This window comes from Akebia trifoliata, chromosome 14 (genome assembly GCF_017979445.1).
Source record: "Akebia trifoliata isolate Shusen 1 chromosome 14, ASM1797944v1, whole genome shotgun sequence".
Classification (NCBI taxonomy): Eukaryota; Viridiplantae; Streptophyta; class Magnoliopsida; order Ranunculales; family Lardizabalaceae; genus Akebia; species Akebia trifoliata.
The window spans coordinates 27,555,606-27,691,973 of NC_141388.1; the positions used below are offsets into that span (position 1 = coordinate 27,555,606).

At 36.1% G+C, this 136,368-nt stretch overlaps 2 protein-coding genes across 5 annotated transcripts; one reads left to right on the forward strand and one right to left on the reverse strand.

Annotated features, from left to right (window-relative positions):
• The first annotated feature begins 32,055 nt into the window (after window positions 1-32,055).
• Window positions 32,056-90,465, forward strand: LOC147386653 (folate-sensitive fragile site protein). 4 transcript variants are annotated; one of them, XM_086422545.1, is made up of 11 exons: window positions 32,071-32,308; window positions 32,388-32,455; window positions 38,598-38,679; window positions 51,565-51,648; window positions 57,480-57,519; window positions 61,328-61,373; window positions 68,706-68,764; window positions 76,351-76,418; window positions 81,912-81,995; window positions 82,112-82,179; window positions 90,144-90,465. In XM_086422545.1, exons 1-11 carry the CDS (start codon window positions 32,088-32,090, stop codon window positions 90,224-90,226), a joined length of 903 nt encoding a protein of 300 aa, XP_086278671.1. In that variant the 5' UTR covers window positions 32,071-32,087; the 3' UTR covers window positions 90,227-90,465. The 4 variants fall into 4 exon arrangements, with proteins under 4 accessions (XP_086278673.1, XP_086278672.1, XP_086278674.1 ...); XM_086422547.1 differs by lacking the exon at window positions 57,480-57,519 and having other exon boundaries at window positions 32,056-32,308; window positions 51,565-51,616; XM_086422546.1 differs by lacking the exon at window positions 61,328-61,373 and having other exon boundaries at window positions 32,058-32,308; window positions 68,711-68,764.
• A 23,834-nt stretch (window positions 90,466-114,299) lies between these two features.
• On the reverse strand, window positions 114,300-128,458 carry LOC147386654 (translocation protein-like protein). Its single transcript, XM_086422601.1, has 5 exons — window positions 128,290-128,458; window positions 124,691-125,005; window positions 123,214-123,415; window positions 115,716-115,944; window positions 114,300-114,732 (listed from the first exon to the last, which is right to left on the reverse strand). The coding sequence occupies exons 1-5, from the start codon at window positions 128,380-128,382 to the stop codon at window positions 114,477-114,479; spliced, it is 1,095 nt and encodes a 364-aa protein (XP_086278727.1). The 5' UTR covers window positions 128,383-128,458; the 3' UTR covers window positions 114,300-114,476.
• Between the last annotated feature and the right edge of the window lie 7,910 nt (window positions 128,459-136,368).

A 136,368-nucleotide genomic window follows, 5' to 3' on the forward strand; every position in this document is an offset into this window, starting at 1 on the left:
ATTAAATAATTAAAGTAAAATATTAATGAAATTAATTTAAAATTTTGAACCTAAAAAATCGATCAATCGGACTTTCGGGTAAAATTGTTGAGGGTTCGTGGGATATTTCTTTAAGGACCCCTCCATTTGGGGGTCCAAAGAATTAAAGATATTTTAGAGGGGGTTCTCCAAAAATTAAAAGTAAATCAAGCAAGACTGAAGTCAAGGTATTAAAGTCAATCAAGTGAGACTGAAGTCAAAATTAAAGTCAATTAAGCAAGACTAAAGTCAAGATATTAAAAGTCAATCAATTAAGACTAAAGTCATAACATTAAAAGTCAATCAAATAAGACAAAAAGTCATAATAGAATTATAATTGATTAATAACTCTATCTAATAGAGTTCTAACTTAAAAATAATTCTACCTAAAACAATTCTAATTAAAACACAATTCTACCTAAAACAATTCTAACTAAAACACAACTCTAATTAAAATAACTCTAATTAAATACTAACTCTATCCAAATCAACCCTAAAAAAATCTATAAATAGAGGTGCTCACACCCTATTTTCGTATAAAATCATAAACCCTAAGAGAAGTAGGTCTAGAAGCTCCCTTACCCCCCCCCCATAAACCTTGGTTTTGGAGCCCCAACTCCTTACCTAACATCCCCCCTTCAATTTTAGTCTTGAAAACCCCTAAAATCCCTCTAAAAACACCCCTAAATCCGCAACAAACTTGAAGAGTTCAGATTCAGAAACAAGGAGATACCTTGATCTAGGAGATCCGAAGTCAAATTCGGAGACAGAACGAAGCAAGGGAGTCCAGTACAAGGAGCTCTTTTTGTCAGATCTGAGGGAGCAAAATCCTTGCTATCGAAAAGGTATGAAATTTTTATTTTTATCTAGGTTTTTAGCAATGTGATATATTTGGGAAGTTAATAGAGACCGGCTTTGGCCGGGCGGGGTTGGTGCCTAACACCTTCCAACCCCGTAACATGATCCCTGAATTCAGATTTTTTATGGTAGATTAGTTCTTTTTATCCATGTTAGAGTCAGTTTGGTTCCTAGACCACAATAACTAGGTGGCAACTCCCAAACCTCAAGGGTCAAAAGTGGATCCGCGTACCAAGCGGATCCGCGTACCCCGCGGATCGAGGGCGCTTTCAGTGGCGACTCCACTGGGGACATTGAGGATCAGACTTGAAAAATCCCAAGTATGGGAATATTGCCAATGACCTAGTTTTTTATTTTTAGTTGATTCTATTTAATTGCTTTAGTTAGTTGATTCTATTTAATTGCTAGTTAGTTAGTTTTTTATGGTTCGTTTATCATATTTTTTTTATTGGTGGGTTTAACCATTAATTTCGGTTCAACTTTGAATACGGTATTCTAGTTTTTATATTGATGGGTTTAACCATTAATTTCGGTTCAACTTTGAATACGTTATTCTAGCATATTATTATTTTCATATAATTCAATCGAGAGTCACTTGGGGTGACTTTAAATAATACCAAGTTTCAACGGATACTTTGTTGAGGGTGGAATAACGATCGTTGAGGATGAAATAATGAAACAAAGGATTCTTTTTATTTTTTATTTTAAAGTATGTCGATCCATTTTTGGATGACAAAGGATTTTTTTTTTTTTTTTTTAAAAAGGGAAACATGTTCGGTATAACTCGTTTTTTAGGTAGTTGTTTTTCATTTTTTTTTATTTTTTAGATGTTTTATAGGCAAGAGAGGCTGCCCATTGACAGCATCTCAAACAATAAAATTAAAAAAAAAAAAACAAATCTTGAATTTCTGTCGGCAGAAATTGTTGGGGGGTGTGTGCGTAGTAAATCAATTAATCATTTTGGGGGTGCTGTTAATAAAAGACCCATTTTATTTATTTCCCATTCAACCCTTTTAAAATATTTTTTTTTAAAAGAAAACCCATCGTCTTCTTCATTCAGTTCTACTGTCTCAACAGAGACTCGAAAACCTTGCTCCTCAAAGGTTCTTAACCCACCTCTTGACTCATTAATCTCGGCCGATTTAAGGATCAACCGGTTGAGTTTTGCATTCATCCTGATTATTGATTGATCAACGATGGATTAACGGACTGGTATGGGGCGCTGTTCCCTGAATTACTTCACATCTTCTTCGCTCAAAAATCGTCCCATGTCTCGACTTTAATGGTTGTTCTTGCCCGATCAGCTATTCTTGTAAGAAAGATACTTCTGATCTCGATCGAAAGTGGAGATCTTTGTGAAGATTGGTTGAATCACGATTTCTCACTCTTCTTCTTTCAAGTAAAAGTCTCCAATCACCATTAGAGAAGTTCATAAAGAGATTTCTCTCATCACAGCGCTAAAATGGCGAACAATTCGTCGAAAAATCCCATGTTATAGGCTGATCTCGACGTTAATTTGCTGTTATGGGCTGATCTCGACGTTATCCTGCTGTTTTAAAACAGCAAGGCCGATCTCGACATGTGCTGGATGAGTTCAATCCGTTGCCTGCTCATATGAGTCGCTTCACAGTACTGTATTGGGTTTTAAATCAATCTGTTTTTTTTTTTTTAAAGGAGGAAATTAATTTGTTTCTAAAAAAGAAAAAACCGAAATAAAAAAATAATAAAGATTGGAAATTTTCTTTTTATAAAAAAAAAGAAGTTCAAAAAACAACAAAATCATTTTCTAAATGTTGCCAATAGCAACAAATGTTCAAGTTTTTTTTGTTTTGTTTTTTGAATTTCCTTGATTGGGCTCAATTTATTTTGAAAAAATAAAAAATAAAAAAAATGAATAAAACCATCCTCTTTATTTCATTGATCATTATTATACTCTTAATTTGAAATTCTTAGAAATTTTGAATTATTTTTTGGTCGACCAAAAATAATCTTGATTGGACTATATAAACTTTGGTGAGACTTGGAACCATGAGTTTATTTCCATGATTCGGACCATATTATTAATTCATGTTGATTGCCTATTTAATATGCCATAATATCATGTGGAATACATGTTTGATGTTGGTCATAATATTGATCGTGGTTAAATATTTATGTGATTAGAATGGTGTTGATTGAATATTCATTGCAATTCGTGATTGGTTTAATTGGACCTATGGGCCCATTTGTTTGAAAAAGTCCCCGGGCACACCCCACCCTATTTTGCACACACCACATGCACGTTTACTGCTTTACTCACTTACACGTCCCATTTAGCCAACGTGGCCCGGTCTCTTCGGAGATGCGACGTCATTCATGAAACCCACAACTCCAGTCACGTACCTTAGGGTATATCAAACTGGGGCATCAATACCGTTTGATCAAGTGATTCTGAGAGACATATTGATGCACCCAGGCTGGAGTGACCTGATCCTTTGACCTATTGTGAACCACACAGTCACATGTCCCGATTGCCAACGTAGTACTAGTATGTGGTCGGTCCCCTCGTGGGATGCCAAACCATTTATGAAAGCTACAACTCTTGACTCGTACCAGTAAGTATAAAAGGTAATCTAAGTATATCAATTGCACTTCTTGGTCAAAACTGGTGCCTAAGCAAGATTTTGCCCCGTTATACCCTACTGTACGAGGGGGATAGACTACGTCTATTCTAGACGAGAGGTATTTAAATGGGTCCTTGCTCAGCATTATGCGCCACCTCTCAACTGGAGATCAAACTGGCTGTTTTTGGCTTCAGAGAAGTGAATTGAGGTTTTAGATTATCACCTATACGGTATATCAAACCAAGTCACCACGTATCGAAAGGTATATAGGTGTGCTTGGGCAAGGGTGGCAAGACAAAAATGCATTGCACGTAGTAAGCTTAGAGTCTAGAAACCTTCCCCATAGGTCACGACTCGAACTTATCGTGGGTGTTCCCGGGTTGTTTATTGAATGAATGCATGTGATTGATGAATGTATGTGAATGATGTGATTAATGAGATCAAAGTGTGTGATTGGATTAATGAGATCAAAGTGTATGATTGTCCTCAAGGATCAAAAAAAAAATTTTGAAAATTAAAATGGGTGCACCAACCCAATAAAGAACCCATTCTTTTACAATAATGACCCAGTCCATCCCGATCCAACAATCATGGTGGACCGGGCCAGTTAAATCAAAATGGAAAACGAATTTTCAAAGAAGAAAAAGAAAATATTTTTCAAAAAAGATTATTTTCCAAAAAAAGTATTCTCTAGAAGAAACATTTTCTAGAAAATATATTTTCCATAAGAATAAAATTTTCCAAAAGAAAATAAATTGACCTTTTACATGGACCATTGGAAGAGTACTAAAATACCCTTTTGTGTCAAACCAGGATGTTAGTCGCCGGCGATAACCCAATCGATCAGTTAGTCAAAACAACCGTCATAGGAATGCACCCTGTAGAGAAGATCAATTTTGGGAGATTCATGTTGAGGAGTGCTCTTTACTTTCATGAGTTTGAGATAGACTGGAACCTCTTACATGCTATGGCTAAGCGATGGAACCCCTATCTTCATATATTCCATATGGGGTACATGCATTTATGCCCTACTCACGAGGATTATTGCGGCATCATGAGGATATCCACTTCAGGTCCCCTAGTCAGGCCCTCATTGAAGATCGGATATTCTGGTGAACTTGCCACAGGACTAAACATTTCCAAGGAAGAAGTCAAAGTCTTAGTCAATGACGGGAGATTGAACTTAGTACCGTTACTGGGCCCGTATCGCTCCCGCAGTCACCCTATCAATGTAAAGCCTGAAGCCTGGCGAGCCACTAGAGACTATCAATTGTGCCTAGGAATCCTAGCTCAATACATACTGATCTCCAATAGTGATGGCCAAACTATCCCTGAGTCCTTCATAGATATAGCCTCTCAGCTCTCAAGGAAAGCCAACCCAGTACCTCTCATCCTAGCTGAAACCTTCTCAGGGTTAGATGCCATAAAAAATGGTGAGCGGGAAAGCTTCAAGGGAAGCCCCTACCTACTCTATATGTGGCTTTGTTATCGTCTCAAAATCGTAGAGGTTCCCTCAAACCTCGAATATGGCCCAGAACATTTTTCCAAGAGAAACATGTTAGTGCGTCACAATTTAGTCAAAGCTTGGAGTAAATGGTTAGACTTTCGCCTCGCCTGTCATATCGATTTTAGGTGCCCTTGGTGGATGACTGATCCCCCTATTTTAGGAACCAAATGATCCTACTATGTCCGTCTGATTGGTTTAGAAGAAACATCTTTCTACCATCCTAATCTAATCCCAGAATAGTACGATGTACCTACAGAGTTATCCTTACCTCAGCACAAAGCTTTCTTTTCTCCCGAGCCTTTAACTGAAAAGTTAGTAAATCTCATTGAGAAAGCTTGGAACAAGCACATCTTAGGGTATCCAGACGGACCAGTAGAATTCAGAGAGCCAGTTGTTAGAGCCAAGAGGGTTAAGCCTGACAGCAACCTTGATGACCATCAAGACAAAGCCAAGTGTCCATGTAAAAATAGTTCAAAACAAATTTGTTGAAAGATGTCTTAATAAGAACATATTGTTTATCATTTTCAATAAAACTATCTTTCTTTTCGAATAAATATTTATTTTCTTTTCAAATACTCATTGTGTGAATGGATTAATTAATGGATTGGTGCACAAACCTCAATAAAATGATTCTTAAAAATGTTATCAAGGGGGTAATACCGAAATTGACTAAATTTACCTTTGATGGGGTCATATAGGATTATCATTGCGCCTAAACTCAAGCGTCCACCTCCTAGTTGGAGTCGTAAGTCCAGTCGATTAGAAAGAACCACAGTACCAAGTCAACTAGCAGAGATGACTTCAGAATCTGAGCTCACAGAAATCCGTAAGATCTTGGCAGCCTTTGCCAATGATATCAACAATATAAAAGGCAAAGTGGAAATGTTAGAACAGACCTCGGAATCAACGGGAATTCCATTAGATGACCTAAAGGGGAAAAAGGTTGAAGAGAAATGTCCACGTGAAGTCTTCGAGCTCGACGGAGACGAAGAATATGTTGATGAAAATCCGACGTTATCTAATAGAATGTCTCAATTGGAGTCAGCGATGAAGAGTATAAAGGGTATTGATGAAATTGCAGCAGGCATTGAAGCTTTGAATCGCATCCCTAGAATCCATTTGCCAGAAAATTTTGTGATGCCTGAAATGGACAAGTTCAGTGGGATAGGATGTGCGAAAACACATCTTAAGGTGTATGTTACCAATATGCGTACTATGGGGCTCAGCGACGAACAGATGACATTGTTATTCCAAAGAACTCTATCAGGATCAGCACTACGTTGGTTAATGTCTCAAGATCCAGTTACTGTGGGTACAAGGGAAAACATGTCAAAGGTCTTCTGGCATCAATATAAGTACAGTACCGAGATTGAGACTTCAAGAAGGGATCTGGAAGCAACTAAACAGAAAAACGGGGAGACCTTCACTGATTTCATTGGTCGCTGGAGGGCCAAGGCTTCTCAAATGTGGGATAGACCTTTGGAGAAGGAACAAGTAGCAATTATCCTAAAGAACCTCTCTCAAGGATATGCTCAACACCTAGTAGCCCAATACCTCCCTACTTTTGAATCCTTGTTGCAAGCTGGGAGCCAACTCGAGGACGCATTTGCCTCTAGGATCCTTTCTAACCCCTCAGATAACAAGTCTAAGAAACCATATGTTCCCAAACCCAACATCAACCATACTTACATCGCCAATAGCTCAGTTACCCCAGCTCAACCCCCAACCCGGACTAATAACCAAGTTCACCCAAGTCAACCTCGGACTCCGCGTCAGTTCACCAATCTAGGGATGAGTCTCACTGTAGCGCTTCACAAATTAATGAAAAAAGGGCTTCTTACCCCTATCCAACCTCGACCTTTACCTAATCCCTTGCCAGCTGGACACAATGCTAACGTGTTTTGCGAGTTCCATCAAAATCCTGGCCATCACACGGATCGATGTATCACCTTGCGCCATGCCATCCAAAACCTTATTGACAACAAAAAGGTCACCATCCCTAGCCTACCAAATGTCACCACTAACCCACTACCTGCTTATCAACCTCCACCAACCCTGAATATGGTTTCTCACACCCCATTACCATTCGACCATGTTTCTCTCATCCATCCAATCCAGGTTAAACCGCCCAGTTACCCCCTTGCCGGGATAGCCTTCACTGATGAGGTTTTCACTACGAATTATGAACCGTTTGATCTAACCTCAGATGATACCTATTGTTTATCCCCGCCTCGTTACGATAGTCCCGCGTTCACTAGTTACCTGTTGGCCCAAATGAATCTGAAAAACCCTGAACCTTTGACAGCCGAAGATCCATACTTGTTAACTGAGGAAGATGAGCCTTTCCCCCTCTCCTGTGATGAAGTTAGACATATGACTCGAAGGGGAAGAGTTTTTAAGCCACAAGAACTCTATGTTGAAAATCCTGCAGCCCTAGCAAGAAAAGAAAGAGAAGATCCCACTAAGGAAAGCATCGAAGAGGATAACTCCGTGATCAAACAGTTGAAAAAATCAGGGGCCAATATCTCAGTATGGGGTTTACTCATGGCTTCCACTGCTCATAGGGAGGCTGTTCTCAAAGCACTTAACACAGCCCAAGTTTCCCTTGAAACTTCTCCAGATCAGCTGGCCAGTATAGTGGGGGCAACTTACGTGGAGAATATCATATCCTTCTCGGACTCAGATCTCCCAAAAGAAGGGGCAAGCCATACTAAGCCGTTGCACATTACAGTTGACTGTAACGGAATGAGGGTACCTTTGGTTTTGATTGATAACGGGAGTGCACTGAACGTTTGCCCGCTGAAAACGACTACTTGCCTCGGGTTTAAAGCTGAAGATCTCAAACCTACTAATCAAGGTGTTAGAACCTATAATAACACCAAGAGGGATGTACTGGGAATTTTGCACCTTCGACTGTCCACAGGCATAGCTGAATTTCCTGTGGAATTTCAGGTTATTGATATCCAGTCTTCTTTCAATTTACTGTTAGGGAGACCATGGTTACACCAGATCAAAGCCATCCCTTCTACACTACACCAGAAGGTCAAATTTATCAAGGATGGGCTAGTAATTACTCTTCATGGAGATGTCGAAATTGTAGGGATCATAAATAATACTGAGACTAAGGATGAGCCGTTGCTCGAGATTCAACCAGAACAACAAGGAGTAGAGCTTAGTGGGTTCGAATTTGAAAAGATATGCTCAGTCCAATGGGATCAAGCCATGAAAGAGTATTTTCCAATGGAAAATACCTCTAATTGCTGCATGGCCAATATATTCAAGAAAATGAGATTCTTCCATGGTATGGGCTTAGGTCGCAAGCAGCAAGGTATTAAAGAGGCACCAATGATTAAAGAGGCCATCGGCACATTCGGACTAGGATATAAGCCTACTAAGGAAGATTGGGCCCAATACTGGAAAACAAAACGGGATAAGGCCATTGCTAAAAGGCAAAGGCGCACCACAGATCTCATTAAAATGAAGCAATATCGAAAGACCCTCAATGGTTACTTTGTGAAAGAAGGAGAAGACTTCCGCTACTGTGGGTTCCCAGAGCCGTTCATTGATCACATCACAGGTACTCGTCTGCCGGGGTTTGAAATCTTCTTTGGCATGGAATGGCCCGAAAGGAAGCAAGCATAGAGGTTAAGGAGAAGAAAGTTTAAGACTGGCAGCTCGATCTAGACTCCTTCAACATCGATAGGCTATTCATTGAAGACCATAGTGTTTTAGTGTTGTCGGTTGAGAAAGGGATCCCAAATCCTCAGTCTGTAATCAAATCCGCTGTTGGGGTTCTGTCAAATTATCATGTAATCAGTCCTATGTTGCATGTCAAGTCTGGGTCTGTCGGTCCCATTAGTCCTGTTCAGTTTGACATGCTAGTTGAGTCATTTATTCCAGTTGAGTCATTTATTTCTACTGAGTCTGTTGCTTCTAGGGAGTCTGTTTTTCCTACTGAGTCAAGTGAGTCTGTCAAGTCTGCAATGAGTCCTGTTACCCCATCTCTTTTTAATGAAATGAAAGAAATTTTTGATTACCCCGAGCGCAATAATAATTCAACTAATAATCTGGCTTCGGAGGGAGAATCTTCTGATGAAGAACGTCCCCTTGAAATAATCAAATTACTTAAACAAGAAGAGGAACGTCAGACTCAACTTCTAATAGAAGAAGTAGAGGTTATTAACCTCGGAACAAAAGAAAGTCCTCAAGAAATTCATATAGGGGTCACTTTATCTCCTAATGAACGCAAAGGGATAGTAGATTTACTCAGAAAGTTCAAAGACGTATTCGCGTGGTCTTACGAGGATATGCCGGGGGTAAGCACAGACATTGTCCAACATCGAATTTCGTTGTATCCTGATGCTCGACCAATCAAACAGAAACTTCGACGTATGAAGCCGGAATGGACTTTGAAAATCAAAGAAGAAGTTACGAAGCAGATTAACGCTTGATTTTTGGAAGTAGTAGAATACCCTGAGTGGATTGCTAATGTCGTTCCGGTACTGAAAAAGGATGGAAAAGTTAGAATGTGTGTAGATTTTAGCGACTTAAACAAAGCAAGCCCAAAAGATAGTTTCCCTTTACCACACATAGATGTTCTAGTAGACAGGACAGCAGGACACGCGTTGTTGTCCTTCATGGATGGATTTTCAGGGTACAATCAGATAAAGATGGATCCTCGAGATATGCAAAACACGTCGTTCATCACACAGTGGGGGACCTTCTGCTACAAGGTCATGCCTTTTGGTTTGAAGAACGCTGGAGCTACCTATCAAAGAGTAGCCACGACTTTATTACATGACATGATACACAAAGAAGTCGAAGTCTATGTAGATGATATGATAGTCACATCTAAAGAACGACTAGGGCATGTTACTACATTAGAAAATTTTCTCACAAGGATTCAAAAGTACCAACTCCACCTCAACCCACAGAAATGTGTATTTGGAGTAACTTCTGGAAAGTTATTGGGGTTTGTAGTCAGTCAGAGAGGGATCGATGTAAACCCTGTAAAAATTAAAGCTATCCAAGAGATGCCACCGCCCGAGACTGAAAAGCAGATTCGAGATTTTCTGGGCAGAATCTAGTATGTTAGCAGGTTCATCGCTCAACTCACCAATGTCTGCGAACCTATTTTCAAGCTTCTCAAGAAGAATGAGCAATGTCAAAAGGCTTTCGACCAAGTCAAGGAGTATCTTTCAAACCCACCTATTTTGGTCCCACCTACACCGGGTGAACCACTTCTTCTTTATCTGTCAGTCACAGAAGAAGCTATGGGATGCATGCTTGCACAGTATGACAAAGATACTCGCAAAGAGAGGACTATCTACTACATCAGCAAGAAGATGTTAGAATATGAACGAAAATATTCATCCTTGGAGAAAACTTGCTTAGCACTAGTATGGGCTACTCAGAGACTCCGGCATTATATGCTGTCTCATTCAATTATCCTATTATCTCGGATGGATCCTCTCAAGTATCTTTTTGAGAAACCGGCGTTAACAGGGAAAACCGCGCGATGGTTATTGTTGCTATCAGAATTTGACATCACGCATGTTACGCAGAAATCCATCAAGGGGGGAGCTATAGCAGAATACTTGGCCGATCACCCTGTAGTAGAAGGAATAAGGCCTGTCGATCAATTCCCAGATGAGAACATCTTGCACGTTAAAGAAGAACCGCAGAACCAAACATGGTAGTTATACTTTGATGGAGCGGCCAATCAAAATGAGTATGGAATAGGGGCAGTCTTGTTATCTCCAGAAGGATGCCATATTTCTATCGCTATTAAGTTAGCCATTTCGAACACTAATAACACGGCTGAATATGAGGCGTGCATCGCGGGGCTCGAAGCTGCTTTGAACTTAGGTATTACAGAAATTGAAGTTTTCGGGGATTCAGCCTTGGTCATACATCAGTCATTGGAAGAATAGAAGACTAGGGATGAAAAGTTGAAACCCTATCATGAGTATTTGCTAAACTTAGTCAGTAAGTTTAAAGTTATTATATTCCAGCACTTGTCAAGGGAGGATAACAGATTTGCTGACTCCTTAGCAACTTTATCTTCAATGATCCATTTGCCCCCTGGCATGGAATTGAGACCGATCACTGTTGAAGTCAAAGACAAACCCGCGTACTGCCATCCGATCAACATTGCTACTCGACTACCTGATGGAAAACCATGGTACACAGACATAAAGAAAGTGTTGGAGAAACAAGAATTCCCGGAAGAAGCATCGAGGAAAGAACGACAGACCCTACTAAGATTAGCATCTCAATTTATCTTGTGCGCAAGAAGCTTATACAAAAGGTCTTATGATGGAATTCACTTGTCGTGTGTTGATGAAGATCAAGCTGAACAGATAATGATTGAACTACATTCAGGAGAATGTGGCCCTCACATGAGTGGGAAAATGTTAGCTAAGAAGATTATGAGACAAGGATACTATTGGCCCACGATGGAAACAGATTGTCATCACATGGTCAAAACCTGTCATAAATGCCAAATACATGCGAACTTGATACATGTGCCGTCATCTCAATTAGTGGGTCTGACTTCACCATGGCCATTCTCAGTCTGGGGAATTGACATTATTGGTAAAATATCGCCTAAGGTATCAAACGGGCACGAATACATCCTGGTTGCCATCGATTATTTTACCAAATGCTTTGAAGCTGCCTCTTATGCTGTCCTTACTGCGTCTCGAGTTGCAAAGTTTATTCAAACGAACATCATCAGTCGATACGGGGTACCTTAAGAGTTGATCTCCGATAACGAGTTGCACTTCAAAGCTGAGGTTATCAAATTGTGTTCAAAGTTCAAAATCTCACACCATAAATCATCTCCTTACCGACCTCAGACTAACGGAGCAGTAGAAGCAGCTAATAAGAATATTAAGACTATCCTCAGGAAAATGTGTCAATCACATCGAGATTGGTCAGAAAAACTACCATTTGCCTTATGGGCATATCGAACTTCAGTTCGATCCTCCACTGGAGCTACTCCCTACTCCTTAGTGTATGGCATGGAAGCAGTTTTGCCAGTTGAAATGGAGATTCCATCTCTCAGGGTTCTGTTAGAAAGCCAGTTGTCAGAAGCAGACTGGGTTCGCCAACGGTATGAAGAGTTAAATTTGATCAAGGAAAAACGACTGAGAGCGTTGTATCACGTGCAAGCTTATCAAAGAAGAGTCGCCCGTGTGTTTGACAAGAAAATCAGGGCCCGTCATTTACATGTCGGGGATTTAGTACTCAAAGAGAACAGGGCACCTATTTTTTATCCCAGGGGAAAGTTCAAACCAAATTGGGGAGGTCCGTTCATTGTCAAAGAAATATTACCAGGAAAAGCTGTCAGACTTCAAGATCATGATGGAATCGAGTTACCAGAACCAACCAACCTTGACCAAATCAAACGGTACTACATTTAAGGAGGCCATCTTTGGCCGAATCAATTTCCTTACTACCCAGTTCATTATCTCCTTTCTCAACCCTTTGCAGCCTTTTCAAAAAAAATATATATTGTGCCTTGTATTTCTTAGCCTAATCACCTAACCTAGGGGAGGGAAGTTTCAAACTACGTTTTGGTCTGATCTCAAAAATTCTGGGGTACGTAGGCAACCTGAGAAGTTACTTCAAGCCCGACCACATCAAAATAAAAAAAATGTATTTCCCACATAATATAAAAAAAATCAAGAAAAAATTCAAAAGAAAAGAAATATCATTCAAAGTGGGAAAGAAAATTCAAGAAAAAAAATAATTTAAAAGAAAATGCCACACAAGGGCATTTGGGTTTTTGAGCCTCAAAATCCTTTCTTTTTATACCCAGTCCTAAACCTACCTATAAAAGTCCTCCTAAGTACCGTGCGAAAAGTCAAGAAAGATAGCAAAGCATGATCAAACAGCAACTCTAGAAGTTCAGAGGAGAAGAAAAAGATAAAAAAATGATGAAGCCTACTAAGTTGAAAACCCGAAAAGGGCGACTTAGGCAAAAATTAAGGCAAGCTCGCAAGGTTGAAAATATGAAAGGACAACTTTGGCAACAAGAGAAGAGCACGCTAGATCGAAAACCTGAAAAGGCGATCTAGGCAAAAGTTAGAGCAAGCTCGCTAGATTGAAAACCTAAAAAGGCGATCTAGGCAAAAGTTAGAGCAACAAAGAAAAACAGAAGAAAATCCCAAGTTGAGAGCAGTCCAAGCTGAAGCATCAGAAGTCCGAATAACCAAGGTCAATACTTAGCTTAAACCAGGCATAGACTCAGAAGCCACAAGTATCTTGTCTACGATCGATCTGAAATTGTTTACTCCCCCAAGTGAACCAAGGGAGATAAGGGTGAATTCTATGATGAATCTCGAAAGGAAATAATTTTGTACACTTGAGCCTGACTCAAAACCTCCAATAAAATTAATCAAATTTAAAAAGTTGAGTCTTTATTGCACTTGTGGTAATCAATTATTTCAAACCTTCATACAAGGGGTATTTTATTTCTTCTTTGTAACTTTTCCCCCTTATACTAGGGACATTTTTAAAATTTTTGCATGATGTGTTCAATTATCTTCAATGCCACGTACATTGTCAAACTAGGGGCATTTTGTCTTCGAGCAATGTTAATCCTAAAAAAATAATAGGAACCCCAAACTTAAGGTTACCCTCTTGATAACAGTTTTTTCGAAAAACTTTTGAGGTTCAAAAGAAATAAAAACTCATGTTTTAAATTCATAAAACTTTTTGATAAATCCTTGAGGTTCAAACAAAAGCATTTTGGATCTCACATAAGAGATATGGCATTCAGATCCAATCATTCTTGGAATCGATCATTTCTCTTCCAGATTCATTATCTTCCAGATTTATTCGTTCTCCGATTCAATCAGTTTTCTCCAAATTCGGTCATTCTTTCCCAAAATTCATTCATTCCTCTGCCAGTTTTTCTCAGTTTCCGCCAAAGGTTATCTTGGATTTTGCTCAGTTTCCGCCAATGGTTATCTTGGATTTTGCTCAGTTGCCTCCAAGGGTTATCTTGGATTTTGCTCAGTTTTCGCCAAGGATTATCTTGGATTTTGCTCAGTTGCCGCCAAGGGTTATCTTGGATTTTGCTCAGATGCCGCCTAGGGTTTTCTCGGAACTATGCTCAGATGCCGCCGAGGGTTTTCTCAGAATTATGCTCAGATACCGCCGAGGGTTTTCTCGAAACTATGCTGAGGGTTTTCTCGGAACTATGCTCAGATGCCGCCGAGGGTTTTCTCGGAACTATACTCAGATACTGCTGAGGGTTTTCTCGGAACTATGCTCAGATGCTGCCGAGGGTTTTCTCGGAACTATGCTCAGATGCCGCAGAGGGTTTTCTCGGAACCATGCTCAGATACTGCCGAGGGTTTTCTCGGAACTATGCTCAGATGCCGTCGAGGGTTTTCTCGAAATTATGCTCAGTTTATGCTCAGATTATATTCAAATTATGCTCAGTTTATATTCAAATTATGCTCAGTTTATACTCAAATTATGCTAAAATTATACTCAGATTTTACTCAGTTTCACACAGTGCACACACTTGCACATTTGTTCTTTTTAGTCAAGGAGAATTCTTTAAAATTCAAGGATCTGACACTGTTAATGAGAGTTCTCGCTCGATGACCTGACAATCTTTTAATTCGGGGAGAGCTTTACCCACAAGGATCCGAACACCCTGACGAATTGCTAAATCAGGCTGCAAAATGAACTGTCACTAGCTTTGGCATTCAGATATCGCACTATCTACCAAAATAGATTTTCTATCTAGTTTGCTTCAACCCTCTGCCAAAGAGGAGTATCTGTAGACACACCATTTTTTCACTCGCCTGATTAATCAACTCGTCAATCCGATTGCAATGATTCCCAATGATGGATGTGTATTCTATTACTTTATTTTGTTACCAAATATGTTTCAGAAATCCGGATGAGGTATCTCGAACTTACAAAACCTTAGAAACCACACTACGCTAGGAAAATACGACCCCAGAAACATAGAAATCATCATCTTACAGACCAAAAAGAAGCTTCACGATAAAAATCACTAAAAAATTGCCAAAATACCAAAATACCCCTAACCTCAAAACAACCCTAGAGCCTACGTTACGCTTAGGAAAACTCTCTCGAACACATAAAATAACAAATCAGAACCAAATAAATCATTTCACCAATTTTAACAGAATTTGACAAAATTACGAAAATGCCCCTCATAAAGTTCACAATCATTTCACATGAAAATTTTCATAAATGACACAAACCAACATTCTCATTAAATTCCTTACGAAAAACTGATTCTAAAACATCCTAGAACATTAAAACCCGATTTGAAACGTGAAAAGTCCTCTCCGGGGGCAAAACGGTAATTTCACAATTTTCATAATTAAAAAATTCGAAATAAATAAATAAAACATTAAATAATTAAAGTAAAATATTAATGAAATTAATTTAAAATTTTGAACCTAAAAAATCGATCAATCGGACTTTCGGGTAAAATTGTTGAGGGTTCGTGGGATATTTCTTTAAGGACCCCTCCATTTGGGGGTCCAAAGAATTAAAGATATTTTAGAGGGGGTTCTCCAAAAATTAAAAGTAAATCAAGCAAGACTGAAGTCAAGGTATTAAAGTCAATCAAGTGAGACTGAAGTCAAAATTAAAGTCAATTAAGCAAGACTAAAGTCAAGATATTAAAAGTCAATCAATTAAGACTAAAGTCATAACATTAAAAGTCAATCAAATAAGACAAAAAGTCATAATAGAATTATAATTGATTAATAACTCTATCTAATAGAGTTCTAACTTAAAAATAATTCTACCTAAAACAATTCTAATTAAAACACAATTCTACCTAAAACAATTCTAACTAAAACACAACTCTAATTAAAATAACTCTAATTAAATACTAACTCTATCCAAATTAACCCTAAAAAAAATCTATAAATAGAGGTGCTCACACCCTATTTTCGTATAAAATCATAAACCCTAAGAGAAGTAGGTCTAGAAGCTCCCTTACCCCCCCCATAAACCTTGGTTTTGGAGCCCCAACTACTTACCTAACATCCCCCCTTCAATTTTAGTCTAGAAAACCCCTAAAATCCCTCTAAAAACACCCCTAAATCCGCAACAAACTTGTAGAATTCAGATTCAGAAACAAGGAGATACCTTGATCTAGGAGATCCGAAGTCAAATCCGGAGACAAAACGAAGCAAGGGAGTCCAGTACAAGGAGCTCTTTTTGTCAGATCTAAGGGAGCAAAATCCTTGCTATCGGAAATGTATGAAATTTTTATTTTTATCTAGGTTTTTAGCAATGTGATATATTTGGGAAGTTAGTAGAGACCGGCTTTGGCCAAGCGGGGTTGGTGCCTAACACCTTCCAACCCCGTAACATGATCCCCGAATTCAGATTTTTTATGGTAGATTAGTTCTTTTTATCCATGTTAGAGTCAGTTTGGTTCCTAGACCACAATAACTAGGTGGCGACTCCCAAACCTCAAGGGTCAAAAGCGGATTCCCGCACCCCGCGGATCTAGGGCGCTTTCACAACCTCATCAAATTCTTGTCTTGGGCACTCATAACCATGAAGGTTTCTATGCTCCTCAAAGTGCTCTGGTATCGGTTGCCAAAAGCCCGGGGCACACTCTACAAAAGACAATGTACCATTGAATTCTAAAAGTTGGACCATCTTACCTTGGGGTGCTAGTATTGCCATTGGTACTCCCATTCGCATATCAAGAATCTAACAGACTAAGTGTGGGAAAACTAACGAACGACTATTCTTCTGCTTGATATAAGTATCGATCAAAGTTTTTAATATGAGATGGGACACGCAAAAGTCAAATCCTTGGTCTGGATCGCATGCATGATGTACAAGTGTTTTGCGAAATGTAAACTATTATTCTACGTCCCCAAGATGTTTGATGCCACCCATCGTCAACAGAGATACTGATTAGCTCGAAAGTTTTTTAATAATAATCCTCCACTCTTCTTACTGATGCTTTGTGAATCAAGACCCAATCGTCTGACAAGGAATTCAAACAGATAATGCATCTAGAAAGTTTTATTCTCAACCTTCGTAATTCCTAAGATCGTGTTGATATCTTCAAAACCAATGGCAAACGTGATGCTACGAAACTCGATGGTAAGCAACGAAACAATAGGATTGCCTGAAACTATGTAAGCATAAAATTCTCTCACCAATTCCTTACAATAAACTTCGAAATCGGTGTAGAGAAAATTGCTTTATCCTTTCTCGGTGATGATCTTGCGAAACCATGATCCGTTGTTGTTTTGAAAGTAGGGATAAAAAATAGACTCTTCAATAATAGTTTGTTTGGATGAAGTCATAGGTACTGCTACAATTAAGAAGGAAAATGATCAATTATCTAAAAGTTGATGATATTAGTGATAGGATGACTATAACACAGTGAAGGAGACGAATCTGCAAACGCAATAGATAAGATCGGATCGCAATTTGATGCTATAATTGTGTTGATCACTTCAGATTTGCACAAACGTAGTTGAAAATGAAGATCTGTAAATTGAATCTTTGATGGATGTTGATTTAAACAAATTTGAAAATAAAAAATGAAGAAGATGAGTTAGAGATTAGGGCTTGTTAGTTGATGTTAGGGTTGATGAAAATTTTCTAAAATACCCTTGAGTCAAAAGAAAATCCTAAAATGCTAAAGCTGATCCTAAAATGAAAGAAACACTAATTAGCTACAAGAAAAAATCTAAAGAAGAAAATTACTAGTTCCTACAATTTTAGATGGGAAGGTAGCTGAGAATATTGCTTGACGTGATAAGGAATCAGCTTGTCAATTTTTAGCACGTAGAGCTTAGATGCATCGGGTATGCCGCTATTCGTCGGTGACTATTTGAAAAGGGCCAGCAAGGGAAAAATCTATCAGCAGGTAAACCGTTCATTTCTGCTAAGTTTTGTGCAACCCTAAACATATGAGACCACTTATGATTGTTCTTTTAGAACCTAACACTTTGATTCCGAATTGGATGAGGGAAATTGCCAAGTTCTAGGATTAACTGAAGTGAAAATCTACAATACTCATTCAAAAACTTTTAAATCTACTAAAAAATAAAAAGAATGGGTTACCTCCCAAAAACGTTAAATTTAACATTTTCAACCAGACGAAAACTCTATTAATCCTGATAAATTGATTTGTCGATGAGAAGAACTTCCTCTAGGGTTACACACTTGAGATACGGTTTAAGACGCTAGCCACTCACTTTGAAAATAGATCCCTTTTTAAGATTAAAGACTTCAACAGGATTGTGGTAGTAAACTGTTTGGATGATAAAAGGACCAGTCCAACGAGGTTTGAGCTTCCCTGGAAAAAGGTGAAATTGAACAACAAAACTCTTTGAACAAGTTCAAAATTTCATCGAAGAATATGCTTATCATGATAAAATTTTGTATGCTCTTTGTAGCATTTAACACAATCGTAAGAGTCAATTTTGATCTCTTATAATTCATCAAGTTGTAACTTGCGATATTTACCGATTCTATCTAGATCAAAGTTGAAGCATTTGATCGCTCAATATGCTCGATGCTCAAGTTTTACAGGGAGATGACAGGCCTTACCAAAAACTAATCGGTAGGGAGACATCCCTATTGATGTTTAAAAATGGTTCGATAAGCCCATAATGAATCATTTAATCTCAAAAACCAATCTTAACGTGAATAATTGATTATTTTCTCTAGAATGGTCTTGATTTTCCTGTTAGAAATCTCTACATGTCCATATGTTTGTGGATGGTAAGGTGTTGTAATTTTATGTGTTATGAGATATTTGCATCAATATGTGAGCCACCATCACTTATGATAGCATGGAAAATATTGAATCTTTATAAGATGGTCTCCTAGACAAAGTTGATCAGCACCTTATGATCGTTCGTTTTACACACCATAGTTTCTACCAATTTGAATACATAATCAATTGCAATGAGGATATATTAGAAATCTTGGGAGATAGAAAAGTGTTCCATAAAATCTATACTCCAAACGTCAAAAATCTCGATGATTAGAATATGATTATGAGGAATTTGATTTCTTTTGAAATTTTTCTTAATTTCTGACATTAACTACAAGATTTGCTAAACTTGTGGGCATCTTGAAATTGGTTGACCAGAAAAAATTGAATTGTAAGATTTTTTCAGTGCTCTTCTTACCACTGAAACGTCCTCCGTAGGCAAGATTTTTTGGAAATTATCATGGTTCTAACTCTCACTCTTTTCAGATTAGTTATAACAAAAGTTTGCCAATTAATGTCAAAATCGATTCAAGTGTGATCTAACCATTCTTTTTTTTTTCTTACTGCTTGCATATTGAGGACAATATGTCATTTAGGTTTGAGGGTATTAGGTTGGCTCACAATTGCATTGCATTTCATTGCTAGTTTAGTTTCATATTTTTAGAAAAAAAATTGAAAAAAAAAATATTTAACACTTTTGCAAAATATTTTCTTCAAACTCTTTCTATGTATTGTTTACATATGAATTCAAATTTCAGGCTCACAAAGAAAATTAAAATAATATTTTGAAAAATTCACGACACTTCTGATTGAGTAAAAATAAGATTTTAGGGAACAAGTTTTGACCCTCTTTTCTATCTAGAGTGTTAGGGGAAACCGAATCTAATGAACTATGACTTCCTTATACTTTGGTTGGCTAGTTAGAAGATAAACAAAACTGGAGATAATATGATTTGGATAGCAACTATAGGATTAGACTGGGTACCTTGAAATGACTACCTACTTTTTGTAAAAAGAATACCAGAAAAATGATGATGTGTGCAGAAGTTGAAAAATAAATTGAGAAAATAAAAAGTAGAAATATATGGAAAAAACCAAATCAAAGTAAAAAATGCTTGAGCTGAAAAACTGCAAAAAGAAAAGAGTCCAATGTGACCACATAAAGTAGTTTCAGTAGGGGGAAAGTCGTCAATGGTAAAAACATGAGTAAACTGGAATATCATAGATAAAGTCCCTTAGAGGTATTAAAGTGAACATCCATACCTCTCACAATCCTAGAAAGGATGCTTAATTTTGAGTTAGAACTGAGGAAGAACTGACCATTCTTAGTAGTTAGGAGGTGAAATCTTGTTCCTACAAAAGATGTTTTTTAAAGAAAAATCAGAAAAATTGCATGGGAACTCAAGTTATCTTTGAAATTTTCTAAATTGAGGAGTAAAAACTAGAACTTTGCTTAAACGTATGGACCTTTAACTGATTTGTGAAATATCGTTATGTTTGTCTTACATCTATTGAGTTTGACTTTGATATTTTTATAAAGTGTTAGAATTTTTTGGATATATTCACTGCAAACCCTCACGAGTCAAACTCATCCATTAGGGGTAACCTAGGGGTTTAAAGCCTTGTTGCATTCGTTAAATACAGTCGTGAAACCTACGAAAGTGATTTATAACTTAGTTTTCATTTTATTTTTACTCGGGACTAGCAAAATCTAGGTTTGAGGGTATGATCAGGGTTTAGAAAGTCGTTTCGAGAGCCCTAATTACATAAACTTTTTTAGTAAATTATACACTAAACCCTCTAATTACATATAGTTCGTTGTTAGTCCATAATTATTCATGTTTTTCATTTAATTGTGTAATTTGGAACTAATTATTGTTATTTACGTGTAACAGGAATTATTCGTGAAGTGTCAAAGTGAATCAGAAAATCCAAAGTTATCACTATAATCTAGGATCCAAAAGAAGACCGTGGATCAAAAGTCAAGTCAATTGACCAAAACTTCACGAGGGGTGCCATGGTCAACTGGAGCGGTGCGGTCAACTAAAAAAGTCAAACCTCGAGATTTGTACTGAAGCTTGGCGGTTGGATACCATTCACAATAGATTATTTTTAGTATTTTTTGTAAATACGGAATGTCTCCGAAACCCTAATTTCTATAGAAAACCCTAATCTGGTCTATCTATAAAGAGAAAATCATACCAAGAGTTGAGGAGGCTGGATTTTTTGAGAATTAGATTAGTGTTTTTTTTTCTTTCTTTTTTAAGTTTTATGAAAGTGGTAGGGAGGCTCCACCAGTCAGAAGTCAAGCAATAAAGATAATTTATTTCTCTCATCTCTTTTTTCTCTACATATTTTCTTTATTTTATTTTTGCTTTATTTTTCTTGCAATGGCTATTGGCTAAATCTCCGGTAGATCGGTTGAGGAGGCATGAGCAAGATTTGTTAGTGTTTTACGGTTCTCATAATGATTTAATAGTGTTATTGTGATAACGTAGGGATTTATTATTAGGTTTAATATTAATTATTTTCAAAGATTTAATAGTCTCTTTCTTTGATAAGTTCAAGAAAAATCATGCTCTACAGAGAATAGTTAATGTCTACTTAATAATCTCGGCCTAAACTATTTCTACTTTTGATTTTGTTTATATTATAACTACTTGATATTCCGATCCATAAACATTAGTTTTATTTAGTGGATCGAGATAAGTAGAGAACCAGAATTCACTAATAAAACTTGTGAAGGTGGATCCAATTGATCTACACTTCTCTCTCATATTCTTTATTTTATTTTAGTAGTTTATTTTAGATAAATCATCTCTTGCAAACTATTTTTAAATCACTTATTAAAATTGAATTGAATTGAAAGTAAAAAAAATTACTTTGGATTAACATTGTCTCTGTGGTTCGACCCTTGCTTGCAAGGTTTTCTTTTGTTCATTATTTTATCATCATCTATAGCCTCAATAAATTGGCGCCACTGCCGGGGACAATGGTGTAATCCAATATTTTTTTATCTGAAAATCTGATTCTATTTTCTATCGATCAAAATTTTTATTTCAGAAAAATCTGAAAAAAAAATACTGCTGGATTCCTGAAGTCAGCACGAACAAATCGTAAAATTTAAGTCAATTTCATCAAAAAAATTTCGCGCCGCCTGGGTTAATTATGGCGTTGCAGTCAAACCTCGAGATTCGTATTTCAAATTTTTGTAAAATTTCTCTTCAAACTTCTGGATTTCAATAAACATATAATTTTTCTGGAATTCTAATTTTGGTTTGTTTTATGTTTTCAGCCAAAGGATTCGACGAGGTGCAACATGGTTGGACCCAGATCCGATTCTTTGACGAAGAGTAGGAATTTTTATTTTTTTATTTTTAAAGTAGAACTACAGTACGAATATCCTTTTAGAAGATTTTAATTTATTTTAATTTAATTTCAATTATTCCGAGAAGGTTCGGATTGTAATAGAATTAAGGGAGGACGATAGTAGGACGTAACTGTCTCGGCTCCTCTAGTTCGTACACCGAGTTTGGTGTCGGTGGCCTGAGTCAACTCAACTCGATCAACGCCCGTCTAGAACAGGAGGTAAAACTCTAAACCCCCACGCATCCCTTGCCAGTGGGTTTCTGTATTGAATTTGAGTGACTTAACTGCACAATTCAGAGTGCACAATAGTAAAAAGGGCACCCTTATGAGGATGACACAGACAAGATAAGAATCGAATTTCATCACCACATTCTTACCCTATTAGGAAATTAATTCACACAAGCCCAAATTTAATTAAAATCTTATTAGACTTGACCATAGGTCCCATCGAGCTCAATAGGCAAAGCTAGCTTGAGTTGCACCAATTGCACTTCTTCATCGAAGTCAGTACCTAAACGAAATCTTGCCCCGTTGTACCCTACTGTACGGAGGGGATAAACGATGTTTATTCTAGACGAAGAGGTGATTTAAGAGTGCCCTTGCTCAGCATTGCGCGCTTTCTCTCATCTGGAGATTAAACTAGCTGATTTCGATTTCAAAGAACTGGGTTGGAGGCTCAAGCTATCCCTTTGAAATAGTTAGGAGCTATCTAGTCTAATAAGAACCCATCAAGCACGTGTGAAATTCCTCCCTATTATCTGCGTTCATCATTAATGCATGTTAGGTAGGAGATTTCAAAAGAATCCATTTGAACCATTCGATCTCGAGATCACAAGATCTCATCCACTTCATAGGATTAGAAGAGAATTCGATTCCTCACCTGTCTCTCAGCCACCCGAGATGGCTAAACCGATTGCCCACCTCAAATTATCCAAGAAAATCAACGAACTCTTAAAGAGTTATTCGCACCCACTACAACCACTTCCCCTTCATGTATTGCCTTGCCAGCAACTAATGTGGCACAATTTGAAATTAGGACAACCACTATCAATATGCTCCCTAAGTTTCATGGGTTCGAGAGTGAACAACCCTATAACCATTTGAAAAAAATTCTGATTATATGTCAAATCTTTCAAAATTGTCACCTTGATGATGAAAATGTCAAGTTAAGGTTGTTCCCTCTATCTCTAGAAGATCATGCAGCAGCATGGTTGAACTCAATGCCTTCTAACTCGATCACAACTTGGAATGAGTTATCCCGTAAATTCATGGCTAAGATCTTTCCAATGGCAAAAACAGTATAAATCAAAAATGCTATTAGGAATTTCAAGGGCAAACCTGATGAAGAATTTTCCCAAACCTGGGAAAGATTTCATGACGTACTTGTAAAATGCCCACATAATGGGATTGATAAAGCCCAACTGGTCAATTTCTTCTATCGTGGTCTTACGACAACATAACATATCCTTTTGGAATCTATGCACAAAGGAAAATTCATAAATTAGACTCCAAATCAAGCTTACGATTTTCTCGTAGAACTCACTGAAAATGCTCGAAACTGGAGCACCAATTTAGGAAACTCTGATAGAAGTGACTTTGGAACCAATAAACCAAGAATATACGAGATCAAAAGTGACCCTGATCTCAAAAACGTAATTACTACTCTGGTTAGTACTATGCAAAACTTAAATAAGAAATTTGATACTTTCAGCATCAAAACTAACCAATAAGATGTACATTCTGCACTCCAAGTAAATTCAGAGATGCCTTTCGTATGTAATATATGTAATACTTTTGACCACCTCACGGAAAACTGTCTTATGACCAATACAGAACAAGCCAATGTTATTGGGTCATATAGCACTTTTAGGAAATCTACTCCAAACTCGTATAATCAAACTTACCACCCTGACAATAGGTTTCACCCTAACTTCTCCTATCGTCAGAACGAACCTATCCAACAGGGTGGTGCTCCAAGTTTTCAAAAAGGCTATAATAGGCAGTCTCAATCAAATGCGAACCTTCCTTTGATTCCACAAACATCTTACTCTCCATCCCATACGTCTGATCAAATGACAATTGTTGTCGACCCTATGACCAACTATTCTCCCCCAGTTGTACAAACAAACCACTCGTCATCATTTTAAATAGGATTTCGACTCTTTTAAGTGTCTATTTACGATCCAAATTGAGTCTACCTATTCTCTATCAAAACCCAATGTGGAGTACTATCGATCACAATTAAATCCATTATTGAAGGTCAACTCGAATCGGGTCCACAACCCATAACCATTTTGAACCAAGTTCACAACCCATACCCATTCAAATAAGGTTCATGACCCATATCCATTTCAATCCGGGTCCATGACTAGTATCCACTTCAAAATGGGTTCACGACCCATATCCATCTCAAATTGGCCCACAACCCATATCCACTTCAAAATGGATTCACGATCCATATCCACTTCAAATGGGTCTACGACCCATATCTATCTCAAATGGATCCATGACCCATATCCATTTCAAAACGGGTCCACGACCCGTATCTACTTCAAACGGGTCCACGACCCGTATCCAAAATGGACTCATATCTATCTCAAACCGAGTCTATGACCCATATCCACTTCAAAATGGATCCACGATCCATATCCAATCCAAGTTGGGTCCACGACCCATATCCAACTCAAATGGGGTCCACGACCCACATCCATTTTGAAACATGATCCATATGTAATCCATCCAAATCAACAATCGGACAATCAATCCAAATGAATCCATTTATTTTTCCAACAAATTAAATTTGAAAAAAATATTAAAATATTAAAAAAAGAATTTTAAAGAATCAATTGCAATTCTTGATAAAAGTTGATGATTAAGAATGATCTTACCCTGTTAATACGATGGGGATAAACTATGTCTATTCAAGGAAATGAGATGATTAAGAGTGCCCTTGCTAAAGCATTGTGCACCACCTCTTCCTTGGGGATCCAACTATCTGATCTTGATTTCAGATAATTGAATTCAGGACTAACAGAAAAGGTATTTTTCAAATTCGACTTGTTTATAGCAATCTACTTTTACAAAATATTGTAACGACTCCATGTCAATGCCAATTATGTACTGATGTAATCCTCTTTTTCAAAATGTTATACCGACTCCATGCCGATGCCAACTTCGTGTTGATGTAGTCTTTTTTTCAAATTATTATACTAACTCTATGTCGATGCCAGCTCCGTGCTAATGTAATCCTCTTTTTCAAAATGTTATATCAACTCCATGTCGATGCCGGTTCCGTATTGATGTAATATTCTTGTTCAAGATGTTATACCGACTACTAACTCTATGTCGATGCCAACTCTATGCTGATGTAATCCTCTTTTTCAAAAATTATAACAACTTCATGTTGATGCCAGTTTCATACTAATGTCAGCTCCATGCTGATGTAATCATTTTTTAAATCATACCGACTCCGTATCAATGCTAGCTCCGTGCTGATGTAATCTTCTTTTTTAAAATATTTTACCGACTTTGTGTAGATGCCAACTCTGTGTTGATGTAATATTCTTTTTTCTCAAATGATATCGACTCCGTGTCGATGTCAGCTCCGTACTAATGTAATCTTTTTTTTTAATATTTTACCGACTCCGTGTCGATATCAGCTCCGTGCTGATGTAATATTCTTTTTCAAAATATTTTACTAACTCCGTCTCAATACCAGTTCTATGCCAATGTAATCTTTTTTTTCTCAAATGATATCGACTCCATGTCAATGCCAGCTTCGTGCTGATGTAATCATCTTTTTATCAAAATATTTTACTGACTTCGTGTCGATGCTAGCTTCATGTTGATGTAATCCTCTTTTTCAAAATGTGTTACCAACTCCGTGTCGATGCCAACTCCGTGCTAATGTAATCTTTTTTTTCTCAAATGATACCGACTCTATGTCGATGCCAGCTCCGTGTTGATGTAATACTCTTTTTTTCAAAAAATTTTACCGACTCTATGTCGATGTCAGTTCCGTGCTGATGTAATCATTTTTTTCAAAATGTTTTATCGATTCCATGTCGATGCTAGTTCTGTGCTGATGTAATCTTCCACTTTCTCAAAATATTTTATCGACTCCGTGTCGATGCCAGCTTCGTGCTGATGTAATACTATTTTTCAAAATGTTTTACCCACTCTGTGCTTATGCAATTATTTTCAAAAAATACGCAATCCAGCTCCGTACTGATGCCAATTCTGTGTTGATGCTGGCTCCTCGTCAAAGAATTTTCTTTAAAACTTATTTACTTTATAATAAATAACTTGACCTGACCTAATAAAACATCATGCATCTTACCTTTTTGTAAATAGAATACTGCCACTTAATTCTTTGTATTCAAGGTAGCTAATCGAAAGAAGTACAAACATCTCGAAAAGCTTATGTATTTTCTTTGATCTTCATTAACAATGAATACTTCTAGGGCACTGCAACCAGCAACAATATAGACAACAGATATCAACACAAGAATAGCTGCACTGTGAGAAACCACGGAGAGACAAGAAAAGATGTTAGAGCCGTATTGGCCCACTGTAGACACCCCAATTTGCATGAACCCGTTAGGAAAACTCAAATTTCCTCGAATTGATTCTGATTTAGAACTCAAGATTTTTGACGGACCTGCATTGCCACTTGACATCATTTTCATGCATACATTCATACATGCATCATGTCATATAATTTTGTTTGCTAAACATTGTCCCTAATCCACTATAATTTCCTATCCCCTATCATGAACCAACCCGGATCCATATCCCTTCCTCATTAATCGATCTATCACCATAACCAATGTCCATTTCCTAATCCAACCTAAAACCAAGACAAAGTCCATCTTCTAACCCAAATCCAAGTCCATTCTTTTAGCCCACTCTCAAAGCCCAAAATCCATAACCCAAGTTCACTCTAAGTCCAACACCAAGCCCATTCTCTCACACCCCTTCAAAAGATGACACATGTTGATATCTCATAAGCCCCTAGTACCTAATGCATTATCTAATTGGAGAGTCAACTCCCCCTTGTGAAAATCCAAGAATGTCCTTCTCAAAAAGGTTGGTCAAACAAAAAAGATACTTTGATCTTTGGTAATAATCAATAAAGTTGAGAGAACTTCCAATCATACCTTCAAAAGGTGGGAATCTTTAAGTACATACATAGAGTTCTCTCATTAGTCCATTTGCATTTGATATCAAGTGGTTGAAAATTGTTTCTTAGACTTAGGGGCGAATATAAATCTTTTACCCTACTCGACTTATAAACAACTAAATTTAGGGGTTTTGAAACCCACCAATATCACGTTAAGTTTAGTCGATAAGTCTATCAAGGTTTTCAATGGTATAATTAAATAAATGATTGTGAAAGTCAAGGATTTCTATTTCTTAGTTAATTTTATTGTCTTAGACACATAGCTAATTATCAATTCACATAGTCATGTTCATATAATCTTAAGACATCCATTTTTAGCAATTTCTAATGTAATCATTCATTGTAGAAATGGGAAAATGACTTTGACATTCGAGGGTATGAAAGTCAAATTGAATGTCTACCACAATTTTCAAAGAATTGATGTAGATGATAATATGGAGGAAGTGGACATATTAGATACGCTAGTCAATCAAACGTGTCAAGATTTAGGATATTTTGATCCCCCAGAAAGATGTTTGACCCATTTTGATCAAGATTTTGACATAAAAGAGTCCATAAGTAAAGTCAATGCTTTGCTTGAATTTATTTTTTACATAAACTCTATGCGTTGGCACATAAAATTCGAAAATCTTGTTGTTCATACTTCCACTTTCATTCCTTCCCAAATCGAACCTCCCACATTAGAACTCTAAGTGCTTCAAGAGATTTGAGATATGTATTTCTTGGCAAAAATCAAATGTTGCCTATGATAATTTCCTCTTACCTCAATTTAGTCTAGTTGAAAAAGTTGTTAAAAGTCTTGAAAGAACATCAAGAAGCTATTGGACCATAGCTGACATTGAATTAGTCCATCTATGGTAATGCACCTCATTCATCTAGAGGATTTTGCTAAGCCTTTCTTAAAATCTTAAAGACGGCTAAATCTTGTCATAAAAGATATAATTCGAAGTGAAGTAATAAAACTATTAGATGCAGATATCATCTACCCCATTTTCGACAGTCGTTGGGTGAGTCCCATTTAGTTTGTTCTTAAAAAATCTAGTATTATTTTGGTAGTGAACCAAGACAATGAGTTAATCCCTGCTCGAGTCCAAACCAGATAGAAAGTGTGTATCGATCATAGGAAACTCCCCTCAAAGACTTTCAAAGATCACTTTTCGTTACTTTTCATTGATAAAATATTAGAGTGTCTAGCAAGACATTCTCACTATTACTTCTTGGATGGTTACTCTCCGTACAACCAAATACCCATTGCTCATACTGATCAGGAGAAAACAACATTTACTTGTCCCTTCAGAACTTTTGCGTATCGCCTCATGTCCTTTGGGTTTTGCAATACATTAATTACTTTTCAATGGTGTATGATGAGTATATTTTCAGACATGACAGAAAAATATCTCGAAATGTTTATGGACAATCTTTCAATATTCGGATCAAGTTTTGAAAAATGTCTCCATCACTTGACTTTGGTCCTCGTGTGTTGTAAAGAAGTCAACCTAGTACTTAATTGGAAAAAATGCCATTTTATGATAATATCTAGAATTGTGCTAGGGTACATTGTGTCTGTATAAGGGATTGAAGTAAATAAACTGAAGGTAGGTTTAATTGAAAAGTTACCACCTCCTAAGACTGTCAAAGAAATTAGGTTATTTCTAAGCCATGTAGGCTTTTATCGTAGATTCATTAAAGATTTTCTTTCAACTTATGTGAATTCTTAGGCAATGATGTTCCTTTCAACTTCTCAAGGTCATATATTTTTGCGTTTAACAAGCTTAAGTTCAAGTTAACCTCGACACTCATTATTCAACTTCCAAATTGGAATGTTCCATTTCAGGTTATGTACGACACTTCAGATTATGTGATAGGAGTTGTTTTGGGTCAGCGAATTGATAAATATCCTTATGTTATCTAATACGTTAGTAAAATCCTTAGTGATGCTCAGCTTAACTACTCTACAATAAAGAAAGAAATGCTAGTAGTGGTCTATATCGTTGATAAATTTCGTCCCTACCTAATAGGATCAAAAGTTGTGGTCTACACAGACCATGCTGCTTTGAAGTACCTTCTATCATAGAAGGATGCTAAAGTAAGGTTAATCCATTAAATTCTACTATTGCAATAGTTTGATATTGAGATTCGAGATAAAAAAGGTATAAAGAATGTCATAGCTAATCACTTATATAGGATTGTTACGATAAAAATTGATGGTCCACAATTCTTCAACTTTGTAAACCACTTTTGATAGGGTTAGAAGTATGTTTGGAATGGGCTGATTTTTTTGTGAGGATGATTTCTATGGTGAGGGGATCATCCTTGCCAAAAATCAGCCCATTATGAAACTTCTTGCCCATGTTTACAGGTTGAAAAATTTTAGACCGTCCAATTTTTTTAAATCACTTTTGATGGGGTTAAAAGTTTTGGAATGGAATGATTTTTTACAAGGATGATCCCCTCACCATAGAGATCATCTTCACAAAAAATCAGCCTATTCCAAGCCTTTTTAACTATATAAGACAAAAATGTTGTAGCTTTATGTGTCTACGGAACCCCACCCATATATATATATATAGGGTCAGGTTCAAGGGCCATATGAGAAAACATATAAGAAAACTTTCGTTTTTCAAAATAAGGGTTAGAGGTTTTGGATTGAGCTGATTTTTTGCAAGGATGGTCACTATGATGAGAAGATCATCCTCACAAAAAATCAGCTCAATCAGAAACTTCTAAATCCATCAAAAGTGATTTACAAATTAGTGATAAAAATTGGTAAAAAATCGACGGTCCACATTCTAAATCACTTTTAATGGGGTTAGAAGTTTTAGATTGGGCTGATTTTTTTTTGGATGATCTTCCCATCATAGAGATCATCCTCACAAAAAATCAGCTCAATCCAAAATTTCTAACCCATATTTTAAAATTATATTAACCGTCGAAAGTTTTCTTATATGTTTTCTCATATGGCCCTTGAACCTGACCCATATATATATATATATATATAGGAAGCATTCAAAGGCCCTGAAGAGAGCCAAACATTTTTCAATATATGAGCTAGAAGTTTCAGAATGGATTGATTTTTTGTGAGGATGATCTTACTAATGAAGAGATAATCTTAGAAAAAAATCAGCCTATTCTAAAACTTTAAACCTCATAAAAATGGTTCACGAATAATTGACGGTCTATGATTCTTTAACTAGTAAACTAGGGTTAAAAGTTTTAGAATAGGCTAATTTTTTGTGAGGATGAGATCCTCACCATATAAATCATCCCCACAAAAAATCAGCCCATTTCAAAACTTCTAACCATATATTGAAAAGTTTGGTATAATGTTTGGCTCTCTTTAGCCATTTACATATGAGAGGCGTTCGGAGGCCCTAAAAAGAGCCAAACATTGTGCCAAACACTTTACAAAATAAAGGTTATAGGTTTAAAAATGGACTAATATTTTGTAAGGATGATTTCTATGGTGAAGAGATCATCCTCACCAAAAATCAGCTCATTCCGAGACTTCTAACCTAGTTTACAAGTTAATGAATAGTGGACCGTTTGTTTTTTATAAATCACTTTTGATGTTAGAAGTTTTAGAATGGATTAATTTTTGGTGAGGATGTTCTCCTCATCATAGAGATCATCCTCACAAAAGATCCGTTCATTTCGAAACTTCTAACCCATACATTGAAAAAAAGTTTGGCTCTTTTTACGGCTTCCGAACGCCACCCTATATATATATATATATATATATATATGTATGGCTTCCGAACACCACCCTATATATATATAGGGTGATGAGAACGAAATATTATGTCAAACATTTTTTAATATATGGGTTAGATGTTTCTGAATGACCTGATTTTTTGTGAGGATGATCTCCTCACCATAGAGATCATCTTTACAAAACAAAAAAAAAAAAAAAAAAAAGCCCATTTCAAAACTTCTAGCCCATATATTGAAAAATGTTTTGTTCTCTTTAGGGCCTTCTAGCCTATATATATATATATAGGGTCTCGTTCAATGGCTAACTTTTTGGCAAAACATTTTTCGAAACATGAGTTAGAAGTTTTGGAATGGGCTGATTTTTGGTGATGATGATCTCCTCAATGGGCTGATTTTTGGTGAGGATGATCTCTACGGTGAGGAGATCATCATCACCAAAAATCAGCCCATTCCAAAACTTCTAACCCCATAAAAAATAGTTTACAAAAAATAGATGGTCCACAATTTTTCAACTTGTAAACATGGGTTAGAGATCATCCTCACCAAAAATCAGCCCATTCCAAAACTTCTAATAATAATGTTTTGAAAAATGTTTTGCCAAAAAGTTAGCCATTGAACGCTACCTATCGAACAAAATTTTCTCATATAAATGACTTCGACTTGATTGGAGGTATTAGGGTAAGAAAAATAAATGAGATCAAAGTTTAAAATACTTATTAAAATTTTTTTAGATGCAAAACAAAAAAACAAAACGAAGTAGAAAAAATGAGAGAGAGAGAGAGAGAGAGAGAGAGAGAGAGAGAGAGAGAGAGAGAGAGGGAGGGAGGGAAGAAGAAGAAGAACAATAAGATATCGTTTGATTTCTATTGATGGGTGCAATGAGCAATAAAGGTCAAGACAGATTTATTAGGTGTGTGCACTCACTTATTTTTAGTTGGGTATGACGAGTTAATAGGTACAACAGTGAGCAATACATCTTGATTTGTACAAATAGAGCCATCTCTTTTCTATAATCTCTCGTTCCGGGTAAACTTCTTCATAAATAATTGCAAATCGAATTAAAGGGTACACGAGATGACGCGGACGAGTCAACTTGGTATCTGCGTGTGGGCAGCACTAACTAACAAAATAGCGGAACAAACTCATGAGCCCCAGAATAAATTGAAGAGAGCGCGGCTCTCCGTTGTCTTCAATCTTGATTCAACAACTTTAGGTCTTTTTGTTGGAGAAGAGAAAAAAATGGTGTCATTTGGGACTCTCAAATCGGAAATATTCGGAAAGGAAGAGCGAAAACAGTAAGTTTTAACTAATGAATTTCGATCCTTGAAACCGATTTCTCTTCCATGAAATTCACTTAAAAATTTAATTTTACAGACAGTATCAAGCTCACATTCGAGGGCTCAACGCTTATGATCGTCACAAGAAATTCTTGAAGGATTACGGTGAGACAATTAGATTCTTTGGTTTATATAGAATGCGTTCTTTGTTGTTATTTGATTTAACTCGTTTTTTACATATCCTCTAAGATTCTCGTTTCAAATGGAAATTAATTATTCCCGAGACGCTGTTCTGGATATCTCTCAAGATCCTTTAGGTTATCACCTTTTATTTTTAATTTTTTTATATTTTATCGATTTAATGCAGAAAATTTCAAATTTTTGTAATGGAAGTTTGTTCTTTATACGACCCCAAAGAGATATGAGCTTAAGCCTTATGTGTATGTAATTTTTAGATAAATAAATAAATAATATAATATTAAAATATATAAATTTTGGGTAATCACCATATTTTATTTTCTACTTTCAAGTTTCAAATCCGTATTAAAGAATAAAAATTAGGGTTACTACCATATATTTTCAATAATTATATTCTTTACATATAACATCTCTCCAAGCCTCCCACAAGAATGCAAAATAAGAAAAAACATCATCATAGACCAGTCACCTTAAAAAAAAAAAAGCATATACCAGCAGAGAATACATACAATGAAGCATTATCCAAGCGATGTGGATACAATGCTGTAAACAGAATCAATATTTCTCTCTAATATAGCTAGCTCCACAATAGATTCAACTTACCTGTTAGGCATATGTCTCAGTCACACCTGAGTTTGAGGCATATTTCTTTTGGGTGTTTCTTGGTCTAAGGCGTATGCCTCAGATTTGTGCTTTTTTTCCTTGCCCCCAAGGAATTTTCAGTGCTCCTCGCTTGGATTTTCTTATTGTGGGGCAAACTATAATTAATGGTAAGGTTGAAGAGTTCGAAATTGAAAGGTTTTGAGGAGAAAATTCAAAAGTTTTTTATTAGAGGTTGAAGAAAAGGGCATTAGGTCATTTCTAATTAGTTTACGAGAGAAGGCCCAAGCCAAAGGGCAATGTCATATTCAAAAAATTGAAGGGGGCTGGGATGGGAGGGAGGGAGGGAGGGAGGGCATGTCATTAGTTAAAAATATAGGGGTATCTCAAATTAAAGTATAAATATAAGGGAGAAAAAAAATCAGTGGGGGCAATTGCCTCCATTGTCTCCTTACTAGTTCCACCTTTGCTCCTCGCTTTGAGTCACACCTTGACATGTATGCCTCACAAACCTTTAAAAACATTGGTTAAGAGAATAACAATCTTTCTATTAAGGGTTCTTGAGTCAAAAACAACTTAAGGGTTGAAATCAAGGTCAAGAACCCTATCAAGCACTCTAGGGTTGCAACCAAGCACTCCAAGGCTGCAACATATTAGGCATACATCCAGCCTTCTGTAATGTGCTACCTAGCCATCGAAGATTTTGGAACCTTTATAATTCCTAATCCAACATACTTCAACTTAAACACCTTGGAATCCAACTGCACCAACCTACCAACAACTTTGATCTGAATCACTTTCTTTTTCGCCATCAAGTTATCGCACTTCTTTTTTCATAAAGCTACTAACAAGGATCACAACTTTACATTTCAGAAATGGAAAACCCTAATGAGCTCTTATTTGTTAGATCCCAGTTTTCTAAACTAATTAGTATTAATATCCGCTCGTTGGGTTTGGGCAACAAGGGCTGGTTGACTTGCTTGGGCGACTATGACTTTCGAGTAGTGAGACTACCTTCTTGGATTTCAGGTAGTGATACCTCTTCCTATTCTTGTCTTTGGAGTTCCCCCTCCTTGGGTTAGTGGGCTGGCAACATGGAACGCCGGTCAGTCGATGAACAATCTCCTCCACCAAAGAAGGAAGGGAGCTACACAAGCCCTTACATGTGAATATCTCTGTCCATGAGATTATTCTTCCAATTGTTCTTATATAAGCCATTGTAGTGTTCCTCAACTCATTTCATGTCAGCTGTGGATAGCATTGACGACCATATATTATGTTTGCTTTGTTTCCGTTACTCTATTAATGTACTTTCAATTATTTTGTTGTGAAAATTTTAGGCAAGGTTGACTTTACAACATTATTTTAATTGGTGTCATCCATATCTTTTAAACTGCATAATTGATCATGCTAGATGTGATATGAATTAGGAAAACTTATTTTGATTATCCTAGAAAGTCATTGCTAAAGATCACCTTGTGTAGTGGCTTGATAATGACTCCTTTGTGTTTGAGATGTGTATTTTCCCTAGAGGCGTTTCTAACCCTAATTAGCCAAAAAAATTTGTGTACTACACACAAAATTTATGAGTTCTTGTTTTGTTTAGTTTTTTTTTTGGTTTTTTTTTTTTTTTTTGGGGGGGGGGGGGGGATTAAGTTATTAGTGATTGTTCTATTGGTTCTTGAGTGAAAACAACTTCTAAGGGGTTGAAATCAAGACCAAGTGCCCTTTAGGTCATGTATTTTGAAGTTGTTTGTAGGTGAAAATATTCTCTGTAATATCATGTCTTCATATATTTAAGTAAATTGGTATTACAAATGTCTAAATGTAGTAAATCTACAGATGTATGATGCATTGACACAATATTTTTATGTTATATTTCAGAAAATTTTAATTTCTTATATTTTCACCTTGAACAAACACATTAAGGGTCATAAGGAAATTTGGCTATAATAAAGGCATGGTGTAATTTAATATTATTTTAAATAAAATGACACTCTTAAATACTATTTGTTAAGTTTGCCTCTCATATCCTTAATATTTTATATAAGTTTTGCATCTATATGTGTTGATTGCTATTCATCTTGCATATGTTATTTCAGATTATTGTTTTTTGTGATATAATAAGTTATAAGAGTTGTCATTATATTTGGTCAATCATTTCCCTTAACATCAATTCATTTTCCACACTTTCAATGTATTTTTTTGGACTTCTTTAAAATTGATGAATTTTAAAAACTTCTCCATGTCAACTACCTCGATTTTTTATTTTTCGATTGAGAAAAGTTTAGATTCTTGAATGCACTAGATAATTGGAGTTTCAAAACTCCTATTGTACTCCAAAAGATTTAGATTAGATGATTGGTTACAAAAAGGTTATAGAAAGAAAGAATAGATAACACTTCGATCTATAAAAAAGGGATGAGTAGATAATCAATAACCTTTGTGTATCTATTATAAAAAAGGGAGACTGAGGAAATATGCAGATAATGAGCTCTTTATTTGTTGAATCCTAGTGTCCTAAATTAAATGGATGATGAACAATCTCCTCCACCGAAAAAGGAAGGGGGCTACACACATCCTAACATTTAAATATCTCGTTGGGCATAATATTAAATTGACATATTTTCATGAAATACACGGAAATATTTCCCTTTCTACAAGTTTTTACATGAAATTTAATTGATAGATTCTTTTTTATATATTTTGGTGGAAATCACTATTCCGTTCGCAAAATATTTTGGTGAATAGTAGAGCTTGACCAAATAATCAAATTTATGGTATCAAAATGCAAGATTTTGGTGGAAATATGTCAATAATCAATAAATCTAATTTTTGCGTCTATATGTGTCGAGTGCTGTTTATCTTACATATGTTATTCCATATTGTTGTTTTTTGTGATATAATAAGTAAAAAATGTTGGCATTATTTTTGTTCTATCATTTCCCATAACATCAATTCATTTTGCACACTTTTTCAATGTAATTTTTTGGACTTCTCTAACATTGATGAATTTTTTAAAAACTTCTCCATGTTGAATTAAACTACCTTGATTTATTTATTTTTATTTTCTAATTGAGAAAAGTTTAGACTCTTGAATGCGCTAGATAATTTTTTTTTGATAAGTATACAATATATTGAAGAAAGGAGAGGAACAAAATACAAGAAATGCACTAGATAATTGGTGTTTCAAAACTCCTATTGTGCTCCAAAGATTTAGATTAGATGATTGATTGGTTACAAAAAGATTATATAAAAAAAGAATAGATTACACTTAGATCTTTAAAAAAGGGATGAATAGATTATTGATAATCGTAGTGTATCTATTATAAAAATGGAGATTGAGGATGTATGTGGATAATGAGCTCTTTATTTGTTGAATCCTAGTGTCCTAAATTAAATGGATGATGAACAATCTCCTCCACCGAAAAGGAAGGGGGCTACATGCATCCTGACATTTGAATATCACCTTGGGCATGATATTAAATTGGCATATTTTCATGAAATACATCGAAATATTTTCATTTCCACAAGCTTTTACATGAAATTTAATTGATAGATTCTTTATTTTTTATTTTTTATTTTATTTTTGATGGAAATCGCTATTCATTTCACAAAATATTTCGGGGAATAGCAAAGCTTATCAAAATGCAAGATTTTGGTGGAAATGTGTCGATAACCAATAAATTTTGATCAAAGTCATTGTTGAAATAAGCAATCTAAAAGTATTGATGAAATTAATTAAAAAAAGTATAAATTGTTTGTAGAAAAGACTTGTAAAGTACACATAATAATAATGTAAAAAATAAACGTAATATTCATTCAATATATAAATGAATCATAATTTTCTTTATCTATTAAAAAAATATTTTAAATTAATTTTATATTTATTTAATTATTTTACATATTAAAGTGTATGCAGTTAATGTAACATTATCATTCTCTCTTTCATGTAGAATATAGTTGCTTTCATTGTCTTGCTTTCAAATTGTTGCACCAACATCTAACAGAATGTTGTTGATCTTCATTTCCACACCCCATGTGGTACTTTATTGTAGTTTAATGATTTAGGAGCCTCTTTAATATTTTTTTCATCATTCCAATCGTACATATTCGTGACAAACAAAAATTACAAGAGATGTCCTCATGAATCATAATTACCAATCATGATGTTTAGAGAAAGGTGGTTCTTTCGATCTAATAGAAAAAATAGATAAGGATATAGATCCTTAAAGAAAAAGGTCGCCATACCAAAGTATCTCTAAGAATTTAACTTTGTCACTCTTGTCCCACACACTTCAGATGGAGGTTTAGTTCCCCACACAATGGAATTGGGAACACTAATGTAAATGACATATCTAAAGCCACATACAAGTAGTGACAAGTAATTAGCTGTCTGTCTTGTCTCCAAGTCAACAATTGCTTATTCTTACTCAAGGGGTAAAAGAACACCATTGATATGGCTAAGCAAGATAGAGATGGAGTCAATCTTCCTTATTGAGATTCCTCTTGGGCCCAAAATTCGATTGTAATTCATTTTTTGTTAGAAACTCTCCGCACCATGGGCCCTCCAAGAATCAAATGCTGTCCAAATAATTTGTCAAGAAATTGCCCAAAAAGACTATTTCTTCATTTAGATTCATTTTCTCACTTATTGTTATGAGAGCTTTTCAAACAAAAATTTTACAAGACAAAAATAAGACCTCGGAGCTGAATATTAGGGAGTCAAGAAACGTTTTCATAGGAATGTGTGAAGCAAAGATAAGGATGTTGAGATGGATGGGTGGTACTACAAGGAAAGACATTAAAAAATGAGTACATGTTGTTGTAAAGTGCTTTTGTATCTTCGGTCTAAGCTTTCGTAGGGAATTATATTTTTAGGACTTTGTCTATAGATGGGATGTTACTGTTAATGGGGTGATTAATGTAATCTTTTGTTCACTTTCTTCTCAATAGGTCTTCCTGACCTCTTTGGCTTTACCACGTTCATTTTTTTTAATAAGTTCCTGTGAAAATATTTTGGATCCTATGAGATAAAATAAAAGGAAAGTTGTTTGATATTGTTTGGGCATGTAAAACAGAGAATAATAAAGTACTAGTGGGATGAAGTGCTTAGGTGCAAGTCGATGGTTCTTAAAAGAAAGGCCAAACATGATGTGGATAAAGGTAGTAAGAAAAGATATGACTAGGTTTTGTTGAAGATAGAGTTGACCAAATAGGAGTTATGTTTATGATTTTTAAGCATTAAGACACTTGAACATTTGTTTTCTTAAACTATTTCAGTTGTCTTGAATATCTGGATTCTAGCTTTTTTGTGCTTCTTTGGGGTTACTTTCGGTACCTGTAGGTATGTTAAAGCATTTGAAAAACATCTTTAGATGCTTTCTGTAAAAGTAGGTTTAATTTACTATATGGAAGTTGGCTTATTTGTTTTCCTTATTTTCTCAAAGACTTGTACGGCATCAATAAAAAAGTTACATTGTTTCAACAAACTTTGTATATTTTACAGTTGACTTCTATGGTAGGGGAAGAAACAATAATGACGTTTTGCCTTCTAAAACTGATCAAGATACTCTTAGAGAGGGTTACAGGTTTGATCATCTTCTCACTTGAATCATTGGCATTTGTATTAAAATGTAAAAATATATCAAGTTTTTTCATAAATTGCATGTTTCTTTTATCAATAATGATAATGTTTTATATTGATGTATAGAGAAATGCACAGAGAAAGGGGAACACCCAAAAAAATAAATGAAAAAGAAAATGGGGAGCAAAATATAAAGCAATTAGCAATTAGCTAATGGATAATCTATGAGTTTACCCAAACAGAGGACATATGAAGGAACATTTCACCAAACAATCCACTTGACCAAGGCAAGTGATTGAAACAAGTGCTAGTGTAAGTGATTGACACTTACTCTTATCCCATCTGCCTTACAAACTTACACTGTTACGAGTGATTGACACTTTCCTTGTGCACCTTACGCATAACGCATCAATGCAAGATAACCAGTGTAAGGTGAATGAGATGGTCAGTGATCAAGATTTTGAAGATTCTTATATAAATGAAGGCCTACGCTCGGAAGATCGACTTTTTGCAAATTTTCTTAACTATTGACTTTTTCTGAAGAAGCAAGCAAAAAAATCGTAAAGTAATGCGGAATACCTTATTGGATCCTCCTTCTCAACATGCCTTTTCTCCCTCGTAAGGATGTGAACCTCTTTAAGATGTTTAAAATGAGAGTCACACCTTGATTCTCTATCCATCAAGTTCCTATGAAAAACAAATCACGAAATGGTCTCTTCGTTTCTTCTAACAAAATGGTGACCATTCATATTTCAAAAATTCTCTCTCCATTCTCAATTTTCATGCCAGTGACTTCATCAAAATCTCGTGAACGTTAACTTGTTCTTTCCAAACACCCATTCCATATGAAGGTATCATCTCTTGGCTAACCCAATCATGCTTTAAAATTTTGAATTGTTTTGTAATGTTTCGTATGAAACGTTTCACAATTTCATCATCCCAAGACGAAACATGTAGAATTTTATCGTTTAGTATATGTTTCGATATGTATCGTAAAGTTTCAGCTGAAACATATAAGAACTCAAATTTAAAAAAAAAAAAAAAAAAGCAAATAGAACTTTTGTTTGATTTTTATATTAATCTCAAAATAAATTGTTTATTGAAAAAAAAAATGGATCTAAGTTTTTCCATGAAATATTGAGGGCTGTGGTGTTGGATTACTGATGTAGTAATCCATTTGAGCAAAACGACCCTTAGTAAACCTTAAAATCTTACGTATTAGTAACCACAATGTTTTTCTAATACAAAAATTCACTCACTAAAATATATGGTGCTCAAGTTCGTCAACTTAGGTTATTAATATAATAGTTAACTCTTGGGTTGGTCGCAAACCAAACTTAGGTTGTTCAAGTCCATCTTGCATTAAGAAATTGCTCGAATCAATCACGATCTCCCAAGTTTTAAAAAATAATCTTACTAATAGTTATGTAAAAATGAAATATTTATGAGATAAATTTATTTTAGAATATTTTGAAAGTGTATAAATGTGAAAAGGATTATTTTTTAATTTAAATTACAATTTTAGCACTTCAAATATCCTTTTATATATTTATTTGTAAAAAAATAAATTTGATTATTTACTGTGAATGTTTCAGACTGTTTTGGCAATGTTTCAGTTTCGTTTCGGTTTTTGAAGAAATTGAAACATTGAATCGAAACGAGATTTTAAACCATGATCCCAATCTCAACTTTGGACGACCCCTCATGTATCCATTATGCACCTTCAAAGGGAATTATCTTCCTTTTAAAACTTCTCAACCAAGTTTCAATGAGTGCATTATTCATCTTTATAAGTCTTCTTACCAAACATAATCGCTATTAATCTCTTTATTGAGTCAAAAAGTACTATCAATCTTCTCAAACCCAATCCTCAAAGTTCTTTGCCAACGCATCGATTTTTGGTTTACAAGATGGAATCGCTTCTTTTTCCTACCACTTCACAAAAACCTTATCTAATTCTCATATGCGCTTGGCAATTAACGTAAGTGTACCTATAGTTTGTTGATATCTAAGATTCCTCAGAAGCTTGCTATGTTGTTTTGAGGTATCTCATGTCTGCCAACTAATTTGCTGAGGATCACTATTTATGGAGTTGGTGCAGTTTCAAACCTTCATATGCTTGCAGGTGCTTCGGGTGCCGAGTGGGAGTGCAACTAATAAAAGTCAAAATATTTGTGATCTAGTCGTCGCGAGGGTAAGAAAGCAACTGGGCTTCTATAAAGTCAAATACCTATATAAAGTAGGTAAATTGACTTTGATCAAAAGCAGTCTAGTAAGCGTTATAATTTACTTTTTGTCACTATTCTCAATCCTAGGAAGTGTTGAAACAATGTAATTTTCTTTTGATCCTTAGGGAAGGAAATTAGAAGTTTCATTTAGTGAAATGGAAACTAATTTTATTTGCAAAGAAGAATGGGTGTTTAGGCGTTAGGGGTAGAGGTGCATGAACCATGTACTATTAGGCAAATTGTTACGGAGGTTTGGGATTTGTAGAAATAAGTAAGTCTTACTTGATGTTTATGTTAGAGAAGTTCTAATATTTGATTCTACGGGTAGTATTTTATAATTTCAAGAAGTTAATATATCAATTGATGTAGGGCATAGAAAGTCTTAAGTAGTTTCCTAATTCTTGTATGATTTGTTTCTAGTTTCTAATTCTAGAAAGATTTCTTTTTCATAGTTACTTTAGGAGTGTTATTTTTTATTTTTGTCTAAATTTGTTTTTAATTTTTAGACTACAATTAGAAGTGCTTAGAAGTGTCTAAATTGAGTTATAATAGGTTTAGAAAGTTAGTATCATGTTATAGATAGGTTAGGAAGTTATTTTTTAGTATTTTAAAAAGTTTTTAAGTTATGATGAAGTTATCGATGTAAGGAGCTTTAAAAACGAAATTCACTTTTACATTATCTTAATTAATTTTAAGCTTTTTGTTTTATTTTCTTCCAAGCTATTGCTTTTTTATCGATTAAATTTATTGATTCACACACTTCCGCTATGTCAAGTGTACCATAGCCTTTTTTGAGAGCCTACCACCTTCAACATGGTTGAAAAACACCAATCTTATGTAACCAATCATCAATTAGATCAAAGGTTCAAGGAATTCGAAGATGATAAGGTTGAGGTCGGCATATTTTAGGCTTATGAAGAGGAAGAATGTGAACATCTCAGTTGTGTTATGATCTAAACAACATGTTGATCCTTGAATTCAACATACTCTTTTTCGGACTACATGCAAGGTGCAAGGCAAGTTGTACCAATTTATTATACATTAAGACACATGGTTGATGTACTTAAGTTACCCACTATGCAACACCCTAAACCTTATTCTATAGGTTTGGTGAACGATGAATGCAAGAAGAATGTGACAAGTTAATGCTTTATTTCTTCTAGCATTGGGTAATATAAGGATAAGGTTATTAGTGACATCGTCCCATTGAGAGGATGCCACATCTTCTTGGCAAGGCCTTGGCTTCATGATAATGATGTCACCTATCGAGGCAAAGCTCATACCTATTCTTTTATGCATAATGGTGTCAAAGTGATCCTACACCCTTCCCATGCAAAGCAAAAGGCTGTCCAACTAGTCAAGGAGGAGAGAACATGCTTTATTTCTATCAACATCAATGAGGACTTAAAGGAAATAAGCCAAGTGTTTCCGATGGTAGTGCAACCTCCCAACCGAGACTCTCCTACTCAAGTTTCTCATCGAGTGCAACCTCTCTTTGAGGAATTTTCTCATGTTCTTCCTTTAGAATTGTCAGACTCATTGTCTCCCATGAGGAATATACAACATCACATTGATTTGGTGCCTAGTGCAAGTCTCTCAAATCTATTCCATTATAGGATGAGTCTGAAAGAGCATGACATATTGAAGGAACAAGTGAAAAAGAACTAAGTTGAAGAACAACATGTTGATCCTTAGTAAATATTGCTTCCTCGTTAGAATTTACAAGAAAACCAATATGAAAAAATTAGACTCCTTCATATCTTGAAAAAGATAAATGATAATGCTTATGTGATGGATTTGCCTAAGGATATGTTATGGTCAATTATATTCTCTAAACTAAGTCTAAAGAGCGGATATCATTAGAAGTGGGTTAGAGCGAGAGATGAATGGAAAAGAAGGAAAAAAAAGCCTTAAAGAACAACTCAAGGACGAGTTTTTTTCAAAGAAAAGGGGTTTGATGTAGGACATCTACAATTCTAATTAGAAAATCTTAAGTAGTTTCCTAATTCTAGTATGATTTGTTCTTATTTAGTTTCTACTTAAGTAGTTTCCTTCATAGCTTCCTAACTATGAAGGATTTCTTTTTCATACTTACTTTAGAAGTACTATTTCTTATTTAGTTTCTACTTTTGTCTAAATTTGTTTTTATTCTTTAGACTATAATTAAAAGTGCTTAACAGTGTCCAAATTGAGTTATAATAGATTTAGAAAATTAGTATTATGTTATAGATTGGTTAGGAAAGTTACTTTTTAGTATTTTAGAATGTTTCTAAGTTATGATGAAATTAATTAGTATTATATTGTAGATTAAGCTTTTTGCTTTATTTTCTTCCGAGCTATTGCTTGTTTATCAATTGAATCTATTGATTCACACACTTTTGCTACGTCATAAATAGTGAGAGAGGCTGATTAACCTTAATCTCATATGATTATTCTCTCTAATATTTTTTTTCTTCTCCCTTCTCTTTTCATTCTTTCTAGATTTAGACTATAGCTTGGTATCATAGCATCGATTTTTTTAAGCACATCCATTTTATGAAGGTTTTTTGTGATTGCTAACATCAGTTGTACGCTGCTGATATCAGTAGATAGGGGTCGAAACTAGCATGGATCGAGTTGCCCAAATTAACGGTGTGTTTTTTTTAATAGAATTTTTCTTGAATTTTTTATGAGGTTTTGAAGGTGTTTTCCCTAATTTTCAAAAAAAATAAAAAATAAATTTAGTTTGTGAAATCTAGATCATCTGATCTTTTGAGGGGTTTTCGAGGTTTTTTTTTATGGATTTGATCACTTTCAATTTCTCTACACATCAAAGGTCGTTTCATTGGATTTAGAGAAGAATTGAGGTGGCGATTTGACAAAAACCTATATAGTTTTACTCCCCCCACCCACCACCATTGTTTTTCTTCAATTTTTAGCTTTATTTTGGTGGTCTGAAACAGTTTCAACACCCATTCAGCCCATGTTTGAGTAGAATATGTCATTTGGGTTCCATCAACAGTGGATTGGAAAATGTACAAGGAAATGCTGTACACCCAATCCCACCTCCCTATAAAATCCTCAAAGGAGACCCCTTTTAATTCCTTGAATACTTTGCTACAAAGAAAGTTGGAGCCCAAATAGAGAGAATGATTCCTTGCAAAGAGTTCTCTTTCCTCACGAAGATCCTGAGATTCCTTTTATTCTAAATCCCCCAACAAATCGCAAACGGGGTTATACTACATAAATTCCTCTTGAAAGTAGAGCTAGCCAACAATCAACCATGAAAAAGCTCCTGAAGAAGCCAACTTGAATTCCAAGCTACCTTGAAAAAGCTCATGAAGGACCAAGTATCTCTAGTCATTGCACAATACAATAAATTATGGTCCACTGATTCCCCATCCGCCTTGCATAAACCACAAAAATTAGTCGAGATGATACCTTTCTTCATTACATTGTCAAACGTTAGAATTTTCCCCAGTGAACCCACCCAAACTAGTGACAGGCTATGAAGATAACTTTAGAGCTCAAATTATGACAATAAAACTTGATGGTGCCAATTTTTTTAAAGTGTTTGCCATCTGTTAAGATGTATATCGGTGGACGAGGGAAATTAGGGTATCTCATTAGTCATATTGTTCGAGGAGACCAATCCTATGTATGATTGTTGTGAATAGGATAATCTGATGATGATGTCATGGTTCTTGAATTCCATGCAACTCCAACTTAGTAGGAACTATTTGTTCCTAGATACAACTCATCAAGTGATGTCGGAGCTTTAATAATGAAATGAAGAATCAAAATAGTGTTATTTTGTTTTCCTTCTCTATGTTTTACTGTTAATAGGGACATCTTAGTAGTATCCTAGTTGTTTAAAAGAGTCATGTGATAGTCAAGTGATCACTAAGGGCATTCTTGTCCATTGTTGTTAATGTTATTTAGATGATTCTAGATTTGCTTTTAGTAGGGTTTGTTATAAATAAATCTCTTTCACATTGTAGAGGGGATTTTTGGCCATAAATTTTCTAATAGAGAGAAACCTTTCTCAAAGGTTTTTTCCTTACTCTTTCAAGCAGCCTTAGGGGCTTATGATTGTCACTATTTCTTTCATATTTTTCCTCTTATTTTTTTTTCTTGTGGTTTGTTATTAGCAACCCACTTGGCTAGTTCAGTTCTGAGCTACATCATCAAGTTTTGGAAAAGGTCACTAGAACATATTCTCAAAAGAAAAATGTGGTTTGTGTGTATCAATTTCATCAATGAGTGACCAATTTTTGCTAGGGGGAGAACATCCTGGATATCCATTATTTCACTCTTCAAGCCTTATTGGAAGATTTGGATTATTATCAAGTAATTAAATGGAGGAATGATGAGGATGCTGAGGAGTTTCGTAATTTGATCAACCAGAACCGAGTCTTCCAATTTTTTGTCAAGTTGCACTCAACTTATGAGTTTGTTCGAGTTCAAAGTATCGTGAATCCATTCCTCTACTTAGGATGTATATTCTCTTGTGCAGAGGAAGGAGAGTTGAAGGTCTGTAATGCAACCTCTCTGAACCACCTCCAACAACTTTTCTCTCCTTTGTGTTTGGTGAAGATAATAAGGGAGGAGTTAAATGAAGTGGTTGAAGGGTTGATGATAAGGATAATCTCCATTATGATCATTGTGGTAGAACTTGGTATGCCATGGGAAACATGGTAGGATCTGATTGATAGACCGAATAAGTTCAACAAAGGAAAATCGTAGTAGACTCAACTCAAGCCTAATGCTCATGTTGTTGTTCAAGACCATCCACAACCCAATGCCAATGGTTCTAATCCTTCTACTGAGTTATCCACAACCTAAAAAGAAATAGAGCGTCTAAGAAACCCTATTACTAGGCTTGATAAATGAATGAGTTCTTCTTTCTCCAAATCAGGTATACATGCCTCTGCACACAATGCTAGTTTCCTTTTTTCTTGCCCATCTTGGATCATTGACTCTGGAGCCTTAGACCACATGATTGGAATGTCTTCCTTGTTTAATTCCTCTCAGTTATCATCCGATAAAAACAAGGTATGGATGGTTCGCTTTCCACCGTCTCGGGAAAGTGGGACATTGAATTTGATGATTCTTTGTCTTTATCATCTGTACTTCATGTTCCAAACATGTCAATTAATCTTCTCTTTAGGACTTGGCTTTGGGGAGTATGCTTGGCAGTGTTAGAATGGTGAATAGTCTCTATGTTCTGGATTCATCTATTTCACCAACTCTTCAGCCAGTTAATCAGAGTAGTTGTCCTAGTCAGTCTTATCAGTCTTTTTGTTGTGGCATGTTCGACTTGACTATTTATCATTTTTGTCTTCAAAAATTCTGTTTCCTTCATTGTTAAGTCAGTGTCTAACTCTGGTCTTCAATTTGGAGTTCGTCAATTAGTCAAGTATTGTAGAACTTTATCTAAATAATAAAGTCTACTTCTAATTTATGATTGTGCACACTGATTTTATGTGGAGCAACACTTTTATAGTTGATGGGGAATATTGATGCTTTATTTCTTTTGTGGATGAGTACTATAGATATACTTGAACCTACTTGATCCGCACTAGAGATGAAGTATTTGGGCAGCTAGAACTATTTCACAAAATGATTCGAGGTCAATTTGATTAGTCCATAAAGACCTTCAGAATCTGGTTGGTGCACATAGTCTTAGACCATGGAAACTAATATATTTTGGAAATGTTGTGGTATTGATGAAAATAATGAGAAATGTTTTCATTTAAACCATGTAAATGATAAAATAGGTGTTAAAACACATTCATTGAATCATCAAAATACAATAAACAACCATATTAGTTTGGAAATGAAGACCAGCAACATTATGTTGTATGTATGCTCAAGTATTTGAGCACGGCAATGAATAACAATAATACTCTACATGGAAATGAAAATAAAAATATTACATTAACTACATAATATGTAAAACACTTGCTTAAATAGAAAAATTATTAAGAACTACATTCATGTGTTATTATATTTTTTATTTTATGAATATGTATGGCCTCTTTCAGGGGCTGCTCCCCCTGCTAGTGGGGAAGTGGAGGAGTCAGCAAGTGCTCGCTTCCAGTTTGAATTCTCCAGATAAAAGATTTCGAGACACTTGTCATGTTGTGAAAATATGAGCAAGGAGAGAAATATAAGACTGAAAAAGGAGATTATTCAGCTCAAGAGATCGGTCGAGGACTTTCCACTTAGAGTTACTAAAGGGAAGAGAGCTGGAAGGCGCTTAGTAGATGTTAATGTCTACTAAAATTGTCCTAGAACGTAAAGGGTTTGAATGCGGCCCCAAAAAGAGTAGCAATCAAAGCTATGCTGCATCATCATAAACCTCACATAGTGGTCATGCAAGAGTCGAAGTTAGAAAAAGTGGATGATAGAGTGATCAAGGAGATTTGGGGTATGAATTCAGTTGGGTGGTGCGCTCTTCCATCGTGGGGGGCATCGGGTGGTATCATTTTAATGTGGAACAAGAAGTTAGTGGTGATGGAGGACAATCTCAATGGGGCTTTTTTGGTGTTAGTTTTATGTAGGTTGATTGGAGAGGACTTTACCTGGGTGTTCTCTGGGGTGTATGGCCCAACTTTAGCTAGAGAGTGGAATCAATTTTGGGAAGAATAGATGATATCAAGGAGCACAGGAGCACTGGAATAGACCGTGGGTAGTGGGGGGAGATTTCAATGCCATTCGTTTTTCTTTCGAGAAGAGTGGGGGGTCTAGAGTTACTCTAAAGATGCGTAAATTCTCGGAGTTCGTTGGTTGCAATGGGTTGATTGATCTTCCGCTTGGTAGGGGAAGTTTTATGTGGTCCAATAACCAGGAGAACTTGAAGCTTAGCAGACTGGATCGTTTTTTAGTCTCGTTGGATTGGGAAGAACACTTTGGTATGCTTACTCAGGAAAAATGGCCGAATCCAGTGTCAGACCATTGTCCTATTTCTCTGGTGGCTGGGATGCGGAGGATTAGGCCTACGCCCTTTCGTTTCGAGACTATGTGGTTAGAGCATCAAGGTTTCAGGGAGATGATTGACGCTTGGTGGAACGAGCTTTCGTTTGAGGGTAAGCCAGGTCAAACGTTGAGGCTAAAACTGAAGGCTATCAAAGAAAAGTTGAAAATCTGGAACAAAGAAACGTTTAGGTCTGTGCAAGATAGGAAAAGTGCTATACTGCTAGAATTACAAGATTTGGAAGGTAGAGAGGAGAGAGGGGGTTTGGGTGCCGTGGAGAAGCTAAGATGAGTGAATCTTAGAGTTGAATTTCAAAGGCTAGCTGTGATGGAGGAAATTAGTTGGAAACATAAGTCGAGAGTTCAGTGGCTCAAGGAGGGTGACAAAAATACTTCCTTTTTCCATCGTATAGCAAACTTTCACAGCAGAGTGAATTTCATCTCGAAGCTTAAAGTAAATGATGAGTGGAAGGTAGGGAAAGAGGAGGTGTGTGAGGGGGTGGTGAACTTCTATGGTAATCTGTATACGGAGGATCATGTGAATAGGCCTTCATTAGATTCCTTACACTTTGACAGTATATCTTTAGAGCAACAGAGGTGACTAGAAAGACCGTTTGATGTTGAAGAAGTGTGGGTGAGTGGTGGATGGTTTGGCGAGCGATGAAGGCCCCGGGGCCAGATGGTTTCTCTCTAGCCATCTTTAAAGCTTGTTGGGAGATAGTGAGGGACGATGTGATGGCGACCATCGGGGATTTCTATAGAGAAGGTTTCCTAGATCTGGGTTCTAATTGCACCTTTCTTGCTCTAATTCCGAAAGTGTCGGGGACAGAAGATATAAGGGATCTTAGACCGATTAGTCTGGTGAGCTCAGTTTACAAAATAATCTCAAAAGTTTTATCTTCCAGGCTTAAGACTGTGTTGAGAGATATCATTGGTCCAGCTCAAAGAGCTTTCGTCTCAGGGAGACAGATTTTGGACGGGGTGCTCATAGCAAATGAATGCATCGATTCGCGTAGAAAAGCTAGAACTCCGGGGTTAGTGTGTAAAGTTGATTTGGAGAAAGCCTATGATCATGTAAACTGGAATCTGGTGAAGTATTTGCTAAGGAGGATGGGGTTTGGCGAAAGGTGGGTTAGATGGGTCATGAAGTGCATTTCAACTTCCACATTTTCTATCTTGGTCAATGGATCTTCAACTGGGTTTTTTAGAAGCTTGAGGGGATTCCGCCAAGGTGATCCGTTGTCGCCTTTTTTGTTTGTGATAGTTATGGAGGCCTTGGGAAGGATGCTTTCCAAGGCAGTGGTTGAGGGGGAGCTCTCTGGATATTCTACTAGGGAGGGTGGCAATGTGGTGTCTCATCTTCAGTTTGCAGACGACACCTTTATCTTTTTTGACTATTCCCCAAGGCAGGTGAGTTTCTTAAGTGGCATTCTTGGGTGTTTTGAGGTCATCTCCAGAATCCCAGTGAATCTCTGTAAAAGCAAGTTGTTTGTGGTTAGGGATGAGGTAGGTTTGGAAGTAATGGCGGCTTCGATTGGTTTTCAGATAAGGGCCCTTCCTTCCACATATTTGGGGCTTCCTTTGGGGATGGGGTACACTAGTAAGGACATTTGGGAATCAGTGGTAGAAGGATGAGAAAGAGACTGAGTATTTGGATAGCAAAGCTCCTAACTAAAGGAGGGAAGATCACCCTCATTAAAAGTGCATTAGCCAGCATTCCCATCTATACTTTCTCTTTTTTCTTTGCCGAGATATGTGGAAGTTCAATTAGAAAGAATTTGTCGTGATTTCTTATGGTATGGCAAGGATGGTTTGAGAAAACATCATTGGGTGCGTTAGAGCAAGTTATGCTTGCCAAAGAAGAATGGGGGATTGGGTATTCGAAAATTTGGATCTATGAACTCAGCTTTGTTGGGGAAGTGGCTTTGGAGGTTTGGAGTGGAGGAGGACAGTCTTTGGCGGAAAGTAATGGCAGACAAATATGGTGTAAATGAGTACGGGTGGGAGAGTGGTCCGGCGAGAGGCGCGACGGGGTGTGGTGTGTGGAAGGGTATCCTTAGAAGACTTCCGGCAGTTAGGAGTAGGGTGAAATATAAGGTTGGGAACGGGACCAAGGTGAGGTTCTGGGAAGATTGGTGGTGCGGAAATAGTCCCCTAAAAGATTCATTTCCGATTTTATTTGATTTATCATTGAAAAATAACCAAGTAGTGTCCACTTTCAAGAGAGTGGAGAATGATGTGATTAACTGGGATTTTGGGTTTAGAAGAACCTTCAATGATTGGGAAGTGGATATGTTAGGGAGGTTTATTGCCATGGTGGAATATACTTATGTGCATAATTCTTCAATAGACAAAAGACTGTGGACAGGAAACAGGGATGGGAAATTCACGGTCAAATTGATGTACCTTAGCATCGCTCCAAGTAGTACAATTTTATTCCCTCATTCTTTTGTCTGGGGTGGTAAGATACCTCCGAAGGTTTCGGTCTTTATTTGGTTGGCGGCTTTAGGGAAACTTGCAACTCTAGACCAGTTGATCAGAAGAGGGTTCATTTCGCCAAACCAATGTTGTATCTGCAGATCTCAGGCAGAAACGGTGGATCACTTACTAATTCATTGTAGGGTGGCTTATCATGTTTGGTCGCACTTTATGGCCTTATTCGGGATTGTGGGTTGTTTTCCTCGTTCGATCAAGTCGGTTTTGGAATCCTGGTTGGTGTGGGGTGCTTCTTTCTCATCTTCTAAACGGGTTTTGTGGTTCTTGACACCATTTGCAATTTGTTGGGGTATCTGGAAAGATCGCAATCGTTGTATCTTTGATGGAAAAGTCTCCACGTTGGAAGGATTAGTTCTTTCGATTTTGAAGATTTTATTTTACTGGAGTAAACTCTATAAGGATTTCGAGGGGGTCTTCTTTGAAGACTTTGTAGTGCGTTGGGATAGGGTGTGTTCGTTACAGCGAGACTAACTCAGTGGTCGAGCCATGTTTGTTTTCTTATTTTCCTTTGCTTTGTCGCTTTTGTCTTGGTCTTCTTCTTTGTACCTGGGTTGGTCACCTCGACCTCCTTTTTTCGTTCAATAAATTATCTTTACCGATAAAAAAAAAATAATAATAACAAACTAATTAAAACATGGATAATTGTGTGCATGCTTATATGAACGTACTAATATACTTCAAATACATCAATTTAATATTATGTAGATATCTTAATTTATTTTTTTAATGAGTATTATGTGCAATTTTTTATTTATAAACATTATTATCATGTGTAATTTACAAGCCATTTCTATAAGTAATTTATAATTTTTATTAATATTTTTTTAATATAGAATATTTTGGTCGAAGTTCATTGTTCACCAAAATAGTTCGTTTAAAATCTTGCTTATTTCTACGTAAAATTTGGTGAAATGAATAATGATTTCCATCAAAATACTTACAAATAGAAATTGATTGGTAATTTCTTGTCGGGCTTCGTTGGAAGGGAAATATTTAGGTATTTTTTGTGGAAATATGTTTAAATTTAATACCTTGATTGGAAAAAAATAGTCTTGCTTAAATGTTTAATATTCTTTTCTGTTTTCTTGTGGAATATTGATTTAAATGTTCAATTGCTCAATGTTGACTTAAATGCTCTTGAGAAGTTTGTTTTTCTAACATTACATGTCGACTTAATTAATTTGTAATTGAATTATTATTCTGAACAGGTTTATCCGTTCAGAGGAAGATGATATGGATCCATCTTGGGAGCAAAGGCTGGTAAAGCGTTACTATGACAAGCTTTTTAAGGAGTATCCTTAGCAAAAGACATTGTTTGCCATTTGTTAAAGATTTCTTGGTTTGAATTCTAAATGCTGGACTGTTAATTATTTGACTTATTGATGCTGGTAATCATGATCATGGTTTAAAGTTTCATACCATTTTTTCCGAGACATTCTGATTTTTGTCAAGACCAGAACAAAACATTGATCCCAAAATATTGAATGTTCTGGGAATGTTTTGATCGAGTCTGTCTAATTTTCTCTTGATTGTAACCTTGCCTTGAGATGATGTTTGAAACCTCGATTCTAATTTTCTAAATAGAGGAGACCATCTTCTTATTTGGTTCTGCTTTGGCAACAACATACTAACATACTCAACCATAAAGGGAATGCACCACTGAATTTACTCAGATATAATTTATTCTTACTTAAAAGCCATTAGGTTCTGGATTTTTTTTTTGTTAATAAAAGCCAGCACCAATAACTCTAGGAAGTCTACTTGGTGTGGAATTTTAGCTATTTATATTAGTTTCACCAATGGTAAAATGAAAAATCTATCCTAGAAAGTGATGCTCAAAAACCTGTTCCAGTGAATTATAGAATCACGGTAATAATCAGAGGTTTGAGTTTGCATCTTGATTTGACACAACAACAAAGTAAGTGGCGTAATGCATCTAAATAGGGGAGAAAAAGAGAATCCAATTTATAAGAACCTTAGGTGGGGAAAACCTCCATCTCTAGATTGGAGACAAACATGTCTAAAGGAAAACTTTGTCATAATTGCTCCTTGATCCCCTCCAGAACTTGTAAGAGAACCCATTGAAAATCTCCCTATAAGCTGTAAAATCATCTCATTGATGTATGGTGAGAAGAGATATATTTTAATCTCAGAGGGGATTTAATTGGATATACCATTGTTTCTGGTATAGAAGTTCCTATCTTAATGGGAAATGTCCTACCTTTGAGTGTGGTTTGAACCATTGATTTATGTAATTGGAAATAGCCAGTTAGGTTTCTTATTAAAAGGGTGTGATAAATTGTTTTTTTAGCACCGATGTACTTGTTTCTTATCCTTTAGCTTTGGAAGCCAAATTTATGTATTGACGATCCCAATTGTTGAAAGTGATCAAGGGTTTAAAGAAGACAAAGAGAGAAATAAGATAAGATGAAATTCTAGAGAAAAGTTATGTTTATCATTTCTTCATTCCTATTTATATAAGTTACATGATAAATAGGAAAGGATGAAAAAAGACATGACATAAACATAAATAAAATAAAACTACATCTGATAACATTCCTTGTCAAGTTGGTGCAAAAATATCACACATGTTTGGCTTGCATATAAGATTATCAAAACTGGTCTGCCCCAATGCTTTAATGAGGATATCGGCTAATTGCTGTGATGTTGGATAAAGATGGTGCAGATGTCATCGGAACTAACTTTCTTCCTAATGAAATGTCAACCTCTATGTGCTTGGTGTGATTATGTTGAATTGGATTATGAGCTATGTTAATGGCAGCCTTGTTATTACAGTACAATATAAAAAATTGAGGAGATGAACAACCTAGCTCATGAAGTAATAGTCGTAACCAAAGTAACTCATATATGTCAAGAGCTTGAGAATAAGTTTGAGTCACTGGTTCTCAAATTTGTTGGACTGTCTTCAAGAAAAGATACCCTCTACTAAGAAGAGGTTGCATTGGTTGCAACAACTAAGACATAACCAAGGTGTTCTCAGCATCCCACTGTTCGTACTTAGGATCTGAGATATTAGGCTATTTCTTTTTCCTATTCAAATAGTCCGCCTTCTGTCTTCCATGGATGGCTAGTTTTGCAGACTGAGCCCACTTTAGGTAGTTTGTGCCATCGAGTTTGACTGTAGTGATTTGGAGGTTTGGTTTCTCATATTTGACTTGTGATGATCCAAACTCACTATTGGTAGACTGTCCTAAAGTGATGCAGTGCAATAAGCAATAAGCCCAAGTGGGACTACGGATCTGGACGAGCGACAAATTCAAAATAAGTCGAAGAAACCTATTCTTGAATGGAAACGTCGAGATCTTTAAGATCTATAGAAAACTATGGACTTTTTGTTTTTAGGCCCGATTTCTTTGTTTACCTTACTTTTTAGACGTTTTTGCTAGTTTTGTAAGGTTTCGTTTTGTTAATAACTCTAGTTATAGATGTCAAAATTGCGCACCGTCGACTTTTTTTTATTTCTAAGGTCAAGTAATATCTATTTCCATCCCTAAGTCATTTTAACTATTTTTAGTAATATTTTTCTATTTTGGCTATTTTCATGTTTTTCTAGAAGTAGGACTCTTTTTCTATAACTAAAATTGTAACTCCAATACAGAGACAACCTTGAATTAATAAAATTTTTATTTGTTCTTTCTTTTTCCAATTATTTGGTATTCTTTTGAGAATCAATAAACTAATTAGAAGATTGTTCTTTGCCCTGCATCAGTTGGTATCAGAGCTTGCATCGATCGCGTAATTTGTTATTGTCATCGAGGTGCCTCCGAGAAGATGATCGATTTAATGCGATGCTACACTAGAAGATGTATACGAATTGGAGAAGTGCGTTGGTTCGCTCTTTACGATCAAAATGGACTTCTTATGTAGTAAATTGTGTAATGCGGATAGTTTTTTCCACTTTGATCCTCTTTATGATGAGTATGATGATGAAGTTGTTTACGAATTTGTGGTAGAGTATCTAATACCACGAAGTGCTTCTTTACATCCAAATAAGAAGCTATTGATGGTTGGCTTTGCAACAATGTTTTGCGCAACGTGCACAAATTAAGTAGAGAATTAGTTTGTGATATGGTGATTGACGGTAGAATTAAGGAACATTTTGTCAAATAAAATCTTTTCGAAATTACAAATAGGAGCTCAAATTCATCCAAATCTTTCCAAACTCTTTTGGTTCGAGAAAAGCCGAGAGGAGATAGATTTCTATTATGTTCCAATTTTGGTCAAAATCCTATTAGATGAATTCATTGATGTGTATCCTGAAGAACTACTACCCGGATGGCCTTTAGATTGTTGGTCAATTGTTAAGTACAATAAGTTGATCTTAATGGCAATTAGATCATATATTTCAAACAATGGCGCCTTGAACTCATGGATGAGTTCCTTTCAACTCAGGTTGAATGGTGCAGTGCAACAAGCCCAAGTGGGACCACGGATCCGGACGAGTGACGGATTCAAAATAATTCGAAGAGACCTATTCTTGAATGGAAACGTCGAGATCTTCAAGATCCTTAGAAAGCTATGGACTTTCTGTTTTTAGGCCTGATTCTTTTGTTTACCTTACTTTTTAGATGTTCTTGCTATTTTAGGAAAGTTTTGTTTTGTTAATAATTTTAGTTATAGAAGTCAGAATCATGCACGCACCGTCGATTCTCTTTTATTTCTAAGGTCAGGTAGTATCTATTTCCATTTCTAAGTTGTTTTTACTATTTTTAGTAATTTTTTTATTTTGGCTATTTTCATGTTCTTCTAGAACTAAGACTCTTTTCAGGAGAGGGAACGACACGACGACGACACTCATCACTATCAATGGTCGTAAATGTCTCAAATAGAGAGGGCAAAGGGTTGGTGTTAAGAATCTGGGTCCGAAGTGCCTCAAACTCAAGACGTAAACTCATGAAAAATTGATATATCTGACGTCGAGAAATCCTCTTAACTAGATACCCAATTGCTTCTGTAAACAACTCAATTATAGACTCATAATGAAAGAGTTCCTCCCACCAAGACTGAAGAAAACCAAAGTAATCCGCTATACTTTGAGTCCCCTGGGTAGTCTGGGCTATCTCTATAAAGCTCATAAATCCTTGAGTCATTCTTGGCATGCGCATAAGTCTGAGTGAGTGAGTGTTGACCACAAAGATGAAACAAACTCATGATATATAAACATGGTATAGATCCGCTGCTCCATGGAATTAAATAGCCACCCAAGAATAGTGCAGTTGTCGATTTCCCATTGTTCAAATTTGAGGTCAGTAAAGTGTGGTTTAGTAATCGTGCCCAAAAGCCATCCGGTATTCTCTCTACTACCCAAATAAAGACGTACAGAATGAGACTAGGATTGAAAATTCCGATCATCTAATAGGATAGTGGTGATACGCTGGGCTGAGAAATTTGCCCCAAAAGTCGTGTTAGAATCCTTAGGCTTTGGATTTGTTGTCATTGCTCGCTAGGAAAGAAGAAATTTTGGTTTGAAGGGAGATCTCCCGTAGTATTAACCCAAGGTGGAAGAAGCCATAGGTAGAAGGGGGACAACAACACTGCCGCAGGTCTCTTAGCAGTACAAATAGCAGTCCTACTCTATCGCAAATCTCCAGGGGATCTAACAAATTTGTCACAACACACAGACAACATTCCTACTGCTGTCGACAACTCACACAACAGTTAAAAGCAGCCCACACAACAGGTCAGCAGTTCTACTACTATCGCACTTCTTCACAAGATCCAACAGACCTATATCAAGCCTTCACAAACAGTTTTATTGTTGTCGCAATTGTCCACAAGGTCCAATAGACTTGTAGAACTCTTCTCAAGGTCCAACAGACGTGTCACAAGTCTTCAAAAGCAGTCCTCCTGCTATCGTAATCCTTTAAACAACCTGCTACTGTTATCGCAAGTCTTCAAACAGCCTATTACTATTGTTGCAAGTCACCAAGTAGCTTGCTACTGCTGTTGTAGCTCTTCAAGCAGCTTGCTACTGTTCTCGCAAGTCTTCAAACAATAGTTATGCTGTCGCTACTCTTCAAACAGTCTGCTACTATTGTCGCAAGTATCCCAGCCCACAGACACTTATTGCAAGCAACAAGTACAGACCCTAATGTAGGTAAAAATCAACTTAATCAACCTATGAAAGATCAAAACCCTATCGTAGCGTAGAAGCACAATGCAGAAGATATTTTCGCAGCATGCAAAAAATTTGATAGAATCCCTATCGTAACATGTGATCAACGGAAGATGAGAAAAGAAGAAAAAAAAAGCCCCCAAAGGGGAGATCTTCTAACGAAGTTCCTGTTAGGTTATTAGGTTTCAAAAATCTAGGGATGTTGATGGAGGGAGGAAGAAGAGAAAAGGAGAGAGGAGACTTCAAGATCCCACGAACCAGAGAGGGGAACACAAAGGAGGTCGATGGGTCCTCTAGGCTCTGATACCAAGAATAATTGTGAAGTCTCTTTCTGAGAGTTTGGCACGTATTAATATTAATAAAAGAGTAAATAGACAAAAATGTCCTTACACGTAAGAAATAGAAAAATAAAAGCTATTATTAAAAACAACTAGGACTGAAATAACTATATTATTTCCAATAGTAACTTGGTCTTGTCCATGAAAGAGACAAGATGTCAAATAGAGATTTGAAACAATGCTTCTAAGATGTACAGACTCTTATGTGGGTGCCCACATGTCATTTAAGTGGCTGGCCCCCTTAATAACAGAAAATAAAACTTGGGCCCACCACTTAAAATGAAAGCATAAAAAGAGGCCCACTACTAAAAACAGAAATTCAAAGACCCTAACAAAAACTGCCCCATGGGCCTATGATGTCCCCGTCAAAAGTTAATTAGTCTCGTCCAGTGTACAAAAAAAATTGAGGCAAATGACATTCTTTCCTACTTGTTATACAAAACATCCATTTCCTACCCTTTTGTACAAGTTAGCATTTAATTCATGCTGTATACAATGTTTTACATTAATATTTTGTGCGTCTTCCATCTAAATTGGGGGTTACAAGCAACTTCTTTTTACTAAATTTGGTATATATATATATATATATATATATATATATATATACATCTGTGGTGGTACATTGTTCTTGACCTTAAACTTGTTTAAGATACTGCATTGCCGACATGTCACAATACAAGAAGGGGAAGGTGGGAGCATCTTGTCTTAGATTCCTATCTTGGATTGTTCAGATAAATGTTTAACACCTACTGCTGTGCTTAATATGTATCTAATGTATGAGTATATATATATTTCTTTTGAAAATTTCCATACCCGTTTCAATGACTTCACTTGGTAATGATGGGTTTCCCTTTTTTCTTTTAATAGTTATATGAAGATTACTTATTATAAAGAGCACCATTATCAAACATTTGATTGTTGCCTTTGATGCTTCTTACAACAGATATGAGCATGTTATGTTCATTCTATGAATGATAGATCATTTTGGTATATTTAGTGCTCCGTGTTTTAATTAATGCTATTTTTTTCCCTTTTCAATTCATTACTTCTGTTTACACATCATGCCTTGGGTTTACTTTTAGCAGTACTCTAATTATTTTTTGAAGGGAACTGTAATTTATTCTTGTGATTTCAATATAGTGACATAAATCTTTGTCCAATTGAGCCATGTGTTCAATCCTCATTATTCTTGACATTCTGGGATCTCGAGTTATAGATGTCTTGTCACAAGAATATTGTTTAAAAGATATTTGAATCAAATACATTGTCCAAATTCTTGGTATGCTATTAAATACATGGAAAGTTGAATTTATTCAACCACAAGAGAGTGCACAATTGGGATTTCGGACCCATGATTCCCGGATACCTTTATATGCCCAACATCTTTAATTCCACAGGATACAAAACTGTTGTTAGCACTAGATACTTCTAACCTATGATTTTTATTTTTTATTTTTTTATTGTTCATTTTCTTAAGTTATACCAATTATTTCATTTATTTCCTCCAGAATATTTAAATAATTCTTACTAAATAATCTTTTCAATATTAGAATGCAAATTCTGGAAATCTATCTGATTGGTTGATCTGTAGGAAAACAACCAGCCAATTGACTAATATTGGCTGATTTAGGATATCTTACCTTCCATATCACATTTCAGAAGCATCAATTGATAGGTAAAGGAAAATCTTATTAGTTTTAATTGGGATTTAATATAAATATCAGAATTTGAATCGCAAAGTTATGAAAACTATGCTATTTATGATAATCAATGCAATTAAACTCATGCCCTCTTCTAAAATTAACTAGGCATGAGTCCTGATATGCACCAAACATAATAGAACAACTAAAGAGAGCTAAATTTAAGCTACATCAAGCCTACTAAGAAGAATATGCATTTATCCTATTCTAGCATGCAATCATGCTCAAATGACTATAAATCTACAAAAAAAATAAGCTGAAACAACTACCAAAAAGGAAGAAAATTTACCTCCAAAAACTGAAAAAGAAAAAAAAATGGGAGGGAAGCTTTGAGATTGTGTATTCTCCTCATGGGGATTTTGAAAAAGGACTAGAACGATTGATCTTCAAATTCCTTGCGAACATCAGTGGATCCTTTCCAATGTGAGAGACCGTTGATACATTTAGTTCCTCACCAATTTTTTGTGGAGGATGTGTAATGTGAGAATGTACCTCTCTAATAGTAATTGGTTATCGCTAAGTTGTATGCAAGGTCCAATTTATAGGTTCTCTTGCCTAGGAACTATGAAATTTCAAAACCAAATTGTAAATTTTCTAATACTTAAACATTAACTTTCTATAGAAAGGAAGAGATATTTGTAAAAATTGGGAATTCTGTCAATTCTGATATGTAACCGCTTAATTTTGAAATTTGGGGTTTCTAATATTTTTATTGAAACTTTGCTAAAAAGGGTTTAGAGGGAAAACTAATCGAATTTGGTTAAAAACCAAAAAGAAGCTTTAACATGCTAAAGAAGGGTAGGCCACCATACATTAGAGTAAATTAAATCAAACATTGTATTAAATCGATGCATGTGAGGATTGTATGAAGTATGCGTGTGTTTAGAAAGTTCACACACGGAGCATTAAAATTTGTGTCCACTACAAGAATTTTTTAAAGTAGGAAATAAAGAACAAAAGTGCTGAAAGTTAGCATGTCCTAAGCGAGCATGCCACAAATTTAAAGACTGAGAAGAAAACGTATGGCTCATAAAGAGTGGAAGCACAAAAGCCGGAGTAGCAATAGTGAGGCAGGACGATGAGGGGAGATAAGAAAATGGAATTTGATTTTTGAAAAATATGGGATTTAAAGAAATCTAGTTGTGGATTGAGTTAAGGATTTGGTTTAGGACTGGGTAAAGATTATGGATTTGAGATCGGGTTTACAATTTAGGTTAGGATAGGGGTAAATCCAAAAGGTAAGAAGAAAATTTTATTTCAATTATTGTAGGATAGAGAAAATGGTTAAAAGTTTGTAGGTTTCAAAAATCAAAAATCAAGAAAGGGATTTTAAAAATCAAGAATCCAAGACTTCAAGATTTGAAAAACAAAAATTAATGGGTTGGGTTCTAGAAAGGATTAGAGGATTCTTGATGGTTTTTTAATTTTTCACAAATAAAAAAAGAAAATAGATGATAAGAAGAAGATTAAAGAAAAAAAGAAATAAAAAAATATTTACTTTAGAAGCACCCCAATGATTTCCATGGCATCAATCATGTTGAATGCACAAACATTCAAAGAAAACATAAACTTGTTTATTCCATTCATTCTCCATAAATAAACCCTAATACAATCTATAAATAAGGAAAGTCAACCAAAAGTCCTAATAAAACTAAAATACCTAATTTTCGTAACTCTCTCTCCTAACTTTTCAACCCTAATAAACTTAAATAAAACTCATCCTAAAGTTATCAAACTGCCCTTAATATTATATTAAAACCATGTGCCAATAAAACATGAAAATAAACTCAAAAAAACATAAAATTAAAGCCTTAAAATAAAAATATAAATTAAAATTAAAATCTACTCTTTAAGATTTAATGCCCATTCAATTCTCCTTGATTGGGAAGTTTTTGCCACTAGTGAAATAAAATTGAAAGCAGAAAAAAAGGGAGGAGATGGTACTTCAAGATCTCAAAAAATGAAGAGGAAAGAACCAAGGTCGATTGGTCCTCTAGGGATCTGATACCAAAAAGAATTGTGGAAAAGTAATTGTCAAGTCTTATATTAAGAGTTTGGTAAATATTTATATTAACTAATATGTGAATGAACATAAATGCTCTTACATAGAAATAATAGAAAACCTAGGGAAACGACATTATTTCCAATATGTTGGAATTTCAAATTTTTCGTGGAGTCCTTGTATGTCCTAAGAATGGTACTTATCTTCATCATGGGAGAAGATTATACATGCTTGTTCATCATCAAGGAATACAAAACCTCAGGGATAACCAACTGTCAGGTCAGGTTTGTACAAAAAGAAGTCTCTATAATACAGTCGTAAAAAGTGTATGAATAGCCCCCATAGGTGGCAAACTGAGGGAGAATTGAATGAGATTGTTTAGTTATGTGCAACCTGAACTGATAACTGCCCCAATTAGAATGAGGCAGAAGTTGATGGTTCTAAAAGATCAAGGGGAACACTAAAAAGAAGTGTATTGAGGTAGTGAGAGCGTATATGAACACTCTTGAATTAGCAGAAGACATAGCTTTGGACATGATTGAATAGAAGAACATGATTTGTTCAGCCGATCCCAAACTTTTGTGATAAGGCTTTGATGAGGATTTTTTATCTCATTTTCATTGGTCAAAATCAAATAATTCAACTTGCTAGTATGCAGCCAACTTGAACCCTCTTCACATATTTCGAAAGGTGGTATTTTGGATGTAAATTTGCACCGACTCTGCTTATATATATACATGTTTGTGTTGTAGTTAGAGTGAGCTTAGTTCTGAATGACCGGCTTGTCCTACACAGATTGGTCTAAGATGGAGGACGGAAAAGGAAGTTATATCTGGGAAAGGTGACCAGATTTCTTTATAATCATACTTCTGCTTTATTTTATAACTCCTTCTGTGGTGTGCAACCACCGAGGATCATGTCTTTGTGACCCCATGTTCTATCTTTGCCTTGCTGTTTATGATACATTCTGAATTTAGTTTTCTTATTACAAATGTTTGTTAAAGCATGTGGATTCCTAGTCAAAGAGGTATAGTATTGAAAAACTGGATGGAATTGAACTTGTTTCATTGAAGCATGTAGGGGCCAAAAATAATCTTTATTCTTCTTGCAAACTCAATTCTTTATAATTGAAAAGTACACAATGGAAACAGTAAAAAAATGTTAAAATTGTTTATGATCAAAAGCTTATCCCAACATATATATATATATTGGCTAGGTTCGCCAGCCAACGATATAGCCAACGTGTTTTGTCCTATATGGGTGAAGTTTCGGAATGGGTTGATTTTTGGTCAGGAGATGAGATCATCCTCACCAAAAATCAGCCCATTCCGTAACTTCTAACCCTAGTTTATAGACGTTGGATAAAACGTTAGATTTTGATCCTAGTCCTATATATATATTTGTTTGTTTTTATTTTTGGTTGTCTATTTTAGTTAGTCTATGATGGAGATATTCCTACAAATATTTTGATCAGTGTGGAAACTAAAAAAGAATTTTTGTGGAAATGTTGTGGAAACAATGGATGTAAGTAGAAAATTTTCATTGATTCTATAGGAATGGTAAAACGGACTTGAAAACACACTCATAAATAAACAAATTACAATAATCAACTACTTGGAGTGTGGAAATGAAGATCAATAGGGTTCCTTTATGCATTGGCAGTTTGGCACAAGTATTTGAGAGCCCAAAAACGAAGAAAAACTATATACCTCATGGAAATGAGAATAATAATGTCATTTTAACTTCAAACGCCTTAATATGCAAATGTACTCTTCAAGCAAAAGATTAGAAATAATCCCCTCAATTTCTTGATCAACCACCCCATTTGGAGTGACTCTAAGCTCCGAAAGGAGATCACACTAAAAGCGAGGACCTAAAAATCGATTATACTTGCAAATGTACCCTTCAAGCAAATGATTGTTTTGCCCTTGGGAGGGATTTTCAGATTGGGATAGTGTTTCTTTAGGTTTTGAGATGTTCCAGATTCAATTTTTTTAAGGAATTCATTAAAGAGGGTTGCTTCAAGTGTTTCTAAGTTTTTCAATGTGGAAAGTTGGTGTGGGCTGATTAGGGTCATTTTTGTCATTTTTGGAAGGTTTATCATTTTTTGTGAAAATGTTTGTTTCATATTGAATTGTTGGTTTCGATGTTTGGAAGTGTTGTTTCCTACGCGTAGCACGATTTTTGAGTGCATTTTGATGTTGGGTATTGTTGTCATTTTTGGCAAGTTTTTTGAATCCACAACAACTAGAGTGACAAGTTGCAAAATTTGGCTAATGCAAAATGGGGTGTCTACAAAATCGACAACTAATCTGATTTTGCAGTTATTCAGGTTTCTTTTGAAGTTGAATTTCAAAATCAAATCGTTCCCAACCCAAATCTTGAACTATTAGACAAAATGTTCATTTTTGGAAGAGAAAGAAGATTAAAATAAAAGATCCTTGAGGGATGAATTTCTGCACTATCCATTTTTGCAAGATTGGGGGACAACTATTTGTTACAACCTTTTTTCCACACCGCCCCAATGCCTTCCACTGTTTCAATGTTTTTTTACAACACCATCAGATGCTATCATTTAAAATATCCCCCACCTACTTTGTGTTATTGAGGCAAAATTGTTTAAAATCGTTGTTTTCTTAAGACTACTCACCCAAGCAGTTCCTTTGTCCATACCTTGATCTGGTCTTTGGGAGCTTTATCACTTAAGTAGGAAAACCAATCATGCCCTTTCTTTAAAGGGGCAGTCCCACCATTCCTTCACATTCTCCACAAGGTCGTGAGCTTTAAGCCACATTCTCACACCAATATTACCAAAACTGCCTTGTTGGCACCGCATTGCACTATCATAAGTGTAGACACCCCATTTTTTCCGGACTGAGCCTGAGACGGTAGAAGGCTTGGCTTGAAGATTTCACACAAAAGAGCTCAAAAGACCACCAGAAGGAATCCAAGGTCCAAGGGAGCATTTCAAACAAGCCCATACCCAGCTTGTCTGTACCTCAGGTATAGACAAGTCCAATTTGGCCTATCCTCACCTTAGGTATGGACAAGACAAATTTGAGATTGTTGTTTACACTTCACCTATGAACAACAGAAATTTTCCCTCTCCTTACCTCACCTACGGACAACACAAAGCCATTGGGGGAAATCACAAGAATTGATGTAGGGTACAACACACAAACGTAAAGTTTATGTTAAAAGTCAGGTTCTAAGGTGAAATCCCAAGAACTAGGAGTAATGAAAATCTCTATGTCTAGCAAAATAGACTAGAAACTTCAATCTAGGTTTGTGATTGATGGAAATCAATCGCAAACACTAAAATTAAGAACCAATAGGGGTTCGTATGCTCAGTAAAAACAAAGAAGAGAAAAAGTCTCTTCTTTTTTATTTTATTAATCAATCTAAGAAAAACTAACTACTGAATTTGTTTATTGGAACTCCTTATATAGATAACTCCCTCATAACAACTTAGAAACCTTCTACAATACTAAAAAGTAATTTCTAATCTATCTGTAGCATTTTACTAACCTTCAAATCTTATTAGAACTCAATTTGGACACAAAAAGGACTTCTAATTATAACCTAAAAAATAAAATAAAATTTTAGAGAATAATATAAACATAAAACAAATTAGAAACTTTATAAAGTTGAAAGAGAAACTAATTAGGAAAAAAAACTTTCTAAAATTGAAACAGAAATTGACTAGGACTACTTAAGCAACTTAAAAATAGAAACTCAATAAAATAAAAATTCCTAAGAGAAGTTAGACTAGGTCTTGAGGGCCGGTCAAAGATTGGATTGAGTTGACTTGGTCAAATTGATTTGACATAGTCAATGTTGATTTCTTTCTTCGATGCATCTTAACTCGATCATAAGCATTGAGAAAATTGTTAGCAAGCCTATCTACATCACTACTTCCAAAGAGAATTCTCTTGAACTTCATTTACTTTTACTCATTTGTCTTTTGATGATCTTGATTGGTAAGACTCAAAAGCATAAGAATGACCATTAAGGAAAAGGGCAGGGAGCGAAACAAGGGTCATTCATTAAGATTTTCTTGGGAATATTGTGGACTTGAGGAAAATTAAACTATTTTTTCCTACAAGGGTCTCCCAAAAAATTTATAAATAGAAACCTATTCCAAAACAAAAGGAAGAGGCAAGTTTGAGTATCAAAATTTTGTTAAAATTCCTTCTTAGAAGCCTCCCCAAAGTATCAAAATTATGTCCATTTCTTTTCCTAACCATCCTAAGAGTCTACAACAAGAAAAAGAAGAAGAAAGAAAGAGAAAAGAAGACCAAGGTGGGGTGATCATCTTATTTTTTGATTTTTGTGCTTAAAGTATCCCCTAACCCCCCTTCTATTTTCCTTCCGCTTTTATTTTTATGCATTTTTAGCTTCTTGCAATGTAATGTAATTTTTTTCCTTTCTTTTTAATGGCATAAGGTTGAAGAGAATAAATCTTCACTATGTGAAGTTATCATCTTTCTAAGTCCATAATAAACTCTTATAGAGTATTTAATATCCATAGTAAGTTATCTCTATTTCCTTTAAGTTTCAGGCACTTCTTTTAAATTCACAGCTTAGTTTCTTTACTTTAATGGTATGAGGAGGAGAGAGTAGACCTTCACCATGTGAAGTAATCTCCCCTTTCTAAGTCCATGAATAAGTTCCTCTTAGAACATAGCATGCAAACACACTTGCACACACCACTCTTCTAGTTTTTCAAAGTGACTAAGAGTCAAAAAAGTGCGTCTCTCTAGACTTACCCTTAAAACTCTTGAGTCCACAAAAAAATAGTCTCTAAAGAATACATTTTAATACATAAGATGAAGTCTCCTAAATGGATTCATCCAACCCATGGATGTATCCCTAGAGCTTAACCAACAAGAAACATACTCCCAAGGGAGTACATATGTATGTAGTTCATGCTTGAGGTTCAAAATGGTGAAATCTAACTAAATTTTACACCAAAACCTCAAGATCACAAAAAATTCCAGCAAACATGTACTTTCTTATATGACTTGCTCATTTGTTAGATTAAGAAGTCGGACTATACTTCTTTTGATTTGTAAATATGAATTATTATCTTTTGAAACTCCAGAAGAGAAAAAAGAAATTGATTTTAACTTCACATTTGACCAATCTTTGGTGGGTTAGACAAGTCTTTAACACCTTTCTTGTCTTACAATCGAACCTCTTTACACTTTACATCTAGGTGAAGACCAGATTTTGAGTCACTATTTGCTAAAAAATCAGATTTCTAAAATCATTTTCATGGTGTCTATTCACACCTTAAGCCCTATGAATGGTGGCAATTCCTAAACCCAAGTAGATGAGGTTTAATGTCTTAAACTCTCAAGCATCACTATAGGTTGGCAACTTCCCATTCAAAGAGTTCAAGGTGTGAATGAACATCATAAAAGATGTTTTTAAAATCTGATTTTTTTTGTAAATAGTGATTCAAATTTTTGTTTTCACCAAGAGGTAAAAGGTAAGGAGGTTCAGTTGTGAGTCAAGGAAGGTGTTAAGCACCTTGTTTCACCCACCAAAGATTGGCCAAATGTGAAGTTAAAACTAATTTTTTATTTTATTTTTATCTTTTAGAGTTTAGAAAGATAGTAGAATGTTTACAAATAAAAAAAAGTATAGTTTGACCTCTTAATCTAGCAAATGGGCTAAATGAGCAAGTCATATAAGAAAGTACATGTTTACTGTAATTTTTTGTGAGCTTGAGGTTTTTTTGGTGTAAATCTAGATTTCATCATTTTGAGCTATATACATATGTATTCTAGGGACTGTTTTTTATGGACTTAGAGTTTAAAGGGTAAGTGTAGAGAGATTCACTCTTTTGACCTATAGTCACTTTGAAAAATTAGAAGAGTGGTGTCTACAAGTGTGCTTGCATGTTATTTTCTGAGAGGAACTTCTTCATAGACTTAGAAAAGAGAGATTATTCTACGTGGTGAAGGTTTCCTCCTCATGCCACTAAAGCAAAGAACTAAACTTGGAATTTAAAGTGCTTGAAACCTAAAGGAAATAAAAACAACTTGTTATGAATATTAAGATACTCTCTAGGAGTTTATTATGGACATAGTAAAGAGTTACTCTCTTCAACCTTATGTCATTAAAAAGAAAGGAAAAAAAAACTACATTACAAGAAGCTAAAAGTGTATAAAAGTAAATAATGGAGGAAGATGAAAGGGAGGCTTAAGGGCACTATAAGCGCAAAAATCTAGAAAAAAGGGTGTTCACCCCACCTTGGTCATTTTTTCTCTTTCTTTATTTCTTCTTCTCCTTCGTGTTCTAACTTAGGATGGTTGGGAAAACAAATGAAATAGAATTTTGGTACTTTTTGGGGCTTCTAAAAAGGAATTTTGGTACTCCAAACTTGCCTCTCCTTTGTCTTGGAATAGACCTCTATTTATAGGATTCTTTAGAGAGTCTTGGGGGCAAAAGAGTCCAAATCTCCCCAAATTCACAATATTTCTAGGAAGACCTTAATGAGTGAACCTTGTTGCCCTCCATAAATTTGGGGGCTAAAAGCACATGAAGTTCTAGAAATTCTCTTTGGGGGGTAAAAGTGTCAAGATCCCTTGGTCAAATTATGTTGAACTTGGGAGAAAAGGCTTTGAAATGTGAGAGGGGTGAGGAGTTTTTTGGTCAAATGCCATAAAGCAAGTCTCAACAAAGTAGGGGTATGAAGGTAATTGCTCTCTTGTGGCGACCAAGGTCAAAGATGAGGGAATGGGCATAATTACCTTAAGACCAATTGTAGAGTGTTGAATGATGATGAAGTATGGTTGATTAGGTAAGAAGGCTTGTGGGCCTAAAAGCAAGAGAGGTTAGTGGGGTGAAAAGTAGAATGGACTAGGGTAAAAAAAAAAATGAAAGGCTTGACAAAATTATCTTGGAAACAAAGTTAAAGGGCTAGGTGAGGTTAAAAGCCTTTTGGTCCCAAAAGAAAGAAGGGTTAGTGGGGTGAAACCTAAAAAAATGGTCCCCCTTCCCCCCCCTCAATGGTTTTGTATTCTTTGTTGGTGAAACAAGGGTAGGGAAAATTTTCAGTTGTCCATAAGTGAGATGTAGACAGGCAAAATTTTAGAATGTCCGTACCTAAGGTGAGGACAGGCCAAAATTTAGTTTGTCTATACATGAGGTACAGATTGGGGGTTTCTGGGCCAATTGGAAAGGCCTATGGAATTTAGTCTTCCTTCTTGTGGGCCTCTTTTGCGTGAGATATTTAAGCCAAGCCCTTGTCCGTATGATTTCTTGAGTTCTCGGGCTTGGTTCCGACAAAATGGGGTGTCTACAATGGAAGTTAGCAGAACCTCCCGCTTAAATATTGATTGATTTAACCCATAATGGTGTTGGAGTGAATGCCATCATCCCAAATCAAAAGGGTGTGTAGCAAGGGAGGGACGAGGTTCAAGGATGAGGAGGTCAAGGGGGAGGAACCCATCATTAGCATCTTCCTGCAAAACAAACTTGTTGTGGGGAACACGTTTCTAAAGCCTGAGGAATTTTGATGGAGAGTATAATGTGGAACAACTAGTTTATTATGATGGGTGTCAAAGCATGTTTTGGCAACCGTATCAAATAGATCTCTCCTTAGTTTTCTGTTATGAGAAGGGTATCATTGTCCTTTCGCATAGTGCACGGCCTTACGCCTTAACTGATTTCAATTAGAAGGGAATAAGTGCATGGTCGGGTATCCTATCCGATATAAGGGTACTCTTCAACTATTTCAGTTTTATTAAGCTAAATATTATTGGTATTTTTTTTTTTATTATTAGTAAATATTATTGGTATTTTTAGTAAATTATATATAGATATCTGAATAGTACAACATGCTATTACATGTTTAGGTTAAAAACAATAAGAATTTGTTTCAAAAAATATTAAATAACAACTCTAGGATGATTAAGGAGCAGCCTACAGTTATCCAGCTGTACATGGTACTATTGTAGGTATTATGTGTTGTGACTAATAACATTCAAGACATATTAAATGTGTACATATCCTTCCTGCCAACTCTTATCATAGTTTTTTTTTCTTGTCGTACTTTCTTGATTTTATTTTCAGCTCTTTTTGTTCATTGAACTCTCAATGAACCTTCGGTAAAACCCGTAATGGTAACAAGATATGAGTTAACCACACTCTTGTTCAACAGGACAGTTCATATGCGGCAGCAAACAATGCTATGAAAAAGACGGCTTAGCAAGTTATGAGGCAAGTGTTTGTCCCTATTAACTCGTTATTGATTTGTGCAAGATTTTTTAATGTGTTTGTTTTTTTGTTTTCTAGGGTTTGGTATCTGAAAATTTTACCCAAAATTTAATTGGTACATTCTGAAACATTACATTTTAAATACTAAAAAGTGCATTTTATTCATAACATTTCAAGTGATTAAAGAAAGTAAGAATTAGATAGAAATGTTCAGAAACATTTTGAAACAAATGTTGCAATTTTTTTTTTCTATTGCAATCCACGGACCTAATTGCAATGAAAGCTCATTTTTCATATGAGTTTATTCTGAGAGTACTATTGTTCATCGTAATACTTTCTTCATAGGTATCATTCACAGAACTATACAAGTACTATTCATATCTAAACATGAAGATTTATTTGATGGTCAAGAATTTGAAACTACAATGAGAAAGGGGGACTGGTCCTACCAATAGAGAATGTGTCATTCATCCTTTCTAGCTATAAAACTACTATTTTCACATGCTGATGCAGGATAGCGAGGACAAATCCTAGAATGATGGATTTGAGATCAAATTAAATTACCAAAGGCAACATGAATTATGATCCAACACTGAATCCACCATAAATCAAAATAAAAAGTCTAGAAAATGATTAAAAAGCGAATTCAATGCTGGTCACAATCCTAAAGTACCCAACCTCAATTAATGATCGAGGGTACTGTAAAATACCAAAATTTTATTTATAGTTAGCTTTTAGTGACCAATGTTTTGGTCAATTGGATCATGGATAGACCTGACCCTAGTTATAAAGTTTCAATTCTTTTTTGTTTTAGCTTTTGGTTAAATAACATTTTGAAAGGGGTGTCTAGATGGGTTGGCTTTTCTGGTTGTCAAAAGGAGGCGCTTCCATCAGCATTTTTGGGTTTGCCAATTGGAGCAGAGTATAGAAATTAGTCTATTTGGGATTCGGTGATCAAGCGTATGGAGAAACGTTTGAGCTCTTGGAAAAGTTAATATTTATCGAACGGTGGCAAGCTCATGTTGATCAAAAGCACATTGTCTTGTATTCCAGTCTACCATCAGTCATTGTTTTCAATTCCAAGGAGTGTAGAGGATAAACTAAACAAGATTGTGAGGGATTTTTTGTGGAATGATAGAAATGGGGGTAAGAAGATTCACCTTGTGAATTGGAAGTTGATCTGCGAACCGAAAAAGTTTGGGGTTCTCGTGATAAGGGGCTTTAGGATTGCGAATAAGGCTTTATTAGGAAAGTGGTTGTGGAGGTACGGAGTCGAGAATTCTAGTTTGTGGAAACGGGTCATCAGAGCTAAGTATGGGAAGAACTATTATGGGTGGGAGAGCAAGGATGTCAAATCCTCGTATGGGTGTAGCATCTGGAAAGGTTATGATGAAGATGGGGCCTGAATTTAGGATGCGAGTGAAGTTCAAGATAGGGAAGGGTGAGAGGATTAGGTTTTGGGGGGATTGGTGGTGCGGAAACTCGCTTCTTTGTCTTCAATTCCCTCGTCTTAACAACCTTTCGTAAAAAAAGAGGTTGCCATGTGTTACATTCTTGAACCTTGAAGGAAACAAACTTGTGTGGGATTTGGGATTCAGGGGGGCTTTTAATGATTGGGAGTTTTAGGACTTGATTGGCCTTACTACTCAACTTGATGAGGGTCAATGGGACTGCACGAGGAGGAGTGGACTCGTTAAAAGGAAGATCTTCTCTGTCAAATCCTTCGCCTTAGAATTGGTAAATATATCTAGCTCTCACATCTCTTTCCTGGTTGATTTCATATGGGGTGCCAAGACCCTTCCAAGGTTTGATTCTTCACCTGCTTAACGGCACTCAATAGACTTCCCACGCTTGACCATTTAATTCATAGAGGATTTGTGACTCCAAACTTTTCTTTCTTTGCAATGAATCGGGGGAATCAGTGGACTACATCTTCTTACATTGTAGTTTTACTTCAACCATTTGGGCCCACTTTTTCAATCTTTTTAAAGTGAGTTGGGTCTACCCTATTTTGATATCTTCTCTCTTTCTATGTTGGGATCTTAACTTGTTTTTGGGGAGAACTAAACCTTATGGAAGCTCTTACCTTTCACAATTACTTGGGCATTATGGTTGGAGAGGAATAGGAGAATTTTCAAAGACGAGACGATGTCGTGTCATAAGCTTGTGATTACCATTCTTGGGTAGTGGTTTTTTTGGACTAAGATAGCTTCTGATTTTGAAGGGGTGATTTTCTAAGACTTTGTATTTAGATGGGATTTGTTGGCTGGTTCTTAGTTTTGGTTGGTCACCTTGATTGACCCTTTGTATCTTCTTCTTTTGCTCACTAAAGTTTATACTTATAAAAAAAAATAGCATTTTGAAAATATAAAAAAAATTTGATCAAAGAATTAACTTGGGTCTCTATACCAAAATGTCAAGAGGAATTTTGGGGTAGGTTTTTTGTTAGTTTGGCCATCTCATTGGAGATGCGCTAGAGTTTCTAAAAGCCTTGGAGAATGTTCCCAAGATTTTCTCTATCACTCCCCAAAATCCTATCACGTATTCCCATGATTAAGTGTTAGAATCTCGAGGTGTGAGATATTTCCCATACAGTTATAAACACTTGTAACTCAATATTTTCATATAGTAATATCATATATTGTAGTGGAAGCATGACTAAATACAATAAATAAACCAAAACAAGAGGTTGGGATCTATGAATGGGACATTTGTTACGGAAGTGGTTGTGGAGATTTTGAGTGGAAATGATGGGTTGTGGCGAAAAGTTATAGCGGCAAAATATGGGGAGGAGCCTTGTGGTTGAGAAAGTGAGGAGGCTAAGAATTCTTATGGTTGCGGCATTTGGAAAGGAATCCTTAAGATTCTCTCTCAATTCAAAAGGAGGGTGACCTTTAAGGTTGGAAAGAGGGATAAAGTAAGGTTTTTGGAAGATTCGTGGTGTGGAATGGGCTTGTTGAAGGAAAAGTTCCAGATGGTGTATGCCATTTGAAGAAAGATGAATATGCCTATTTGCTAGTTTTCAGGCGGGGGAACTAGGGAGTATAGGCCGAGATTTGGGGTTGAGGAGGTCATTGAATGATTGGGACATTCATGAGGTCTTGGAATTGTTGGTTTATCTTGATAGTACACCAACAAGAGCGTTTGAAGAGGACTCGAGAGTTTGGAGCACTAATAGTAAATGTTTGTTCTCGGTGAGGGACTTCTATATCATCTAAATATGGGTGGAGATCATTCTTTTCTCACATTGTAGTTTGGGGTCCAAAGGTGTCTTCTAAAGTAGCTTTCTTCATTTCGACAACAATCAAATAAGGAATTCTTACACTAGACAAGTTGAAGAGAAGGGGTTTTTGCAGTCCAAATTTTTTTTGCATGTGTTTTTTTCATGGGGAGTCAGCTAATCAATCATCTACTAGCTCATTGTACAGTGGCTGAGGAGGTGTGGGTCCCTTTTCTGTCTCTTTTCAGGGAGGAGTGTTGTTTACCAGTTACAGTAGGGTATTTTTGAGGAGTGGCTTCAACTGGATTCAAGTCTTCGCCTTTCTAAAAGACTGATTTGGAGTCTCACCTTTTTGCGATTATTTAGGGTATTTGGAAGAAAAGAAATACTAGAATCTTTGAGGGGAAGGTGCATTTCAGCCAATAAATCTTCATTACAATTCTCGGGTTCTTGTTCTACTGGTGTAAAATCTTCAAAGAATTCAAAGGGGTATTCTTCGAGGATTTCCTTGTTTGTTGGGACATGATTTATAATCTGTTGGGGTCTTAGTTTGTTTTTCTTTCTCTTCGTTGTGTTTGTTTTCTAGTTAGGTCATCTGGACCTTTCCGTTTATGCTTTTGTAATTCCCTTTTATCTATAAAACATAGTTTTATCTCACAACTTCCTTTATTTAACTATAAACTACCAGATATACTAACTTGCTCTTTCAACATAAACCAATCTACTGACACTCACAACATGCAAACCTATTGATCTCAAAACCTAAATTTGATTATCGATTGTTGAAACTGAGATGATTGGCAGGGTGAGTAACATAGGAGTTACCTAGCAAGAAACATATATTTCTAAATCATAGTCCCAATATGCATATTAATCACACTAAAAGTAGTTTTAAAAATATGCTGGTTTAATAATATCAACTACAAAAGCTATCAAATTAACATACTGAAATAACTTAAATAATTTAACAGAAATACTATAAATATAAACATTCGTAAATCATATCGACATCCACATAATATACAATCAATGATAGTGTTAGAATAGACGTTGAGGATCACGACTGATGTGAAAATCTCAGTCAAGATACGTGTATTCTCCAATACTTCACCAATGTGAACCCCACCATTAGTTTCTAATTTTGTAGCTAGCAAGGCAAACCAATAGGGGGTAACTATTTATCTGGCTCAAGTTAGCTGTTTAACCAGTGCAATAGTGAAACATGCCTCTATAATGTGGGTCAAATCCATTCAAGTGTTCAACTACTCTAAGACTACTAATGATCATTGGCTAGCTAGTTTCATCTATACCCATCAAGCGTGCGTGCGAACCTCAAGTAACTCTAGTCTTACACAGACATTATCTTTACATCTTATTTTCTATTAAAGATACAAAGGAATTTCCTAGATTAATGTTGTGACATCGTGTTCTTATGCATCTCATACTACATAAGAAATCAAACATCCCAATAGTTATCCTAGAATAAAGGGTCGCTCCTAAAGTGACACAGCAAGTTATTCTTTATAGGCATTCATAATCTCTTTAATAGATCACTAAAATAATATATAATTAAGTTTTCTATTTTTTAAAATATTAAACTTTGTTTTTTTTTTTTAAACATTAAGCTTTTCTCTTTTTCAAAATATGAAACTCTTCTTTTTTTTCAAAACACAAATCAACTGAAAAGTAACACTCAATATGAGTATGAATACCTAGTCTTTCTGAGAAATACCATCTCTTCATAACAATCATCATCGCGATCATGCGAGCTAAATCTAATGTACATTGGGTATTCATACACCATACACAAAAAAATTGAGAACCAAGTTCTCAGTACAGCAATCACACCTCCAATGTTACTTTAAAATATACAATCATGATCTTTCTTGAAAAATCTTTTTTTTATCAGTCTAAACCTTGAAATTTCTTTTACAAAATTAATAAAACCATTCTTGAAATCACAATAAAATTTTCGAGCATCAAATATTCAATTTTTCATAAAACAATCTCCTGCCCAATTAATTGAAATCATAGAAAAAGAATCTCTTGTCCATGGTTAGTATAATATTTAGGGGTAGTTTAGTAACTTTAGTTTGTCTTTTATTTAAGTTTATTAGGGTTGGAAGATTTTCTTTTTGATAGGTATGCTAGACCTTGAAACCACAACCTCTTAAGTTGTTTTAAAATATGTCAAATCAACTGAGTTATTAGGGTTGGAAAATAGGAGAGAAATTTACGAAATTAGGTTATTTATTTGATATGTTAGTTTGATTAGGATTCTTAGATTTATTTTCTTTATATATAGATTGTATTAGGATTTTTTTAACAAACAATGATGAGTAAAATAGAGTTTGAGTTTTGATTTTCCTAACAATGAGTGTGGGGTGAGGCCATTTTGGAGTGAGGCCAATATAACATTCTTTTCTTCTAATCATTATTTGTTTTTTCTCTTTTAACTTTCTTGACTTCTTGATTCTTGATTCTTAAAACCTACAAACTCAACCCTTAATCATTTCCCCTTTCCTTTAACCTTTATCCAACCTTAACCAAAATATCGTAATTTTCAAAACTCTACATTTTACATCTCAATAGCCAATTGAGATTTTGGAAACCTTTTTCCTATTGTCGTTCAAATCCTTAACCTAATTCCAAATCAGATCCCCTAACCACCTTATATTTCATCTTTTTCCCCTCATCGTCTTGCATCAAATTTGGTTCAAGGGCTTAGGATTAAGCTACACAAATTAGCAGACCTCATTGAGGGGAGATGGACTCAACAAAAATGTTCTTAGAGGAGCCTTAAAATATGTTGTCAAACTTACGTGAAACACGCCACTTTTGGGCATACTTTCATTGTGTTCGTGACCATATTATATAGGAAAGCAAAGAGCACAGACAACGACGCAAAAAAATGGTACGAAGAACTTAGACAACAAGATTTTAATTTTATGTTTTTTGGGTTTATTTTGATGTTTTATTTACCCATGGTCTTAGTATAATATTTAGGAGCAGTTTATTAACTTTAATTTGTCTTTTATTAAGTTTATTAGGGTTGAAAAATTAAAAAAGAGAGAGTTACGAAATTAGGTTATTTATTTGATATTTTAATTTGATTAGGATTCTTGGATTTATTTTCTTTGTATGGATTGTCTTCGGGTTTTTTTTTTTTTAACGAACAATGATGAATAAAATGGAGTTTGAGTTTTGATCTTCCCAACAATAAGTGTGGTGAGGCCATTTTGAAGTGAGTCCAATATAACATTCTTTTCTTCCAATCTTTTTTTTTTTTCTCTTTAAGTTTCTTGACTTCTTGATTCTTGAAACCTACAAACCTCAACCTTTAATCCTTTCCCCTTTTCTTTGATTCTTGAAAATATTGTAATTTACAATACTTGGCATTTTACATCTCAATAGTCAATTGGGATTTTGGAAACCCTTTTCCTATTGCCGTCCAAATCCTTAATCCAATTCCAAATCCCCTAACCACTCCATATTTCATCCCTTTCCCTCACTGTCTTGCATCAAATCTAGTATCATAGCATATGTAAGTAAGGTGTACGCCTTACCTGAGGCGTAGCTCAGGCATGCACCTCCCTCTCATCTTGAAAAACCTGCCATGTCTTACCTATACTAAGGTGTTGATGTTGCGCCTTGCCTTGAGGTGCGCCTCGGCGCACACCTTGATAACACTATCCTAAATAACCCAAAAGTAACTAAAATCTAAAAACATAACCAATCTAAAATAATCCCGAATGATAAAAAAAATCTAGACACAAATAAGTGGAAACTTAAATAATTACAAAATTTTCATTGGAACCATTGACCTGATTTGCGTTCCTCATTACCCTAGTTCTTGTTAAAACACCATCAATACACATCCAAATCATTCTAGCAAAATAGTGATAAATAACTATAAATCATCTGTTATTAAATAAGTATTTTCCTAGAATTGAATGCGACTATTGTTTGCCAGTGTGGGCTGCTTTTCTGATCTTTCTTTTCACCTGAAAAAATGGGTTGCTCATCATACTATTATATTGAATTTGAAATTTGGAAAGAGTGACAACAAAAATAGTTGAATGATTCATTTAGGAATAAAAAAAAATAGGAACGGAAGAATCACATGATCCTACTCACCGTGACTTTATACAACAGAATTATGATTTGTTTTCCTTGGAAATTGCTATTGTACAAGGTCTTAAAAACATTTTTTAATGATCAGATTGCAAATTAGGAAAAAAGGGTCTCTACATGTCCTATGTTTTCAGACCACCTTTTATTCTATATTGTTAATTTAAATCTGTAATGTATCATAACTTGCCTACTTTCTGCAAGCATTCCATTTCATATCCCTACATCGGTTTTGCAGGTGAACTTTTCTTATGTTGAAGCCGGAGAAAACAAACAGGCCCTCGTGAAATTGGTAGTTTGCAAGAGGTTAGTTGGTACTTATCAAGGCTGCAGCCGTTATTATTGTAGTAGTTTCTACTGTCACTTTCATTGAATGAAAAGTGAAGTTGGACCAAGCCCAACCTCTTTAGGGATTGTGTTACTCAAGCCCTCATTCTTACATTGCTCTGCATCTTCACTGGAGAGACTGAAATCATGTATTTAACCTTCTGATTGCATCTTATCGCCATGCTGTTGGCCTAGGAATAGCAGGTTCATTTTGAAATCTGAATTTTATGCATTATTCCAACTAATCCAACCGGTAATAGATCCCATAAAATGGTATCGTAATAGAGTTATCTGATCCCCAATATCAATTTGAATAAATGACTGAATTGTAAAAGATGTTAGATGGGTATGGTAGAGAATTCTAGTTATGGGAGAGAAAATGAAACTCTCTTATATGCATGCACACGCACGAAGAAAGATTCATGTTAGAAGGTGGTGAAGTTTTACACTGTTTGGCCAACCTGATATTAGATAGAGCGACTGAAAAAATTGATAAGAGAAAAGAGAATTAACAATAAAAACTAAGAAAAGATGGTGTCAGTGCCTCATTAACTTTGGACTACATCCTATGTACAATGTTTTGATTCATGTTAGGTGGTAACAAAGTTTTTTACTTTGGGTGCGGGTCTGTTGTATAGATGGAGTAAGAGACAAAACGAATAGAGTTAACCAAAATGAAAAATAAAACTAAGGAAAGGTTGTTGTTAATACCCCAATGGCTGTTAACTAGCCTATAAACAATGTTATCTTTATAAATAAAGATATGCGTTACAAAAGAAAATAAGAGTGTTGGTACTATCCTTTGTACCAAAAAAATTCAGCATATGGAAAATGGGAGCATACTATAATTTTCAAGCATTCAACAACTTCTTGGCATATATCAATCAATACGAATTGCATGGCGTTTGAAGTCAAACTAATCTGGTGGAATTTGTTCAATTTTTTATTTTTTGAATTAAAGAACCAAGTGTAAGCACAAAATTCTTTTAAAAATCACTGAGATTCAATAAAATTTGAATAATTCAGTGGATTATGGTTGTGGGTACTAAAATTGGTATTTGCTTTTGTCCTTCCTCCCTCCTCCCTATAGTTAATGATGAACTAGAAATCTTCCTCCTTTCATCAGTGGGGACTTGTAAACTCTCTGACGATTGAGTTAGATGAAATTTGGGTTGTCTTTGTTCAAAGTGGATAGATTGCATACCTTTGACATGTTGGTCCCCTTTTTATAGATTTGGTGCCCCTTGGTACTAGCTTTGTAACTCTTATCACTATCATGCTTGCTAGAGTTGTCATGTTGGATGAATGCATGTTAAAATCCTAATCAACTGGCCTACCTTTGGTTAGCTGACATGGGTGGATAAGGGACCCATGCTTCTCAAATATTGGTTTTGGTTAATCGATGTAATGGGTCACCTAATATGTCAGCCATCTGTCCTGTCAAGAGGGTGATTGAGATGGGATCTCCTAACCATTTTGTCAAGATGCATGGTCGAGTGGGTTAACTGTTGTGTCAAGCAATAAAGGCAGTCCCATCTTGTTCGTCATTATTCTTGCTCTGGGATACCATGCTCATTTGTAAGGCTCTCGAGGGGATCTTTAGTGACAGGAGTATGTAAAACTTCTTTTGTCAGGAATGGATTTTTCTTGCTTCCACAATGGAGAATTTTGAAATGGGGAATGCAATTTTTGTTCAAAGTTAGGTAATTTTAAAGTATGATTGCTAAAAAGGAGAAATTATTGATGCAGGAACGTGGGGGAAGAAGGCGAAAAAATGGGTGGTTAGGGGATCTGATTTGGGATTTGATATTGGGTTAAGGATTTGGACAACAATAGAAAAAGGGTTCCCAAAATCTCAATTGGCTATTGAGATGTAAAATGCTAAGTTTTGTAAATTATGATATTTTTGTTGGGGTTGGATAAGGGTTAAAGGAAAGGGAAAAGGATTAAGGGTTGAGGTTTGTAGGTTTCAAGAATCAAGAATAACAAAAAAAAGATTAAAAGAAAAAAAAAATGTTATCTTGGACTCTCCAAAATGGCCTCACACCACACCCATTGTTGGGAAGATCAAATCTCAAGCCCTATTTTTATTCATCATTCTTCATTATAAAAAAATAAAAATAAAAACCCTAATACTATCTATAGATAAAGAAAATATATCCAAGAATCCTAATCAAACTAAAATTCCAAATAAATAACCTAATTTTGTAGCTTTCTCTTTCCTAATTTTTCAACCTTAATAAACTTAAATAAAAGACAAATTAAAGTTACTAAACTGCCCCCAAATATTATATTAAAATCATGGACAAATAAAACATCAAAATAAATCCAAAAAACATAAAATTAAAGTCCTAAAACAAAAAAGTAAATAAAAATTAAAATCTACTCTTCAAGCTTTGATGTCCCCATCAATTCTCCCCAACTGAGAAGATTTTGCTATTGGCCAAATAAAATTGTTGTAATTCCCTAGCAAATGTAATCTCTATAGTCCATTTGCAATATGATCCTGGCTTGCTTCTCAATCAATGCATCCTCTACGCTCCAATAGATATCATCAAACCAAATAAATAACCGTTGGATTCTTATTTTCTTGCAAGAACTAAAGCTGACACTCTGAAAATGCTCCAATCATAATATACTTCATTGGTTTATCCAAAATATTATCTACGTTTTTCTTTTCCATGGGATAAAACTTGTGTAAGCGGTAAAGGATGTAGCGACTCACCAATTTCCTTTTCCAATTGTTCAAATTTTCTAGGCATAGATTCTTCTTCAAAATCCAATAGTGATGTCTCACACTCGTCGGTCTCACTCACTTAAATCAGGTTCATAAATTGCTTCCTCGATTTCTTCATCACTCACCTCAAGTTTAGGTACATGGACTTTGATCACATGTGTTTTATTCGCCCAATTTGAACACTCTGGTTTATAATGTCAACGACAATTGCTCATATTGCATAAGTTCTATTGTTTGAGTTCTTCATACCATTGTTCATGTTGTTTGTGCTTTTCACTTTCCTATATAATACAATTGCGGACATAGTGGAAATATGCTCGAGAGTGGCATGTTCAACATAAATTTGACAACATATTTGTCAGCTCCTCTGAAAACATCTCCGTTGAATACATATTTTCCCAACGTGATCTGCTAATTTTTTGTTCCCTAAACCTTGCTCTGATACCAAATTTGATGCATGACCGTGGGGGAAAAAAGGGAAATAAGAGTGGTTAGGGGGATCTGATTTGGGATTTGGAATTGGATTATGGATTTGGGCAATAATAGAAAAAGGGTTTCCAAACTCTCAACTGGCTATTGAGATGTAAGCTGCAAAATTTTTTAAATTATGATATTTTGATTGGGGTTGGATAAGGGTTAAAGGAAAGGGGAAAGGATTAAGAGTTGAGTTTTGTAGGTTTCAATAAACTAGAAAAAAGAATCAAGAAAAAAACAAGATTAAAACAAAACAAAATATGTTATCTTGGACTCACTCCAAAATAGCCTTACACCACACCCATTGTTGGGAAGATCAAAGCTCTGTTTTATTCATTATTCTTTGTTAAAAAAAAAAAAACCTAATACAATCTATACATAAAGAAAATAAATACAAGAATCTTAATCTAACTAAACTTCTAAATAAATAACCTAATTTCGTAACTTTCTCTCATAATTTTCCAACCCTAATAAACTTAAATAAAATACAAACTAAAGTTACTAAACTGCCCCCAAATATAATAATAAGACCATGAGCCAATAAAACATCAAAATAAGTCTAAAAATCATAAAATTAAAGCCCTAAAATAGAAAACTAAATAAAAACTACTATCTACTCTTCAAGCTTTGATGTCCACATCAGTTATATTCGGGAAGTTTAATACGTTATTGTGGAAGGTAGGAAATACAATTGACGTTTCAAGAAATATTACGAATTCGAAGTTAGAAATGCAATGTCAAATTCACTCATTTATTTGATATACTAACTTTGAGTACCAAAAATGGCATTAATGGGGTCATAAATGTTGAATTCATAGGTTGCAACAAGTAGAAGATGTTTTAGAGAAGAGGAGAAGAAGAAAATGAAGGAAACAAGAAGATGGTGGAAAAGAATATGGAACTTAGTTGGTTCAACCTCCTATCACCTTATATTTATATTAAATGGGTTAGAAACCCAAATTACAACCTGTGCAGGTCCACATGACCAAAGTCAACTAAATGAAGCAAAAAAAAAAAAAAAATGCAACTCAATCGGAGCTCATATTCAATCGATTGGTATGAAATATCCGATTGATAAGATATTAGTTCCAACACTCCCTCTCAAGCTGATGCAAATATATCTATCATGCCTGGTTTGGCTATCAACACATGCAAGCACTCTTTATGGGCTACTCAATTCAAAACATCTACAACCTGCTCCTGGTTAGGAATTGTTGGGTGAAAATCTCAGGGGTTTCCAGATTTAGAGAAAGTAGCAAGATGGGAAAGTTCCTTGAGTTTCCTGGATAAAGAGGATTTGGCTCTTGGAATCGTTGTCATTGGCATGTAAATTACCACTAGAGAAATTGTAATGGCCCAAATCTATGCTGGAAGGTAGGATCAACCTAGCATTAAGTGATCAAAACGAAAATGGAAGATTCATCGGGTTCAAAACTGTAACAGACAAACAAATATAAAAAACCTTATGATTAATGTCTTAAAGAACAGAGGGGGGGCAAAAAGAAGAAAACCACAAGATCAATACTTTGATACCATGCAAACCTTAGGGTTTGGTGATTGGAGATGAAAATAGATGAGAGGGGAGAAGAATGTGGGAAGTGTAGAGAGAACATTATCTTGTATTTTTAGATTATAACTAAATATAGTTGTTTAATGGAATGTAGTGCTTTTAGAGGGCAACGAGAGTCAATCCTTCTTTTCGTTACGGGAAAGCGGTACATCACAGAAGAATCTCGTTCTTTTCGGCTTTCGATACTCTAGCGCTAGTAGCAGTAGCAGTTCCAGCTGGTTTTTAGTCCTTCGGACCCTCACTTTGTTTTGCGGAAATGGAAGATGTTGAAGGAAGCAAAGTTAGGCGTGCAGAACTCTATCCTATTATCTCTCCCATGAACCCTACTGTGAATTCCAAATCTCCAATTGCTGAGCCTGGATCCCTGGTTTCCTTATAGAATGGTGGAACCGAACCGAGGGACTCTACTGATGGAGTAGCTAAAGTTGATGTCACGAAGACCTTAAGGGCATCTGAAATTACATAAATGCCCATTACATGGTATATACATGAATACTCCCATATATTAATATGACATTCTCTAACGCAATTTTTATGGGATTTATGGTAGGCGACTTAGCAGAATCAATTGATTTTTTCTTCTTCGTGGTAGATTAATATAATATTGTATTTGCTTTGGTCTGGTGCATTGGTGAATGTATATTTGTGGATGCACTGACATCTTATCTTTTGTATGGCATTCTTCCCAAAGATGTGCAGAGAAACTTGTATACAAAAAGCAGAAAGATAAGGAGCAATCAGAAAAGAGAGAGAAAGAGAAACCCAAAAGGAAAAGGTAACAAATGCAGTTTTTCCCACTTCTAATATATTTTAATCCATTGCTCAGGAAAGCAAACTCTACCGATGAATATTTCTGATATGTGATAGAACTGACTTTAAGCCTACTTCTAGGGAAAAAGCTCAAACCGATAGTGATATGGATGATGAATATGGCAGGAGTAATGAGAGAAGGAAAAAAGGTCTTTTTTCTGCCCTTGTTATTATCACTATCACTTTTCCTATTATTATGTTGTTGCACATTTGCACTCTTTAGATGAAAGTATTTGTAGCATATTGTATAATCCCAAAACACTTTTACGAACTACAAATCTCTTGAACTCATTATCTACTAATCTAGTATGTGAACAAGTGCTTGTTTTCCTCGTGGGAAATTGATTGGAAGTCCTAATCTACCCACAATTCTTATTTTGGATCTTGGACTTCCAAGGAAATTAGTTAATTAATCCGTATAGGCTATAGTTCAATGGTTGGGGAAAAAATCCGTTGTCATTAATGATGATTAGGAGCTTCTCTTGGAATGTCAAGGGACTTAACGATTTGGTGGAACATGTGATAGTTCAATCGATTATCATTCCAAAAAACGGTTTGTTGGGGCTCTTCAGGAATCAAAGTTGGAAGAGGTGAATGATTTGACAATTGTAGAGTTGTGGAGTCTGGCCAATAAGGGATGATATTACTTGTCTGCTTTTGTCTTGCCTAAGGGGATAATTGTCATTTGGGTTGAAAAAGGTTATTGAAGTGGAGGAAGACCTTGGGGAATTTTTTAGTGTCTATTCTATGCAAGTGTGTCAGTTGCAAGGGGATTCCCTATGGACGTTCTCAAGGATATATAACAGAGAACAATTTTGAGAGAGTTGGATGATAGTTGAATATACTAGGATCGATCATGGTGCCTTTGTGGGGAAGAAGAAAGGGGGATCCTGTGTAACTAGCAACATGGTGACATTTTTTGTAAAACGTAGTAGCTTGGTCGACATTCCTTTGGGAGTGAATTCATTCTCGTGGTTTAATAACCAAGACAATCCCATTCGCTATAGACTAGTAGATTCCTTGTCCCATTTGACCAGGATGGGCATTTCAGTGCTATTTGTCAATCGATAGTGCCTAATCCAATTTTGGATCACTGCCCCATTATGTTGGAAACAAGAAAGGTAAAATTCTACTCCATTCCCTTTTGATTCGAAAATGTGATTACAATACCAAAATTAAATTTTTAGGAGTTAATCCATGGGTGGTGGAATGAGGTGTCCTTTCAGAGTCTCCCAAGTGTTGCTTTCAAGCAGAAACTAGACGTCCTCAAAGGAAACCTGAAAGTTTGGAATAAGACGACATTTGGAAGAGTTGAAGTTAAAAAGCAAAATGTGTTGTAACAAATTGAAATATTGAAAAAAAAAATACAGAGGAACAAAGGACACTTCAACCTAAAAAAAGATGGGAATATATTTAATATGGAGGCACAATACCATAAATTGGTGGTTATGGAGGAGATCAAATGGAGACAAAAATCTAGAATAAAATGGCAGAAGGGGATGGAAACTCAATTTCTCCCTACATAGCTAAAATCATCATAGAATAAATTTCATTTCCAAATTGAAAATCAATAGTGTGTAGCTTGAGGATGAGGACTCCATTAGGCATGGTGTGTGGTGGATTTCTACAGGAAATTGTATTCGAAGGAGTATAGTATTTACTCCACCTTGGACCGACTAGAATTCAAAGGCATATCTCTTAATTAGCAATTTTTGTTACAAAGGCCATTCGAAGTGGATGAAGTGTTGCAAACTATTAGTTGATTGAGTAGTGATAAAGCTCTAATGTTGAATAGCTTCTTATTGCCTTTCTTAAAAGCATGTTGGGATGACGACTTCATGGCAATCATCCAAGACTTCTCCAACAAATACTTCCTAGACTACTGATCCAGTTGCACCTTTGTTGCCTTGATTCCTGAGAAGGTGGAGTCTCCATTAAGTTTTGTTAGTCACATTGCTTTCTTAAAAGAAATCCTTATAATTTGACTAGTATGTTGATCACAATACCACTCCACAAGCATACTTCCACTTTAGCCAGTCAACTTTAATTCTGTAAATAAATCTTTCTCAATCTCCATCGTTATGGATAATGAAACAGAACAATTTTAGAAGAGAAAAATCAAGTCTCATAATGAGAGCTTAGCATATATTTATAACCAATAATAAGGGAATGGACATAAATGCCCTTACAAAGAAATAATATAAATAAACTAATATTAGTCAAACTAGAACTAACTATTCTAATATTTCCAATACTCCCCCTCAAGCTGGGGCAAATATATCAACTAGACCCGGCTTAGCAAGATAAGAGTTAGTAACGGAAGGTCCAACAGATTTCGTAAGCATATCGTCCAGTTGATCTGAAGAAGAAACAAAAATTGTCTCAAGTGCACCAGATCAAACTTTCTCCCTTTGAAAGCGAACATCAACCTCGATGTGCTTAGTTCTTTCGTGAAGGACTAAGTCAGATGCAAGCATGATAGCAGACTTGTTATCACAAAACAACGATAAGGAACTAACAGTAGAAAATCTCAACTTTGTTAACAAAGATCTAAGCCAAAGAAGCTCACATGTACCAAGAGTTATAGCACGATACTTAGCTTCAACAGAAGAATGAGAAACCACTCTGTTTCTTACTTTTCCACGAGATAAGATTACCACCGCAAAAAGTACAGAAATCATATGTAGATCTCCTATTTGTAAGAGAACCCTCATAATCAGCATTAGTGAAATAGGATAAATGTGATTGAGCAGTAGATAAATAAAATAGGCCTAAACCAAGATGAAACTTCAAGTAGCGAAGGATACGATACATGGCATCAAAATGAGAGGTATACAGAGCATGTATAAATTGACTGACTGCATTAACCGTGAACGTCAAATCCGGTCTAATGCTAGTCAGATAAATCAAATGGCCTATGAGTCTCTAGTCAGATGAAGGATCAGATAAATGTTCCCCAGATTTGGCATAAAGATGATTCTGATCCATTGGGGAAGAGGTAGGGCGACAACCAAACGTGCCAATGTCCTGAAGAAGATCCAATGTGTATCTGCGTTGAGATAACAAAATACCACGGCATGAGCAAGCTACCTCTATCCCCAAAAAGTACTTGAGGGAACCTAAGTTCTTAACCTCAAAAGCACTACCCAAATCTTAATCCTATTAATCCATTGTGCATCATCTTTAGTTACTATAATATCATCCACATAAATCAATACAATAGTACAATGGCCATCCACTCCTTGACGAACAAAACAGGTATGATTTGAATGGCATCTAGAGAATTCCATAGATAGAATTACCTCAGAGAAACATTGGAACTAGGCTCATGAAGATTGCTTCAGGCCATACAGAGATTTGAGAATACGACATACTTTCCTAGGATACTCCACCTGAAGATAAAACCCATGAGGGAGATCCATATAAATGACCTCTGTCAGATCACTGTTTAGAAAGGCATTCTTCACATCAAGCTGATGAAGAGGCCATGAGTGACATATCGTTAAAGAGATAAGAAGGCAGATAGTAGAAAGTTTGACTATAAGAACAAATGTGGCACCAAAGTCCTTTCTCGGAGTCTACGTAAATCCCTTAGCGACGAGGTGGACCTTATAGCGATCAACAATACCGTCTACAAGATACTTGACCATGAAAATCTATTTATAGCTAACAGTTCTCTTCCCAGAGGGAAGAAACAAGTTCCCTGGTGTGATTCTTCTACAATGCATCCATCTCAGTAGTCATGGCTCTAGTCTACTTAGGATCGTGTAAAGTCTCAAATATAGACCGAGGAACCTGAATAGAGTATGTGGTAGCAAGATAGGCTCAATAAGGAGTGAGACCCTAATAGGAAACAAACTGGGCGATAGGGTGATCAGTAACACACCCTCGCTTACCTTTGCGAAGTGCAATAGGTAAGTGAGTCAGAAATAGAAGGAACATGAGTAAATGTAAAAGGGGTTATACCTAAATCTAAAGAAGAGGTTGGCAAAGTTGAAGAGGAGAGACGGCAACAAGAGTAAACCTGCAGTGGCGGTGAAGATGAAGATGGAGAGAAAACTGGAGATAGTAGCACTATAGAAGAATGATACTACAAAGGAAAAACGTCATGCAAAGAAGATGCACGAAAATATGGAACATTTTCAAAAAATGTGACATCTAGGGAATGAATAATACGATGAGAGGGGATCATAAATAAGTAATCCAAGAAAATACAACGAATAGCTTTTTCATCTAGTCTGGTGCAATGGGGAGTTCTATGCTAAACAAAGCAGGTACACCCAAAAACTCTATGTAATGGTGAAGAGAGTGCTATCAGGTCGAAGAGTAAGAGGCACTTTTCCCCTTAAGATGTGATTCAAAATACGATTCAGGAAGAAAACAGCAGTAAGAACTGTCTTATTCCAATATGATTTGGGAACATGCATCCCTTGCAGAAGGTAACAGACGATGTTCATGAGGTGGCGATTCTTGCGTTACACCACCTCGTTTTGCTCAGGAGTATTATGGGCAGATTAATTGATGAAGCATACCATGCTCATGGAAATGGGACTGAATCCCATCAAAAATATGTTCTCCTCCATTATCTAGTTTAAGAGATTTGACAGTAATGTTGTACTGAGTTTGAATCATTTTAAGAAAATTAACAAAACTAGGGAGCACTTCAGAGCAAAAACGCATTAAATAAATCCAAGTATAATGAGAATAGTCATCAATAAATGTAACATAATATCTATGACCATTAAAAGCAGTAATAGGGGAAGGCTCCCACAGATCAGAATGAATTAAATCAAAAATAACATTAAATCTATGCATGCGAAGAATATAAGAGGTACGTGAGTATTTAGAAAGTTCACACACAGAGCACTGGAATTTGTGTTAACTACAAGAATTTTTTAAAGTAGGAAATAATGAACATAAATGTTGAAAATTAGCATGTCTTAAGCGAGCATGCTATTAGTCTAAAGTCTGGGAAGAAAAATAATTATTCCCAGTGAGTGGGAGGATGGAAGCTAGAACAGCAGTAAGTGAAGCTCCAAACAGGTACAACCTATCCCTCTCATACCCCTTGCCAAAAATCTTCCTTAAAGTCGAATTCTGAAAAACACATTGAGTAAGGAAAAATGTTACAAAACAATTTAGAGATTTGGTAATACTACTCACAGACATAAGATTAAGAGCTAGATAAGGAACATGGAGAATAGAATCAAGAAGAAAACCAAGGGATAAGGAGATAGTACCCTTACTATGAATAGGGGTAAGAGACCTATTAGCAAGGCGAACCTCCTTATGAGTAGTAGGAAAAAAATGGAAGAAATAAAATAATTGAACTCACCGGTGATGTAATCAGAGGCACCAAAATCAGTGACCTAGACCAGACGAGTAGAGCCAGACTGAGTGACATGGAATGCAGAAAAGGTACCTGGAGGTGTGGTAACAGATACGACTATAAAGGATGAGGGAATTTGAACCTGGAGTTGATCCCGTACAATAGTTGTAATCTATGTCTCATCAATAGTTCTAAGGGAAGCAGGATCAACGGAGGTAGATTCCACAACAACAGCACGAGGTTGTCCCCTAGAAGATCTCAACAGGTGGGGATAAAGTTGAAAACAGCGGGACTTCTCATGGTCAATCTTCACACAGTGGCTACACGTAAGACCACTTCCTTTACCACATTCACTGCTCCCACGGCCTTGATTCTTGGATCCTTGAGTACGGGAGTTGGAGAAATTCGAATTAGCTGCAAGAGCCATCTGATCTATATCTGGAACAGAAATAATGACAGGGGACTGAGTCTGAGAGGGAACTACACGGTGACGATGTTCATCGCTATCAATGGTCGCAAACGTCTCAAATAAGGAAGGTAGAAGAGTGGTATTAAGGATTTGGGCTTGCAGTGCCTCAAACGCAGGGCGTAGATCCATGAGGAATTGGTATGTCTGATGTCGAGCAATCCTCTTAACCACATATCCGGTTGCCTCAGCAAACAACTCAGCCATAGACTCATAGTGCGAGAGCTCTTCCCAACGGAATTGAAGAAATCCAAAGTAATTTGCAACACTCTGATTTCCTTGAGTAGCCTGAGCAATATTCTAGTAAAGCTCATAAATTCTCGAGTCATTTCGAACATGTGCATATGTCTGAGTGAGAGCTGACCACAACGAAGAGATAGTCCCATGATACATGAAAATAGTGTAGATGCGTTATTCCATGGAATTAAATACCATCCAAGAATGGTGCAATTATCGATTTCCCATTGTTCAAATTTGGGATCAATGAGGGGTGGCTTAGGAATAACGCCTAATAGCCAATCAGATTTTTCTCTACTACCCAAATAAAATTGCACAGATCGGGACCAAGACTAAAAGTTACAACCATCTAGTGGGACATTGGTTATATGCTGGACTGTGAAATTAGCCCCAAGGGTTGTGGTAGAGTCCTTAGTCTTGTGAGTCGTCGTCATTGTACACTATAAACAGGAAGAAACTTTGGATTGAAGGGAGATCTCCTGTATTAATACTGTCAAAGGCCGGAAAAAAAATAATACTACTAAGCATTTTCTGCAACACTAGAAACAACCGCTACTGGTGTCGTTGGGTAAGAAAGGTGCTAGTAATTCCTGTTGCACACCCAATAGCAAACCATCAAGTAGTTGTTGCTAGTATAAGGATTCCACACGGCCCCTTACTGTTGAAGGTCACAAAACAACACCTTGTGTTGTCATAAATTACAGAGACTCCACCCAGCTGTTGTTGCAAGGTTAAACCAATCAAAGTAGAGATGTCGTAGGTCACAGAAACAGCTTCTACTGCTGTTCCAGGTCTTCGCACGACCCTAGAGGTGTTGTAGGACCGATCACAAGGCAACCAACAACTGAACCAACCAAAGTAAAGATGTCGTAGGTCACAGAAACAACTTTTGCTGTTGTCGCAGGACTTCGCACAACCCTGAGGTGTTGTAGGACTGATCGCAAGACACCCAACAACTGGCTGATGCTGTCGCTGGGCAGTTTAGAGCCTGTAAGGCTTATCGCAAGGCACTCAACAACTGGGTGCTGTTGTCGCACAGCAGTTTAGAGCCTGTAGGGCTGATCAAAGGCACCCAACAACTGTCTGCTGTTGTCGTAGCTATCGTAAGTTAGATTGGGTCCAATAGGTCTGATCACAAGGCAAGTATGGGCCTGTAAAGCAGATCACAAGACTGGTATGGACCTATTAGGGGCAACGAAGGCCTATAAGGATGATCAAAGTTCACCCAATCAGCACAAGGGCTGATCGAAAAGAGAAACCTTAACGTATAGCAAAAAACACGCAAATCTCTATTGCAACATGTGAAGAACCAATAAAGTTTCTATCGCAACATGCGATTAAGAGAATATGAATCAAAAGGAAGAAAAGAGCCCCCAAAGGGGAGAAACTCCGAATGAGGCTGCTACTAGGTGATTGGGGTTAAAGTATAGTGGGATTAATGAGAGAAGGAAGAAGGGGGAAGAGGAGAAACGAAGAGGGAGGGCCAAAGTGGGTGGCGTTAGGTTTTTCTTTAGCTCTGATACCAAGAAGAATTTTAGAAGAGAAAAATCAAATCTCATAATGAGAGCTTGGCATACATTTATAACCAATAATAAGGGAATGGACATAAATGCCCTTACAAATAAATAATAGAAATAAACTAATATTAGTCAAACTAGAACTAACTATTCTAATATTTCCAATAAAAACAAGACAACAAAAATGTTCTATTCATTCTTTATCGCCTTGATGATTGATCTCTTTAATATAAAACCAAATTGGTCATCTTATATCCTTGTTTCTTGTGTCATCTTTATTTTATTATTCTTCCTATAATTCCGAGGTGCAACCCTATAAGATTGATGCTTCAATATTTGGTACAACAATAAACCTTAGTATTGTACCAAAATAGCTTTAGACCGTTTCATTTTCAGTTAAATTGAGTATTATTCATTCTACTCATGTATCGTATGGGACGAATTTTATATTCAATTATTCTACTTAATTGTGATTGATGCATGACATGCTTCTTCATGATTTTGGATCTGTTTTTCAACTTCTATGGTTTTAAGATAGCTTACATGTTTGAACTGGGCAAGCAGGAAAAAAGGCTTCAAGTTCAAAAGATCAGAAGATTGATGACAATGAAAACTTTGATGAGTTTCTCATGGGAATGTTTCCATAGTATCAGCCAAGTGTTTCATACCGATAAGAACCGTTTACGTACAATTACATGGTAGTGTGATACATAATCGATAGTCTATTAACATATTTCAGCTTCTCTGTATAGTTTTTAAATGATTCCATTCGAAGATCTCACTATTATGTCCGTGACAGAATGTTTTCTTTTCAAGTTCCCTAACTGCACTAGTTTTTGGAGGTGATCTTATATCTTGTCTTCAAGTTCTAGTCATACTTGCTGTAGTTTGAAGGAGTGTTTTTTTTTTTTTTTTTTTTTCAATATATAGTTTGAGAAGGTTTCTTTCAGGATTTGTTTGATTGCAGGGAATTCATTGTCATGGGAATACGTATTCCTTGGAAAAATGGTCATTGGAAAATGAATTCCACTGTTTGTTTGCATCAAGGCAATATAAAAAGAGATTTGGTTTTTAGCATAGTTTTAAATTTGAGTCAATTAAATTTTGAGGTGATTATGCCCCAAAATTTGATGGAATGAATTTTCCGGCAACTTTGCATATCATTTAATCAATTCAGTCAAGTCGGTTTGAAAATGCACCGAGTCAAATAAAAAATTCAATTGAGTTATTCGGCTATATATAATATTTTTTGTGAACATAAGATATAATTTTTATTTATTTTAAAATATTAAAAATTACAGTCATGAATTTAATATATTTTGGAAATTTTAGCAAATAAGGTCGCAAGTTTGCTTTATTCAGAAAATAGGGTCACTTTTAAAGTATTATAACAAATCAGTTGATTTGCTACAATAATTGCATGTTTTGACAAAAATAATCCTGATACCATTTGTTTTTATGATCTCCACTAAACTCAAGCACACAAGAATGCTTCTCTTCTACCGCCAATTTCCTTGGTCTGTTTGTGTGTATGTGTTACGTTTTGAAGAAAAATGGAAATCTGAAATTAACTCTTTTTCACCCTCTTTTCTCAGTTACACCTATTAGAAAAGAACATTGGAAAAATTAAAATCTGAAACCCTCTCATCATCTTCTTCATGGAAGCACATTGAATGTATGGGATTTACCTAATGCCTCTTTGCGGTCCGCCCTCTCCAGTCCAAAGTGGACCATCAAAGCAGCATGATAAGGTTCATATTTAAAGTATTGGTTCAAGACTCCATCCCCCGCTGTTTTCAACTTGGTTGGCTATTAGAAGAAGATCAGATGAGCCATGAACAAAATTGGATACCAAGTGACCCTCTAATAGACTTCAACTCTATAGAACCAGAAATCGAAGTCCATAATTTTAATGGATCGTGTTGGGCCATTTTTATATGGTATGGTTTTTTTATTTTCAGGATTTTGGGATCACTTCTTTTCTTCTTTTCTATTTTCAGGGTTTTGTGTGGTGTAATATGGTTTGTTTTCATCTGAAACCGTGTGCCCTTTGCATATGCTCAGAAATACAGCACGATGAAAAGATTGAAAGACTACATTTGTTGTGGGAGTAAAGCCCAAGATGGCAAAACAAAAAAATATGGAACTTATGTTTATTTTATGAAGTGGAGAAGTACTACCAGTGCCCTATATCCAGAAGAATTATGATTCCAGGGAAGGAAAAGCATCTTTGGCTTGTACATTAAAGAAGGTAAATCACTTCAGACTCAAATCTGAACAAACACTTTCTCAGAGTACTAAAGATGGTTTAGCTAAAAAGATGAGAGACAAAGGCTAACATAGATTACCACAAAACCTTATTAACATAAATTTGATCAAACGGTTGATATTTGGGTGCAAGAGATTTCGATTAGGGTTAGAGAGGGTTTCGGATTTCAATTTTTCCTGAGTTCTTTTTCTAATAGATAACGACCCAGTGAAAATTTTCAAGTTAGAAAATCTGTAGCATAGTCTTATAAATAAAATAAAAGAGAGTTAAAACCTCTTGTAGGACATAAAATCCTTGGTTTGCTTGGGTAGTTTGTTACTCGGATTAACTAAAAAGGAAACAAAGAGTTAAACATTTGTTTGGGACTTTGAATTGGGTATTTAGACCAGTGAATACTTCTAACTCTTCAATGTCAAAGTTGATATGGCTTTTAGTCCAACGAAGCATGATTCTCCTTCGTTGTTAGAACATTCGAACCTGAGTCTAACTGCGATCAAGAAATGCAAACCTTTTGTGTTGACAAGTGCGGCTCCTATGTCATTGCCTTTCTGGTTGACTGCTCCATCAAAATACATTTTCCACACTATATTTACTTCTTTAAATTTTATTTTCCTAAACAATATGGCTCCATCTGGGAAGTTGGTTCTTGGGAGTGGATAATCAGCTAAATGGTCTGCAATGGCTTGGTCTTTTATGAATTTTTACGTGACAAATGTAATGTCAAATTCAGATAATAACATTTTCCATCTTGCAATGTGACCAATAAGAGTTGATTTTTTTTAAAGTATTGCAAAAGTTTAAAAGATAGTGGCGTAATCGTTGCAAAACCTAGATTAGGGCACAATAAGTCTTTTCTAATGGTGTATATCTCGTTTTGTAATCAGTAAATTTCTTGTTTTGACATAGTATATCACTTTTTTTGCCTTACTCATCAAATTGCTCTAGCACACAACCCAATGAATTTTATTGAACTAATAGATACAATAATAATGGGCAGCCCGAAACTGATGGAATGAAGACTGGAAGATTTAGCAGTAACTATTTTATCTTGTTGAAAGTTTTTTGGCAATCTTTGTTCCATATAATTGGTATGTTCTTTCAGAGAAGTTTAAAGACAAGTTCATAGATAGTGGTAAGTTGTGCTATGAACCTACTTATATACTGAAATTCTTCCTAAGAACACTCTGATTCCAACGGCTTCAATTCGGTAATGGCTCTGACTTTGGCGAGAACAACTTCAATGCCTGTTCGACTGATGATAAATCTAACAACTTTCTAGAGATAGCTCCAATTACACGATTAGCTGGATTGAGTTTTAGGTTGTACATCCATAGGTGATTAAAAATCTTCTTAAGGTTTAGGAGGTGGTCTTCTTCTGTGCAGGATTTGACTATAAGATCATCGATGTACACTTCCATTTCTTTGTGAATTATCTCATGAAAAAGTGTTGTCATGGCTCATTGGTAGGTTGCCCCGACATTTTTCAACTCAAAAGGTACAACTTTGTGGCAAAACATTTCCCAAGGAGTAATGAATGTTGTTTTCTCCTTGTCTTCTTTTGCCATTTGGATTTGATTGTACTCGAAGAAATCGTCTATAAATGAGAATAGATTGTTAATGGTGGTGTTATCAACAAGTAAATCTATGTGAGATAATTGGAAGTCATCTTTGGGACTTGCTTTGTTCAAATTTCCATAGTTGACGCACTTCCATACCTTTTCGTATTTCTTTGGCACAGGAACTACGTTGGCGAATCATTCTAGGTAAACGGATAATTCTAGGAATCTTGTTTTGAATTATTTCTCGACCTCTTATTTAATCTCCAATGTCCATTATGGCTTCATTCACCTCAACCTCTGTTTTACTGGCTTCATGTGGGTAATCTAAGTATGACCATATCTGTATCCAACTCGAGCATGTCTTGGTACAACCAAACAAGCACATTTTTGTTGGCACACAAAAAAAATCAATTATTTTTCTGCTGTTCAGATAAAAGGGAGCCTATCTATACTAACCTAGGATCATCTTTAGTCTCAAGATTGGCAGGGTCAGTTTCCTCGACATTTGGTTGGGCACTCTTTTCAAGGTGCTCAACAAGTTCTCATAATTCTTTAGGAACGTCTTCTTCTCCAAATTTAAACTCCTCTTTGTCCCTAGAACGGTCAAAGTTGAGGTTGAATTCGAAGTCGAATATGGCCTTAGAAAATTTAGTCCATTCAAACAATTGTCAAAGGACTAGTTTTAAAATCCTTTTAGTTTTTAGGGAATGAAACATCTCCTATATGAGATTTGACCAAGGGCGAAGACTTACCACCTTGGGCTAGATTTTTTTTTTTTCAATTTCGTTACTGTGCTCGTATTCGATTTCCATTTTTCTTTGAAGGCCTTGAAGGTTCATGCTCTTTGCGTCGCTTTTAGGGAAATTGGGGTCCCTATTCAATTGCCTAGAGAAATTTTTTCCTCTGGTGGATAAATCGACCTTGACATTGATTAATTCGACTAGCTCAAAGATGCGATACACGATGGGTCTGAAATGACCATGACTTCATAGTCATGCTCATTACCAAACAATGATGCAAATGTATGATGTGATGATATGAATACAGGTGGATACGAGATACATTGGATCATCTTCGGAAACATGGGCTTTCGGACCCATTCCAACGATGGAACGTTTTTTAGAACGATAGGGTCTACCCCAAAGGGTTTGTTGCCTAGAGGTGGTGCAAGCATGCAAATACTCGATCGATGGATGCAACCTTTGTAGTTCAGCTTGTCCTCAGAAACATGGGCTTTCAGATCCACTCCGATGATGGAACGATTTTATAAAGATAGGCTCAACCCCAAAGGGTTTGTTTCCTAGAGGTGGTGCAAGCATTCAAATACTCGACCGGGTGCAATAACGAAACGATTCGATAGATGAACCTCAACCTAAAAAAGTGCATTGCCTTGGTTTTGGACTTAACCTGTGTGTTGATCTTGTCCTTGGAAGCAAGGATTTTCGGGCCTACTCCAACAAATTTCAATTGAACAAGTGTGCGATAACAAAATGATTCGTTGAAGCTCAGCCCAAAAGGTGTGTTCCTCATATTTGGACTCAACCTACGTGTTGATCTAGTCCTTGGAAGCATGGATTTTTAACCCATTCTAACAGATTTGTGATGCCACAAGTATTCGAATACTTGGCCGGGTATGAAAACAAAACGATTCAATGAAGTTCAACCTAAAAAGTGAAATTACAAGCTTTGTGCCGTGTCTAATCCTAGAGGGTATGAATAGGATGATAAAAATTTCTTTTTAAATCTCCTAGGTTCTTAAGACAAGTCTAATGACAAGTTCAAGTCACCTTGGTCTATTCAATAATAAGAACTTCAAGGTCGCTAGATTATGCTAAAGATAATAAAACACTTAAATAAACATAAATTTAAACCATGTCATTCATGGCAAAGCATGCATGGCATTCAACATCATTTAAGTACATTCATATGCAAGATAAAGCATAAGCATACATTTGAAATAGAGACACACGATATATAGTGGTTCGATAATTTACCTACATCCACAACTAAGTACTCTTCTCTAGGGTTTTAGGCTTCACTATCAAGGGAGATTTTTAGTTCACCTCAAAATCTTACAAAATAGATTTTTTTTCCCATACTAAATTTAAACCTTTGGTTCAAGCAAGAAGAATCTCCTTCAAACTTGTATATTTGTCCTTAGAGAATCCACAACCTTGTTCTCTTGATTAGAATCCTCAACTCTAGCAAAAGTTTGGTTTTTACTAGGAACCAAGAACTTTAGAGAATAAAAGTAGAAACAAAAAATACTCACAAGGACTCAACTCAACTTGATAGATCATCTAATCCGGTGTTTGAGTTCTTCATGTCCTTGAGATTCTCTCCTTCCATCACATTATACTCCTTGCTTCAAGAAAGTGCTCATTGCTTCGAGAGAGTGCTCTTTGCTCCATTAACATATTCCAATATGTGTGCAAGGGAATGATGGATGGATGAAGGGGGTTCAAACAAGGAGGAGGTTAGGTTGAAGGTAGGTTCGACTAGGGCAAAGGTCTACTATGAGTAGAGGGTGCTCTCAAAATAGTATGAGAGGAGAGAAAATCTTTTTTAGGGTTTGATCAACTCACAAATGAACAAAGGAACTCACTTATAAAGGGATTTGTGGCTAACAGATACCTACCAGGGGCGTTGTGACATTACCAAGGCCCTTGGTAAATCTAACGATCATATTTTTGAATTTGGGATCGAAGGATTTGCTTTACCGACGTCCCTAGTAGAGAAAATGAGAAGTTCAGTGCTCTTTGTCGGAGGCCCTAATAAATAGCCAAAGGGCCTTTATAAGCCAAAATTCAACTCTTTACGTTATACTTTTTGGAAGCTATAACATGTTCCCGGGGTGTCTAGTGATCAAACGGGTCAAGAAAAGTCATTATATTACCAATATGAGCTAACCAAAAATTCACCGAAGGTCGAGGTCTAGATGCTCACAAGGGACCCTTATAGCTCCCATGAAGCCATTTTGGGCTCCCAGATGGTTCAGTATGTTGAGGAATGGTCTAGGTGGTCTCATTACCTTATTAAGCTTGTGCACACACTTGGAACATTTTGTCGAGGTGTTCGAGGTTGCGCGGCTTAATTGGAGTCTTCACACATCTTCCAATACAAATCAATCCGGCACACAACACGATCTCGGGATTGAAAAAATGTAGAATTAATAATCTTCCCATTTGTCAATTACGAGACAAAACATAATATATACCAAGAAACTAAGAAACATTCTCAGAATGACCAACACACTTACGACCAATAAAATCTTACAAAAGTGTTTAAATATCAAAATCTAAGATTCTAACTTCTTCGCTTCCCCTTAGGTATTCATCCCCCTGAATGGCTTACCTGTTAAATTGAAATGGGATAGGACACACGGGTGGAAACTATTCTCCCCTTTTTTGTCAATATTTGACAAAGAGTGTAATCAACCCAATGTCCACGTAGATATAATAATAAGAAATAGAGGGAACAAATAAGCATGCAATCAATAAATATGACTATCAGAGCAAGATACATTAGAGGAAGCAAGAAAATACATGCCACACAAAAATATAACTATGAAGTACCGGCATGACATGTTACTCGACATATAAAGATATAACTCAATGAACCATGGTCGAAACATGCACACATGTGCAAATTAATATAAAAATATGCCAATAGCCGATCATAAACACACGAGACAAATATAAAAGATGTTACTATAGAGGAACATAATTGTTTTGATACAAAATGTGAGTCTATATTACAAATAAGTTCAAACATTTTTGTTGGGTCCACTATCCCAAAAAATGACAAAGTACATGACTCATACAGACAAAATATCATACAACAAATAGAAGTAAAAGTTACCTAGGTCCTAAGATATACAAACTTGACCTAAACATTACTAGAGTCATCCGAAATAATGAGACCGAAACATCATTGGAGTAACCCGAAGTGGCAAGACTAGCATCAAGAAATGGATCATGATGGCCACACACTCAAAATAGGCAACAAAAATAACATTGTATCTTTTTCATGCAAGACTCAATCTGGACAATAGATTATTGGAACTCACGTTCCAATCGCCCATGCGACTCAAAAATCTAATGTTGCTGCTCACCAAGGACCTACTACTACTACTACTTTTTAAAAGCAGTCATACGCACCTCGATGTCAAACTCCTGGCCAATCTTAGGTGTGGTAACCCAATCATCTTGAGGAAGATGAAGCTCATCATCTAATCATAATGGAACCGAATGAAACGGAGGTTGAGTACTAGGATCTTGTTTAAGCATGCTTGCCAGATACGATGCATCAAAAGTCTTGGCCAAATCATACGAAGAAGGCTGGCTCCAAAAAGGCACTCCAAGAAGAGATGAGTGAATAGGTGATAAAAATCGAGACTCTTCTTGGACTTTGGATACACAGTCAGTATGATGTGCTAAAGAATAAAATTTGGTAAGCATATTTATTGGCCTTGAACCACGTAGTACATCAAATCATATTGGTGCGATGCCAATTTGGTAGAATTCTCAGCTTGAGTGTACAATTTTTTTAGGAAAATATGATACAAAATTCTCAACAAAGTAAGCATACTTGTTGAGCGCAAGCCGCCATTGCCTGTGCAATGGAGTTTTCCATTAGGACCACATAAAATGAGGTGAAGTTGGTCCTGGAAAATCATGAAACCAGACTCTAACTAGAGCATTTGAACACTGGTGATAGGAACACCAAATAATCTACCAATGGTGTGCAAGATGACACTATACGGAGTGACGGCCGATGATTGAAAGTGATAACAATGAGAGATGGAGGTTCATACGCAAGTTCTATGACACTCGGGTAGGAGTAAATGCGTATTGGGTACACATCACCACCAAATTAATCATCTCTTCCAACCCACTCAATGAAGCATATAAAGTACGAGGTATCTATGAATTACAATTTCTTTGACGTTAAGTTCACACACGATCGAGCGTTGTTTGAGGGACTTGCAACGAGCAAGATATCCAAAAAGACCCTTGTGTTGTACTCCTCCAAAATCGGAGTCCTCTTCAAGAATTTGAGATGGTAAAGGCAATGAAGGTGATAGAGAAGTACAGCATGAGGAGGATGCCATATTTTTGGCACAAGTAGAGCGACGCAAAGATGGGTTTTAATATGTTTGGCCTCTTTTGGCCATGAAACTCATGAAGAGAAACATGTAGATGAGATAAATGAAGAAAAGGCTAAATATGGTGATTACAAGGGAAAATCTAAGGAAAAAATGGAGAAAAAACAAAGAAAAGATCACAAAGTGGGGGAAAGAGGACGAAAAATGGGAGAGAGATCAAAGAGAAATGAATATGAGGGAAAGGGAGATTTAAAAATGAAGTCGGAGCAAAATCAAATGAAAAAAATTGATTTTTGGGGGTTTTTCACGCTTACTACCAGAGTCGTCGATCACCGCCAGTCAAAGGAGGTTTTTGTCAAAAAATGTGTTTTGCATTTTTATTGCTTTAGACACCTTTGATAGGCGAATGATCCCTTTTAGCTTTTCACTCCCACACATGATCACTTTGATCATTTGACTAATCTTCGAACTCTATTTCTCCAATTTTCATAATTTTAGAAAATCCAAAATGTGATGGATAAAGTTCTGAGAGAACAATTTCCATCGAAAGAGAATTAAAAATGATATATATATATATATATATATATATATATATATATATATATATATATGTGTGTGTGTGTGTGTGTGTGTGTGTGTGTGTACGTATTTGGAACATTTTAGGGTCTATGAATCCAAGTCTACCAATAAAAACAAGTTCTAGATTAGCTCATTTTCGGCAAAATCAGCCATAATGGCCAAGAATAGCATGAAAATTTTCTCACAAGAAAAATTGTAGCGAAAGAGGTCATAACCTCAAGTTTCACTATAACGCACATGAGACAAATCCAATGACTTGAAATTGCTCATGTTGGGCATAGATCGAAAATTCAAAAATTATCGAGAGTGCACACGAGCACTCAGTCAATCTCTTGAACAGGGGCTCACAAAGAGCATACCCCAATGGATTTTCGAAGATGTTCAAATTGTATCGAATCCAAGGGTTTGGTGAGAATATTGGCTAGTTGACTCAGTCGAAATATATTCTAACGAAATGACGTGATCTTCAAGAAGTTCACATATGAAATGATGTCAAATGTCGATATGTTTGGTCCACGAGTGTTAGATTGGATTCTTAAAGATATTGAAGGCACTAGTGTTATCATAGAATAAACTCATCATCTCTTGATATAACCTGTAGTTTAGAAGCATCTACTTCATCATAAAAGTTGCACACATAAACTTTTGACCACAATATACTTGACCGCAGTGGTGGATAATGATTTGGAATTTTGTTTCTTGGTATGCCAAGCAACAAAACATATCCCTATGCGAAAATAACCGCCACTGATAGATTTTTTGTCATCAATGTTTTTTACCCAATCGGCATTGAAGTACCCATCAATATCAGAAGAGGAATCAAAGGGGTACCAAAAGGCGTATTTGGCGGTGCTAGACACATCAGATGATTCATTTAACAACCGTCAAATGCATTTCCTTGGGATCAGCTTGAAAGCAGACACAGGCTCCAACACTATAACGAAACAATTTGATAAAGCTCAACCTAAAAAGGTGTGTTGCCCAGATTTGGATTTGATCTGTGTGTTTATTTTGTCTTCGGAAGCATGGGTCTTTGGATCCACTTTGACAGATTGCGATGGCACAAGTATTCGAATACTGGGTCGGGTACGAAAACAAAACGAGTTTATAAAGCTCAACCTCAAAAGGTGTATTGCTTCAGTTTGAATTTTGATATAAAAGGGGTGAAGTCTCTCAATTTGATTTTTGAGTTTATATATTTGTTATTTAACAGTCATTTTGATGCGATACAATATAGATATATAACAAAATCGAGATGTTTACAAAAGATATGAAAGTTTCTTATAGTACTCAACTCCTTAGAAAAAAAAAAGGGATAGGTTTACAAATCTTCAGCCCTCCAAGGTAGGGCATGCTAGATCTAGTGTAAACCAATCAATAGCCATGTAGTCAGTCATCTTTTGGCTTCAGCTCATCGATGAGAGTGGAAGGTGTGTATATTGGACTTCCCAATGTAGTTGTCAAAGTATACGTCAGACTGGCTGGTGTAGTTGTTGGTGTATACGTCGAACTATCGATGGTTGCATTGGAGCTTCTCCCATTTGACATCTGGATTCTTGATGGACTACCCAGTACATTGATCGGGTTGTTGGGTGGACTGGCTGTGATTCTTCAAAAGGAGGATCCCCTCTTTAATCGCTTAAAGTAGACTTTTGACACCCCCATTCGAGCATCAATTCACCTGCAAATGAGTTTGCCCCTATCCAAGAGATTCTGGATGGCATGCTAAAGGGCATGGTACTAGCGAATATGATGGTCAATGGCGTCTAACAACTTGGAGAGTAGTTGTTCTATTCTCATGGGTAGTATGGTGAAAACAATCAGGTAGGCGGCAATGGCATGGAAGTTGTATGACTGGCTAAGCCTCCGTTGGTACTCAATGGCCCTCAAGAGAGCTTTTGGAGGCATGCTCTGGGTGCATTTCTCCCTTATATATCCTTGAGAGTCCTTTGGAGGACCCAAGGTAGATCTACATGTGCTGGAGATTGTAGCTCATGACTTCGCGGGTAAGGTTGGGATACATGTTGTGCGAATGCAATGCATGTGAGTGTGTGATTATAGCCTTTTTTAGATGTCTTGATTCGAGAAGAAGTATATTTCATTACTCTATGTTTGTGCAAGGTAACAAGATATCTTCAAGCCTTTGAATTGACAATTGAGAAGGTTTAAGGTCTTACCATAGTTGGTTTTTTTATTAAACAAAACCATACATAGTTAGACCAACTCATTTTTTATTTAGGGTTTGGGCCAACCACCCCTAATCACAAGAGGGTGACAACTTAGGAATATGTTAAAGGCCATGCATGCGACTCTGGGCAAGATATATAAGGTTACCCAGTCTTCAAACCTCCTTAAATACTGAAATACAAACATCTCAAGTTAGTGATTGGGCTAGATACTTTCACCTCTGCTACCAAAGGTAAATGACTGCAAGGTGCTAGGTAACTTATATCCAGGGTTTGATCGTTTTAAAGGAGGGGGGAACCTATGCAAATTTTCAATGAGTATGAATATGAGCAATACAAAGCTTTGAAAGTTAATTATGGTAATGAATAATTCAAAGAAAATATGTACAAAGCTTGAATCATAAATAACTTAACAAAATAAAACAAAGAAATATATCCCCAATATAGTCGCCAATTGTAACGCTCGCCCTCATAATGGGTCCCCTCTCTCTTTTTCTTTTAGTGCTTGGCTTTTCAATCGCACTGATACTTCCTTGGGCTGGAGTCCTACCCCACCCGAAGTTCAATTGAAAAGGGGGGTTGCTCGGTATGCTATGTAATTAATAGTCATCATTGTTCAGATTCAAGGGGTTGAACATGAACTATCAATCGAGATGACTTTCAATCTGGTTTGCATGATTTAGAGATGTGGGTAAGCGATTCGGTTGATAAAGGGGAAGGTGTGAAGCACCCCAAACCCTCTTCATAAGGGATGGTTGCTTTATATCTACATTGACCAATGCCTCATGTTTTGCTTTGCAAATTTGATAGCTTGATTGGTGAACGAGTGTGATTGAATCATAGTTTATGCAGGGGACAGTGAGTAAATCTAAGTAATCTCGTTTGATTGATTTGAAGTTGATGTTTTTGGAGTAGCCCTTGGTCGTTTCATTTGGTCATTTTAAATGTGCAATGCACAAAGAGGTATTCCAAATTACTCTGTTAGACTAAGAACTAAAATTGGGAACTCGTATCAAAAATTCTAATTTGTAAATGTAAACAACTTATTGATTTATAATTTTTATACTTGTGTATTCATCAAACGATCAAGTAGAGCTTCAGTGTGGTTCTGTATCCGAGACGGGATTCTGGTAGAGCTTCCGCAGTGTCGAGTAAAGTGGGATCGAGAATTCAACAACAGTTCAATACTATCAGGGAAAAGTAGGAAATGGTTTGGTCAATTCGGGTAGAGTTTTGACTACGTGAGTGATGGGGGAGATTTTTATGAAGGTCGGGGTAAAGGGATTAGGGTTTCAGGTTTATCGGATCGTCGTGATATCTGGTCGAGTGGTTCGAATAACGAGTTAGTTTATCGAGTCGTCAGGAAAATGACAAGTATCAAGGGAATAGGTGGGAGAGGTGTGTCAAAATGAGGGGAGGAATACCTTTTTTATAGGGCATAGACCGACCTTGAATCTCTGTCTTTGTTGTCCCATCAACAGCATGTTTACACCCATGTTGGGGGTAGTTTGGGTGGTTGGGTTGTCATCCTAAACTGACCAGACTGTTGCAAGTCAGTATGGGCAATCCGTAATCAAATATGCTTGATTTGACTTGGAAAGTTGGTATAAGGTTGACTTTGTGTGTGGGTTGGTGGACCCATTAAGGTTTTAGGAAGTTTCAAAAACTTGAAAAAATCACAATTTTTGAAAAAAATTTGGTAGATTGATACAAGGAGGGGTGTTTGAGGTTCAAGAAAGTTGTGGGAAGGTTCGAGTGAGCTCTAATACGATGTAGAAATCTGAATTTTATTTAGAATTCTTAGATAAATAATACATAACCTAATAGGATATTAAAAAGATTACATCAACCAAGATATGAAACTATCCTATTGAAAGGGAAATAATTATGCATTAATCTAAGCCATACATGTGTCCAAATTGGTTAAGTGGTACCAAGCGCTAATCAGCATACTGGCACTGTCTTGCAAGCAAGACATGTCAAAACAAAAACCTCCCTAGTCTGGCTAGTAGAGCAGCATAACATTAAGCAAGATCAAGTACGCCAAGCAAGACAGGCCAAGTCATAGAGTAACCATAAAGCTGATACGTGCACGTCAATCCCAGAGATCCCGAAAGAGATCTCTGTAGTTTTGTACGATCAATCCAAGAGATCCCGATTAGGTAAGCAAGTCCGCAGATTCAGTAGATATCCCATGATTATAGCCTATAGAGGGAGAAACCCTATGGGTGGATAGGGGGGATAGATAGCATAGTAAGCACTATTAGAGGGATTGGAAGTCTAACCAATACTTTAGGTTATTCTTCGACTTCTCTAATTTGAGCGTTGGAGTGATTTTGGCAGGTACTACACCATTGCAAGGGGGGTGGTGGTAAGAACAACTTTGGATCAATGTGGTTGGATTCATCAGAGCCGTCCATCAGATTTTGATCTTACAGAATTGGCGTCATCCATGGGAAAACCAATAGTAAATTGATTTCAGTCGAAAAATGGTGAGATCCAAAATAACTAACGAAGTCAATGCGCCCTCCACTAGTGGCTCCAACTGCATATGCACAACTCCTGGCTATGTTAGATGCCATGAGGAAACAATAAGAGGAGATGCAGAAGAAGATGGATGACTTAGTTGAGTAAAATCGGAATTTGAGTCAGCGTCTAGATAACCAGCAACGAACGAGGCAAAATAGTCTACCGAAAGATCCCCAGCCAGCAAGCAAGGACGACCGTGCCTCGAGTACGGAAGGGAGCGCACTATTGCTAATCCCTACGAAAGAAAGTGAAATAGAGAATGCTACTACAACCACTCATATTGAACCTGTAATAGGCTTAAATCAAGAAGAGGTTAGAGAGATGATTAGAAAGGAGAATGAGATGATAAAAATTATCGATGCAAGTCATCCGGGAGAATCAAAAGTCTCCATTTATGATAGAAATCTTAGCAGAAGAGATCCCAAAGAAGTTCGTGCCGCCGTGTTTTATCCCTTATTCAGTGACGAAGGGCCTAATGGAGCATATTTTTCATTTTTGGCAAATGCTTGCGATGTGGGAGAAGGAAGGGTTGATGTGCAGGTTGTTCCCCTCAAGTTTGCAGGGGAACGCACTAACCTGCTTCCACAAGTTGCCATGTTGGTCCATCACATCGTTTGAGGAGCTTTACACTACATTTGTAATATGATACATCAACAACAAGAAGAGTAGTGGAGACATTGACGCGCTGCTCAGCATGAGGCTGCAGTTTAGGGAGAACCTCAAAGAGTTCACAAGGAGATTCAAAGAGGAATTAATGTTCTTAGAGAGTTGCGATGAGAGAACAGCTGTGGTGGCATTTAGGAACTCATTGTCATCTAGTTTGGGGTTGTCTAGGTCCCTTGTGAAGAAAAGATCGGAAACGCTGAACGAACTATTTGAAAGAGCAGAGAAGTACATTTGCTTACAAGATGACCCTTGGAGTTCTGCTGGGAAGAGCAAAGTAATACACGTTGTGGTAAAGCCCAATAAGTAGTATCAGCCATAGCAACAAAATAAGAAAAGACCGCTTGAGCAAAATGGGGAGAGAAAAAATGAGGGACGTATTTTACTATGCCTCCCAACGAGATTTTGCCACTCATCGCACATGAACCATATTTCGAGTGCTATGTGCCTCTTCCTCAAGATCAGATAAATAGAGATGAGAAGTACTATGAGTATCATAAGGCGCGGGCACACACTATCAACAGATGTCAAGCCTTGAGAAAATTCCTGCAAAGGCTGGCAAAGTAAGGCAGGTTGAGAGATCTGCCCAGAAGACAAATAGAGGATCCACCCCAAGACAGGAACCATAGGGCTAATCAACTAGATGTTGAAGGGCAGTAATGATATATGTTGTCCTCATATAGGAAAGAGGAAAGTCAGGACAGACTAGGGTTGGTGAAAAGATTAAAAGTAGAAGGGCTGAACACCTGGCTCACATCTTTGCAGCAAAGAATGGGCCTACAAAGCAAATAGGACCCTTCAGTGAAAAAATAGTGGCGTTCACTAAGAAGGACTTGGAAGGGGTAATGAAGCCCCATTGTGACATGCTTGTGTTGACGTTGTAGGTGGGCACCTTTACACTCAAAAGGGTGTTGATCGACAGTAGTAGTTCTATAGATATCTTGTATGCTTCGGCCTTCTTGAATATAGGCCTCAGCAAGAATGTGCTCAATCCAACGGGAGCACCATTGATCAGATTTGATGAGAGATCCAATCAATTTTAGAAGGAAATAGTATTGCCTGTGCAGGCAGGACCAGTAACCTTGATGACTAGGTTCATGGTTGTTGAGGCGAGTTCACCCTATAACACCATTCTGGAAAGATGGTAGACACATGAGATGAGAGCGATTCCATCTATGTACTACCAGGTCCTTCGATGTCCCACGCCACAAGGGATATGGGGCATATTAGGAGATCAAGTGGCAGCTCAAGTGCGGACGTTGGGCAGGGAAGAGTCATCCAATACTAAAATCCAACAATAGCAATTATAGTGGGGGGGAGAACAAGCCTGGTGGACCCCCATGCCTAGAAGGCATCCAGATGGTAGATGTGGGAGAAGAAAAGCAAATTGGAGTAATGGTGGAATTGGAGTTGGGAAAGCTGAAATAGTTAACGAATTGTTTGAGAATAAATCAGGACGTCTTCACCTGGTCCATAGAAGAAATGCCAAGGATCAGTCCGAAAGTAATCTATCACCACTTAAATGTAGAGTCGACCTTCAAACCGGTCAAGCAAAAGCCAAGGAGACTAGTATCACAATTCAGGGAAGCAGTGAATGAAGATGTGGGCAGGCTAATCGGGTTAGATTCATTAGGGAGGTGTAATTCCCAGAATGGATAACGAACATCATGGCCATACCTAAGAAGATGGGAAGGTTAAAATCTATATAGACTTCACAAACTTGAATAAGGCATGTTTCAAAGATAGTTTTCCAATGTCAAGGATAGATCAGTTAGTAGATGCAACTTTCGACCACGAGAGGTTGTCTTTCATGGATGGCTACTCTAGTTACAATCAGATACAGCTCAACCCAACAGATCAGGAGAAGACAGCATTCATCACAGAATAGGTGCTATATTGTTATAAAGTAATGCCCTTCAATCTAAAGAATGCAGGGGCTACTTATCAGAGGTTAATAACATAGCTTTTCAAAGACCTATTGGGTAAAACGGTGGAAGTATACATAGACGACTTGCTGGTCAAGAGCAAAAGGAAGGAAGACCATGTTATTAATTTAGAAAAAGTCTTTTCCCGAATAAGGAAAGTGGGGATGAAGCTCAACCCGGATAAATGTACTTTCACATTGACTTCAGGAAAATTCTTAGGTTACCTGGTCACGACAAGAAGGATCAATACTAATCCAGATCAGATAAGAGCATTATTAGAAATGACTTCCCCAAGGACTCAAAAGCAAGTCCAAAAGCTAATTAGGAAAGTAGTTGTCCTAAATCATTTCATTGCCAAGACTTCTACTAAATACAGACCCTTGTACCAGTTGTTGTGAAAAAACTCTAAGTTTGAGTGGACAAAAGAGTGTGAGCAGACCTTTTCAAAGTTGAAGAGGTACCTCGGCAAACCACCCATACTCTCAAAGTCCGAACTAAGAGAAGAGTTGGGATTGTACTTGGCCACTTCAGAACATGCACTCAACTCAATCATGGTCAAGACTGGAGCAACAGCAGAACAACCCATCAACTTTCTGAGCAAAACCTTTACGGATGCAGAAATGCGTTACTCAAGACTCAAAAAAATTGGATTAGCCTTAGTCTACACAGTGCTACGCTTGAGACCATCTTTTCAGGCACATCAAGTGCAAGTCATCACAAAGTTTCCCTCAAAGTTTGTATTGGGAAAGACGGAAAAATTGGGCAGAATGGCATAATGAGTGGTGTAGCTAGCGGAGTTTGGGCTTGAATTCAAGCCTAGAATTTCGTTGAAGAACCAAGCAGTAGCTGATTTCTTGGCAAACTTCGTGGTGGAAGAGAAAGTGGATCTACTGGTAAAAAAATTGGAACATGTGAACAATGAGCAAGAATTGCAAAGCGGCTCGGGATGGAAAGCCTATATGGATGGATCATCCAATTTTGAAGGATCAGGAATCGGGGTAGTGCTGATCACTCCAGATAGGTCAAGAATAGAAAATGTGGTTAGATTGGGGTTTAGAGCATCAAATAATGAGGCAGAGTATGAGGCGATGCTACTCAGCCTCGAGTTTTTAATAGGACTAGGAGTAGTTGAGGCAACAGTCTATAGCGACTTGCAATTAGTGATAAATCACATCAATGGGACGTTCAAACCTGAGATCCCAAGATGCAGCTCTACCTGGAGAATATCAGGTCTAATATGCATCGCGCAAGAGTGGTCAAAGTAAAGCATATACTCCAAACAGATAACAGACATACATATAGTCTAGCCTACATCTCCTCGATGCTGGTTGGGCAAGGCATGAGAGAATTGTCATTGGGCTATCAAAAACGTCCGACGATAAACGAGCCTGGGCTGGCCAACATGGTAGCAGTCATAAGAGACCAAGGTTGGATAAACCCGATCCTAACCTTCTTACAGCAAGGAGAGCAGCCCAGTGATCCTAAAGAGGCTAGGCTAGTCAAAAGCCGGGTAGAAAGATATGTTGTCCTAAATAAGGCTTTGTATAGAAAGTCAGTAAGGGGACCACTCCTGTGGTGCCTAGCTTCGGATGAGACTAGAGAGATGTTGAGCGAAATTCACGAGGGGGACTGCATAAACCATTAGGGGGCACGATCTTTAGCGCATAAATTACTCTCTCAAGGTTATTTTTGGCCCTCTTTGTAGATGATACAGTACTATATGTCAAGCACTGTGATTGTTGCCAAAAACATAAGAAGTAATCTGGTAGCCAGCAATGCAACTCAATTCCCTTGTCAGCCCATGGCCCTTTGCGTAGTAGGGGATCGATTTAGTAAGTCTGTTGCCTAGAGCACCAAGCAATTTGACCTTGCTAATAGCAACAAACTATTTGACTAAGTAGGCGAAGGCACTCCCTCTAGCCAAGATTTGATAGTAAGAAGTTCAGAAATTTTTATAGGAGAGCATTATCTGCAGGTTCAGTTTGCTATGCTCCATAGTATCTGATAATAGAAGATAGTTTACTGGAGAGCAAATCAGAGAATTTTGCAGTGAACATAGAATAACACCGCTATTTTCCACACCACAGTACCCACAGTGCAATGGGCAAACTGAGGCTATAAGTAAAGTGTTGATCGATACTTTGAAGAAGAGACTGGGGGAGGCAAAGGACAGGTGGACAGTAGTCTTGCATGGAGTCTTATGGGCTTACAGGACAACCACCAAAACTTCTACAGGAATGTCTCCATTCGTCATGGCTTACAAAATGGAAGCGATGATCCCTACAAAGAATAGTTTCCCCACAATGCGGTCCAAAGTAGTACAGACTGGTAGAAATGACCAACAGATGATTGCATAACTAGACCTATTGGAAGAAAAGCAAGACGCGACACTGGTCATATTTAAACATTATCATAAGAAGCTGCAAAGCTACTTCAGTAAGAAGGTCCGCCCCCAACAGTTTCACGTAGAAGACTTAATGCTACGACGAATATTCCAAAACACAAAAGAGCATAACAGGGGCAAGTTAGGTACGAATTGGGAAGGACCATACAGGGTAGCAAGAGTATGCCAAAAGGGAGCCTACTATTTAATAATGATGTTTGGTCAAGAGGTGCCTAGACCGTGGAATGCATGTAACTTGAAAAGGTATTATCAATAAATGTTTTGCCTTAGTTGTTCTAAATTTCTATGCAGGAATTAGTAGGGAAGAGGGATCCAGTCAGGACTCAAACCTACATGGTTCTTCTTTGTCTTCATTGGCAGAGTAAGAAACTGGTCGGAACCCAACTCTAACATGAGTAACAAAAGCACTGTGTGGATCCAACCAAGATTCAGACCTACGTGGGTCTTCTCTGCCTTCATTGGCAAAGTAAGAAGCTGACGGGGGGGTCCTACTCTGTCATGAGTTCCAAGAGCACTAAAGTGGGATCCAACCAGGATCTGGGCCTACGTGGGTCTTCTCTGCCTTCATTGGTAGAATAAGAAACTAGTCGGGGCCCAACTCTGATATGAGTAACAAAAGCACTATGTGGATCCAGTTGGGATCCGAACCTACGTAGATATTTTATGCCCTCGTTGGTAGGGTAAGAAGCTGGTCGGGATTCTACTCTATCACGAGTTCACTAACAGTAAATTTAACCGATTAACAAAGTCAAAAAATTAAAGTAGATTTAGAGTCTTCTTCAAGGATAGTAACTCGAAAAGCCATTCACAGAGGTAGCCCAATAAAAGGTTCCACCTAAAGTAACACTTACTTAAGGTAGAACCTAAGGGGAAGAATGTGGTAAAAGTGAGCTGATTGTTAAAGTAAAAAAGTAAAAAATGATCTGATTGTTAAAGCAAAATGTGCTGATTGTGAATGCAGAATAGCAATTTATGCACAAGTAATACACAAGAAGCAGTATAAAGAGCGTGTGAGCAGTTTAACCAGCGTAAGCAGAGCAGCAGTGAAATAAGAAGGACGTAAGGTTAAAATGCGCTAAGTTAAAAAGCAGATTAACAGGATATGTGCAGCATGGAAAGGCAAGGTAAAAAGAAAAAGGTAAAGTGTCAAGTGTAACAACAAGTATATAGATGCAAAAAAATTTCACTAATAACCAAGAGAAAGTACAAATGAGAGATCTCAAAGTTGGAATAGTACAAAGTGCAATGACATAATACTGAGAGCAGATCACCGTTCAGGAGAGGAAAGCTGACTAGCCGAGGGAGAAGTCTGAGTAACAGTAGCAGGAAGATAAGCCTTGGTAATAGGATCAGCAGCAGGATTAGTGGCTTCATCCTGGTCACAACGATGCCAAGAACAGATGATTGGTTAGAAGGGTGAATAGGGGGCAGATCACTGGACTGAGCTGAAGAATTCGTTGTCAATGTCAGAACAAGATTTAATTCTAAGGTAGCACCAACCTCCAGAAGGTCACCAGAAGCTCAATGAAGATAGCAATGGGGTTTCCCTCATTATCCAGCTGGAAGGGGGGAATGCACCCAAAATGCCCAGCCCAAGGCAAGTTCCTGATGGGAGATACCAAAGGAGCATCGTCCATGTCCTCTTCATTGTCCTCATCTTCTTCATCCTCTTCATACTGAAGCCGAGCAGCCTCAAATCCTTTGTGGTAGGCTTTTGTAAAAGTTTCATCTACCAGCCGAGAGTACTGGGCCTGTAAATGCCCCAGAAGGTTCCTGGTTCTGCCTCATCCTCTTTAGCCTGAGCCACCCTAGCTGAATCAACACTTATTCTCAAAGAACCCAGTTCAAGCACTTGTTGTTGCACTTTCTCTTAGAGCTCCATTAGCTCTGCATCTCTTTGTTGTACTATCTCTTTGTAGTCAGCCAACTCTAATTGAAGAATACCTTGGAAGTCTGTCAGCTTTCTATTAGAAGCCTCCAAGGCTATGTTTGCGTTGAAGAATTGGGTCAAATTAACCTCCATCTCCTCTTTAGCTTCTCGGGAAAATTGGCTAGAAGAGGATAGCTCAACTTGGAACACAGTTATTTCTTCTTCCTACTCTCTGGTCAAGAGAGCTACTTGGTTCTCAGCCTCACGCCACTTCAGGAAGGCCAGAGTCCCATAAACATGGGCCTACGAAACAAGGAAAAGATATTTAAGCGTATAGAAACTACAAAACAGATAGCAAGATAGAAAGAGCAAGGAGTTACCTAGTGAAGATCGTAGATGAACCGACCAAAGCCCAGGTTAGCGTTAGCCCGGTCAGCAACATCTCAATCCTTGGGCGAGATGGACTGGGAAAACAGGGAAGTAGCGGCAACAGGGTCTTTCACCCCGCAACTCTTATTGTAGACGTGGCAAGGGGCTAGAAGATGTTACTATCATTCCTACCCTTGAGGAAGGCCCCACGACCCATTCAGGCAGAGGCAGCTGCCTCTAGAGGAGTCTTGCGCAATGAAGGGCCTTCGTGTTCAAACTCCTCTGAAGGAGAAAGACTCCTCAAGCTTTTCCTGACCAGCCAACCCCTCTTCCGTGACTGAAGATCAAGAGCAAGGTTGTCCTCACTGGCGGTGGTAAAACTCTGCCCCCTGCATCTGAGTCTCCGCAGGAAGCTCTGTAGAAATATCCATAGTACTAGTAGTAGTATCAATAGCAACCACAGCAGAAACAGAAGTAGAGGCAGAAGCAGGGGCAGCAGGCCCTCCAAGTACTACAACCAGCTGACCAGCCTTTCCAAAAAGGCTGGAGACTCGAGAAGTCTAGCTCCTCTTTTTCTTCCGCCTCTTAGCTGGGACAGTGGAAAGAACGGCCTTGATGGCAGGGGAACATCAAAGCGAGAATTCCGAGAGGTTGATGTCCATCACATCGGAGGACTCTGGTAGAATCCCGGAAGGGGGAGAGTCTGAAGCAGAATGGATCAAACAATTCAAACCCTGCCAGCCTAGGGAAAAGGAAGTCGGATCAATGGGACCCCTCTTCGTGGAGGCGATCGAAGAAGAACAGAGGCAAGAGGGAATAGATCAAGATCTCCCATGGTCCGCCCAGCTTGACCAGAGCAAACTTGTTGTGTAGGTGGCTACGGAATGTCAGCAAGGAGGTCTTCCACTATCGCTCCCTCTGCAACACTGGTTCATGGGTCCACTGCCATGAGCCTTTGATCTTTGGATACCCTGCGTTGTTCCTTCTTGGCCTCCGCAGCCACAAGAACATAAGAATCTATGAAAAGAGCAAAGAAACAGTTAAAAGCAGGATAAACCAAAAACAAAGTAAATGACAAGACACAACCAATAGCCTCGAACTAGCATTACCCTGAAAGGTCCGAGGGACCTTGAATCCCTTGTGAGGAATGTCAAGGGTAAATTCCCAATCCCCAGAAATGTAAAGGAGGTCTTTATGCCACCCTTTATCAGAACTAGGGAGAAAAGAAATCAATGCAACTACTGCATTCTTGGAGGAAAACGAGTAGTACCCCGGGCGTTGGGGGATGGCCTTCAAATTGTACCGAGAAAGGAAGTTGTTGGAAATAATGCCCATCTTCTCCGCAGCCTCCACCAGACTGTAGAAGTTCTTAGACATTTGGGCTGGGGTCCGATTTATCTTACTTAGTACCTCTTTAAAGAAGGAAGAGAGAAGGAAATTAAGACCAGCCTTAATTTGGCTAACATAGACCAAGATTTCTCCATAGCGGCATTCGCTAGGGGCATCAGTCTTCATCGATTCGAATGTGTTCAGAGACGGGATATAGAGACTCTGTCAAAGTTGGGACACAATGACAGCCATTGAGAAGACAAGAGTGTAAAAGAAAGTGGACAGAGAAGATTACCTCAATGTGAAAGTAGTAACTGTAGCAGCGAAGTAGGAAAAGAGAGAGAGAAAATCTTCATAGAAAAGCAAAGTGACAGATGTTCAAAGTTTTAACACGATAACGAGGAAAAGAAGCACTAAATCCCTTATTTATAAGAATAGGCTAAGGAGCACGTACGCCTAAAAAGACAGCTTGAGCCCAGTTGAAGCGTTGCAAATTGACGATAGTGCCGAAGGTAATAAGACACGTAGACGGACACAGATGAAAAGTGATCCATCTAAGTCGTCAAAGAAGATTCAAAGTGACGTTGCATTGAATGCGTCGATTAGAAAATTGCAGACGCAATTATGAAGATCAAGGCAACCAATAAGAAAGTAGAAACATGCATTGAGGAGACGAAGAGACTCTATGTCTCCTCGAGAGGGGGTAATTGTAAAGGGAAATAATTACACATTAATCTAAGCCATACACGTGTCTAAACTGGTTAAGTGGTACCAAGCGCTGATCAGCATATGGGCATTGCCCTGCAAGCAGGGCAGGTCAGAATAGAGATCTCCCTAGTCTAGTTGGCAGGGCAGCATAACATTAAGCAAAACCAAGTCCGCCAAACAAGATAAGCCAGGTCATAGAGTAACCGTAAGACTGATACGTGCACGTCAGTCCTAGAGATCCCGGAAGAGATCTCTACAGTTTAGTATGATAAATCCAAGATATTCCGATTAGGTAAGCAACTCCGCAGAGTCAGTAAATATCCCATGATTATAGCCTACAGAGGGGAAAACCTTGTGGGAGGTTAGGGGGGATAAATAACATAATAAGTATAATTGAGAGGGATCTTTTGGAGGGATTTGAGGTCTAACCAGTATTTTAGACTATTCCTCGACTTCTCTAACTTGAGCGTTGGAATGATTTTAACAGGTATCACACCATTGCAAGGGGAGAGATGTTTGGAACGAGTTCGTATTATAATTTATTAATTCTTAATGTAGAATGGGTTAAAATCCATTGACTTCTAAGAATCACTCGTGCAAAATCCACATGACCCCAACACTTTAAACATAGAATCCCATGATTAAAATTTATGAGTATCTTGACAACAAAACTTGGATTTTTCATTTAAAGGGTTGGGATCATGTGTTTTTTTCCAGCACTACCTTTTGTGATGAGATACATTGATAATGACACAATGTATTTTATGCATCCTCATATTCTCGTACACTAACATATTATCAAATCAGATCCTTATCAGAATCCGAAACATCAATCCAGACCTAAAGTTATCGGATCAGAATGGATCAGATTTCAGGTCTGGTATGATCCAATCCGATCAAGACATTCCTACTATGTATACATAGGTCCTAGGATCAGTCTGGTTGATCATCTTGAACCCTAGTGATGATTGGGCCGAGTGATGTCTCTCAAAATCCTCGGGTGATGTTCGCAGTACCAAGGAAAAAAGAGGCCCCCACAAAGTAACAGACCCCTCTTAGAAGAATTTTAGCAAACTTAGAGCATTTGGACATCAATCCCACAACTGGTTTGAGAAACAAATTCACAACACAACTGTATGGGAAGCAAATCATTTCATTGGATGTGATCAGAATAAACCTACCCATAAACCTCAGCATTGTTAGCTAACAACAAACCCAGTAAATTAACTGCAAATTAGGATCAACTGCTTTATTAAATTTTTTTATAAAAAAAACTTAAAGGTTTCAAATGCCTCTCTAGCTTGATCAACAATTCTACACTCTGGGAAATATAGAAGGGAAGAAAAAAAAAACTGTAAACATTCTCTGTTTTTCTACATAGTATTTGTATGATCTACTTTTCATATGTGATTATTATGATGATGATCCACATCCTCTTCATTTCCAAAGACTTCTTCGCTCTCGTGTTGGTCTGAGCTCGTCTCTTCAACCATACCATCAGGTTGAGTCACCTCTTCTTCAGGAGTTTCTTTAGTCCCATCTGTAGAATGGGTTTCTGTTGCATTACTGTGCTGCTTCTCCATCATTCCTGACAAAGCCAATCTCGGTGACCACTCAAGGACATCGTCAATAATATTAGAAACCCGTTTCTGGTACCTGCAAAGTTAAAGACAAGCCATCATGTACAAAAAATAGCAATATGACCTTTTGAAAAAAAAAATGTTGGTTAATGTGGTTTATAATGATGATTTTTTATGAAAATTCACAATTGAAACACGAACAGCAATTTTATTTTCAAATACAAGAGTATTTGGCAATTCGGCATATGGAAAAAAGTATATCCAGTGATCCCCTGTAGAACCTCTTTAACCAAAAGTGAGAAACAGATCAACTTCTCCACATTATGCAGGTAGACCTACTTTTGAAGAAAAACGGCGTTTTTATGTGTTTTATGATAATAAAAAATGCAAACATTGAATTTTAAATGCAAATAATTTGGCAGATTTCTAAATACAAACAGGGCCTTAGTTATATAACAAGGACTCGGTTCCATGTAAGATGCAAGACACATAAATGCAGCAACTTAACGGTGGGGGTCACCATTAGTAACCTTGCCTGTGTCATTTAACATAAATGAAACACTTTCCTTACTAACACAGTAAGATTGTAAGCCTTGCTAAGGGTCGTTTTGCGCAAAAGGATTACCACATCAGCAATCCAACACCACAACCCTCGAGATTTCATCTAAATACTCAGATAATAAAAAAAATCAAAAAACTATTACTTTTAAGCTTGATCAACGGTTTTGAAAATGGACGGCTACCTAACACCCTAACTTAAAATTAAAATTCAACGGTGAAAAATATGATTTTTAAATTTTTTAAAAGTTCATAGAATTTTGTCACTCTACAATCCTGAAGCATCGGATTCTGCTTTTGGATGCCACAAGGTGAGCCCAAGGACCCTTAGTAAGGGTGAAATCCTCACCTAAGTAACGCTAGTCAACTCTTGACATAAAGCAGAGAATGAATTTATTGAAAAATATAAATAAACAAGGCACAAGAATTAAGTTAGAGAGCTGTGTTGGATATTCATTGGATGCCATAGTCAAGACATTTTGATTAAGATTTGGAACTCACCTGGCCCTGGCGGCCTCATCGGGTGCATGGTGCCTAAGCAGTAATATGAACAGCGCAGCCACTATAGCGTAAAAAAGCCTTGCAGTCCACTTAGGTCTTTCCCCTTCATCTTTATTGGGCCAAAACTGGAACAGTTCCGACAATGTTGCTTCCTCGGCAAGAATATTGGGGAAAAACCAAACACGTTTTCCAAGAATGATCCATAAAGTACCAAAGATCACCCCTCTCACTGCAAATTAAAGAATGGTTATATAAGAGAAAGTAATTGAAATCACTAGTCTTCTGGCTAAGTATTTTAGTACAAAATTTTCGATGAACTTCTAAATGAAAGGTAAGAAGTATGTCCTGGTCGAGGATTATATTGAAGCAGTTTCAATAAATTCTTAGATGAAAAGTAAAATGTAAGAAAACAATCCAAATAAGCTTAAATGAAAGGTAAAAGGAATGAACAATCCAAATAAGGAATTAAATGAACTGATAAGAGAAAACTGGACATAGGCATGAGGCACTGAAACAGAAATATATGATGAAATATGCAATTTTTCCACAATTTTGGGTTTTTTTCGTTTGGACTTAGAGAGCAAAAGAAACAAACAACGGACTCTCTAATCACATTGATATTCGAATTTTTGTTCACTAATCTTCATAAGTGGCTGATGTAGCTCAGTTAGCAGCTTTAGTTTATCTGCAAACTCTTTCATATTTCTCACCACCATTGTAACCAAGCAAGATACACAAATCGTTTCACACTTAAAACAATAATATGGCACATGTGATGTAGCCAAGCCTTGTTAACCTTTTGTTGTGATGGTATAGTACTATTCTCTAATAATTGCTTTTTGTCCCAAGTCGACAAGTTTATTGTGGCCCCTTCCAAAATGCTTCCTTAAACTCCTCGAGGAGGATCAACCAGCTCTTCTGGATAACTAGTCTAATTTTCTTGAAAAATTCAGATTTGTCCCATCAGCAACTCAAAACAATCTAATTCGAGTGAAGGGTGTGAAGTTTCTTTAATAAAATTGTATATGGAAGGATGCTTATCAGCAATCCACAGAAAAACTTTTTAACTAATATAGGATTTTGATCTTTCAAAGAAAAAATTGATATAAAAAATAAATAAATAAATCATACAACATCCAGAGCATGCTATTTTGAATCTGTCCAATACAAATTGCTTATTTCATTTTTTTTGCTCCAGATGTTGGATATGTCAAAATATTTCTTTTGATTTCTCTTGAATATCAAGTCAGGGCGATAATTTATATAATATTTTGATCACACTGCATCGGCTAAATCCCCTCAATATCTGATATTGTTTTCTAGTCTTGCCAGTGGACCCATGACTTCTGAATCATTTTTTATTGACATTTTCTTTGAAAGTGCCTGATGGGCTATGGACATGCAATCAATATGGCACGGCATGGTTAAAAATAGACCCCAATGAAACAAGAACATGTGTTGAAATCATCAGTAGTGATTTCTCAGGTTTAGTGAGATCCACAGTCACAGTGAAATCTCTCCATGATGAATGACACTGATACATTGTTTATATGGGGATCCCTAACATGGAAAAAATCAAATAAAAAAACATCTTCAATCAATAGATCAAATCCTACAAAGGATTCAATTGAATGGGCTGGGTACTTGGTCCATTCCCCATATACCCAGAACCTGAACCTAAAGAAAACTTCGGTTCCAGTTCCGGGTATGAGATCTTTGGAAACAACACTAAACCTGTAAATAGCTGATACCCATCAGGTACCCATTAAGATGGATAATGCTTTTTTGAACGTGAAAAAAAAATATGAGTATCCGGTAAAACAGGCAATTATTTATAAATCTAACAATCTAAATTGTAATTCCCAAATGGAGAGTTAGCGGTATCAATGAATTCTTCAAGCAAATCAAACTTTTGAGAATAAAATCTTAGAAAATCATGATATGAAGCATTTATTTGTTGTTAAAAGTTTTTTTTTTTTTTTTTTTTTTTTTTTTTTTTTTGGGGGGGGGGGGGGGGGGAGGGGAACATAAAGGACCTGGACAGAGGGATTTATTTCTAAATAGTCCCGAAGTTTTGGACGGTAGCTTGATAGTCCATTTAGTAAACTTTTTATTTCTTAATCCCTCATTATTGGTGTATCCAACGTTTTTTATTTAGTATCGAGTTCACCACTTTTTATTGCCAAGTTCACCATTTCTTATTTATTGTCGAATTCACCGCTTTTTATTTATTGTCAAATTCAAAACTTTTATTGTCGAACTCACCACTTTTTACTTATTGTCAAGTTCACCACTTTTTATTTATTGTCAAACTCGACAATAAAAAGTGGTGAACTCGACACTGGTAAAACCCACCCATTTTCAAGTTTTTCCAACTAAAATACATGGAAATATCAACTAAAAACTTGAGATAACGACTTGTTTAGATGATTTCAAACCAAAAGAACCATTTTTGATCAATTTTCATCCAAAAATGAAGAAAAAAAGTGAGAAAACCCTAATTTTTTACATACGTCTTCAAAATATTTGAAAAAAACCCTTGAAAATGGCTTCTTCTTTATTTTTTCTAATAGGTAAATAGAAATAATATTAACAGAGAAGAGGAAGAATGTACAAAGGGAGGACGAGATGTCCAACCCAAAGAAAAGAAAGGAAAATACCAAAAACAAAAGACTGACCAAACAAAATTACTCCAAATTACTAACCCTATTCCACCTTACAAGAAAATCCTCAAAAAAGATCCATTTAAACAAAGCTAGCACTGAAATGATAATACCCCTAGCATCTGTCTCTTTCCCAACGAAATCCGACTATTTCGTTCCTCCCAAATAGCCACTAAATGGCAAACGGAGTCAAGCTGCAAAGAATCCTCTTGGCCTTCCGAACAGCAAAGCTTTTTCTTCCTCTTAAATCCTTTCCAACAGAATGGAGTCTCTAATTGAGATGCAAAAAATCCATTTTTTTTGGGCGAAAACGATGAATTCAAACAATTAGGGCATTCAATCGTGAGAAAATTGGAATTAAGGACTGATTAGAAATAAAAATTTTACTAAAGAGAAGCCCTAAAACTTAGGGACTAATTAGAAACTACTACCTCCGCCAGGGTCCTTTAAGTAATTTTCCTTTTTGATAAGTAAAATGAACGGATGCTCATGTAGAGAGAAGGCAAAAATCATGACTTCACATTCTCCTTATATTTTAACTCTAGTTAAAGTATAATTACTTCAAGATATCTCTCGGTTAATGTCTTACACTACTAATGTTACTATAAATACCATCAATAAATACTTCTTGGGTACCAAAAAGAAACCCAATTCTTATGGGGTTCTAAGATGGGAGATCTAGACCCTAAAATGACTGGATCCATGATGGTAGATCTAAAACCAACTAATCAATTTGGGTATATTTTTTTTTATAAGTTAAAATTTTATTTAAGGGAAAAGGGGTCGAGTACCCCGAGATTACAAAAAACTAATCAAAAAAACAAAGGGAGCCGCAACTGCCTCCAAGTTATAAACAAGATCCCACCAACTACAAAGTCCTCAAAAATTTCCCCAATAAAACATCAACCCCAACACTAATAACATGAGATCTTGAATAGTCAGTTCCTTTCCTTCGAATGCGCTTCGACAATCTAAGAGGGAAGCTCCAACATAGCCACGAGTCAAACAAAGCCCAAACTATCCTTGTCATGCAACCACCCCAAAGAGCCCCAAGAAGTGGGCCATACTTGTTGCACAATAGAACACTGCAGAAGGAAGTGGTTTGTTGTCTCCTCATTTCTCATACATAAAGAGCAACAATTCGGAGTTTGAAAGCCCCTTTTGATTAGTTGATCCATCGTTGTTAGTCTTCCCAAAATCGCTTGCCACAAGTGTGGTGCTTGTGCAACAAGGCTGGGTTGCTGGCTTTTTTTTTTCCTATGTTGTTTTGCAACACATCTGTGCTGATGGGTTGAGATGTTGAGTACTTCTATGATCAGATGATGTTGATATATCGCGATAAAGGTGGTATATGACAGCACTGCTGTGTTTTTGCGATTGTGCTGATATTTTAGCCTCTTCGTTGATCGCTAAAGACCTCCCTTCAAGCCAAAGCTTCGTCTTTATGCCTCGGTTGTTTTTCTACTTGTTTTCTTCTCCTCTTTGCACCCAAGTGAATGCTAATTTGATCATACATTCTTCCTCATTAAATTGTAGTCTTCTTACATTTGATTATTAGTCTTCTTTTTTATCCATTTGCAGTTGAGAGTTACGACATCGCATCAATCTTGGTCTCGGTTAGTAAGACTATTTGGGAAATAGAGGCAAATTTGGATGGCTTTTGGGTACTACGTTACTACTCGTTGTGGTCGAGGGAGTAGTTTTATTTGCAATCATTGTGGTAAACAGGCCATGAAAAGGTCCGATGCTTTCCGCTCTATCATCATTTATTAAGTTTTACTGCCACTCCTTCATTGGGGCATTCTTCTCCCCGTGTTGTCATTGTGGATTCCTCACTTTGCTCCCACCACCGTCTCTACTGGCACTATTGATTTACAACAGCTTCAGACCTAGATTGTCACTATTGTTCGTGACCAGATATGTACTCATATTCACTCATCTTTGATTGTGGCCTCAGTTATCACATATCTAGGTATATCTTCTACATTTCATGTCTCCCAATCTCATCCAACTCCCTTGACATGGGTTATTGATCTTAGTGCCTCTTATCACATGACCGGTAAGTCTAGTCATTTCATTTCATCTATTATCTGATCCTTCTTATCAGAGACTCGTAAGCCATCTGATTTATCTGACACTAGACCAGATTTGACTTGTGGGGTTGGTGTGGTCAGTCAATTGATGCATGATCCACGCACTTCTCATCTTGATGGTGTTTATCATATTCTTCACTACTTGAAGTCGCGTCCTAGTCTTGGGTTTTTCCCATCGTCCACTGCTCAACCCTATTTGTCCTACTTCATTGACACTGATTATGTTGGTTCTATACGGATAGGAGATCTACCCCTGATTTCTGTACTTTTCATAGTGATAACTTGATCTCGTAGAAAAATAAGAAATAGAGTGTGATTTCCCATTCTTCTGTTGGAACTGAGTATCGAGCTATGGCCCTTGGCACATGTGAGCTTATTTGGCTTCGATCTTTGCTGATGGAGTTGGGATTTCCTATTTCTGATTCCTCCACATTATTTTGCGACAAGTCCTATCATGCTTACTTCCGACTTTGACCTTCACGAGAGAGCCAAGCATATAGAGGTTAATGTTCACTTTCTTAGGGATAAAGTTCAATCTAGTGCCCTTCAGACAGTATTCGTATCTTCTTCAGATCAACTTGTCGACATGCTTACGAAGTATGTTGGTCATTCTATCACTATTTCTCATCTTGCCAAACTAGGCTTAGTTGATATCTTTGCACCAGTTTGAGGAGTACTGGAAATGTCTTCATTATTATGTCTTTAATTTACTTTTTCTAGCGTTCTATTCTTCTCTATGTAAGGGCTTTCATGTCCATTCGCCTTGAATTGATTATTATAAATGCCTTGCCAAGCTCTCATTGAGACTTGACAATTTTTCTAACTTGATGCCCTTAAAAGATTCACCAAACATTCAAAACACCTTTCCACACACTACAGCTTTACAAGAGAGGGGATCTCCCACTATCACAAGCAAGAATAGAAGTCGTGTACTTATCATGAACAACCTTTCTCCAAAGACTAGAGGACTCCTCACCAAACCTCTACAATCACTTTCCAATAACAGCTATATTGACAAATATTCAAGTCCTTAGAGCCCAAACCACACGACTTCGTAGGAGACCAAATGGTTTCCCAATTAATAAGGTGATACTTCAAAAATATTTTCGTGACCATTCCAAATAAAATCTTCAATAAACTACTCTTATTTCTTAGCAATGTGCACGAGAAGTAGGACATATATAGTAAACATAAAAACTAGACTGGGTAGTCATAATCAACACAACTTCCCGTTTAGATAAGGGTTGGGATTCATAGACTCATGAAAAAGGACTCACAAAGAAACACAATTCAGACCATGTAAACATATATGACAGACAAGATTTATCTTAGCAATACGTGGTGTATCCTCGATATATGTATTTTATCGGAATCGGTGTAATTCATGTTCACACAGCCGAGATTTTGAGTTTCTTTATTAGTCCTTTTTATTAAGTATGGATCCTAATCCTTTGGATAAAAATCTATATTTGTAAGGAACCAACTTCATGAGTCCCTTGATCACTAGGTCCTAAAAAGCCTAATATTTATAAGAAGCACATGGTGAAAGTCCAAATAAGTCAAAGGTAAAGATTATACACCACAACATAGGATGTTCGAAAAAAAGTACAAATCATTCCTTTCCACCACCACATATGTCGTTTAGTCTTGCGCAACTATAAAAAGTATTCTCTTTGGTGGCTCTTTGTTTTAAGTCCTTCAATGTAGCAGAGTATCTTCCTCACAATCTTATCCTAGAAATTTGGGGTTGGCTGAACTAATCTTGCTCCTCCATTCAAAACTAGTTGAAGCCGTTTATTTAATTAGTTCATATCCACTCCCACTACCTTAATCCGCATTCTTCTTAGTCTTCCTTTTTAGAAACTTCAACTCACACATTCCTTCTAACTGGCACTTTTCAACCTTTTTTGCAAATGACCAAACCATTTCAACCAACTTTCTCTGAGTTATCATCTATTGGGACTACTACATTTTCACGAATGAATTCATTTCTTATTTTTTTCTTTGTTTGTCTTTCCACTCACCTATCACAACCTCCTCTTCACTGCTACTTTAGATCTATAAAATGTTATTGCCCATCATTTAGTTTCGTAAAGCATAATTAGTCTTACTATTATGTATAGAATTTTCCTTTTAATTTGATTGGGAAGTGTTGGTCATATAGTACTTCGAATGTACACCTCCAATCTAACCATTCAGCACTAATTCTAAGGCTAACATTCACCTCAAACTTTCCATCCTTAAATATAATAGAACAGATGTAACAGAAATCTTTGGATCTAACGCAGCAATGGCTGCATCACGAATATTGATTGTCCCAACTATATTTACTTGAGTTGATGAACCCTTGGATCTAAAAATGAATTTCGGACCATTGAGCCTTCTCAAACTCTTTTCTTACTTTTTTAAGAGAAAAAATAAAAAATGGTTGTTGCTTTAGCTATTTTTAAATCATTGATTTTGACACGCCCTTCTGCTCAATGAGTGCCATAACTAAAGTTACATCCCATATACTCTGCATGGGTCCCCTCATTCATTAAAATTATTAATACTCAAGAAATATAAAAAAATAACCTTCGGGATCTTCCCTTTTTATCCACTAAATTTCATATAAATTTGTTTTAAATTTGTAAGCAAGGTCACATACCAAAACAGGGTAACAAAGGTTTCAAAAGATAATGAGACGGAATTAACCAAATTATTAATAACATCAAGGAACTTCAAGAATATAACTAAACTTACAAGAAAGCAGGCTGAAAATTAGTAGTAGAAGCCCAGCACAGGTATAGAGTACTATCAGCTTGCACTGATGGGGAAACACAGGAAACAAGCAAATTGCAAGGGTCACCACAGGCCAAACAAATGAGAGAACTGTCTGCCATAGTGGCCGTCGTTTAACAAATGTCCAGGCAAAAAAGGCATCATTTTCAGAAAAAATTTGATCCTGTAGAACAAAGAAAAGGAAAATATAAGTAAATAGGTTAAATACTAAATGAACGACAAACAATAAGAGCGCATACTTTTGATCATCTAAAGAAAATTAAAAACCAGAAATTCCACATATTTAAGCAGTTGTTGTCTTGCAAGGTATGTTAGTTAAGAAATTTACTAAAAGTAGAAACCTCTAAAGGCATCATCGCAAATGTAGAGATTATAATTACTGCAATCATTCTAGGTAATGCAATCTCACACACTATAAAAAGTTGAAATAAAAGAGAGAAGCTTCTAGCAGATTCAACCTTAAATGGAAAACAGTTCACCGGTCAAATAGCCTCTTGGTCCACTTCCAATGATTTAAAAGCACAAATCTTTTGGCAGAAAGCCCAAAATTGATTTGAACTTTTTATGGGCAAACATAATCATCAATCAAGTGATATAGTTTGTTAGAACACATAGGAAGGCATTTGGAAGTAACCTATTACCTAAATTTATCCCCAAAAGTGCATGGCACAATATAAAAATATCAGCAACTGAATACACAATCTAGGAGGAGAAATTAGTCATGATACATGTACAACAGAATCACAAGTTAAGATAGAACTTCAACATCATCACTTGCCTAAGCAGAGGTACCGGCATTGCAGAAGAAAAAACTTATATAACAAAACACAATTGTAGGTCCCATAATTGCTACAATTTTGTGGGGGATAAATCCTCCCACAGCTACAGTTTTGTGGGATAAACCTCCTATCAAGCTATAGTTTTTTGGGGCCCAATTTATTTTCTTTACTCTTCACCTCCTCTAACTTTACTATATTTCCTCTTTTACTCCTTTGACAAACTTTATTATTTTTCATCTTTTACCCCTTTAACCTCAAAAAAATTTAATAATACCCCTCCAACTTTATTTTTTTCCCTCTTCTCCCCACCCTTTAACCTAAAACAGAATGCCTGCACTATAGGCACAAGCGAACTCTAGTAATTCAATATTAAACACTAGCCCAAACAAATACAAACATATTAAAGAAACCACAGACCTACAGAAATTTTCTATTATGTAAGCCACAACTAAGACAGAACAAAACCAAGTATCTTGAGGTCTTAAACAAAAGATAGGATGACTAGTCCCAACCAATTTATATAAATGGTCCAAAAAGGCGAGACAATAAATCAGAATCTACAAGTGGCTTTCATATGCTCTTTGGAGGAAAATTAACTATAAAGGAACCATTAAGATCAAAGTATCAACACATCTCTCCGACAGGAAACGAGAACTTACAGGAAAGATCTCCAAATGTGCTGGCCAGGTCGACAACTTCTTCTTCCCTGGACGAACAGTTTTCACCACACGATCACATCGCACTAGAAGATTCTTCCCCAGCAGAACATTTGCAATATCATCAGCTCCTAAGCCTTTATCTGATTCCAGTACTTCCTTGAGCTCTGAATGATTCCTTAAAAAACGAATGAAATCCTTCCCTCTGAAATATTCCACCCGTGTTTCCTGTAAAACTGCCCATCTAGATTCTAGATCTTTATGGTCCCTCACCTTCTCAGCAAACAACTGAAATACATCCTTGGCAGTAGCTTGCTTCTGCAACCAAAGTGTTAGGTAGAAATTAGAAATACAAGAATAGAATAAATTCAGCAAACAACTGAAATGCATCCTTTCACTAAAAGTTGTCTCTGCAACCAAAATGTTATCAAGAAATCAGAAAATACAAGAATGAATTACACTCTTCTCCAATACAAAAAAACGTCAAACCTCTCCTGAAAGATGATCAGGTTTCGAGTCTTTCACCCTAAAAAGTAAAATGAAGAAAAAAAATTAATCACATTACAACAACCACTACTGGTCAATGATAATACATAAAATTATAGAAAGGACAGTCAACAATGTAGCATTTCAGCAATTGTCAACAAGCATTTTTGCTGTTTTGAGTCCGTAGGCATTGCTGTTTTAGATGGTCCCCCATTTTCTCTTGACAAATAAGCCTCAAACATTGCTGTAATATTAAGATTTTACTTAAGAACATCTTGTTGACGACGATGATTAGTTCAATGTCTTTCAACATCTGCTCCAGTTTTTTTTCCCCATTTCGTGTCCAAAAAAGCAGCAAGCTTCAGTTACTTCTCCATGACAACAAACCTCTACATTGTAATTTCAATATATATACACTTTCTAAAACCTACTTTAGTATAGAGAAAAAGCTTCCTACAACTAACCCAATCTTACCAAATAAGAAGTTTCCTGATAACTCAAATATTGCATTTACAAATTGCTAACCAACAAAAACATGAAAATGGAAACTAACTAAATTATCTTGGATATTCCTTTAAAAGCTTCTTATTTGTGCACCTGCCTCTTTTTTCATAGTACTGGAATAGTGTGATTCATGTGTACTATGAAAAGTACACACCCGTGCTATTTCATCATCCCCCAAGTTTTAATTAACCAGACATAGAGCTCAAACAGTCTTCTTTTTTTCCCAATAAAGATGCCTCAAACATTTCCTTAATATCATGATTGTATTTTAAAGCATCTTATTTATGATAATGATTAGTACCAACATTCTTTGTAATCTACAAAAAAAATTATTAAAGTAGCCTAAGAACACTAAAAGCTACAATTACTTGACCAAAGCAACTAATATATATATCATAATTATAACTTATATTTATTGACGTCTCTAGAAACCTACTTTTGTAAAACTAATCCACCTCCCCCGAAATATTTATATTTCCACAAGGATCAATCACGGAATTTTTTTAAATATATATGACTAAACTATAATATAATTTTTTTAAAATAAGTATGAATAATCAATAAATAGTTTGTTCATTTAAGCAAGTATTTAAATGCTAATGTGAATTTGGTTAATGTGACATTATTATTTTTTACTTTCATGTATAATATAATTTTTCATACTATTATTCTTAATTTCAATATTATAATATAGCTTTTGTTGATCTTCGTTTTCATTGTTAATTAATATGGCTTTTTTTATAGATCCACAGTCATATAATAGTTTGTTGAATTTTCTTATAAGTATTTTTTCTAATATTTACATTTCATACAGTTTCAATGAAATTTCCTCAATATTTCCCTCATTTCATACAGTTTCATACCACAACAAACTTTGGGGCCTAAACGCATCATTCGCATGGATCGAATAGACTTTCGAAGCTGGACGTATTTTTTTCTATGAATTGACTTTTAGGGCTAGACGCAACTTTCGGTTCGGTCGAACAGACGTTTGGGGCTGGATGCAACTTTCATGTGTAACCGTACATTGATTGAAATATTTCCATGTCTAGACTGACAGAAATAGACACCAATGTCTAAATTTAATACCTTGCCCAACTCTATTAGTTCTTTTTACCAAATAAAAGGTTTTATAGTAATTATAATAATGTATATACGAATTGCTAACAGACTAAAGCATGACCTTGGAAACTAACTAAAATAGCTTGGATAACCCTTTACAAGCTTTTTTTATCAGCAACTCTTTTAAAGGAGGACTGGTATGGTGTGGTAAGAAAAGTAAAACAAAATAAATCCAAATTGCCTCATATCCTTCGCAGGAACAAGGTCAAAATGGGACCCTTAGCTTTATACCATGGAAATCAACCTTCACACCTAAAAAAACTACAAGTTTCAATTACTTCTTTGCGACAACAAACCTAAACACCATAATAATAATTTCAATTTATAGACCTATCTAGAAACCTACTTTAGTGCAAGAAAATGATTAACTAACCCACATTGAATTACTTTTCTTAAAAAATAAAAAGTTTTGAATAACTCTGTTACTATATTTACGAATTGCTAAGTAACTAAAACAAGAAAATAGAAACCAACTAAAACAGCTCAGACATCCCTCTAGAAGCTTTTTTTGTGCATAACTGCCTCTATTGTAAGATTTGTACAGTGTTCTATGGAAAAAAAAAAAAAAAACAAATCAACCACATCCATCATGTGAACAAGCTTAAAATGAAGGCCCATAGCTTTACACTAAGGAAATTGATCTTCCTGTCCAAGAAAGGTACAAGCTTCAATTACTTCTCCATGACAACTTATCTTTACATCATAATTATAAATCATACTTATAAGCTTCTCTAATAACCTACTTTGTTAAAATGAAAAAAGAAAAAATCTAAATTAACCCATTACGAATTACTTCTCTTTACCAAATAAAAAGTTCTCTAATAACTCCAATATTGTATTTATGAATTGCTAACCAACTATGAAAACAAACTAAAACAACTTAAATTTATGAATTAATAAAATAATGTTTCCTTTGCAATGACAGTTGAATTTATGTGTATCCAGCAATGACCATTGATAAATCAAAGTTGGAATAACTCCTCAAAGACAAACAAAATTCGAGTTCCAAAACCAAAGAGTACACAACTCACAGATCAAATACAAAAAAAAACTTAGTTTTTACTTGGTAATTGGAACTCAAATCCATTATCATGAGTTTGTAAGAGAAGATCGTTTCAAATCAGAACAACACACCAAAATAATGATAAAATCTAAAACCCACAAACAAAAAATTGCAAAACAATAATTATTCCAAGGAAAGCCCTCCATTTTCATCGTGGAGCCATCGAACACAACAAAAACCATAATTCCTGAAAAATCGAATTCCACTAACCAATGCCCATGCCCCAACATGCAGACTCTCGCCCACACGCACACAAACACACACCAAAAAAAAATCAAAAAATCAAAATTAGCTTCATTTTTAGAATCAAAATTGTTCCAGAGAAAACATGTTCCAAATCCAATGAAGAGGATCTCGCTATAAGAATGTAAAATGGCCAAAGAGAATGACAGAGATTTAGAGAGAGAGAGAGAGAGAGAGAGCAAACCCTAGGTGGAGTATCGTTGTTGAGATCTCTATTACTGGTATGAACTCCCGCTGCTCGTCGAACCCTCTTTTTTTCTGCTCCAGATTTCGTCATTTCTCTCACTCTCTCTCTCTCTTTGGTATTTTTGGGTTTCCGTCGTCTTAAAACCTAAATATTCATTTCTAATGTCCAGCGACGTTGGATTCCAAATGTAGATGTATTAACGGTTGATAAGGAAATATCTAACTAGACATAAATAGTTTTATGGAGATCAGTTGGCAGAATCTCTAGGGAATCTTTCCATCTCATTCAACGGTAAAGATTGGTCTTCACCCACTTTTGATTTGATGTTTTACTGCTCATGTCGGACATCAATTGTCCAGCTATTCCTTGTTTCATTCATGCCTACGAATCATTATGTACAATGACGTAGGAGCACTCAGACATGGTAATTCATTTGGACAACCGACTTAGTAAGGCTCAAAATCCTATAAGAAAAATGTCTCATTATCTTAGTCCTCCTAAGAGACCTCTAGAATTATCCTAAACACATCCAAGAAATAAGTACATTTCCCTTGCATGCAAGGCTAGATTTACATGAGCGAATCATTTAAAATTTTCTAGTACTCTTTTTTCTTACTAATTTGATAAGATTTTGAGCCTTACTAAGAGTGTTAGCTCAAATAAATTACCATATTCGCAATCCAACACTACAGCCCTCAAAATTTTATTAAAAAACTCTTATCGAAAAAAAAATTCAAAAGACAATTTCTTTTGAGTTTGATCCAAGGTTTTGAGATGGACGACTACCAAATTTCCACCTAACATCAAAATTTAAAATTAAAATCAACGATGAAAAATAACTTTCTTTGAAAAAAAATTTAAATTAATAGAATTTTGTCCTCAACAACCCCAAGCATTGGATCATATTTTTTGAGGTCACAAGGTGAGCTCAAGGACCGTTGGTAAGGGTGAAAATCCTTAGTAGGGCTAGTTGGACTCTAAGATGATTCTAAAGTCAAATTCTAAAGTCACTAGTATACATCATATAAAATTTGTTATCTTTTCTAATAAAAAATATATATAAAAATTCTATTATAAAAAAGGAAATGTATGAATAATACCTGTTTGGTTTAACACAAGCAAATTATCAACAAAAAAGGTTTGATTAGTTATAAAATCTTACAAAAATCTTGTGGTATTAAATATCATATCTTTGTTGATATTAAATACAAGAATCGTGCTAAGCTAACTCAAAAAAAAAAAAAAAAAGGACACTCAAATGCACTCAGCTGACATGGAATGTCTAGAAAACCATTGATTTTTTCTTCTCAAGATAAACAAGGGAAAAAAATAATCTATGGTTTTATGCGCATTTCACGTCAGTTGAGTGTCTTTTCCGATCATTTGAGTATTATTCTAAATTTTTATGATAGATTTTCTATATAAACCCTACCATTCATTATAATTTGGAGTTTTACTCATCATTTTAACAAGACAAGAATTTTTTTCTCAAATTGAGTTTTCTTTCTTAGTGATCATTATCCATGCCATTTCAGATATTCCTCATAGGATAGAAACCAAAAACAAGGGGTGCCTTTGCATGATCAGGCTACATGGCACTCCTCAACAAATTACATTTACATCATCGGAATGTGGTCATAGTAATCAAAACGGTGTTTTTTTAAACGCATTTAAAACACATCTTATACCTCTAACGATTAAAACGATAAAAAAAATCGTATTTTTACAATGTAACAAAAAATGTATTTTTTTTTACGTTTTTCCCATTTTTTCACCCCAAAAAATAAGCTAAACACTTTCTTTTTTAATGTGGTATTTGATACATAATGGAATTTGGTGATTCATAAATTATAAAATATGGGTTTTGATTTTATAATTGTATTTTTCAATAGTGTATTATTTTAAACAAAAGATATGTTGATGAGTAAACTTTTTTTTTGCATCATAACATGTATAATTATGTTTGAGAACATGTTATATTGGAAACATAAATAAATTAAAATAATTTTCTTATGTATTATTAGATGTATAAATTTTTTCCAACTTTTAATATATTTTTTATCTTTTATTTTCATCATTTTTTCTTGTTTTTCCATGTTTTCAAAGTTTTCCCTTGTTGTTTTAAACCCATACTCCGACTTTGTGACTATGAGTATGATTGCAAGTAAAAACTGAAAATAAATAATTTTAAGTAGGTAACTATATTCTCCTTTTTGTTTGTTTAACTTGAATTCTATACGTTAACAAGTTGCTTTGTGGTTGTGGAACTAGAACAATGGATCTTCTTGCTCAAAGATAGGATCAACCAAATTGGGAAACCCTTCCCAATTTTGAGACTTGTAGTATCTTGCTAACTTGAACATCAAGAGAATTGAGGCATAACGACATGGGAGGATTCAATCCCTTTAGTTGGTTTATGATTTATGTTTTAAGTGTTGAATCATGTTGGTGATGCATTGATGGCAAACTATCTTGTGTTCAATTAAAAAAAAGGTCCCCTTTATTAAGGTAAATCATATAACTTTGGAAAAGTTAATATATGTACTCTATTCATTTTTTGTCTATAGTTGAATTCATTTTTAGAAACTTACTAGGAATTTAGAATAAGCATCATTAAGTTATTTTAAGAATTTTAAAGCTTTAAAACAAAACAAAAAAGTCTTACATCTCAACCCACCTAAGCACGTTCTCATAATTTTTTAAACTTTATTCAAGCATAAGTATAATATAACAATTAAAGATGAAAATAAAAGAAATTAAAATTTTCATCCCAAAATATTTTATGGAAATATGTCATGTAATTCTTACATCCTAAAACTAAAAGGACACAAAATTTTAGTTCTATTAAGATATTTTATTATTATCTTGAAGTTATGCTTTATCAAATGATGTAATGAAATTTCCAATAGTCGATTGATTAGTCCTTTGTTTAATAACGATCACTAAAAGAATAATATTTTATCTAATATATGTGTATCTGGAGGGACTTCTAAGTTTGGGAGCTGAAACATTTTGGTTGGTCAAAATATTTAAATCGATATAGATACATTGTATAATTGGAGAATGTCGTTTTGGACAAAATTCACTATGTATCAAAATGAACAAAATTTGTGTTGCTTTCTTTGAAAATGAAAACATTCTATAAAAATAACACATTGATTTTAGCCTCATCGAGCTGGTATGTTACACTCCAATTAAAACTAACAAAAAAAATATTAAGTTTAGCCCAAACAATTAAAATGAATAACTAACAGCCAGAAGGGAGACAATGATCTATATAATAAAATACAATGGCTGGAGTGGGGTCCACACTTCCTTATTTTATTGTATTTTCTCTTCACCACCTTCAACTTATTATCTTCCCTCTCTTACTTTATTTTAATAATATCCCTCTAATTTTACTATCTTTCCTCTTTTTTACAATAATACTCTTTTAAATTTATTATCTTTCCTCTTTAAGTCCAAAGAGGATGTTGGTATCGAAGACACAAGCAAACTATATTACTTTTAAAAGAGAAGATGAATGGATCGACTTATTCCCATCGTTACAATACTCATTTAAAAAGCTTATTTTTTGTACAAGATGATTATGGTCTAGTCCATGTGCAGTAAAATGTGTTATTTCAACAATCCCCCAAGTTGGTATATACTCATTCTCAATATTGCATTTATGACTTGCTAACCAACTAAAACATGAAAAGGGAAACTAATTAAATAAATTTGGATATCCCTTTTGTGGGGGCATAATAAAATTTGATGATGTGGGCCAATAAGACGCTTCCACGTGGACACTAAGGCAAAGTAATGTTGAATTAGAAAGGACATATGTCTCATCCTTGAAGCAAGTGGGACTATTCGACTAGAGGGTAGTTCAGTCGAGACATCCAATCCTCACCTTAGTTAACTCTTTAAGGGGACTCAATTTGAGTAACGTGTGTAAGAATTTGAAGCATTTGACTTAACATGGTTGAAAATCTAGTTCGTGGAGGAAAGATTATAGAATTACTAAGAGAATGAGAATGACTTAATGTAGATACATGGATTTCGTCATTACAATGACCATATCTACTAAGAATTGGAGTCGTCACCATCCATGTTGTAAGTGGGTGTGAATGGTCACCCGATGTACATTTTTCGAAAAAATGACATTTTGGCATTTTAGTGACTCGCGATAGATAGGGACTAATCAAACCTAGAGATTCGGGGTAAGCGATTCGATTGGAGAAAAGGAAATGTGTTAGGCACCCTTTTCTCCCCGTCAAGTGGTGGTAACATCAAAGAACTCGGTCATTTTAATTAAAAATGTAAAACAAATATGAAGTGCCACGTGTTGTGTGTTTGTACCCTAAATAGGGATTTACTTTCGGCTCGATCATAGGATCATCTCATTGAAGGAGATGACCCTAATAAACATGAGCCTTGAGGACCATTCATCCTAAGTCCATCTAAAATAAAATGAAAAGAAAAGGAGATAATAGAAGAGGGAGGAGGAGAGGATAGAGAGATAGAGAGGGGGGTGTTTTGTTGCAACCACCTTGAAGCTTCAACCTTTCTTCTCTTTCTTGTCTTCTTTTTCTTCAATGTCTTCTAAGGTCCTTAGTGAGTTATGAGAATGTAACTTATTTTAAATTAATATGAGCAAGTAGTGAAGAGATGAGTAGAGATTGAGAGTAAATAGTAGAGTGATTTTTGTGAGACTTGGTAAGAGATTTTTTTAGTAAGTTGAAAACCATTTTTGGGAAGAGGAGGGGGTTTTTATAGATGTTAGGAGGGTATTTTAGGGGTATAATAGGGTGAAATGGGAGGGAGTAGAGAATGACATATGTTTTAAATGTGGGGGGTATGAAATTAGGAGTTGGGAGGGGTAATTATGTAATGAAGGTAAATGGATTGTGTTTTGATCCAAATGGTTTGAATCTTACCCAAATCATTTGGGTAGAGTGTTTGGTGAGGTGAGATGATAAGTGTTTAAGATGGTGGTTGATTGATTGAGTGGTGTTTGATCTAAGAGAATGGAGGGTGAGGGAGATGGTGACATGTGGTAAGATATGTGGAGGTTAGGGATTTAAATTTAATTGATAGGAGAGCTTGAGTGTTTGATTTGAGATGATGGGTGTAGGTTTAGGTTGTAGAGGTGGGTTTATAGGAAATGATGATGGTAGATTAGAGAGAGGTATGATAATGGTAAGTTAGGAGGAGGTGTGGGTTGGAGGTATTTGATTTGAGAGAATATGGGTTAGGAAATTATGAGGGTAGGTTAGGGGGATGTATAGGTTGATGGTGTTTGATTTGAGAGAATGGAGTTTTATAGGGAGTAATGAGGGTAGGTTAGGGAAGGATGTGGGTTGATGTGACTTTTTAGAGAAAATGTGATGGGTTGATGTGGGTAGATAAGGTTTAAAGAAAATTAATGGGGGTAGGTAGTTGGATGAGGGAGGTGAGATGGGGTGATGACATGTGTCATATTTGATTATCAAGACGGTGATTGGTTGATGTGGGTAGTGGTTTGTGGGTTAGGATTATGGGTTGTATGTGAATTGGATATGGATAAGGGTTTGTGGGCTTTTTAGTGTATTGGGCTTTGGTTATGAAATGATTTTAGGTTATTGGATTGGGTAGGGTTTATTTTGGATTGGATTTTTGAGGGTGGATATGTTTTAGGTTTTAGGTGGTGTGGGATTGGATTTAGGTTAGAGGATAAGGTGAGAAATGTAATTTGTGAGTGTCGAAGGTTTATGGGCCTTAGGCGGGCTTATAATTTCTTCGAATTCGGAGCGGAACGGTGAGGGGTAAAGAAGGTGGAGATGGTCCCAAGTTTCATTTTACATTTTTTATCTTTTTAGAAAATTTTGGAATTATTGGATTGATTGAAATGCCATGTGTTGGTAAATCGGACTTTTTAGGCCTGTTGGTAAATTTTATTGAGAATTCGTCATTTTCGATTTTGGGAATGGCGCGGCGAATATTGGGAAAGCTTAGGATAGGCCGAGTCCTTTTGGTGGGCCTCCTAGACCATTAAGAGGTCTTAGGGGCATCGTTTCGATCAAAAAGTCATTTTTTAATGATTTGGGCCTTTGAGATCCGTCGGCGAATCCTATTGAAAAATCAGTATTTTTGGATTCTTTCGAGTGTGGGCCCGTTCAAATTGGGTGTCTACACCTAAAACGAAAGGTTTCCTGAGACCTATAGGATCCTATTTAGAATAGGATTGTTAGACAAATTTTGACGGAGATGAACATAAAAAAGGATTCATTAGAGAATCAATAAGATAAATGTGAAAAAATCCTAATTAGAGAGGATTGAGAAACATGCATAAGATTTTCAAAGAATGAAGTTACCAATTAAGAAGAAACTCTAAAAAAGTATAAAATAAGGGTATCAATATATAGGTAAAATACTTTTGTCTCGTGCTTTAATTCAGTCCTTATTATTTTTCTGTTAACTTGATCTCAAAGGGTCTTAATCTTATAAATTTTCTTAGATTAGAGACTTTTGCATGGAACATGAGGGAGATTGTCCTTGAGATACAAGTTTGGAAGTGAGGCAATTTCTTTTTACCTACACCTTTAAAAGTTTCTTATTTGTGTAGTAAAAGAAGTTGAGATGTGTTTTGGGGTTAAATTATTGTTGACAATGTAATATCTTAAAATTATATTTCGTATCTCGAGGAGATTGATTGTTATACTATGTGTATCTTTAGGAATTTTAATAAATATTTAAAATTGATTTTATAAGAATATTTGGAGAGGAGAGATAAGATAAATACTATCTTGTAGATGCTGGGTACCTACTCATGGATGGTTATCTTGTACCTTATCGAGGTGTTCGATACCATCTACAAGACTATATGAGATCACTGGCAAATGGTTGAAAAGAACTATTTAATCATTTATATTCTTCACTTTGAAATGTGATCGAACGAATCTTTAGGGTTTTAAAGATAAAATGACCAATTTTGAAAATGATGCATTCATATAATTTGGACAAATAACGAAATATTATTGTTGCCTACATGGCATTGCATAATTTTATTAGAAAATATGCGATTGTCGATGAAGAATTTGCTCAATTTGAGGAATAAGAATCAATGGTAGAGGAGGAAGAGGGCATCACTAATCAAGAGTATCTAGTTCTCCCATCAGTAAATCGTTAGAGTCAACAAACAATGAAAATACATAGCGATTCAATAGTTAATGTCATTTTTATTGGCAATCATTGATACATTTTCATATATATTTTTTACTTTGTATTGTAAATGTAAATACTATTATTTGATGTTGGGATAAAAATTATACTATTTTAAGTATATTTTCAAGATTCAATACTTATTTATTTATGTTTTTATGCATGATGAATAGCATTGACAACAAACTATACGTATCACCATGTTGTTCATGTGGTCGAGTGACAACATTAGTCACAGTTAAAACAAAAGAAAATTATTGGAGGATGTTTTATAGGTATCCATCTTAACATGTAATATCTCATTAATATTAATATTAAGTGTGTATCTATATAATTAGATTGATATTAATTCATGTGTTATTTTACTTTATATAGACATGTAGGGTCTTTTGTGTGACCAGATGAAGTTGACATTATCAACGATAATGTTACTCAAGATAAAGTAACGAGTCAAATAAAAAGAATGAAAAATATATCTTGTATGCATTTATTGGTTATATATTTTTTATGTTTTTATTTATTTCAGTTTTACTTGTTATATTAACTATGATTATTATGTTTAAATGATATCATAATATAAATGAGATGTTATGTGGATGTGCTATGTAAATATGATGTAATGTGGATGTTGGATTGCGTATTATGTAGGTATTTTGTTTATTAGGAAAATTTCATATGTCCATTTTTAAGAGAAAATACTACGAAAATTTCTATAGAATTATAAATATTTTATAATTTTTTTATAGAATTATACATTTTTTAAAATTAAAAAAATTATTTTTATATAAATTTTTTATATTTATATATATTTAGTGTAATTATATATTTATAAGGATATTCTGATAATTTTTTATGCATTATGGGTGCATTATCAATATTGCGTATTATGCA

Excerpts from the sequence above, each read along its gene's own strand:
- LOC147386653 (XM_086422545.1), top strand. The coding sequence starts at position 32,088 with ATGACGCGGACGAGTCAACTTGGTATCTGCGTGTGGGCAGCACTAACT. Across the intron at positions 38,680-51,564 it reads ACTCTTAGAGAGGGTTACAG|GTTTATCCGTTCAGAGGAAG; the intron begins GTTTGATCATCT and ends TATTCTGAACAG. Across the intron at positions 61,374-68,705 it reads GGAAGTTATATCTGGGAAAG|GACAGTTCATATGCGGCAGC; the intron begins GTGACCAGATTT and ends CTTGTTCAACAG.
- LOC147386654 (XM_086422601.1), bottom strand. The coding sequence starts at position 128,382 with ATGACGAAATCTGGAGCAGAAAAAAAGAGGGTTCGACGAGCAGCGGGA. Across the intron at positions 125,006-128,289 it reads ACAACGATACTCCACCTAGG|AAGCAAGCTACTGCCAAGGA; the intron begins GTTTGCTCTCTC and ends CTTTGGTTGCAG. Across the intron at positions 115,945-123,213 it reads AATTTTCAGCCTGCTTTCTT|TGAGAGGGGTGATCTTTGGT; the intron begins GTAAGTTTAGTT and ends TTTAATTTGCAG.